Raw genomic sequence first — 144,179 nt, 5'->3', positions numbered from 1 at the left:
ACAAGAATGCCTTATTTCAGGCATTATTAGCCATTTTTTATGTGTAGTTTAGGCATACTTGCCAAGCCTCCTGGATTTTCCAGGAGACTCCCGAAATTCAGCGCCTCTCCCGAAAACCTCCCGGGACAAATTTTCTCCCAAAAATCTCCCGAAATTCAGGCTGATCTGAGTGAGGACAGCCTGTATTCACGTCTGCTTTCCCACGATATAAACAGCATGCCTGCCCAATCACGTTATAACTGTAGAATGATCGAGGGCGAGTTCTTGGTTTCTTATGTGGGTTTATTGTTAGGTAGTTTCATTAACGTCCTCCCAGCGCGGTAACAACACAAAACAACAGCAGTCACGTTTTCGTCTGCCGTAAAGCAGTTTGTCTGCCGTAAACAGCAATGTTGTGACACTCTTTAAACAGGGCAATACTGCCATCTACTGTACATGCATATGTGACAATAACATCCAGGGCTTTTAGAGAGTGCAGTGCACAACTGCGCACACAACAAGGAGACGAAGCAGAAGAACGCGGAAGATACAGCCATGGCGACGCCGACGACGAGTAAGATGAAGAAACACGCTTATAAGTTCCAAGCCGCAGCTGCGATTGGACCTGGATAGCCTCCGGGGAGAAGTAGTGGAATACCAAGTGCTTGGCAGTGAAGATCTTCCTCAGGAAGCAAAGATTGACCGGTTTTTGGCCATGCTCGGGAGGGATGGAAAATTCCAGACTCTCGTGCATTTGATGAAAGCACTTTTGTGCGTGCCACACAGCAATGCATCATCAGAGAGGGTGTTCAGCATGGTTATAAAAATAGTGACAGAGAATAGAACAAGGATGGACAATTCAACCCTTAACTCAACAATGAGTAGATGAGTGTTATGTGTGTGTATATGTGTAAATAAATGAAAACTGAAATTCAAGTATTTGTTTTATATATATATATATATATATATATATATATATATATATATATATATATATATATATATATATATATATGTCTTATATCTCCTGATGATTGAGGGAACCCCTCATGAAACAGGCCTGTAGAGATGAAGTAGTCTTGTGATTTTTTCCCCCACACATACATATATATATATATATATATATATATATATATATATATATATATATATATATATATATATATATATATATATATATATATATGAAATACTTGACTTGGTGAATTCTAGCTCTAAATATACTCCTCCCCTCTTAACCCCACCCCCAACCACGCCCCCACCCCACCCCCGACCATTCCTTCCCCACCCCCACCTCCTGAAATCGGAGGTCTCAATGTTGGCAAGTATGAGTTTAGGAGTTATGTTTAAAAAACTGTCATAGTGAGTGTGGCAGTTACACTGTCATATTGAGTAAAAAAAACTAACTTGTGTCTTTGCAAACCTCACAAAAGAAAACGTTTCTAATAAAAATCACAAAGATACATTTCTTCACGCATTATTAGACATTTTTCATGTGTGGTTTAGGAGTTATGTTTAAATAACTGTCATATTGAGTGTGGCAGTTATACTGTCATTATGTGTAAAACCTAATTTTGTATTTGCAAACCTCATAAAAACAACTGATTCTAGTAAAACATAGATTCAATTTTACAGGCATTTTTAGACATTTTACATGTTTGGTTTAGGAGTTGTGTTTGAATACATTTTTTATTGCTATTTTCGTTAGGGCAAGGCCGACCGGCAGGAAGCCACGGGGAAGACCCAGGACACATTGGGAAGACTATCATTCAAGTACCTTGGGGTGTGGGTGGACAATAAGCTGGACTGGACTGTTAACACAGACCACTTGTACAGGAAAGGACAGAGCTGTACTTCCTGAGGCGGCTGTCCTTTGTCCCACACGTCATTAGACTGTACAACTCTTCTCTGGGGGGAGGGGGGCTACTAGGATGACAGGGGATGCAAATCAATAAGAGTGCAATATTTTTTCAAAACATGGTCACTACTGCCTAGTTTCTCTTGTTATATTCTTATTTTACTGTTATATTTTTATTCTCATTGTTGCTTTTTATTTTTATTCTATTGTAATATGTTTCTATTTTGTTTCAATTTATACCCCCGTTATTTACTTATCACTTTTTACAATTTTGTACACTACTGCTGGAATTTAAATTTTCCTGAGGGAACTCTCCTGAAGGAATCAATAAAGTACTATCTATCTATCTATCTATCTATCTATCTATCTATTTATGTCTCCTGGCTGGCCTGTAAATGTCTCGGGATCCCCCGAGAAGAGCTGGACAAAGTGGCTGGGGAGAGGAAAGTCTGGGCTTCTCTGCTTAGGCTGCTGCCCCCGCAACCTGACCTCGGATAAGCAGGAAGAAAATGGATGGATTTAGTATGACAGTTATACTGTCATATTAAGTAAAAAACTAACTTGTGTCTTTGCAAACATTACAAAATATATTTTTTCTAGTAAAACTCACAAAGATACATAACTCAAGGCATTATTAGCCATTTTGCATGTGTGGTTTAGGACTTATGTTTAAATAATCGTCAGATTGAGTGTGACAGTATACTGTCATAGTGAGTAAAACCCATATTTTGTAATTGCAAACCTTATGAAAACAAATGATTCTACTAAAACTCACATGGATACAATATTACAGGCATTTTTAGACATAATGCATATTTGGATTTGGAGTAATGTTTATATAACTTTCATATTTTGTATGACAGTAATACTGTCATATTGAATAAAAAAAACTAACTTGTATCTGTACAAACCTTAAAAAATATTTTTTTCCCCAGTAAAACTCACAAAGAGACATTTCTCCAGGTATTATTAGCCATTGTGCACATGTGGTTTAGGAGTTATGTTTAAATAAATGTCAAATTGAATGTGGCAGTTATACTGTTATTATGAGTAAAACCTAATTTTTGTAAATGTTAACCTTACCACAATACCTGATTCTGGTAAAACTCACATAGATTCAATATTACAGGCATTTTTAGACATTTTACATGTTTGGTTTAGAGTTGTGTTTGAATACATTTGTATTGCTTTTTTCATTAGGGCAAGTCCGACGGGCAGGAGGCCGCGGGGAAGACCCAGGACACATTGGGAAGACTATGTCTCCCGGCTGGGCTGTCGAACATCTCGGGATCCCCCGAGAAGAGCTGGACGAAGTCGTTGGGGATAGGGAAGTCCGGGCTTCTCTGCTTAGGCTGCCGCCCCTGCAACCGGACCTCGGATAAGCGGAAGAAATGGATGGATTTAGTATGACAGTTATACTGTCATATTAAGTAAAAAAAACTAACTTACAAAATATAATTTTTCTAGTAAATCTAACAAAGATACATTTCTCCAAGCATTATTAGTCATTATTAGATCAACAGGCGGATCGGTGCGGCGTCTTCAGTAATGCGGACGCTGTATCGATCCGTTGTGGTGAAGAAGGAGCTGAGCCGGAGGGCAAAGCTCTCAATTTACCGGTCGATCTACGTTCCCATCCTCACCTATGGTCATGAGCTTTGGGTTATGACCGAAAGGACAAGATCACGGGTACAAGCGGCCGAAATGAGTTTCCTCCGCCGGGTGGCGGGGCTCTCCCTTAGAGATAGGGTGAGAAGCTCTGCCATCCGGGAGGAGCTCAAAGTAAAGCCGCGGCTCCTCCACATCGAGAGGAGCCAGATGAGATGGTTCGGGCATCTGGTCAGGATGCCACCCGAACGCCTCCCTAGGGAGGTGTTTAGGGCACGTCCCACCGGTAGGAGGCCGCGGGGAAGACCCAGGACACGTTGGAAAGACTATGTCTCCCGGCTGGCCTGGGAACGCCTCGGGGTCCCACAGGAAGAGCTGGACGAAGTGGCTGGGGAGAGGGAAGTCTGGGCTTCCCTGCTTAAGCTGCTGCCCCCGCGACCCGACCTAGGATAAGCGGAGGAAGATGGATGGATGGATGGATTATTAGTCATTTTGCATTTGTTGTTTAGGAGTTATGTTTAAATAACTGTCATAGTGAGTAAAACCTAATTTTTGTATTTGCAAAAACCTTACAAAAACAACTGATTCTAGTAAAACTCACATGGATGCAATATTGCAGGCATTTTTAGACATGATGCATGTTTGATTTTGGAGTTGTGTTTATATAACTTTCATATTTAGTATTACAGTAACACTGTCATATTGAGTAAAAACAACTAACTTGTGTCGGTACAAACATTACGAAATATTTTTTTTTCCAGTAAAACTCACAAAGAGACATTTCTCCAGGCATTAATAGCCATTGTGCATGCGTGGTTTAGGAGTTATGTTTAAATAGATGTCAAATTGAATGTGGCAGTTATACTGTCATTATGAGTGAAACCAAATGTTTGTAATTGTAAACCTTACCAAAATACCTGGTTCTGGTAAAACTCACATAGATTCAATATTACATGCATTTTTAGACGGATTGCATGTTTGGTTTTGGAGTTTTGATTATACAACTTTCATATTTAGTATGACAGTTATACTGTATATTACCATTGAGTAAAAAAAAACCTAACTTGTGTCTTTGCAAACCTTACAAACGATCGTTATTCTAGTAAAGACTTAGACTTAGACTTAGACTTTCTTTTTATTGTCATTCAAATTTGAACTTTACAGCACAGATAAGAACGAAATGTCGTAGTGCAGGATAAAAAAGCAATAAGGTGCATATTTCGATACATAAATATATATAAATAATATATAAATATATATATATATATATACATATATATATATATATATATATATATATATATATATATATATATATATATATATATATATATATATATATATATAATAAATAAATATATATAAACATATATAAATAGATCAATAGATTACTGTGCAGATAAATATATTGCACTTTTTCCACATGCCCCCACGTTTATGGGTGTATGTTATATTGTTTATTTCATTCCAGCGAGTTAATTCATTTTGAGGGGAGTTGAGGAGATAATTTAATTATGATGCGTTCAAGAGTCTTACGGCCTGAGGGAAGAAGCTGCTACAGAAGCTTCGGAGGCTGCGGAACCTCTTTCTAGAGTCCAGCAGTGAAAACTGTCCTTGGTGGGGGTGGGAGGAGTCTTTGCAAATTTTCTGAGCCCTGGTCAGGCAGCACTTTTTGCGATCTCCTGGATAGGAGGAAGAGGAGTCCTGATGATACTTCCAGTCTGAGGCACTGCAGGCTCCAGTCCAGACAGAGATGCTGTTGGTCAGCAGGCTCGCTATAACGATACATCTCTCCAAGCATTATTAGCTATTTTGCATTTGTTGTTTAGGAGTTATGTTTAAATAACTGTCAAAGTAAATAAAACCTAATTTTGGTATTTGAAAACCATACAAAAACAACTGATTCTAGTAAAACTCACACAGATACAATATTACAGGCATTTTTAGACATAATACATGTTTGGTTTTGGAGTAATGTTTGGCGCAGTGGAAGAATGGCCGTGCGCGACCCGAGGGTCCCTGGTTCAATCCCCACCTAGTACCAACCTCGTCATGTCCGTTGTGTCCTGTGCAAGACACTTCACCCTTGCTCCTGATGGGTGCTGGTTAGCGCCTTGCATGGCAGCTCCCTCCATCAGTGTGTGAATGAGTAAATGTGGAAGTAGTGTCAAAGCGCTTTGAGTACCTTGAAGGTAGAAAAGCGCTATACAAGTACAACCCATTTATCATTTATTTATTTATTATATATATATATACATATATATATATTTATATTATTATATGTATATATATAAATATATATATATATGTATATGTGTATATATATATATATATATATATATATATATATATATATATATATATATATAAGTACAACCCATTTATTTATTTATATATAGTATGACAGCTATACTGTTATATTGAGTAAAAAAACTAACTTGTGTCTTTACAAACCTTACACAATATATTTTTTCTAGTAAAACTCACAAAGAGACATTTCCCCAGGAATTATTAGCCATTGTGCATGTGTGGTTTAGGAGTAATGTTTAAATAAATGTCAAATTGAATGTGGCAGGTATACTGTCATGAGTAAAACCTAATTTTTGTAATTGTAAACCTTACCAAAATACCTGATTCTGGTAAAACTCACATAGATTGAATATTACATGCATTTTTAGACGGATTGCTTGTTTGGTTTTGGAGTTATGTTTTTACAACTTTCATATTTAGTATGACAGTTATACTGTCATATTGAGTAAAAAAAACAAATAACTTGCGTCTTTGCAAACCTTAAAAAAGATCATTATTCTGGTAAAGACTTAGACTTTCTTTTCATTGTCATTCAAATTTGAACTTTACAGCATAGATAACACAATTTCGTTACATAAGCTCATGGTAGTGCAGGATAAAAAAGCAATAAGGTGCATATATAAATAAATAAATGTAAATAATATATAAATATACATATAAAATAAATAAATATACTTAAATATATATAAATAAATAAAAAGATTATTGTGCAGATAAATATATTGCACTTTTTCCACATGCGCCCACGTTTATGGGTGGATGTTATATTGTTTTTTTTTTTTATTCCAGCGAGTTAATCCATTTTGAGGGGAGTTGAGGGGATAATTTAATTATAATGCGTTCAAGAGTCTTACGGCCTGAGGGAAGAAGCTGGAGGTTCTGCTTCGGAGGCTGCGGAACCTCTTTCTAGAGTCCAGCAGTGAAAACAGTCCTTGGTGGGGGTGGGAGGAGTCTTTGCAAATTTTCTGAGCCCTGGTCAGGCAGCGCTTTTTGCGATCTCCTGGATAGGAGGAAGAGGATTCCTGAAGATCTTTTCCGCCGTCCTCACCACTCTCTGGAGAGACTTCCAGTCTGAGGCACTGCAGGCTCCAGTCCAGACAGAGATTCTGTTGGTCAGCAGGCTCTCTATAACAAAGATACAGTTCTCCAAGCATTATTAGCTATTTGCATTTGTTGTTTAGGATTTATGTTTAAATAACTGTCATAGTGAGTAAAACCTAAATTTTGTATTTGCAAACCTTACAAAAACAATTGATTCTAGTAAAACTCACAGATACAATATCACAGGCATTTTTAGACATAATGCATGTTTGGTTTTGGAGTTGTGTTTATATAACTTTCATATTTAGTATTACAGTAATACTGTCATATTGAGTAAAAAAAAAACAACTAACGTGTCTTTACAAACCTTACAAAATATTTTTCCCAGTAAAACTCAAAGATACATTTCTACAGGCATTATTAGCCATTTTGCATGTGCGGTTTAGGATTTATGTTTAAATAACTGTCATATTGAGTGTGACAGTAAAGTCATAGTGAGTAAAACAAACTAACTTGTGTCTTTGCAATGCTTACAAAAGAAAATGTTACTAGTAAAACTCACAAAAGATACATTTCTTCATGCATTATTAGAAAATGTTCATGTGTAGTTTAGGAGTTATGTTTTAATAACTGTCAAATTGAGTGTGGCAGTTATACTGTCATTAAGTGTTAAACCTAATTTTTGTATTTGCAAACCTTACAAAAACAACTGATTCTAGTAAAACTCACATAGATTCAATATTGCAGGCATTTTAGACATTTCACATGTTTGGTTTAGGAGTTGTGTTTGAATACATTTTAATTGCTTTTTTCGTTTGGGCAAGTCCGACCGGCAGGAGGCCACGGGGAAGCCCCAGGACACATTGGGAAGACTATGTCAGCCGGCTGGCCTGGGAACGCTTCGGGATCCCCCGAGAAGAGCTGGACGAAGTGGCTGGGGAGAGGGAAGTCTGGGCTTCTCTGCTTAGGCTGCTGCCCCTGCAACCCGACCTCGGATAAGCGGAAGAAAATGGATACATTTAGTATGACAGTTATACTATTATATTGAGTAAAAAAACCAAGTTGTGTCTTTAAAAAACCTTACAAATTATATGTTTTCTAGTAAAACTCACAAAGATACATCTCCAGGCATTATAAGCCATTTTGCATGTGGTTTAGGGGTTATGTTTAAATAACTACCATATTGAATGTGGCAGTTATACTGTCATTATGAGTAAAACCTAATTTTTGTAATTGTAAACCTTACCAAAATACCTGATTCTGGTAAAACTCACATAGATTCAATATTACAGGCATTTTTAGACGGATTGCATGTGTAGTTTTGAAATTATGTTTATACAACTTTCTTATTTAGAATGACAGTGATACTATCATATTGAGTAAAAAAAACTAACTTGTGTCTTTGCAAACTTTACAAAAGAACATTTTAGTAAAACTCAAAGATACATCTCCAGGCATTATTAGCCATGTTGCATTTGTTGTTTAGGAGTTATGTTTAAATAACTGTCATATTAAATGTAACAGTATACTCTCAAACCTAATTTTTGTATTTGCAAACCTTACAAAAACAACTGATTCTAGTAAAACTCACATGCATTCAATATTACAGTTATTTTTAGACATTTTGCCTGTTTGGTTTAGAAATTATGATGGAATACATTTGTATTGCTTTTTTCGCATTATCTCAGGATTTTAGGAATATTACGGTCATATTGAGTAGAAAACTACTTTTTGTGTTTGCAAGCCTTAAAAAAAGCATATGTTTCGAGTAAAACTCACAATAATGCATTATTTCAGGCAATATTAGCTCATTTTTATGTGTAGTTTAGGAGTTATGTTTATTTACTGTCATATTGAGTGTACATTGTCATGGTGAAAAAAACCCTATTTTTTTTTATTTGCAAAAATTTCAAACACAACCGATTCTAGTAAAACTCACATGGATTCAATATTACAGGCATTTTCACACATTTTGCATGTTTGATTTAGGAAATATGATTGAATATATTTTCATTGCTTTTTTCGCATTATCTCAGGAGTATAGTAATATTACTGTCATATTGAGTAAAAAACTACTTTTTGTGTTTGCAAGATTTGAAAAAGCATATGTTTCGAGTAAAACTCCGTAGAATGCATTATTTGAGGCATCATTAGACATTTTGCATGTGTAGTTAGGAGTTATTTTTAAATAACTTTCATATTGAGTGTGACAGTATACTGTCATAGTGAGTAAAACTTAATTTTTGTATTTGCAAACCTTATAAAAACATCTGATTCTAGTAAAACTCACATGGATTTAATATTACAGGCATTTTTAGACATTTTGCATTGTTGGTTTAGGAATTATGTTGGAATACATTTTTATTGCTTTTTTCGCATTATCTCAGGATTTTAAGAACATTACTGTCATATTGAGTAAAAAACTACTTTTTGTGTTTGCAAGCCTTAAAAAAAGCATATGTTTCGAGTAAAACTCACAATAATGCATTATTTCAGGCAATATTAGCTCATTTTTATGTGTAGTTTAGGAGTTATGTTTATTTACTGTTATATTGAGTGTACTTGTCATGGTGAAAAAAACCTAATTTTTTTATTTGCAAAATTTTCAAACAACCGATTCTAGTAAAACTCACATGGATTCAATATTACAGGCATTTTTACAAATTTTGCATGTTTAGTTTAGAAATTATGATTGAATACATTTTTATTGCTTTTTTCGCATTATCTCAGGATTTTAAGAACATTACTGTCATATTAAGTAAAACAAATACTTTTTGAAACATATGCTTAAGAAAGCATATGTTTCGAGGAAAACTCCCAAGGATCCTATATTTCAAACAATATTAGTCATTTTGCATGAGTAGTTTAGGAGTTATGATTACAAAACTGTCATATTGAGTGTGACAGTTTACTTTCATAAAGAGTAAAACCTAATTTTTGTTTTTGCAAACCTTACTAAAACAACTGATTCTAGTAAAACTCACATGGATTCAACAATACAGGCATTTTTACACATTTTGCATGTTTAAGTTAGAAATTATGATTGATAACATTTTTATTGCTTTTTTTGCATTATCTCAGGATTTAAAGAACATTACTGTCATATTGAGTAAAAACTACTTTTTGTGTTTGCAATCCTTAAGAAAGCATATGTTTCGAGGAAAACTCCCAAGGATCCATTATTTCAAACATTATTAGCCATTTTTCATGAGTAGTTTAGGAGTTATGATTAAAAAATTGTCATATTGAGTGTGACAGTTTACTTTCATAAAGAGTAAAACCTATATTTTGTTTTTGCAAACCTTACTAAAACAACTGATTATAGTAAAACTCACATGGATTTAATATTACAGGCATTTTTAGACATTTTGCATTGTTGGTTTAGGATTTATGTTGGAATACATTTTTATTGCTTTTTTCGCATTATCTCAGAATTTTAAGAACATTACTGTCATATTGAATAAAAACTACTTTTTGTGTTTGCAAGCCTTAAAAAAGCATATGTTTCGAGTAAAACTCACAAGAATGCATTATTTCAGGCAACATTAGCTCATTTTTAAGTGTAGTTTAGGAGTTATGTTTAATTTACTGTCATATTGAGTGTACATTGTCATGGTGAAAAAAACCAAATTTTTGTATTTGCAAAAATTTCAAACACAACCTAATCTAGTAAAGATCACATGGATTCAATATTACAGGCATTGTTACACATTTTGCATGTTTGATTTAGAAAATATGATTGAATATATTTTCATTGCTTTTTTCGCAATATCTCAGTATTTTAGGAATATTACTGTCATATTGAGTAAAAAGCTACTTTTTGTTTGCAAGATTTGAAAAAGCATATGTTTCGAGTAAAACTCCGTAGAATGCATTATTTGAGGCATCATTAGACATTTTGCATGTGTAGTTTAGGAGTTATGATTAAATAAATGTCATATTGAGTGTGGCAGTTGACTTTCATTAAGAGTAAAACCTAATTTTTGTTTTTGCAAACCTTACTAAAACAACTGATTCTAGTTAAACTCACATGGATTCAATAATACAGGCATGTTTACACATTTTGCATGTTTAGTTTAGAAATTATGATTGAATACATTTTTATGGCTTTTTTCGCATTATCTCAGGATTTTAAGAACATTACTGTCATATTGAGTAAAAAAAATACTTTTTGTGTTTGCAAGCCTTAAAAAGAATATGTTTCGAGGAAAACTCCCAAGAGTCCATTATTTCAAACATTATTAGCCATTTTGCATGAGTAGTTTAGGAGTTACGATTAAAAAACTGTCATTTTGAGTGTGACAGTTTACATTCATAAAGAGTAAAACCTAATTTTTGTTTTTGCAAACTTCACTAAAACAACTGATTCTAGTAAAACTCACATGGATTCAATAATACAGGCATTTTTACACATTTTGCATGTTTAGTTTAGAAATTATGATTGAATACATTTTCATGGCTTTTTTCGCATTATCTCAGGATTTTAAGAACATTACTGTCATATTGAGTAAAAAAAACACTTTTTGTGTTTGCAAGCCTTAAAAAAGCATATGTTTCGAGTAAAACTCCCAAGGATCCATTATTTCAAACACCATTAGCCATTTTGCATGAGTAGTTTAGGGATTATGATTAAAAAACTGTCATATTCAGTGTGACAGTTTACTTTCATAAAGAGAAAAACCAAATTTTTGTTTTTGCAAACTTTACTAAAACAACTGATTCTAGTAAACTCACATGGATTCAATAATACAGGCATTTTTACACATTTTGCATGTTTAGTTTAGAAATTATGATTGAATACATTTTCATGGCTTTTTTCGCATTATCTCAGGATTTTAAGAACATTACCGTCATATTGAGTAAAAAAAATACTTTTTGTGTTTGCAAGCCTTAAGAAAGCATATGTTTCGAGTAAAACTCCCAAGGATCCATTATTTCAAACACCATTAGCCATTTTGCATGAGTAATTTAGGCGTTATGATTAAAAAACTGTCATATTCAGTGTGACAGTTTACTTTCATAAAGAGAAAAACCAAATTTTTGTTTTTGCAAACTTTACTAAAACAACTGATTCTAGTAAAACTCACATGGATTCAATAATACAGGCATTTTTACACATTTTCCATGTTTAGTTTAGAAATTATGATTGAATACATTTTTATTGCTTTTTTCGCATTATCTCAGGATTTTAAGAACATTACTGTCATATTGAGTAAAAAAATACTTTTTGTGTTTGCAAGCCTTAAGAAAGCATATGTTTCGAGGAAAACTCCCAAGGATCCATTATTTCAAACATTATTAGCCATTTTGCATGAGTGGTTTAGGAGTTATGATTAAAAAATTGTCATATTGAGTGTGACAGTTTACTTTCATAAAGAGTAAAACCTAATTTTTGCTTTTGCAAACCTTACTAAAACAACTGATTCTAGTAAAACTCACATGGATTCAATAATACAGGCATTTTTACACATTTTCCATGTTTAGTTTAGAAATTATGATTGAATACATTTTTATTGCTTTTTTCGCATTATCTCAGGATTTTAAGAACATTACTGTCATATTGAGTAAAAAAAATACTTTTTGTGTTTGCAAGCCTTAAGAAAGCATATGTTTCGAGTAAAACTCCCAAGGATCCATTATTTCAAACACCATCAGCAATTTTGCATGAGTAGTTTAGGAGTTATGATTAAAAAACTGTCATATTCAGTGTGACAGTTTACTTTCATAAAGAGAAAAAACAAATTTTTGTTTTTGCAAACTTTACTAAAACAACTGATTCTAGTAAAACTCACATGGATTCAATAATACAGGCATTTTTACACATTTTCCATGTTTAGTTTAGAAATTATGATTGAATACATTTTTATTGCTTTTTTCGCATTATCTCAGGATTTTAAGAACATTACTGTCATATTGAGTAAAAAAATACTTTTTGTGTTTGCAAGCCTTAAGAAAGCATATGTTTCGAGTAAAACTCCCAAGGATCCATTATTTCAAACACCATTAGCCATTTTGCATGAGTAGTTTAGGAGTTATGATTAAAAAACTGTCATATTCAGTGTGACAGTTTACTTTCATAAAGAGAAAAACCAAATTTTTGTTTTTGCAAACTTTACTAAAACAACTGATTCTAGTAAAACTCACATGGATTCAATAATACAGGCATTTTTACACATTTTCCATGTTTAGTTTAGAAATTATGATTGAATACATTTTTATTGCTTTTTTTGCATTATCTCAGGATTTTAAGAACATTACTGTCATATTGAGTAAAAAAATACTTTTTGTGTTTGCAAGCCTTAAGAAAGCATATGTTTCGAGGAAAACTCCCAAGGATCCATTATTTCAAACATTATTAGCCATTTTGCATGAGTGGTTTAGGAGTTATGATTAAAAAATTGTCATATTGAGTGTGACAGTTTACTTTCATAAAGAGTAAAACCTAATTTTTGCTTTTGCAAACCTTACTAAAACAACTGATTCTAGTAAAACTCACAAGGATATAATATTACTGGCATTTTTAGACATTTTGCATTGTTGGTTTAGGAGTTATGATTGAATACATTTTTATTGCTTTTTTCGCATTATCTCAGAATTTTAAGAACATTACTGTAATATTGAGTAAAAAAATAATTTTTGTGTTTGCAAGCCTTAAGAAAGCATATGTTTCAAGAAAAACTCCCAAGGATCCATTATTTCAAACATTATTAGCCATTTTGCATGAGTAGTTTAGGAGTTATGATTAAAAAACTGTCATATTCAGTGTGACAGTTTACTTTCATAAAGAGAAAAACCAAATTTTTGTTTTTGCAAACTTTACTAAAACAACTGATTCTAGTAAAACTCACATGGATTCAATAATACAGGCATTTTTACACATTTTGCATGTTTAGTTTAGAAATTATGATTGAATACATTTTCATGGCTTTTTTCGCATTATCTCAGGATTTTAAGAACATTACTGTCATATTGAGTAAAAAAAATACTTTTTGTGTTTGCAAGCCTTAAGAAAGCATATGTTTCGAGTAAAACTCCCAAGGATCCATTATTTCAAACACCATTAGCCATTTTGCATGAGTAATTTAGGCGTTATGATTAAAAAACTGTCATATTCAGTGTGACAGTTTACTTTCATAAAGAGAAAAACCAAATTTTTGTTTTTGCAAACTTTACTAAAACAACTGATTCTAGTAAAACTCACATGGATTCAATAATACAGGCATTTTTACACATTTTCCATGTTTAGTTTAGAAATTATGATTGAATACATTTTTATTGCTTTTTTCGCATTATCTCAGGATTTTAAGAACATTACTGTCATATTGAGTAAAAAAATACTTTTTGTGTTTGCAAGCCTTAAGAAAGCATATGTTTCGAGGAAAACTCCCAAGGATCCATTATTTCAAACATTATTAGCCATTTTGCATGAGTGGTTTAGGAGTTATGATTAAAAAATTGTCATATTGAGTGTGACAGTTTACTTTCATAAAGAGTAAAACTTATTTTTTGCTTTTGCAAACCTTACTAAAACAACTTTTTCTAGTAAAACTCACATGGATTCAAAAATACAGGCATTTTTACACATTTTCCATGTTTAGTTTAGAAATTATGATTGAATACATTTTTATTGCTTTTTTCGCATTATCTCAGGATTTTAAGAACATTACTGTCATATTGAGTAAAAAAATACTTTTTGTGTTTGCAAGCCTTAAGAAAGCATATGTTTCAAGAAAAACTCCCAAGGATCCATTATTTCAAACATTATTAGCCATTTTGCATGAGTAGTTTAGGAGTTATGATTAAAAAACTGTCATATTCAGTGTGACAGTTTACTTTCATAAAGAGAAAAACCAAATTTTTGTTTTTGCAAACTTTACTAAAACAACTGATTCTAGTAAAACTCACATGGATTCAATAATACAGGCATTTTTACACATTTTGCATGTTTAGTTTAGAAATTATGATTGAATACATTTTCATGGCTTTTTTCGCATTATCTCAGGATTTTAAGAACATTACTGTCATATTGAGTAAAAAAAATACTTTTTGTGTTTGCAAGCCTTAAGAAAGCATATGTTTCGAGTAAAACTCCCAAGGATCCATTATTTCAAACACCATTAGCCATTTTGCATGAGTAATTTAGGCGTTATGATTAAAAAACTGTCATATTCAGTGTGACAGTTTACTTTCATAAAGAGAAAAACCAAATTTTTGTTTTTGCAAACTTTACTAAAACAACTGATTCTAGTAAAACTCACATGGATTCAATAATACAGGCATTTTTACACATTTTCCATGTTTAGTTTAGAAATTATGATTGAATACATTTTTATTGCTTTTTTCGCATTATCTCAGGATTTTAAGAACATTACTGTCATATTGAGTAAAAAAATACTTTTTGTGTTTGCAAGCCTTAAGAAAGCATATGTTTCGAGGAAAACTCCCAAGGATCCATTATTTCAAACATTATTAGCCATTTTGCATGAGTGGTTTAGGAGTTATGATTAAAAAATTGTCATATTGAGTGTGACAGTTTACTTTCATAAAGAGTAAAACCTAATTTTTGCTTTTGCAAACCTTACTAAAACAACTGATTCTAGTAAAACTCACATGGATTCAATAATACAGGCATTTTTACACATTTTCCATGTTTAGTTTAGAAATTATGATTGAATACATTTTTATTGCTTTTTTCGCATTATCTCAGGATTTTAAGAACATTACTGTCATATTGAGTAAAAAAATACTTTTTGTGTTTGCAAGCCTTAAGAAAGCATATGTTTCGAGTAAAACTCCCAAGGATCCATTATTTCAAACACCATTAGCAATTTTGCATGAGTAGTTTAGGAGTTATGATTAAAAAACTGTCATATTCAGTGTGACAGTTTACTTTCATAAAGAGAAAAAACAAATTTTTGTTTTTGCAAACTTTACTAAAACAACTGATTCTAGTAAAACTCACATGGATTCAATAATACAGGCATTTTTACACATTTTCCATGTTTAGTTTAGAAATTATGATTGAATACATTTTTATTGCTTTTTTCGCATTATCTCAGGATTTTAAGAACATTACTGTCATATTGAGTAAAAAAATACTTTTTGTGTTTGCAAGCCTTAAGAAAGCATATGTTTCGAGTAAAACTCCCAAGGATCCATTATTTCAAACACCATTAGCCATTTTGCATGAGTAGTTTAGGAGTTATGATTAAAAAACTGTCATATTCAGTGTGACAGTTTACTTTCATAAAGAGAAAAACCAAATTTTTGTTTTTGCAAACTTTACTAAAACAACTGATTCTAGTAAAACTCACATGGATTCAATAATACAGGCATTTTTACACATTTTCCATGTTTAGTTTAGAAATTATGATTGAATACATTTTTATTGCTTTTTTTGCATTATCTCAGGATTTTAAGAACATTACTGTCATATTGAGTAAAAAAATACTTTTTGTGTTTGCAAGCCTTAAGAAAGCATATGTTTCGAGGAAAACTCCCAAGGATCCATTATTTCAAACATTATTAGCCATTTTGCATGAGTGGTTTAGGAGTTATGATTAAAAAATTGTCATATTGAGTGTGACAGTTTACTTTCATAAAGAGTAAAACCTAATTTTTGCTTTTGCAAACCTTACTAAAACAACTGATTCTAGTAAAACTCACAAGGATATAATATTACTGGCATTTTTAGACATTTTGCATTGTTGGTTTAGGAGTTATGATTGAATACATTTTTATTGCTTTTTTCGCATTATCTCAGAATTTTAAGAACATTACTGTAATATTGAGTAAAAAAATAATTTTTGTGTTTGCAAGCCTTAAGAAAGCATATGTTTCAAGAAAAAGTCCCAAGGATCCATTATTTCAAACATTATTAGCCATTTTGCATGAGTAGTTTAGGAGTTATGATTAAAAAACTGTCATATTCAGTGTGACAGTTTACTTTCATAAAGAGAAAAACCAAATTTTTGTTTTTGCAAACTTTACTAAAACAACTGATTCTAGTAAAACTCACATGGATTCAATAATACAGGCATTTTTACACATTTTGCATGTTTAGTTTAGAAATTATGATTGAATACATTTTCATGGCTTTTTTCGCATTATCTCAGGATTTTAAGAACATTACTGTCATATTGAGTAAAAAAAATACTTTTTGTGTTTGCAAGCCTTAAGAAAGCATATGTTTCGAGTAAAACTCCCAAGGATCCATTATTTCAAACACCATTAGCCATTTTGCATGAGTAATTTAGGCGTTATGATTAAAAAACTGTCATATTCAGTGTGACAGTTTACTTTCATAAAGAGAAAAACCAAATTTTTGTTTTTGCAAACTTTACTAAAACAACTGATTCTAGTAAAACTCACATGGATTCAATAATACAGGCATTTTTACACATTTTCCATGTTTAGTTTAGAAATTATGATTGAATACATTTTTATTGCTTTTTTCGCATTATCTCAGGATTTTAAGAACATTACTGTCATATTGAGTAAAAAAATACTTTTTGTGTTTGCAAGCCTTAAGAAAGCATATGTTTCGAGGAAAACTCCCAAGGATCCATTATTTCAAACATTATTAGCCATTTTGCATGAGTGGTTTAGGAGTTATGATTAAAAAATTGTCATATTGAGTGTGACAGTTTACTTTCATAAAGAGTAAAACTTATTTTTTGCTTTTGCAAACCTTACTAAAACAACTTTTTCTAGTAAAACTCACATGGATTCAAAAATACAGGCATTTTTACACATTTTCCATGTTTAGTTTAGAAATTATGATTGAATACATTTTTATTGCTTTTTTCGCATTATCTCAGGATTTTAAGAACATTACTGTCATATTGAGTAAAAAAATACTTTTTGTGTTTGCAAGCCTTAAGAAAGCATATGTTTCGAGTAAAACTCCCAAGGATCCATTATTTCAAACACCATTAGCAATTTTGCATGAGTAGTTTAGGAGTTATGATTAAAAAACTGTCATATTCAGTGTGACAGTTTACTTTCATAAAGAGAAAAAACAAATTTTTGTTTTTGCAAACTTTACTAAAACAACTGATTCTAGTAAAACTCACATGGATTCAATAATACAGGCATTTTTACACATTTTCCATGTTTAGTTTAGAAATTATGATTGAATACATTTTTATTGCTTTTTTCGCATTATCTCAGGATTTTAAGAACATTACTGTCATATTGAGTAAAAAAATACTTTTTGTGTTTGCAAGCCTTAAGAAAGCATATGTTTCGAGTAAAACTCCCAAGGATCCATTATTTCAAACACCATTAGCCATTTTGCATGAGTAGTTTAGGAGTTATGATTAAAAAACTGTCATATTCAGTGTGACAGTTTACTTTCATAAAGAGAAAAACCAAATTTTTGTTTTTGCAAACTACTAAAACAACTGATTCTAGTAAAACTCACATGGATTCAATAATACAGGCATTTTTACACATTTTCCATGTTTAGTTTAGAAATTATGATTGAATACATTTTTATTGCTTTTTTCGCTTTATCTCAGGATTTTAAGAACATTACTGTCATATTGAGTAAAAAAATACTTTTTGTGTTTGCAAGCCTTAAGAAAGCATATGTTTCGAGGAAAACTCCCAAGGATCCATTATTTCAAACATTATTAGCCATTTTGCATGAGTGGTTTAGGAGATATGATTAAAAAATTGTCATATTGAGTGTGACAGTTTACTTTCATAAAGAGTAAAACCTAATTTTTGCTTTTGCAAACCTTACTAAAACAACTGATTCTAGTGAAACTCACAAGGATATAATATTACTGGCATTTTTAGACATTTTGCATTGTTGGTTTAGGAGTTATGATTGAATACATTTGTATTGCTTTTTTCGCATTATCTCAGAATTTTAAGAACATTACTGTAATATTGAGTAAAAAAATAATTTTTGTGTTTGCAAGCCTTAAGAAAGCATATGTTTCCAGAAAAACTCCCAAGGATCCATTATTTCAAACATTATTAGCCATTTTGCATGAGTAGTTTAGGAGTTATGATTAAAAAACTGTCATATTGAGTGTGACGTTTACTTTCATAAAGAGTAAAACCTAATTTTTGTTTTTGCAAACTTTACTAAAACAACTGATTCTAGTAAAACTCACATGGATTCAATAATACAGGCATTTTTACACATTTTGCATGTTTGGTTTAGAAATTATGATTGAATACATTTTTATTGCTTTTTTCGCATTATCTCAGGAATTGAAGAACATTACTGTCATATTGAGTAAAAAAATACTTTTTGTGTTTGCAAACCTTAAAAAAAGCACATGTTTCGAGGAAAACTCCCGAGGATCCATTATTTCAAACATTATTAGCCATTTTGCATTAATAGTTTAGGAGTTTTGATTAAAAAACTGTCATATTGAGTGTGACAGTTTACTTTCATAAAGAGTAAAACCTAATTTTTGTTTTTGCAAACCTTACTAAAACAACTGATTCTAGTAAAACTCACATGGATATAATATTACAGAAATTTTTAGACATTTCGCATTGTTGGTTTAGGAATTATGTTGGAATACATTTATTGCTTTTTTCGCATTATGTCAGAATTTTAAGAACATTACTGTCATATTGAGTAAAAAACTACTTTTTGTGTTTGCAAGCCTTAAAAAAAGCATATGTTTCGAGTAAAACTCACAAGAATGCATTATTTCAGGCAATATTAGCTCATTTTTATGTGTAGTTTAGGAGTTATGTTTAACTTACTGTCATATTGAGTGTACATTGTCATGGTGAAAAAAACCTAATTTTTCTAATTGCAAACCTTTCAAACACAACTGATTCTAGTAAAACATACATTGATTCAATATTACAGGCATTTTTACACATTTTGCATGTTTGGTTTAGGAATTCTAATGGAATACATTTTTTTTTGCTTTTTTCGTATTATCTCAGGATTTTAAGAACATTACTGTCATATTGAGTAAAAAACTACTTTTTGTGTTTGCAAGATTTAAAAAAGCATATGTTTTGAGGAAAACTCCTAAGGATGCATTATTTCAGGCATCAATAGCCATTTTGCTTGTGTGGATTAGGAGTTTTTAAATAACTGTCATATTGCGTGTGGCAGTTATACTGTCATTATGAGTAAAACCTAATTTTTGTATTTTTAAACCTTAAAACCTCCTGATTCTAGTAAAATTCACAAAGATACAATATTACAGGCATTTTTAGACATAATGCAGGTTTGGTTTTGGAGTTAGGTTTATAACTTTTCATATTTAGTATGACAGTTATACTGTCATATTAAGTAAAAAAAAAAAAAAGACGTGTCTTTGCAAACCTTACAAAATATTTATTTCCAGTAAAACTCACAAAGATACATTTCTCTTATTAGCCATTTTGCATGTGTGGTTTCGGAATTATGTTTAAATAACTGTCAGATACAGAGACAGAGACAGTATACATGGGGAAGGCGTGGCGCAGTTGGGAAAGTGGCCGTTCCAGCAACCTGAGGGTTCTTGGTTCGATCCCCAACTTCTATCAACCTCGTCACGTCCGTTGTGTCCTTGAGGGAGACACTTTACCCTTGTTCCTGATGGGTTGTGGTTAGGGCCTTGCATGCCAGCTTCCGCCATCAGTGTGTGAATGTGTGTGTGAATGGATGAATGTAAAAATAGTGTCAAAGCGCTTTGTGTACCTTGAAGGTAGAAAAGCGCTATACAAGTATAGCCCATTTACCATAGTGAGTAAAACCAAATGTTTGTATTTACAAACCTTACAAAAACAACCCATTCTAGTAAAAGTCACACAGATACAATATTTTAGGCATTTTTAGACATAATGCATGTTTGGTTTTGGAGTTATGTTTATATAACCTCCTTTCTGAGCCGCTACCTTATCGTGGTAGAGGAGTTTGCGGGGCCCACTGATCCTAGGAGCTATGCTGTCTGTGGGCTTCTATGCCCCCTCGTAGGCTCTCCCAAGACAAATAGGTCCTAGGTGAGGGATCAGACAAAGAGCAGCTCAAAGACCTTTATGAAAAGTACAAATCGAGGTCCTAGATTTTTCCTCGCCCGGACGCGGGTCACCGTGGCTCCCCTGTGGAGCCAGGCCCAGAGGTGGGGCACGATGGCGAGCGCCTGTTGGCTGGCTCAGCTCAATGAAGCAACGTGGTTCCCTCCTCCAATGGGCTCACCACTCATGGGCTGGGTTATAGAGGTCGGGTGCAGTGTGAGCTGAGCGGCAGCCGAAGGCAGGGCACTTGGCGGTCCGATCATCGACTACATAAGCTAGCTCTTCTGACGTGAAATGTCACCTCGCTGGGAGGGAAGGAGCCTGAGCTGGTGTGCGAGGTGGAGAAGTTCCAGCTAGATATAGTTGGACTCACTTCGACGCACAGGAACCTGTTCTCTCGAGAGGGGCTGGACTCTCTTCCACTATGGCGTTGCAAGCTATGAGAGGCTGGGGTGGCAATTCTTTTTGTCCCCCCGGCTCAAAGACAAGAGTATGGGGTATCGGACTGTCTGATTGTGGCGGGTCGCTCCCTGTATGATCAGTGTAGGGCAGCCTTGGTCCGCTAAGGCTGCCCTTTGACACCGATTCTGTTGTTAACTTTTATGGACAGAATTGCAGTCATGGCGTTGAGGGGATCCGGTTTGGTGGTTGCAGGATCAGGTCTCTGCTTTTTGCAGTTGATGTGGTCCTGATGGCTTCAACTGGCCAGGATCTCCAGCTCTCATTGGATGGCCGAGTATGAAGCGACTGGGATGAGAATCAGCACCTCCAAGTCCGAGTCCATGGTTCTCGCCCGGTAAAGGGTGGGGTGCCATTTCCAGGTTGAGGAGGCGATGGCACATACTAGATGGCCCCAAGTGGAGGAGTTCAAGTACCTAGGAGTCTTGTTCACGAGTGAGGGAAGAGTGGATCATGAGATCCACAGGCGGATCGGTGCGGCGTCTTCAGTAATGAGGACGCTATATCGATCCATTGTGGTGAAGAAGGAGCTGAGCCAGAATTAAAAGCTATAAATTTACCGGTCGATCTACATTCCCATCCTGCACCCATGGTCATGGTTATGACCGAAAAGACAAGATCCCAGGTACAAGCGGCCAAATTGAGTTTCCTCCGCCGGGTGGCGGGTCTCTCCCTTAGAGATAGGATAAGAAGCTCTGTCATCCGGGAGGAACTCAGAGTAAAGCGCTGCTCCTCCACATTGAGAGGAGCCAGATGAGGTGGTTCGGGCATCTGCTCAGGATGCCACCCGAACGCCTCCCGAGGGAGGTGTTTAGGGCAAGTCCGACCGGCAGGAGGCCACGGGGAAGACCCAGGACACATTGGGAAGATTATGTCTCCCGGCTGGCCTGGGAACGCCTCAGGATCCCCCGAGAAGAGCTGGAAGAAGTGGCTGGGGAGAGGGAAGTCTGGGCTTCTCTGTTTAGGCTGCTGCCCCCGCAACCCGACCTCGGTTAAGCGGAAGAAAATGGATGGATTTAGTAACGACAACAAAACATGATTCTAGTAAAACTCACACGGATACAATTTTACAGGTATTTTTAGACATAATGCATGTTTGGTTTTGGAATTATGTTTATATAACTTTCATATGTATTATGACAGTTATACTGTCATCTTGAGTAAAACTAACTTGTGTCTTTACAAACATTACAAACTATGTTTTTCCAGTAAAACTCACAAAAATAATGTTTTCCAGGCATTATTAGACATTTTTCATGTGTGGTTTAGGAAATGTGTTTAAATAACTGTCATATTGAATGTGGCAGTTATACTGTTATTATGTGTAAAACCAAATTTTTATATTTGCAAACCTTACAAAAACAACTGATTCTAGTAAAACTCACATAGATTCAATATTACAGGCATTTTTAGATATTTCACATGTTTGAATACATTTTTATTGCTTTTTTCGTTAGGGCAAGTCCGATCGGCAGGAGGCCACGGGGAAGACCCAGGACACATTGGGAAGACTATGTCTCAGGCTGGCCTGGGAACGCCTCGGGATCCCCCGAGAAGAGCTGGACAAAGTGGCTGGGGCTTCTCTGCTTAGGCTGCTGCCCCCGCAACCCGACCTCGGATAAGCGGAAGAAAATGGATGGATTTAGTATGACAGTTATACTGTCATATTGAGTAAAAAAAACTATTTTTCATAGATTCAATATTACAGGCATCTTTAGATGGATTGCATGTTTGGTTTTGGAGATATGTTTATACAACTTTCATATTTAGTATGACAGTTATACTGTCATATTGAGTAAAAAAAAACAAAAAAACTTGTGTCTGCAAACCTTACAAAAGATTATTATTCTAGTAAAACTAACAAAGATAAATTTTTCCAAGCATTATTAGCATTTGTTGTTTTGGAGTTATAATGCTTGCGTTGAGAGGCGACGGGCTCGGGTGGCAATTCTTGTTGCCCCCCGGCTCAAAGCCTGCACGTTGGAGTTCAACCCAGTGGACCAGTGGGTAGCTTTCCTTCGCCTTCGGGTGGGGGGACGGGTCCTGACTGTTGTTTGGCCTTACGCGCCAAACGGCAGCTCAGAGTACCCACCCTTTTTGGATTCACTCGAGGGAGTACTGGAAAGTGCTCCACCGGGTGATTCCCTCGTTCTACTGGGGGCCTTCAATGCTCATCTTGGCAACAACAGTGAAACCTGGAGAGGCGTGATTGGGAAGAATGGCCGCCCGGATCTGAACCCGAGTGGTGTTTTGTTATTGGACTTTTGTGCTCGTCACAGATTGTCAATAACAAACACCAAGTTCAAACATAAGGGTGTCCATATGTGCACTTGGCACCAGGACACCCTAGGCCACAGTTCCATGATCGATTTTGTAGTTGTGTCATCGGATTTGCGGTCTCATGTTTTGGACACTCGGGTGAAGAGAGGGGCGGAGCTTTCTACCGATCACCACCTGGTGGTGAGTTGGCTGCGATGGTGGGGGAGGATGCCTGACAGACCTGGCAGGCCCAAACGCATTGTGAGGGTTTGCTGGGAACGCCTCCGGAAGAACTTTGAACATGTCACGAGGGAGGCGCTGGACATTGAGTCTGAGTGGACCATGTTCCGTGCCTCTCTTGTCGAGCCGGCTGATTGGAGCTGTGGCCGCAAGGAGTTTGGTGCCTCTCGTGGCGGTAATCCTAGAACCCGCTGGTGGACACCAGCAGTGAGGGATGCCGTCAAGCTGAAGAAAGAGCCTATCGGGTCCTTTTGGCTCATGGGACTCCAGAGGCAGCCGACAGGCCAAGCGAAGTGCGGCTTCAGCGGTCGCAGAGGCAAAAACTCGGACATGGGAGGAGTTTGGAGAAGCCATGGAAAACGACTTCCAGACGGCTTCGAAGTGATTCTGGACCACCATCCGCCGGCTCAAGGGGGGGCAGCAGTGCACTGTAACACCGTGTATGGTGAGGATGGTGCGCTGCTGACCTCTACTGCAGCTGTTATTGATCGGTGGAGGGAATACTTCGAAGACCTCTTAATCCCACCAACATGTCTTCCTATGAGGAAGCAGTGCCTGGGGAATCTGTGGTGGAGTCTCCTATTTCTGGGGCTGAGGATGCCAAGGTAGTTAAAAAGCTCCTCAATGGCAATGCCCTGGGGGTGGATGAGATCCGTCCGGAGTTCCTTAAGGCTCTGGATGCTGTGGGGCTGTCTTGGTTAACAAGACTCTGCAACATCGCGTGGACATCGGGGGCGGTACTTCTGGATTGGGAGACCGGGGTGGTGGTTCCTCTCTTTAAGAAGGGGAACCAGAGGGTGTGTTTCAACACTCCTCAGTCTTCCCGGTAAGGTCTATTCATGTGTACTGGAGAAGAGGCTAGTCGAACCTCGGATTCAGGAGGAACAGTGTGGTTTACGTCCTGGTCGTGGAACTGCGGACCAGCTTTATACTCTCGGCAGGGTCCTTGAGGGTGCATGGGAGTTTGCCCAACCAGTCTACATGTGCTTTATGGACTTGGAGAAGGCATTCGACCATTTACCCCTGGAAGTCCTGTGGGGAGTGCTTAGAGAGTATGGGGTAACGGACTGTCTTATTGTGGCGGTTCGCTCCCTTTGCAAGAGTCAGAGCTTGGTCCGCATTGCCGGCAGTAAGTCGGACCCGTTTCCAGTGAGGGTTGGACTCCGCCAAGGCTGCCCTTTGTCACCGATTCTGTTCATAACCTTTATGGACAGAATTTCTAGGCGCAGTCAGGGCGTTGAGGGGATCCAGTTTGGTGTCTGCAGGATTAGGTCTCTGCTATTTGCAGATGATGTGGTCCTGATGGCTTCATCTGGCCAAGATCTTCAGCCCTCACTGGATCGGTTCGCAGACGAGTGTGAAGTGACTGGGATGTGAATCAGCACCTCCAAGTCCGAGTCCATGGTTCTCGCCCGGAAAAGGGTGGAGTGCCATCTCCGGGTTGGGGAGGAGATCTTGCCCCAAGTGGAGGAGTTCAAGGACCTCAGAGTCTTGTTCACGAGTGAGGGAAGAGTGGATCGTGAGATCGACAGGCGGAACGGTGCGGCGTCTTCAGTAATGCGGACGCTGTATTGATCCGTTGTGGTGAAGAAGGAGCTGAGCCGGAAGGCAAAGCTCTCAATTTACCGGTCGATCTACGTTCCCATCCTCACCTATGAGCTTTGTGTCATGGCCGAAAGGACAAAATCACGGGTACAAGCGGCCGAAATGAGTTTCCTCCGCCGGGTGGCGGGGCTCTCCCTTAGAGATAGGGTGAGAAGCTCTGTCATCCGGGAGGAGCTCAAAGTAAAGCCATTGCTCCTCCATTTCGAGAGGAGCCAGATGAGGTGGTTCGGGCATCTGGTCAGGATGCCACCCGAACGCCTCCCTAGGGAGGTGTTTCGGGCACGTCCGACCGGTAGGAGGCCCAGGAAGACCCAGGAAACGGGAAGCTTATCTCTCCCGGCTGGCCTGGGAACGCCCCAGGATCCCCCGGGACGAAGTGGCTGGGGAGAGGAAAGTCTGGGCTTCCCTGCTTACGACCTGCTTGCGACCCGACCTCGGATAAGCGAAAGAAAATGGATGGCTGGATGGATGGAGTTATGTTTAAATAACTGTCATAAAGAGTAAAACCTCATTTTTGTATTTGTAAACCTTACCAAAACAACTGATTTTAGTAAAACTCACACAGATTCAATATTACAGGCATTTTTAGACATTTTGCTTATTTGGTGTAGGAATTATGATGGAATACAATGTTTTTGCTTATTTCGCATTATCTCAGGATTTTAAGAACTTTACTGTCATATTGAGGAAAACAAATACTTTTTGTGTTTGCAAGCCTTAAAAAAGCATATGTTTCGAGTAAAACTCACAAGAATGCCTTATTTCAGGCATTATTAGCCATTTTTTATGTGTAGTTTAGGCATACTTGCCAAGCCTCCTGGATTTTCCAGGAGACTCCCGAAATTCAGCGCCTCTCCCGAAAACCTCCCGGGACAAATTTTCTCCCAAAAATCTCCCGAAATTTAGGCTGATCTGAGTGAGGACAGCCTGTATTCACGTCTGCTTTCCCACGATATAAACAGCATGCCTGCCCAATCACGTTATAACTGTAGAATGATCGAGGGCGAGTTCTTGGTTTCTTATGTGGGTTTATTGTTAGGTAGTTTCATTAACGTCCTCCCAGTGCGGTAACAACACAAAACAACAGCAGTCACGTTTTCGTCTACCGTAAAGCAGTTTGTCTGCCGTAAACAGCAATGTTGTGACACACTTTAAATAGGGCAATACTGCCATCTACTGTACATGCATATGTGACAATAACATCCAGGGCTTTTAGAGAGTGCAGTGCACAACTGCGCACACAACAAGGAGACGAAGCAGAAGAACGCGGAAGATACAGCCATGGCGACGCCGACGACGAGTAAGATGAAGAAACACGCTTATAAGTTCCAAGCCGCAGCTGCGATTGGACCTGGATAGCCTCCGGGGAGAAGTAGTGGAATACCAAGTGCTTGGCAGTGAAGATCTTCCTCAGGAAGCAAAGATTGACCGGTTTTTGGCCATGCTCGGGAGGGATGGAAAATTCCAGACTCTCGTGCATTTGATGAAAGCACTTTTGTGCGTGCCACACAGCAATGCATCATCAGAGAGGGTGTTCAGCATGGTTATAAAAATAGTGACAGAGAATAGAACAAGGATGGACAATTCAACCCTTAACTCAACAATGAGTAGATGAGTGTTATGTGTGTGTATATGTGTAAATAAATGAAAACTGAAATTCAAGTATTTGTTTTATATATATATATATATATATATATATATATATATATATATATATATATATATATATATATATATATATATATATGTCTTATATCTCCTGATGATTGAGGGAACCCCTCATGAAACAGGCCTGTAGAGATGAAGTATTGTGATTTTTTCCCCCACACATACATATATATATATATATATATATATATATATATATATATATATATATATATATATATATATATATATATATATATATATATATATATAGCTAGAATTCACTGAAAGTCAAGGTTTTTTTTATATATGTGTGTGTATATATATATATATATATATATATATATATATATATATATATATATATATTTATATATAAATATATATGTATATATATATATATATATATATATATATATATATATATATATATATATATATATATATATATATATATATATATATATATATATATATGAAATACTTGACTTGGTGAATTCTAGCTCTAAATATACTCCTCCCCTCTTAACCCCACCCCCAACCACGCCCCCACCCCACCCCCGACCATGCCTTCCCCACCCCCACCTCCTGAAATCGGAGGTCTCAATGTTGGCAAGTATGAGTTTAGGAGTTATGTTTAAAAAACTGTCATAGTGAGTGTGGCAGTTACACTGTCATATTGAGTAAAAAAAACTAACTTGTGTCTTTGCAAACCTCACAAAAGAAAACGTTTCTAATAAAAATCACAAAGATACATTTCTTCACGCATTATTAGACATTTTTCATGTGTGGTTTAGGAGTTATGTTTAAATAACTGTCATATTGAGTGTGGCAGTTATACTGTCATTATGTGTAAAACCTAATTTTGTATTTGCAAACCTTATAAAAACAACTGATTCTAGTAAAACATAGATTCAATTTTACAGGCATTTTTAGACATTTTACATGTTTGGTTTAGGAGTTGTGTTTGAATACATTTTTTATTGCTATTTTCGTTAGGGCAAGGCCGACCGGCAGGAAGCCACGGGGAAGACCCAGGACACATTGGGAAGACTATCATTCAAGTACCTTGGGGTGTGGGTGGACAATAAGCTGGACTGGACTGTTAACACAGACCACTTGTACAGGAAAGGACAGAGCTGTACTTCCTGAGGCGGCTGTCCTTTGTCCCACACGTCATTAGAGTGTACAACTCTTCTCTGGGGGGAGGGGGGCTACTAGGATGACAGGGGATGCAAATCAATAAGAGTGCAATATTTTTTCAAAACATGGTCACTACTGCCTAGTGTCTCTTGTTATATTCTTATTTTACTGTTATATTTTTATTCTCATTGTTGCTTTTTATTTTTATTCTATTGTAATATGTTTCTATTTTGTTTCAATTTATACCCCCGTTATTTACTTATCACTTTTTACAATTTTGTACACTACTGCTGGAATTTAAATTTTCCTGAGGGAACTCTCCTGAAGGAATCAATAAAGTACTATCTATCTATCTATCTATCTATCTATCTATTTATGTCTCCTGGCTGGCCTGTAAATGTCTCGGGATCCCCCGAGAAGAGCTGGACAAAGTGGCTGGGGAGAGGAAAGTCTGGGCTTCTCTGCTTAGGCTGCTGCCCCCGCAACCTGACCTCGGATAAGCAGGAAGAAAATGGATGGATTTAGTATGACAGTTATACTGTCATATTAAGTAAAAAACAAACTTGTGTCTTTGCAAACATTACAAAATATATTTTTTCTAGTAAAACTCACAAAGATACATAACTCAAGGCATTATTAGCCATTTTGCATGTGTGGTTTAGGACTTATGTTTAAATAATCGTCAGATTGAGTGTGACAGTATACTGTCATAGTAAGTAAAACCCATATTTTGTAATTGCAAACCTTATGAAAACAAATGATTCTACTAAAACTCACATGGATACAATATTACAGGCATTTTTAGACATAATGCATATTTGGTTTTGGAGTAATGTTTATATAACTTTCATATTTTGTATGACAGTAATACTGTCATATTGAATAAAAAAAACTAACTTGTATCTGTACAAACCTTAGAAAATATTTTTTTCCCCAGTAAAACTCACAAAGAGACATTTCTCCAGGTATTATTAGCCATTGTGCACATGTGGTTTAGGAGTTATGTTTAAATAAATGTCAAATTGAATGTGGCAGTTATACTGTTATTATGAGTAAAACCTAATTTTTGTAAATGTTAACCTTACCACAATACCTGATTCTGGTAAAACTCACATAGATTCAATATTACAGGCATTTTTAGACATTTTACATGTTTGGTTTAGAGTTGTGTTTGAATACATTTGTATTGCTTTTTTCATTAGGGCAAGTCCGACGGGCAGGAGGCCGCGGGGAAGACCCAGGACACATTGGGAAGACTATGTCTCCCGGCTGGGCTGTCGAACACCTCGGGATCCCCCGAGAAGAGCTGGACGAAGTCGTTGGGGATAGGGAAGTCCGGGCTTCTCTGCTTAGGCTGCCGCCCCTGCAACCGGACCTCGGATAAGCGGAAGAAAATGGATGGATTTAGTATGACAGTTATACTGTCATATTAAGTAAAAAAAACTAACTTACAAAATATATTTTTTCTAGTAAATCTAACAAAGATACATTTCTCCAAGCATTATTAGTCATTATTAGATCAACAGGCGGATCGGTGCGGCGTCTTCAGTAATGCGGACGCTGTATCGATCCGTTGTGGTGAAGAAGGAGCTGAGCCGGAAGGCAAAGCTCTCAATTTACCGGTCGATCTACGTTCCCATCCTCACCTATGGTCATGAGCTTTGGGTTATGACCGAAAGGACAAGATCACGGGTACAAGCGGCCGAAATGAGTTTCCTCCGCCGGGTGGCGGGGCTCTCCCTTAGAGATAGGGTGAGAAGCTCTGCCATCCGGGAGGAGCTCAAAGTAAAGCCGCGGCTCCTCCACATCGAGAGGAGCCAGATGACATGGTTCGGGCATCTGGTCAGGATGCCACCCGAACGCCTCCCTAGGGAGGTGTTTAGGGCACGTCCCACCGGTAGGAGGCCGCGGGGAAGACCCAGGACACGTTGGAAAGACTATGTCTCCCGGCTGGCCTGGGAACGCCTCGGGGTCCCACAGGAAGAGCTGGACGAAGTGGCTGGGGAGAGGGAAGTCTGGGCTTCCCTGCTTAAGCTGCTGCCCCCGCGACCCGACCTAGGATAAGCGGAGGAAGATGGATGGATGGATGGATTATTAGTCATTTTGCATTTGTTGTTTAGGAGTTATGTTTAAATAACTGTCATAGTGAGTAAAACCTAATTTTTGTATTTGCAAAAACCTTACAAAAACAACTGATTCTAGTAAAACTCACATGGATGCAATATTGCAGGCATTTGTAGACATGATGCATGTTTGATTTTGGAGTTGTGTTTATATAACTTTCATATTTAGTATTACAGTAACACTGTCATATTGAGTAAAAACAACTAACTTGTGTCGGTACAAACATTACGAAATATTTTTTTTTCCAGTAAAACTCACAAAGAGACATTTCTCCAGGCATTAATAGCCATTGTGCATGCGTGGTTTAGGAGTTATGTTTAAACAATGTCAAATTGAAGGTGGCAGTTATACTGTCATTATGAGTGAAACCAAATGTTTGTAATTGTAAACCTTACCAAAATACCTGGTTCTGGTAAAACTCACATAGATTCAATATTACATGCATTTTTAGACGGATTGCATGTTTGGTTTTGGAGTTTTGATTATACAACTTTCATATTTAGTATGACAGTTATACTGTATATTACCATTGAGTAAAAAAAAACCTAACTTGTGTCTTTGCAAACCTTACAAACGATCGTTATTCTAGTAAAGACTTAGACTTAGACTTAGACTTTCTTTTTATTGTCATTCAAATTTGAACTTTACAGCACAGATAAGAACGAAATGTCGTAGTGCAGGATAAAAAAGCAATAAGGTGCATATTTCGATACATAAATATATATAAATAATATATAAATACTATATATATATATATATAATAAATAAATATATATAAATATATATAAATAGATCAATAGATTACTGTGCAGATAAATATATTGCACTTTTTCCACATGCGCCCACGTTTATGGGTGTATGTTATATTGTTTATTTCATTCCAGCGAGTTAATTCATTTTGAGGGGAGTTGAGGAGATAATTTAATTATGATGCGTTCAAGAGTCTTACGGCCTGAGGGAAGAAGCTGCTACAGAAGCTTCGGAGGCTGCGGAACCTCTTTCTAGAGTCCAGCAGTGAAAACTGTCCTTGGTGGGGGTGGGAGGAGTCTTTGCAAATTTTCTGAGCCCTGGTCAGGCAGCACTTTTTGCGATCTCCTGGATAGGAGGAAGAGGAGTCCTGATGATACTTCCAGTCTGAGGCACTGCAGGCTCCAGTCCAGACAGAGATGCTGTTGGTCAGCAGGCTCGCTATAACGATACATCTCTCCAAGCATTATTAGCTATTTTGCATTTGTTGTTTAGGAGTTATGTTTAAATAACTGTCAAAGTAAATAAAACCTAATTTTGGTATTTGAAAACCATACAAAAACAACTGATTCTAGTAAAACTCACACAGATACAATATTACAGGCATTTTTAGACATAATACATGTTTGGTTTTGGAGTAATGTTTGGCGCAGTGGAAGAATGGCCGTGCGCGACCCGAGGGTCCCTGGTTCAATCCCCACCTAGTACCAACCTCGTCATGTCCGTTGTGTCCTGTGCAAGACACTTCACCCTTGCTCCTGATGGTTGCTGGTTAGCGCCTTGCATGGCAGCTCCCTCCATCAGTGTGTGAATGAGTAAATGTGGAAGTAGTGTCAAAGCGCTTTGAGTACCTTGAAGGTAGAAAAGCGCTATACAAGTACAACCCATTTATTTATTTATATATAGTATGACAGCTATACTGTTATATTGAGTAAAAAAACTAACTTGTGTCTTTACAAACCTTACACAATATATTTTTTCTAGTAAAACTCACAAAGAGACATTTCCCCAGGAATTATTAGCCATTGTGCATGTGTGGTTTAGGAGTAATGTTTAAATAAATGTCAAATTGAATGTGGCAGGTATACTGTCATGAGTAAAACCTAATTTTTGTAATTGTAAACCTTACCAAAATACCTGATTCTGGTAAAACTCACATAGATTGAATATTACATGCATTTTTAGACGGATTGCTTGTTTGGTTTTGGAGTTATGTTTTTACAACTTTCATATTTAGTATGACAGTTATACTGTCATATTGAGTAAAAAAAACAAATAACTTGCGTCTTTGCAAACCTTAAAAAAGATCATTATTCTGGTAAAGACTTAGACTTTCTTTTCATTGTCATTCAAATTTGAACTTTACAGCATAGATAACACAATTTCGTTACATAAGCTCATGGTAGCGCAGGATAAAAAAGCAATAAGGTGCATATATAAATAAATAAATGTAAATAATATATAAATATACATATAAAATAAATAAATATACTTAAATATATATAAATAAATAAAAAGATTATTGTGCAGATAAATATATTGCACTTTCTCCACATGCGCCCACGTTTATGGGTTTATGTTATATTGTTTTTTTTTTTATTCCAGCGAGTTAATCCATTTTGAGGGGAGAATTTAATTATAATGCGTTCAAGAGTCTTACGGCCTGAGGGAAGCAGCTGGAGGTTCTGCTTCTGAGGCTGCGGAACCTCTTTCTAGAGTCCAGCAGTGAAAACAGTCCTTGGTGGGGGTGGGAGGAGTCTTTGCAAATTTTCTGAGCCCTGGTCAGGCAGCGCTTTTTGCGATCTCCTGGATAGGAGGAAGAGGATTCCTGAAGATCTTTTCCGCCGTCCTCACCACTCTCTGGAGAGACTTCCAGTCTGAGGCACTGCAGGCTCCAGTCCAGACAGAGATGCTGTTGGTCAGCAGGCTCTCTATAACAAAGATACAGTTCTCCAAGCATTATTAGCTATTTGCATTTGTTGTTTAGGATTTATGTTTAAATAACTGTCATAGTGAGTAAAACCTAAATTTTGTATTTGCAAACCTTACAAAAACAATTGATTCTAGTAAAACTCACAGATACAATATCACAGGCATTTTTAGACATAATGCATGTTTGGTTTTGGAGTTGTGTTTATATAACTTTCATATTTAGTATTACAGTAATACTGTCATATTGAGTAAAAAAAAAAAAACTAACTTGTGTCTTTACAAACCTTACAAAATATTTTTCCCAGTAAAACTCAAAGATACATTTCTACAGGCATTATTAGCCATTTTGCATGTGCGGTTTAGGATTTATGTTTAAATAACTGTCATATTGAGTGTGACAGTAAAGTCATAGTGAGTAAAACAAACTAACTTGTGTCTTTGCAATGCTTACAAAAGAAAATGTTACTAGTAAAACTCACAAAAGATACATTTCTTCATGCATTATTAGAAAATGTTCATGTGTAGTTTAGGAGTTATGTTTTAATAACTGTCAAATTGAGTGTGGCAGTTATACTGTCATTAAGTGTTAAACCTAATTTTTGTATTTGCAAACCTTACAAAAACAACTGATTCTAGTAAAACTCACATAGATTCAATATTGCAGGCATTTTAGACATTTCACATGTTTGGTTTAGGAGTTGTGTTTGAATACATTTTAATTGCTTTTTTCGTTTGGGCAAGTCCGACCGGCAGGAGGCCACGGGGAAGCCCCAGGACACATTGGGAAGACTATGTCAGCCGGCTGGCCTGGGAACGCTTCGGGATCCCCCGAGAAGAGCTGGACGAAGTGGCTGGGGAGAGGGAAGTCTGGGCTTCTCTGCTTAGGCTGCTGCCCCCGCAACCCGACCTCGGATAAGCGGAAGAAAATGGATACATTTAGTATGACAGTTATACTATTATATTGAGTAAAAAAACTAAGTTGTGTCTTTAAAAAACCTTACAAATTATATGTTTTCTAGTAAAACTCACAAAGATACATCTCCAGGCATTATAAGCCATTTTGCATGTGGTTTAGGGGTTATGTTTAAATAACTACCATATTGAATGTGGCAGTTATACTGTCATTATGAGTAAAACCTAATTTTTGTAATTGTAAACCTTACCAAAATACCTGATTCTGGTAAAACTCACATAGATTCAATATTACAGGCATTTTTAGACGGATTGCATGTGTAGTTTTGAAATTATGTTTATACAACTTTCTTATTTAGAATGACAGTGATACTATCATATTGAGTAAAAAAAACTAACTTGTGTCTTTGCAAACCTTACAAAAGAACATTTTAGTAAAACTCAAAGATACATCTCCAGGCATTATTAGCCATGTTGCATTTGTTGTTTAGGAGTTATGTTTAAATAACTGTCATATTAAATGTAACAGTATACTCTCAAACCTAATTTTTGTATTTGCAAACCTTACAAAAACAACTGATTCTAGTAAAACTCACATGCATTCAATATTACAGTTATTTTTAGACATTTTGCCTGTTTGGTTTAGAAATTATGATGGAATACATTTGTATTGCTTTTTTCGCATTATCTCAGGATTTTAGGAATATTACGGTCATATTGAGTAGAAAACTACTTTTTGTGTTTGCAAGCCTTAAAAAAGCATATGTTTCGAGTAAAACTCACAATAATGCATTATTTCAGGCAATATTAGCTCATTTTTATGTGTAGTTTAGGAGTTATGTTTATTTACTGTCATATTGAGTGTACATTGTCATGGTGAAAAAAAACCTATTTTTTTTATTTGCAAAAATTTCAAACACAACCGATTCTAGTAAAACTCACATGGATTCAATATTACAGGCATTTTCACACATTTTGCATGTTTGATTTAGGAAATATGATTGAATATATTTTCATTGCTTTTTTCGCATTATCTCAGGAGTATAGGAATATTACTGTCATATTGAGTAAAAAACTACTTTTTGTGTTTGCAAGATTTGAAAAAGCACATGTTTCGAGTAAAACTCCGTAGAATGCATTATTTGAGGCATCATTAGACATTTTGCATGTGTAGTTAGGAGTTATTTTTAAATAACTTTCATATTGAGTGTGACAGTATACTGTCATAGTGAGTAAAACTTAATTTTTGTATTTGCAAACCTTATAAAAACATCTGATTCTAGTAAAACTCACATGGATTTAATATTACAGGCATTTTTAGACATTTTGCATTGTTGGTTTAGGAATTATGTTGGAATACATTTTTATTGCTTTTTTCGCATTTTCTCAGGATTTTAAGAACATTACTGTCATATTGAGTAAAAAACTACTTTTTGTGTTTGCAAGCCTTAAAAAAAGCATATGTTTCGAGTAAAACTCACAATAATGCATTATTTCAGGCAATATTAGCTCATTTTTATGTGTAGTTTAGGAGTTATGTTTATTTACTGTTATATTGAGTGTACTTGTCATGGTGAAAAAAACCTAATTTTTTTATTTGCAAAATTTTCAAACACAACCGATTCTAGTAAAACTCACATGGATTCAATATTACAGGCATTTTTACAAATTTTGCATGTTTAGTTTAGAAATTATGATTGAATACATTTTTATTGCTTTTTTCGCATTATCTCAGGATTTTAAGAACATTACTGTCATATTGAGTAAAACAAATACTTTTTGTGTTTGCAAGCCTTAAGAAAGCATATGTTTCGAAGAAAACTCCCAAGGATCCAATATTTCAAACAATATTAGCCATTTTGCATGAGTAGTTTAGGAGTTATGATTACAAAACTGTCATATTGAGTGTGACAGTTTACTTTCATAAAGAGTAAAACCTAATTTTTGTTTTTGAAAACCTTACTAAAACAACTGATTCTAGTAAAACTCACATGGATTCAACAATACAGGCATTTTTACACATTTTGCATGTTTAAGTTAGAAATTATGATTGAATACATTTTTATTGCTTTTTTTGCATTATCTCAGGATTTAAAGAACATTACTGTCATATTGAGTAAAAACTACTTTTTGTGTTTGCAATCCTTAAGAAAGCATATGTTTCGAGGAAAACTCCCAAGGATCCATTATTTCAAACATTATTAGCCATTTTGCATGAGTAGTTTAGGAGTTATGATTAAAAAATTGTCATATTGAGTGTGACAGTTTACTTTCATAAAGAGTAAAACCTATATTTTGTTTTTGCAAACCTTACTAAAACAACTGATTCTAGTAAAACTCACATGGATTTAATATTACAGGCATTTTTAAACATTTTGCATTGTTGGTTTAGGATTTATGTTGGAATACATTTTTATTGCTTTTTTCGCATTATCTCAGAATTTTAAGAACATTACTGTCATATTGAATAAAAACTACTTTTTGTGTTTGCAAGCCTTAAAAAAGCATATGTTTCGAGTAAAACTCACAAGAATGCATTATTTCAGGCAACATTAGCTCATTTTTAAGTGTAGTTTAGGAGTTATGTTTAATTTACTGTCATATTGAGTGTACATTGTCATGGTGAAAAAAACCAAATTTTTGTATTTGCAAAAATTTCAAACACAACCTAATCTAGTAAAGATCACATGGATTCAATATTACAGGCATTTTTACACATTTTGCATGTTTGATTTAGAAAATATGATTGAATATATTTTCATTGCTTTTTTCGCATTATCTCAGTATTTTAGGAATATTACTGTCATATTGAGTAAAAAGCTACTTTTTGTTTGCAATATTTGAAAAAGCATATGTTTCGAGTAAAACTCCGTAGAATGCATTATTTGAGGCATCATTAGACATTTTGCATGTGTAGTTTAGGAGTTATGATTAAATAAATGTCATATTGAGTGTGGCAATTGACTTTCATTAAGAGTAAAACCTAATTTTTGTTTTTGCAAACCTTACTAAAAAAACTGATTCTAGTTAAACTCACATGGATTCAATAATACAGGCATGTTTACACATTTTGCATTTTTAGTTTAGAAATTATGATTGAATACATTTTTATGGCTTTTTTCGCATTATCTCAGGATTTTAAGAACATTACTGTCATATTGAGTAAAAAAAATACTTTTTGTGTTTGCAAACCTTAAAAAGAATATGTTTCGAGGAAAACTCCCAAGAGTCCATTATTTCAAACATTATTAGCCATTTTGCATGAGTAGTTTAGGAGTTATAATTAAAAAACTGTTATTTTGAGTGTGACAGTTTACTTTCATAAAGAGTAAAACCTAATTTTTGTTTTTGCAAACTTCACTAAAACAACTGATTCTAGTAAAACTCACATGGATTCAATAATACAGGCATTTTTACACATTTTGCATGTTTAGTTTAGAAATTATGATTGAATACATTTTTATGGCTTTTTTCGCATTATCTCAGGATTTTAAGAACATTATTGTCATATTGAGTAAAAAAAATACTTTTTGTGTTTGCAAGCCTTAAGAAAGCATATGTTTCGAGTAAAACTCCCAAGGATCCATTATTTCAAACACCATTAGCCATTTTGCATGAGTAGTTTAGGAGTTATGATTAAAAAACTGTCATATTCAGTGTGACAGTTTACTTTCATAAAGAGAAAAACCAAATTTTTGTTTTTGCAAACTTTACTAAAACAACTGATTCTAGTAAAACTCACATGGATTCAATAATACAGGCATTTTTACACATTTTCCATGTTTAGTTTAGAAATTATGATTGAATACATTTTTATTGCTTTTTTCGCATTATCTCAGGATTTTAAGAACATTACTGTCATATTAAGTAAAAAAAATACTTTTTGTGTTTGCAAGCCTTAAGAAAGCATATGTTTCGAGGAAAAGTCCCAAGGATCCATTATTTCAAACATTATTAGCCATTTTGCATGAGTGGTTTAGGAGTTATGATTAAAAAATTGTCATATTGAGTGTGACAGTTTACTTTCATAAAGAGTAAAACCTAATTTTTGCTTTTGCAAACCTTACTAAAACAACTGATTCTAGTGAAACTCACAAGGATATAATAGTACTGGCATTTTTAGACATTTTGCATTGTTGGTTTAGGAGTTATGATTGAATACATTTTTATTGCTTTTTTCGCATTATCTCAGGAATTGAAGAACATTACTGTCATATTGAGTAAAAAAATACTTTTTGTGTTTGCAAGCCTTAAAAAAAGCACATGTTTCGAGGAAAACTCCCGAGGATCCAATATTTCAAACATTATTAGCCATTTTGCATTAATAGTTTAGGAGTTTTGATTAAAAAACTGTCATATTGAGTGTGACAGTTTACTTTCATAAAGAGTAAAACCTAATTTTTGTTTTTGCAAACCTTACTAAAACAACTGATTCTAGTAAAACTCACATGGATATAATATTGCAGACATTTTTAGACATTTCGCATTGTTGGTTTAGGAATTATGTTGGAATATATTTATTGCTTTTTTCGCATTATCTCAGAATTTTAAGAACATTACTGTCATATTGAGTAAAAAACTACTTTTTGTGTTTGCAAGCCTTAAAAAAGCATATGTTTCGAGTAAAACTCACAAGAATGCATTATTTCAGGCAATATTAGCTCATTTTTATGTGTAGTTTAGGAGTTATGTTTAACTTACTGTCATATTGAGTGTACATTGTCATGGTGAAAAAAAAACTAATTTTTCTAATTACAAACCTTTCAAACACAACTGATTCTAGTAAAACATACATTGATTCAATATTACAGGCATTTTTACACATTTTGCATGTTTGGTCTAGGAATTCTAATGGAATACATTTTTTTTTGCTTTTTTCGTATTATCTCAGGATTTTAAGAACATTACTGTCATATTGAGTAAAAAACTACTTTTTGTGTTTGCAAGATTTAAAAAAGCATATGTTTCGAGGAAAACTCCTAAGGATGCATTATTTCAGGCATCAATAGCCATTTTGCTTGTGTGGATTAGGAGTTTTTAAATAACTGTCATATTGCGTGTGGCAGTTATACTGTCATTATGAGTAAAACCTAATTTTTGTATTTTTAAACCTTAAAACCTCCTGATTCTAGTAAAATTCACAAAGATACAATATTACAGGCATTTTTAGACATAATGCAGGTTTGGTTTTGGAGTTAGGTTTATAACTTTTCATATTTAGTATGACAGTTATACTGTCATATTAAGTAAAAAAAAAAAAAAGACGTGTCTTTGCAAACCTTACAAAATATTTATTTCCAGTAAAACTCACAGATACATTTCTCTTATTAGCCATTTTGCATGTGTGGTTTCGGAATTATGTTTAAATAACTGTCAGATACAGAGACAGAGACAGTATACATGGGGAAGGCGTGGCGCAGTTGGGAGAGTGGCCGTTCCAGCAACCTGAGGGTTCTTGGTTCGATCCCCAACTTCTATCAACCTCGTCACGTCCGTTGTGTCCTTGAGGGAGACACTTTACCCTTGCTCCTGATGGGTTGTGGTTAGGGCCTTGCATGCCAGCTTCCGCCATCAGTGTGTGAATGTGTGTGTGAATGTAAAAATAGTGTCAAAGCGCTTTGTGTACCTTGAAGGTAGAAAAGCGCTATACAAGTATAGCCCATTTACCATAGTAAGTAAAACCAAATGTTTGTATTTACAAACCTTACAAAAACAACCCATTCTAGTAAAAGTCACACAGATACAATATTTTAGGCATTTTTAGACATAATGCATGTTTGGTTTTGGAGTTATGTTTATATAAACTCCTTTCTGAGCCGCCACCTTATCGTGGTAGAGGAGTTTGTGGGGCCCACTGATCCTAGGAGCTATGCTGTCTGTGGGCTTCTATGCCCCCTCGTAGGCTCTCCCAAGACAAATAGGTCCTAGGTGAGGGATCAGACAAAGAGCAGCTCAAAGACCTTTATGAAAAGTACAAATCGAGGTCCTAGATTTTTCCTCGCCCGGACGCGGGTCACCGTGGCTCCCCTGTGGAGCCAGGCCCAGAGGTGGGGCACGATGGCGAGCGCCTGTTGGCTGGCTCAGCTCAATGAAGCAACATGGTTCCCTCCTCCAATGGGCTCACCACTCATGGGCTGGGTTATAGAGGTCGGGTGCAGTGTGAGCTGAGCGGCAGCCGAAGGCGGCGCACTTGGCGGTCCGATCATCGACTACATAAGCTAGCTCTTCTGACGTGAAATGTCACCTCGCTGGGAGGGAAGGAGCCTGAGCTGGTGTGCGAGGTGGAGAAGTTCCGGCTAGATATAGTTGGACTCACTTCGACGCACAGGAACCTGTTCTCTCGAGAGGGGCTGGACTCTCTTCCACTATGGCGTTGCAAGCAATGAGAGGCTGGGGTGGCAATTCTTGTTGTCCCCCCGGCTCAAAGACAAGAGTATGGGGTATCGGACTGTCTGATTGTGGCGGGTCGCTCCCTGTATGATCAGTGTAGGGCAGCCTTGGTCCGCCAAGGCTGCCCTTTGACACCGATTCTGTTGTTAACTTTTATGGACAGAATTGCAGTCATGGCGTTGAGGGGATCCGGTTTGGTGGTTGCAGGATCAGGTCTCTGCTTTTTGCAGTTGATGTGGTCCTGATGGCTTCAACTGGCCAGGATCTCCAGCTCTCATTGGATGGCCGAGTATGAAGCGACTGGGATGAGAATCAGCACCTCCAAGTCCGAGTCCATGGTTCTCGCCCGGTAAAGGGTGGGGTGCCATTTCCAGGTTGAGGAGGCGATGGCACATACTAGATGGCCCCAAGTGGAGGAGTTCAAGTACCTAGGAGTCTTGTTCACGAGTGAGGGAAGAGTGGATCATGAGATCCACAGGCGGATCGGTGCGGCGTCTTCAGTAATGAGGACGCTATATCGATCCATTGTGGTGAAGAAGGAACTGAGCCAGAATTAAAAGCTATAAATTTACTGGTCGATCTACATTCCCATCCTGCACCCATGGTCATGGTTATGACCGAAAAGACAAGATCCCAGGTACAAGCGGCCAAATTGAGTTTCCTCCGCCGGGTGGCGGGTCTCTCCCTTAGAGATAGGATAAGAAGCTCTGTCATCCGGGAGGAACTCAGAGTAAAGCGCTGCTCCTCCACATTGAGAGGAGCCAGATGAGGTGGTTCGGGCATCTGCTCAGGATGCCACCCGAACGCCTCCCGAGGGAGGTGTTTAGGGCAAGTCCGACCGGCAGGAGGCCACGGGGAAGACCCAGGACACATTGGGAAGATTATGTCTCCCGGCTGGCCTGGGAACGCCTCAGGATCCCCCGAGAAGAGCTGGAAGAAGTGGCTGGGGAGAGGGAAGTCTGGGCTTCTCTGTTTAGGCTGCTGCCCCCGCAACCCGACCTCTGTTAAGCGGAAGAAAATGGATGGATTTAGTAACGACAACAAAAAATGATTCTAGTAAAACTCACATGGATACAATTTTACAGGTATTTTTAGACATAATGCATGTTTGGTTTTGGAATTATGTTTATATAACTTTCATATGTATTATGACAGTTATACTGTCATCTTGAGTAAAACTAACTTGTGTCTTTACAAACATTACAAACTATGTTTTTCCAGTAAAACTCACAAAAATAATGTTTTCCAGGCATTATTAGACATTTTTCATGTGTGGTTTAGGAAATATGTTTAAATAACTGTCATATTGAATGTGGCAGTTATACTGTTATTATGTGTAAAACCAAATTTTTGTATTTGCAAACCTTACAAAAACAACTGATTCTAGTAAAACTCACATAGATTCAATATTACAGGCATTTTTAGATATTTCACATGTTTGAATACATTTTTATTGCTTTTTTCGTTAGGGCAAGTCCGATCGGCAGGAGGCCACGGGGAAGACCCAGGACACATTGGGAAGACTATGTCTCAGGCTGGCCTGGGAACGCCTCGGGATCCCCCGAGAAGAGCTGGACAAAGTGGCTGGGGCTTCTCTGCTTAGGCTGCTGCCCCCGCAACCCGACCTCGGATAAGCGGAAGGAAATGGATACATTTAGTATGACAGTTATACTATTATATTGAGTAAGAAAACTAAGTTGTGTCTTTAAAAAACCTTACAAATTATATGTTTTCTAGTAAAACTCACAAAGATACATCTCCAGGCATTATAAGCCATGTTGCATGTGGTTTAGGGGTTATGTTTAAATAACTGCCATATTGAATGTGGCAGTTATACTGTCATTATGAGTAAAACCTAATTTTTGTAATTGTAAACCTTACCAAAATACCTGATTCTGGTAAAACTCACATAGATTCAATATTACAGGCATTTTTAGACGGATTGCATGTGTAGTTTTGAAATTATGTTTATACAACTTTCTTATTTAGTATGACAGTGATACTATCATATTGAGTAAAAAAAACTAACTTGTGTCTTTGCAAACCTTACATAAGAACATTTTAGTAAAACTCAAAGATACATCTCCAGGCATTATTAGCCATGTTGCATTTGTTGTTTAGGAGTTATGTTTAAATAACTGTCATATTAAATGTAACAGTATACTCTCAAACCTAATTTTTGTATTTGCAAACCTTACAAAAACAACTGATTCTAGTAAAACTCACATGCATTCAATATTACAGTTATTTTTAGACATTTTGCCTGTTTGGTTTAGAAATTATGATGGAATACATTTGTATTGCTTTTTTCGCATTATCTCAGTATTTTAGGAATATTACGGTCATATTGAGTAGAAAACTACTTTTTGTGTTTGCAAGCCTTAAAAAAGCATATGTTTCGAGTAAAACTCACAATAATGCATTATTTCAGGCAATATTAGCTAATTTTTATGTGTAGTTTAGAAGTTATGTTTATTTACTGTCATATTGAGTGTACATTGTCATGGTGAAAAAAAACCTTTTTTTTTTATTTGCAAAAATTTCAAACACAACCGATTCTAGTAAAACTCACATGGATTCAATATTACAGGCATTTTCCACACATTTTGCATGTTTGATTTAGGAAATATGATTGAATATATTTTCATTGCTTTTTTCGCATTATCTCAGGAGTATAGGAATATTACTGTCATATTGAGTAAAAAAACTACTTTTTGTGTTTGCAAGATTTGAAAAAGCACATGTTTCGAGTAAAACTCCGTAGAATGCATTATTTGAGGCATCATTAGACATTTTGCATGTGTAGTTAGGAGTTATTTTTAAATAACTTTCATATTGAGTGTGACAGTATACTGTCATAGTGAGTAAAACTTAATTTTTGTATTTGCAAACCTTATAAAAACATCTGATTCTAGTAAAACTCACATGGATTTAATATTACAGGCATTTTTAGACATTTTGCATTGTTGGTTTAGGAATTATGTTGGAATACATTTTTATTGCTTTTTTCGCATTATCTCAGGATTTTAAGAACATTACTGTCATATTGAGTAAAAAACTACTTTTTGTGTTTGCAAGCCTTAAAAAAAGCATATGTTTCGAGTAAAACTCACAATAATGCATTATTTCAGGCAATATTGGCTCATTTTTATGTGTAGTTTAGGAGTTATGTTTATTTACTGTTTTATTGAGTGTACTTGTCATGGTGAAAAAAACCTAATTTTTTTATTTGCAAAATTTTCAAACAACCGATTCTAGTAAAACTCACATGGATTCAATATTACAGGCATTTTTACACATTTTGCATGTTTAGTTTAGAAATTATGATTGAATACATTTTTATTGCTTTTTTCGCATTATCTCAGGATTTTAAGAACATTACTGTCATATTGAGTAAAACAAATACTTTTTGTGTTTGCAAGCCTTAAGAAAGCATATGTTTCGAGGAAAACTCCCAAGGATCCAATATTTCAAACAATATTAGCCATTTTGCATGAGTAGTTTAGGAGTTATGATTACAAAACTGTCATATTGAGTGTGACAGTTTACTTTCATAAAGAGTAAAACCTAATTTTTGTTTTTGCAAACCTTACTAAAACAACTGATTCTAGTAAAACTCACATGGATTCAACAATACAGGCATTTTTACACATTTTGCATGTTTAAGTTAGAAATTATGATTGAATAAATTTTTATTGCTTTTTTTGCATTATCTCAGGATTTAAAGAACATTACTGTCATATTGAGTAAAACCTCCTTTTTGTGTTTGCAATCCTTAAGAAAGCATATGTTTCGAGGAAAACTCCCAAGGATCCATTATTTCAAACATTATTAGCCATTTTTCATGAGTAGTTTAGGAGTTATGATTAAAAAATTGTCATATTGAGTGTGACAGTTTACTTTCATAAAGAGTAAAACCTATATTTTGTTTTTGCAAACCTTACTAAAACAACTGATTCTAGTAAAACTCACATGGATTTAATATTACAGGCATTTTTAGACATTTTGCATTGTTGGTTTAGGATTTATGTTGGAATACATTTTTATTGCTTTTTTCGCATTATCTCAGAATTTTAAGAACATTACTGTCATATTGAATAAAAACTACTTTTTGTGTTTGCAAGCCTTAAAAAAGCATATGTTTCGAGGAAAACTCCCAAGGATCCATTATTTCAAACACCATTAGCCATTTTGCATGAGTAGTTTAGGAGTTATGATTAAAAAACTGTCATATTCACTGTGACAGTGTACTTTCATAAAGAGAAAAACCAAATTTTTGTTTTTGCAAACTTTACTAAAACAACTGATTCTAGTAAAACTCACATGGATTCAATATTACAGGCATTTTTACACATTTTCCATGTTTAGTTTAGAAATTATGATTGAATACATTTTTATTGCTTTTTTCGCATTATCTCAGGATTTTAAGAACATTACTGTCATATTGAGTAAAAAAATACTTTTTGTGTTTGTAAGCCTTAAGAAAGCATATGTTTCGAGGAAAACTCCCAAGGATCCATTATTTCAAACATTATTAGCCATTTTGCATGAGTTGTTTAGGAGTTATGATTAAAAAATTGTCATATTGAGTGTGACAGTTTACTTTCATAAAGAGTAAAACCTAATTTTTGCTTTTGCAAACTTTACTAAAACAACTGATTCTAGTAAAACTCACATGGATTCAATAATACAGGCATTTTTACACATTTTGCATGTTTGGTTTAGAAATTATGATTGAATACATTTTTATTGCTTTTTTCGCATTATCTCAGGAATTGAAGAACATTACTGTCATATTGAGTAAAACAATACTTTTTGTGTTTGCAAGCCTTAAAAAAAGCACATGTTTCAAGGAAAACTCCCTAGGATCCATTATTTCAAACATTATTAGCCATTTTGCATTAATAGTTTAGGAGTTTTGATTAAAAAACTGTCATATTGAGTGTGACAGTTTACTTTCATAAAGAGTAAAACCTAATTTTTGTTTTTGCAAACCTTACTAAAACAACTGATTCTAGTAAAACTCACATGGATATAATATTACAGAAATTTTTAGACATTTCGCATTGTTGGTTTAGGAATTATGTTGGAATACATTTATTGCTTTTTTCGCATTATCTCAGAATTTTAAGAACATTACTGTCATATTGAGTAAAAAACTACTTTTTGTGTTTGCAAGCCTTAAAAAAAGCATATGTTTCGAGTAAAACTCACAAGAATGCATTATTTCAGGCAATATTAGCTCATTTTTATGTGTAGTTTAGGAGTTATGTTTAACTTACTGTCATATTGAGTGTACATTGTCATGGTGAGAAAAACCTAATTTTTCTAATTGCAAACCTTTCAAACACAACTGATTCTAGTAAAACATACATTGATTCAATTTTACAGGCATTTTTACACATTTTGCATGTTTGGTTTAGGAATTCTAATGGAATACATTTTTTTTTTTCTTTTTTCGCATTATCTCAGAATTTTAAGAACATTACTGTAATATTGAGTAAAAAAATAATTTTTGTGTTTGCAAGCCTTAAAAAAAGCATATGTTTCAAGGAAAACTCCCAAGTATCCATTATTTCAAACATTATTAGCCATTTTGCATGAGTGGTTTAGGAGTTATGATTAAAAAACTGTCATTTTGAGTGTGACAGTTTACTTTCATAAAGAGAAAAACCAAATTTTTATTTTTGCAAACTTTACTAAAACAACTGATTCTAGTAAAACTCACATGGATTCAATGATACAGGCATTTTTACACATTTTCCATGTTTAGTTTAGAAATTATGATTGAATACATTTTTATTGCTTTTTTCGCATTATCTCAGGATTTTAAGAACATTACTGTCATATTGAGTAAAAAAATACTTTTTGTGTTTGCAAGCCTTAAGAAAGCATATGTTTCGAGGAAAACTCCTAAGGATCCATTATTTCAAACATTATTAGCCATTTTGCATGAGTGGTTTAGGAGTTATGATTAAAAAATTGTCATATTGAGTGTGACAGTTTACTTTCATAAAGAGTAAAACCTAATTTTTGCTTTTGCAAACCTTACTAAAACAACTGATTCTAGTGAAACTCACAAGGATATAATATTACTGGCATTTTTAGACATTTTGCATTGTTGGTTTAGGAGTTATGTTGGAATAAATTTTTGTTGCTTTTTTCGCATTATCTCAGAATTTTAAGAACATTACTGTCATATTGAGTAAAAAACTACTTTTTGTGTTTGCAAGCCTTAAAAAAGCATATGTTTCGAGTAAAACTCACAAGAATGCATTATTTCAGGCAATATTAGCTCATTTTTATGTGTAGTTTAGGAGTTATGTTTAACTTACTGTCATATTGAGTGTACATTGTCATGGTGAAAAAAATCTAATTTTTCTAATTGCAAACCTTTCAAATACAACTGATTCTAGTAAAACATACATTGATTCAATATTACAGGCATTTTTACACATTTTGCATGTTTGGTTTAGGAATTCTAATGGAATACATTTTTTTTTGCTTTTTTCGTATTATCTCAGGATTTTAAGAACATTACTGTCATATTGAGTAAAAAAATACTTTTTGTGTTTGCAAGATTTAAAAAAGCATATGTTTCGAGGAAAACTCCTAAGGATGCATTATTTCAGGCATCAATAGCCATTTTGCTTGTGTGGATTAGGAGTTTTTAAATAATTGTCATATTGCGTGTGGCAGTTATACTGTCATTATGAGTAAAACCTAATTTTTGTATTTTTAAACCTTAAAACCTCCTGATTCTAGTAAAATTCACAAAGATACAATATTACAGGCATTTTTAGACATAATGCAGGTTTGGTTTTGGAGTTAGGTTTATAACTTTTCATATTCAGTATGACAGTTATACTGTCATATTAAGTAAAAAAAAAAAAAGACGTGTCTTTGCAAACCTTACAAAATATTTATTTCCAGTAAAACTCACAAAGATACATTTCTCTTATTAGCCATTTTGCATGTGTGGTTTCGGAATTATGTTTAAATAACTGTCAGATACAGAGACAGAGACAGTATACATGGGGAAGGCGTGGCGCAGTTGGGAGAGTGGCCGTTCCAGCAACCTGAGGGTTCTTGGTTCGATCTCCAACTTCTATCAACCTCGTCACGTCCGTTGTGTCCTTGAGGGAGACACTTTACCCTTGCTCCTGATGGGTTGTGGTTAGGGCCTTGCATGCCAGCTTCCGCCATCAGTGTGTGAATGTGTGTGTGAATGGATGAATGTAAAAATAGTGTCAAAGCGCTTTGTGTACCTTGAAGGTAGAAAAGCGCTATACAAGTATAGCCCATTTACCATAGTGAGTAAAACCAAATGTTTGTATTTACAAACCTTACAAAAACAACCCATTCTAGTAAAAGTCACACAGATACAATATTTTAGGCATTTTTAGACATAATACATGTTTGGTTTTGGAGTTATGTTTATATAACCTCCTTTCTGAGCCGCCACCTTATCATGGTAGAGGAGTTTGCGGGGCCCACTGATCCTAGGAGCTATGCTGTCTGTGGGCTTCTATGCCCCCTCGTAGGCTCTCCCAAGACAAATAGGTCCTAGGTGAGGGATCAGACAAAGAGCAGCTCAAAGACCTTTATGAAAAGTGCAAATCGAGGTCCTAGATTTTTCCTCGCCCGGACGCGGGTCGCCGTGGCTCCCCTGTGGAGCCAGGCCCAGAGGTGGGGCACGATGGCGAGCGCCTGTTGGCTGGCTCAGCTCAATGAAGCAACGTGGTTCCCTCCTCCAATGGGCTCACCACTCATGGGCTGGGTTATAGAGGTCGGGTGCAGTGTGAGCTGAGCGGCAGCCGAAGGCAGGGCACTTGGCGGTCCGATCATCGACTACATAAGCTAGCTCTTCTGACGTGAAATGTCACCTCGCTGGGAGGGAAGGAGCCTGAGCTGGTGTGCGAGGTGGAGAAGTTCCGGCTACATATAGTTGGACTCACTTCGACGCACAGGAACCTGTTCTCTCGACAGGGGCTGGACTCTCTTCCACTATGGCGTTGCAAGCAATGAGAGGCTGGGGTGGCAATTCTTGTTGTTGTCCCGGCTCAAAGACAAGAGTATGGGGTATCGGACTGTCTGATTGTGGCGGGTCGCTCCCTGTATGATCAGTGTAGGGCAGCCTTGGTCCGCCAAGGCTGCCCTTTGACACCGATTCTGTTGTTAACTTTTATGGACAGAATTGCAGTCATGGCGTTGAGCTATATCGATCCATTGTGGTGAAGAAGGAGCTGAGCCAGAATTAAAAGCTATAAATTTACCGGTCGATCTACATTCCCATCCTGCACCCATGGTCATGGTTATGACCGAAAAGACAAGATCCCAGGTACAAGCGGCCAAATTGAGTTTCCTCCGCCGGGTGGCGGGTCTCTCCCTTAGAGATAGGATAAGAAGCTCTGTCATCCGGGAGGAACTCAGAGTAAAGCGCTGCTCCTCCACATTGAGAGGAGCCAGATGAGGTGGTTCGGGCATCTGCTCAGGATGCCACCCGAACGCCTCCCGAGGGAGGTGTTTAGGGCAAGTCCGACTGGCAGGAGGCCACGGGGAAGACCCAGGACACATTGGGAAGATTATGTCTCCCGGCTGGCCTGGGAACGCCTCAGGATCCCCCGAGAAGAGCTGGAAGAAGTGGCTGGGGAGAGGGAAGTCTGGGCTTCTCTGTTTAGGCTGCTGCCCCCGCAACCCGACCTCGGTTAAGCGGAAGAAAATGGATGGATTTAGTAACAACAACAAAAAATGATTCTAGTAAAACTCACATGGATACAATTTTACAGGTATTTTTAGACATAATGCATGTTTGGTTTTGGAATTATGTTTATATAACTTTCATATGTATTATGACAGTCATACTGTCATCTTGAGTAAAACTAACTTGTGTCTTTACAAACATTACAAACTATGTTTTTCCAGTAAAACTCACAAAAATAATGTTTTCCAGGCATTATTAGACATTTTTCATGTGTGGTTTAGGAAATATGTTTAAATAACTGTCATATTGAATGTGGCAGTTATACTGTTATGTGTAAAACCAAATTTTTGTATTTGCAAACCTTACAAAAACAACTGATTCTAGTAAAACTCACATAGATTCAATATTACAGGCATTTTTAGATATTTCACATGTTTGAATACATTTTTATTGCTTTTTTCGTTAGGGCAAGTCCGATCGGCAGGAGGCCACGGGGAAGACCCAGGACACATTGGGAAGACTATGTCTCAGGCTGGCCTGGGTACGCCTCGGGATCCCACGAGAAGAGCTGGACAAAGTGGCTGGGGCTTCTCTGCTTAGGCTGCTGCCCCCGCAACCTGACCTCGGATAAGCGGAAGAAAATGGATGGATTTAGTATGACAGTTATACTGTCATATTGAGTAAAAAAACTATTTTTCATAGATTCAATATTACAGGCATCTTTAGATGGATTGCATGTTTGGTTTTGGAGATATGTTTATACAACTTTCATATTTAGTATGACAGTTATACTGTCATATTGAGTAAAAAAAAAAAAAAAACTTGTGTCTGCAAACCTTACAAAAGATTATTATTCTAGTAAAACTAACAAAGATACATTTTTCCAAGCATTATTAGCATTTGTTGTTTTGGAGTTATAATGCTTGCGTTGAGAGGCGACGGGCTCGGGTGGCAATTCTTGTTGCCCCCCGGCTCAAAGCCTGCACGTTGGAGTTCAACCCAGTGGACCAGTGGGTAGCTTTCCTCCGCCTTCGGGTGGGGGGACGGGTCCTGACTGTTGTTTGGCCTTACGCGCCAAACGGCAGCTCAGAGTACCCACCCTTTTTGGATTCACTCGAGGGAGTACTGGAAAGTGCTCCACCGGGTGATTCCCTCGTTCTACTGGGGGCCTTCAATGCTCATCTTGGCAACAACAGTGAAACCTGGAGAGGCGTGATTGGGAAGAATGGCCGCCCGGATCTGAACCCGAGTGGTGTTTTGTTATTGGACTTTTGTGCTCGTCACAGATTGTCAATAACAAACACCAAGTTCAAACATAAGGGTGTCCATATGTGCACTTGGCACCAGGACACCCTAGGCCACAGTTCCATGATCGATTTTGTAGTTGTGTCATCGGATTTGCGGTCTCATGTTTTGGACACTCGGGTGTAGAGAGGGGCGGAGCTTTCTACCGATCACCACCTGGTGGTGAGTTGGCTGCGATGGTGGGGGAGGATGCCTGACAGACCTGGCAGGCCCAAACGCATTGTGAGGGTTTGCTGGGAACGCCTCCGGAAGAACTTTGAACATGTCACGAGGGAGGCGCTGGACATTGAGTCTGAGTGGACCATGTTCCGTGCCTCTCTTGTCGAGCCGGCTGATTGGAGCTGTGGCCGCAAGGAGTTTGGTGCCTCTCGTGGCGGTAATCCTAGAACCCGCTGGTGGACACCAGCAGTGAGGGATGCCGTCAAGCTGAAGAAAGAGCCTATCGGGTCCTTTTGGCTCATGGGACTCCAGAGGCAGCCGACAGGCCAAGCGAAGTGCGGCTTCAGCGGTCGCAGAGGCAAAAACTCGGACATGGGAGGAGTTTGGAGAAGCCATGGAAAACGACTTCCAGGCGGCTTCGAAGCGATTCTGGACCACCATCCGCCGGCTCAAGGGGGGCAGCAGTGCACTGTAACACCGTGTATGGTGAGGATGGTGCGCTGCTGACCTCTACTGCAGCTGTTATTGATCGGTGGAGGGAATACTTCGAAGACCTCCTTAATCCCACCAACATGTCTTCCTATGAGGAAGCAGTGCCTGGGGAATCTGTGGTGGGCTCTCCTATTTCTGGGGCTGAGGATGCCAAGGTAGTTAAAAAGCTCCTCAATGGCAACGCCCTGGGGGTGGATGAGATCCGTCCGGAGTTCCTTAAGGCTCTGGATGCTGTGGGGCTGTCTTGGTTAACAAGACTCTGCAACATCGCGTGGACATCGGGGGCGGTGCTTCTGGATTGGGAGACCGGGGTGGTGGTTCCTCTCTTTAAGAAGGGGAACCAGAGGGTGTGTTTCAACACTCCTCAGTCTTCCCGGTAAGGTCTATTCATGTGTACTGGAGAAGAGGCTAGTCGAACCTCGGATTCAGGAGGAACAGTGTGGTTTACGTCCTGGTCGTGGAACTGCGGACCAGCTTTATACTCTCGGCAGGGTCCTTGAGGGTGCATGGGAGTTTGCCCAACCAGTCTACATGTGCTTTATGGACTTGGAGAAGGCATTCGACCATTTACCCCTGGAAGTCCTGTGGGGAGTGCTTAGAGAGTATGGGGTAACGGACTGTCTTATTGTGGCGGTTCGCTCCCTTTGCAAGAGTCAGAGCTTGGTCCGCATTGCCGGCAGTAAGTCGGACCCGTTTCCAGTGAGGGTTGGACTCCGCCAAGGCTGCCCTTTGTCACCGATTCTGTTCATAACCTTTATGGACAGAATTTCTAGGCGCAGTCAGGGCGTTGAGGGGATCCGGTTTGGTGTCTGCAGGATTAGGTCTCTGCTATTTGCAGATGATGTGGTCCTGATGGCTTCATCTGGCCAAGATCTTCAGCCCTCACTGGATCGGTTCGCAGACGAGTGTGAAGTGACTGGGATGTGAATCAGCACCTCCAAGTCCGAGTCCATGGTTCTCGCCCGGAAAAGGGTGGAGTGCCATCTCCGGGTTGGGGAGGAGATCTTGCCCCAAGTGGAGGAGTTCAAGGACCTCAGAGTCTTGTTCACGAGTGAGGGAAGAGTGGATCGTGAGATCGACAGGCGGAACGGTGCGGCGTCTTCAGTAATGCGGACGCTGTATTGATCCGTTGTGGTGAAGAAGGAGCTGAGCCGGAAGGCAAAGCTCTCGATTTACCGGTCGATCTACGTTCCCATCCTCACCTATGGTCATGAGCTTTGTGTCATGGCCGAAAGGACAAAATCACGGGTACAAGCGGCCGAAATGAGTTTCCTCCGCCGGGTGGCGGGGCTCTCCCTTAGAGATAGGGTGAGAAGCTCTGTCATCCGGGAGGAGCTCAAAGTAAAGCCATTGCTCCTCCATTTCGAGAGGAGCCAGATGAGGTGGTTCGGGCATCTGGTCAGGATGCCACCCGAACGCCTCCCTAGGGAGGTGTTTCGGGCACGTCCGACCGGTAGGAGGCCCAGGAAGACCCAGGAAACGGGAAGCTTATCTCTCCCGGCTGGCCTGGGAACGCCCCAGGATCCCCCGGGACGAAGTGGCTGGGGAGAGGAAAGTCTGGGCTTCCCTGCTTACGACCTGCTTGCGACCCGACCTCGGATAAGCGAAAGAAAATGGATGGCTGGATGGATGGAGTTATGTTTAAATAACTGTCATGAAGAGTAAAACCTCATTTTTGTATTTGTAAACCTTACCAAAACAACTGATTTTAGTAAAACTCACACAGATTCAATATTACAGGCATTTTTAGACATTTTGCTTATTTGGTGTAGGAATTATGATGGAATACAATGTTTTTGCTTATTTCGCATTATCTCAGGATTTTAAGAACTTTACTGTCATATTGAGGAAAACAAATACTTTTTGTGTTTGCAAGCCTTAAAAAAGCATATGTTTCGAGTAAAACTCACAAGAATGCCTTATTTTAGGCATTATTAGCCATTTTTTATGTGTAGTTTAGGCATACTTGCCAAGCCTCCTGGATTTTCCAGGAGACTCCCGAAATTCAGCGCCTCTCCCGAAAACCTCCCGGGACAACTTTTCTCCCAAAAATCTCCCGAAATTCAGGCTGATCTGAGTGAGGACAGCCTGTATTCACGTCTGCTTTCCCACGATATAAACAGCATGCCTGCCCAATCACGTTATAACTGTAGAATGATCGAGGGCGAGTTCTTGGTTTCTTATGTGGGTTTATTGTTAGGTAGTTTCATTAACGTCCTCCCAGCGCGGTAACAACACAAAACAACAGCAGTCACGTTTTCGTCTACCGTAAAGCAGTTTGTCTGCCGTAAACAGCAATGTTGTGACACTCTTTAAACAGGGCAATACTGCCATCTACTGTACATGCATATGTGACAATAACATCCAGGGCTTTTAGAGAGTGCAGTGCACAACTGCGCACACAACAAGGAAACGAAGCAGAAGAACGCGGAAGATACAGCCATGGCGACGCCGACGACGAGTAAGATGAAGAAACACGCTTATAAGTTCCAAGCCGCAGCTGCGATTGGACCTGGATAGCCTCCGGGGCGAAGTAGTGGAACACCAAGTGCTTGGCAGTGAAGATCTTCCTCAGGAAGCAAAGATTGACCGGTTTTTGGCCATGCTCGGGAGGGATGGAAAATTCCAGACTCTCGTGCATTTGATGAAAGCACTTTTGTGCGTGCCACACAGCAATGCATCAACAGAGAGGGTGTTCAGCATGGTTATAAAAATAGTGACAGAGACTAGAACAAGGATGGACAATTCAACCCTTAACTCAACAATGAGTAGATGAGTGTTATGTGTATGTATATGTGTAAATAAATGAAAACTGAAATTCAAGTATTTGTTTTATATATATATATATATATATATATATATACATATATATATATATATATATATATATATATATATATATATATATATATATATATATATATATATATATATATATCTTATATCTCCTGATGATTGAGGGAACCCCTCATGAAACAGGCCTGTAGAGATGAAGTAGTCTTGTGATTTTTTCCCCCACACATACATATATATATATATATATATATATATATATATATATATATATATATATATATATATATATATATATATATATATATATATATAGCTAGAATTCACTGAAAGTCAAGTTTTTTTTATATATGTGTATATATATATATATATATATATATATATATATATATATATATATATATATATATATATATATATATATATATATATATATATATATGAAATACTTGACTTGGTGAATTCTAGCTCTAAATATACTCCTCCCCTCTTAACCCCACCCCCAACCACGCCCCCACCCCACCCCCGACCATGCCTTCCCCACCCCCACCTCCTGAAATCGGAGGTCTCAATGTTGGCAAGTATGAGTTTAGGAGTTATGTTTAAAAAACTGTCATAGTGAGTGTGGCAGTTACACTGTCATATTGAGTAAAAAAAACTAACTTGTGTCTTTGCAAACCTCACAAAAGAAAACGTTTCTAATAAAAATCACAAAGATACATTTCTTCACGCATTATTAGACATTTTTCATGTGTGGTTTAGGAGTTATGTTTAAATAACTGTCATATTGAGTGTGGCAGTTATACTGTCATTATGTGTAAAACCTAATTTTGTATTTGCAAACCTTATAAAAACAACTGATTCTAGTAAAACATAGATTCAATTTTACAGGCATTTTTAGACATTTTACATGTTTGGTTTAGGAGTTGTGTTTGAATACATTTTTTATTGCTATTTTCGTTAGGGCAAGGCCGACCGGCAGGAAGCCACGGGGAAGACCCAGGACACATTGGGAAGACTATCATTCAAGTACCTTGGGGTGTGGGTGGACAATAAGCTGGACTGGACTGTTAACACAGACCACTTGTACAGGAAAGGACAGAGCTGTACTTCCTGAGGCGGCTGTCCTTTGTCCCACACGCCATTAGACTGTACAACTCTTCTCTGGGGGGAGGGGGGCTACTAGGATGACAGGGGATGCAAATCAATAAGAGTGCAATATTTTTTCAAAACATGGTCACTACTGCCTAGTTTCTCTTGTTATATTCTTATTTTACTGTTATATTTTTATTCTCATTGTTGCTTTTTATTTTTATTCTATTGTAATATGTTTCTATTTTGTTTCAATTTATACCCCCATTATTTACTTATCACTTTTTACAATTTTGTACACTACTGCTGGAATTTAAATTTTCCTGAGGGAACTCTCCTGAAGGAATCAATAAAGTACTATCTATCTATCTATCTATCTATCTATTTATGTCTCCTGGCTGGCCTGTAAATGTCTCGGGATCCCCCGAGAAGAGCTGGACAAAGTGGCTGGGGAGAGGAAAGTCTGGGCTTCTCTGCTTAGGCTACTGCCCCCGCAACCTGACCTCGGATAAGCAGGAAGAAAATGGATGGATTTAGTATGACAGTTATACTGTCATATTAAGTAAAAAACTAACTTGTGTCTTTGCAAACATTACAAAATATATTTTTTCTAGTAAAACTCACAAAGACACATAACTCAAGGCATTATTAGCCATTTTGCATGTGTGGTTTAGGACTTATGTTTAAATAATCGTCAGATTGAGTGTGACAGTATACTGTCATAGTGAGTAAAACCCATATTTTGTATTTGCAAACCTTATGAAAACAAATGATTCTACTAAAACTCACATGGATACAATATTACAGGCATTTTTAGACATAATGCATATTTGGTTTTGGAGTAATGTTTATATAACTTTCATATTTTGTATGACAGTAATACTGTCATATTGAATAAAAAAAACTAACTTGTATCTGTACAAACCTTAAAAAATATTTTTTTCCCCAGTAAAACTCACAAAGAGACATTTCTCCAGGTATTATTAGCCATTGTGCACATGTGGTTTAGGAGTTATGTTTAAATAAATGTCAAATTTAATGTGGCAGTTATACTGTTATTATGAGTAAAACCTAATTTTTGTAAATGTTAACCTTACCACAATACCTGATTCTGGTAAAACTCACATAGATTCAATATTACAGGCATTTTTAGACATTTTACATGTTTGGTTTAGAGTTGTGTTTGAATACATTTGTATTGCTTTTTTCATTAGGGCAAGTCCGACGGGCAGGAGGCCGCGGGGAAGACCCAGGACACATTGGGAAGACTATGTCTCCCGGCTGGGCTGTCGAACACCTCGGGATCCCCCGAGAAGAGCTGGACGAAGTCGTTGGGGATAGGGAAGTCCGGGCTTCTCTGCTTAGGCTGCCGCTCCTGCAACCGGACCTCGGATAAGTGGAAGAAAATGGATGGATTTAGTATGACAGTTATACTGTCATATTAAGTAAAAAAAACTAACTTACAAAATATATTTTTTCTAGTAAATCTAACAAAGATACATTTCTCCAAGCATTATTAGTCATTATTAGATCAACAGGCGGATCGGTGCGGCGTCTTCAGTAATGCGGACGCTGTATCGATCCGTTGTGGTGAAGAAGGAGCTGAGCAGGAGGGCAAAGCTCTCAATTTACCGGTCGATCTACGTTCCCATCCTCACCTATGGTCATGAGCTTTGGGTTATGACCGAAAGGACAAGATCACGGGTACAAGCGGCCGAAATGAGTTTCCTCCGCCGGGTGGCGGGGCTCTCCCTTAGAGATAGGGTGAGAAGCTCTGCCATCCGGGAGGAGCTCAAAGTAAAGCCGCTGCTCCTCCACATCGAGAGGAGCCAGATGAGATGGTTCGGGCATCTGGTCAGGATGCCACCCGAACGCCTCCCTAGGGAGGTGTTTAGGGCACGTCCCACCGGTAGGAGGCCGCGGGGAAGACCCAGGACACGTTGGGAAGACTATGTCTCCCGGCTGGCCTGGGAACGTCTCGGGGTCCCACAGGAAGAGCTGGACGAAGTGGCTGGGGAGAGGGAATTCTGGGCTTCCCTGCTTAAGCTGCTGCCCCCGCGACCCGACCTAGGATAAGCGGAGGAAGATGGATGGATGGATGGATTATTAGTCATTTTGCATTTGTTGTTTAGGAGTTATGTTTAAATAACTGTCATAGTGAGTAAAACCTAATTTTTGTATTTGCAAAAACCTTACAAAAACAACTGATTCTAGTAAAACTCACATGGATGCAATATTGCAGGCATTTTTAGACATGATGCATGTTTGATTTTGGAGTTGTGTTTATATAACTTTCATATTCAGTATTACAGTAACACTGTCATATTGAGTAAAAACAACTAACTTGTGTCGGTACAAACATTACGAAATATTTTTTTTCCAGTAAAACTCACAAAGAGACATTTCTCCAGGCATTAATAGCCATTGTGCATGCGTGGTTTAGGAGTTATGTTTAAATAGATGTCAAATTGAATGTGGCAGTTATACTGTCATTATGAGTGAAACCTAATTTTTGTAATTGTAAACCTTACCAAAATACCTGGTTCAGGTAAAACTCACATAGATTCATTACATGCATTTTTAGACGGATTGCATGTTTGGTTTTGGAGTTTTGATTATACAACTTTCATATTTAGTATGACAGTTATACTGTATATTACCATTGAGTAAAAAAAAACCTAAATTGTGTCTTTGCAAACCTTACAAACGATCGTTATTCTAGTAGAGACTTAGACTTAGACTTAGACTTTCTTTTTATTGTCATTCAAATTTGAACTTTACAGCACAGATAAGAACGAAATGTCGTAGTGCAGGATAAAAAAGCAATAAGGTGCATATTTCGATACATAAATATATATAAATAATATATAAATACTATATATATATATATATATATATATATATATATATATATATATATATATATATAAAATAAATAAATATATATAAATATATATAAATAGATCAATAGATTACTGTGCAGATAAATATATTGTACTTTTTCCACATGCGCCCACGTTTATGGGTGTATGTTATATTGTTTATTTCATTCCAGCGAGTTAATTCATTTTGAGGGGAGTTGAGGAGATAATTTAATTATGATGCGTTCAAGAGTCTTACGGCCTGAGGGAAGAAGCTGCTACAGAAGCTTCGGAGGCTGCGGAACCTCTTTCTAGAGTCCAGCAGTGAAAACAGTCCTTGGTGGGGGTGGGAGGAGTCTTTGCAAATTTTCTGAGCCCTGGTCAGGCAGCGCTTTTTGCGATCTCCTGGATAGGAGGAAGAGGATTCCTGAAGATCTTTTCCGCCGTCCTCACCACTCTCTGGAGAGACTTCCAGTCTGAGGCACTGCAGGCTCCAGTCCAGACAGAGATGCTGTTGGTCAGCAGGCTCTCTATAACAAAGATACAGTTCTCCAAGCATTATTAGCTATTTGCATTTGTTGTTTAGGATTTATGTTTAAATAACTGTCATAGTGAGTAAAACCTACATTTTGTATTTGCAAACCTTACCAAAACAATTGATTCTAGTAAAACTCACAGATACAATATCACAGGCATTTTTAGACATAATGCATGTTTGGTTTTGGAGTTGTGTTTATATAACTTTCATATTTAGTATTACAGTAATACTGTCATATTGAGTAAAAAAAACCCAACTAACTTGTGTCTTTACAAACCTTACAAAATATTTTTCCCAGTAAAACTCAAAGATACATTTCTACAGGCATTATTAGCCATTTTGCATGTGCGGTTTAGGATTTATGTTTAAATAACTGTCATATTGAGTGTGACAGTAAAGTCATAGTGAGTAAAACAAACTAACTTGTGTCTTTGCAATGCTTACAAAAGAAAATGTTACTAGTAAAACTCACAAAAGATACATTTCTTCATGCATTATTAGAAAATGTTCATGTGTAGTTTAGGAGTTATGTTTTAATAACTGTCAAATTGAGTGTGGCAGTTATACTGTCATTAAGTGTTAAACCTAATTTTTGTATTTGCAAACCTTACAAAAACAACTGATTCTAGTAAAACTCACATAGATTCAATATTGCAGGCATTTTAGACATTTCACATGTTTGGTTTAGGAGTTGTGTTTGAATACATTTTAATTGCTTTTTTCGTTTGGGCAAGTCCGACCGGCAGGAGGCCACGGGGAAGCCCCAGGACACATTGGGAAGACTATGTCAGCCGGCTGGCCTGGGAACGCTTCGGGATCCCCCGAGAAGAGCTGGACGAAGTGGCTGGGGAGAGGGAAGTCTGGGCTTCTCTGCTTTGGCTGCTGCCCCCGCAACCCGACCTCGGATAAGCGGAAGAAAATGGATACATTTAGTATGACAGTTATACTATTATATTGAGTAAAAAAACTAAGTTGTGTCTTTAAAAAACCTTACAAATTATATGTTTTCTAGTAAAACTCACAAAGATACATCTCCAGGCATTATAAGCCATTTTGCATGTGGTTTAGGGGTTATGTTTAAATAACTGCCATATTGAATGTGGCAGTTATACTGTCATTATGAGTAAAACCTAATTTTTGTAATTGTAAACCTTACCAAAATACCTGATTCTGGTAAAACTCACATAGATTCAATATTACAGGCATTTTTAGACGGATTGCATGTGTAGTTTTGAAATTATGTTTATACAACTTTCTTATTTAGTATGACAGTGTTACTATCATATTGAGTAAAAAAAACTAACTTGTGTCTTTGCAAACCTTACAAAAGAACATTTTAGTAAAACTCAAAGATACATCTCCAGGCATTATTAGCCATGTTGCATTTGTTGTTTAGGAGTTATGTTTAAATAACTGTCATATTAAATGTAACAGTATACTCTCAAACCTAATTTTTGTATTTGCAAACCTTACAAAAACAACTGATTCTAGTAAAACTCACATGCATTCAATATTACAGTTATTTTTAGACATTTTGCCTGTTTGGTTTAGAAATTATGATGGAATACATTTGTATTGCTTTTTTCGCATTATCTCAGGATTTTAGGAATATTACGGTCATATTGAGTAGAAAACTACTTTTTGTGTTTGCAAGCCTTAAAAAAGCACATGTTTCGAGTAAACCTCACAATAATGCATTATTTCAGGCAATATTAGCTCATTTTTATGTGTAGTTTAGGAGTTATGTTTATTTACTGTCATATTGAGTGTACATTGTCATGGTGAAAAAAAAACTATTTTTTTTATTTGCAAAAATTTCAAACACAACCGATTCTAGTAAAACTCACATGGATTCAATATTACAGGCATTTTCACACATTTTGCATGTTTGATTTAGGAAATATGATTGAATATATTTTCATTGCTTTTTTCGCATTATCTCAGGAGTATAGGAATATTACTGTCATATTGAGTAAAAAAACTACTTTTTGTGTTTGCAAGATTTGAAAAAGCATATGTTTCGAGTAAAACTCCGTAGAATGCATTATTTGAGGCATCATTAGACATTTTGCATGTGTAGTTAGGAGTTATTTTTAAATAACTTTCATATTGAGTGTGACAGTATACTGTCATAGTGAGTAAAACTTAATTTTTGTATTTGCAAACCTTATAAAAACATCTGATTCTAGTAAAACTCACATGGATTTAATATTACAGGCATTTTTAGACATTTTGCATTGTTGGTTTAGGAATTATGTTGTAATACATTTTTATTGCTTTTTTTGCATTATCTCAGGATTTTAAGAACATTACTGTCATATTGAGTAAAAAAACTAGTTTTTGTGTTTGCAAGCCTTAAAAAAAGCATATGTTTCGAGTAAAACTCACAATAATGCATTATTTCAGGCAATATTAGCTCATTTTTATGTGTAGTTTAGGAGTTATGTTTATTTACTGTTATATTGAGTGTACTTGTCATGGTGAAAAACACCTAATTTTTTTATTTGCAAAATTTTCAAACACAACCGATTCTAGTAAAACTCACATGGATTCAATATTACAGGCAATTTTACAAATTTTGCATGTTTAGTTTAGAAATTATGATTGAATACATTTTTATTGCTTTTTTCGCATTATCTCAGGATTTTAAGAACATTACTGTCATATTGAGTAAAAAAACTACTTTTTGTGTTTGCAAGCCTTAAGAAAGCATATGTTTCGAGTAAAACTCCCAAGGATCCATTATTTCAAACACCATTAGCCATTTTGCATGAGTAGTTTAGGAGTTATGATTAAAAAACTGTCATATTCAGTGTGACAGTTTACTTTCATAAAGAGAAAAACCAAATTTTTGTTTTTGCAAACTTTACTAAAACAACTGATTCTAGTAAAACTCACATGGATTCAATAATACAGGCATTTTTACACATTTTCCATGTTTAGTTTAGAAATTATGATTGAATACATTTTTATTGCTTTTTTCGCATTATCTCAGGATTTTAAGAACATTACTGTCATATTAAGTAAAAAAATACTTTTTGTGTTTGCAAGCCTTAAGAAAGCATATGTTTCGAGGAAAACTCCCGAGGATCCATTATTTCAAACATTATTAGCCTTTTTACATGAGTGGTTTAGGAGTTATGATTAAAAAATTGTCATATTGAGTGTGACAGTTTACTTTCATAAAGAGTAAAACCTAATTTTTGCTTTTGCAAACCTTACTAAAACAACTGATTCTAGTGAAACTCACAAGGATATAATATTACTGGCATTTTTAGACATTTTGCATTGTTGGTTTAGGAGTTATGTTGGAATACATTTTTATTGCTTTTTTCGCATTATCTCAGAATTTTAAGAACATTACTGTAATATTGAGTAAAAAAATAATTTTTGTGTTTGCAAGCCTTAAGAAAGCATATGTTTCAAGGAAAACTCCCAAGGATCCATTATTTCTAACATTATTAGCCATTTTGCATGAGTGGTTTAAGAGTTATGATTAAAAAACTGTCATATTGAGTGTGACGTTTACTTTCATAAAGAGTAAAACCTAATTTTTGTTTTTGCAAACTTTACTAAAACAACTGATTCTAGTAAAACTCACATGGATTCAATAATACAGGCATTTTTACACATTTTGCATGTTTGGTTTAGAAATTATGATTGAATACATTTTTATTGCTTTTTTCGCATTATCTCAGGAATTGAAGAACATTACTGTCATATTGAGTAAAAAAATACTTTTTGTGTTTGCAAGCCTTAAAAAAAGCACATGTTTCGAGGAAAACTCCCGAGGATCCATTATTTAGAACATTATTAGCCATTTTGCATTAATAGTTTAGGAGTTTTGATTAAAAAACTGTCATATTGAGTGTGACAGTTTACTTTCATAAAGAGTAAAACCTAATTTTTGTTTTTGCAAACCTTACTAAAACAACTGATTCTAGTAAAACTCACATGGATATAATATTGCAGAAATTTTTAGACATTTCGCATTGTTGGTTTATTAATTATGTTGGAATACATTTATTGCTTTTTGCGCATTAGCTCAGAATTTTAAGAACATTACTGTCATATTGAGTAAAAAACTACTTTTTGTGTTTGCAAGCCTTAAGAAAGCATATGTTTCGAGGAAAACTCCCAAGGATCCAATATTTCATACAATATTAGCCATTTTGCATGAGTAGTTTAGGAGTTATGATTAAAAAATTGTCATATTGAGTGTGACAGTTTACTTTCATAAAGAGTAAAACCTAATTTTTGCTTTTGCAAACCTTACTAAAACAACTGATTCTAGTGAAACTCACAAGGGTATAATATTACTGGCATTTTTAGACATTTTGCATTGTTGGTTTAGGAGTTATGTTGGAATACATTTTTTTTTGCTTTTTTCGCATTATCTCAGAATTTTAAGAACATTACTGTCATATTGAGTAAAAAAATAATTTTTGTGTTTGCAAGCCTTAAGAAAGCATATGTTTCAAGGAAAACTCCCAAGGATCCATTATTTCAAACATTATTAGCCATTTTGCATGAGTGGTTTAGGAGTTATGATTAAAAAACTGTCATATTGAGTGTGACGTTTACTTTCATAAAGAGTAAAACCTAATTTTTGTTTTTGCAAACTTTACTAAAACAACTGATTCTAGTAAAACTCACATGGATTCAATAATACAGGCATTTTTACACATTTTGCATGTTTGGTTTAGAAATTATGATTGAATACATTTTTATTGCTTTTTTCGCATTATCTCAGGAATTGAAGAACATTACTGTCATATTGAGTAAAAAAATACTTTTTGTGTTTGCAAGCCTTAAAAAAAGCACATGTTTCGAGGAAAACTCCCGAGGATCCATTATTTAGAATATTATTAGCCATTTTGCATTAATAGTTTAGGAGTTTTGATTAAAAAACTGTCATATTGAGTGTGACAGTTTACTTTCATAAAGAGTAAAACCTAATTTTTGTTTTTGCAAACCTTACTAAAAAAACTGATTCTAGTAAAACTCACATGGATATAATATTGCAGAAATTTTTAGACATTTCGCATTGTTGGTTTAGGAATTATGTTGGAATACATTTATTGCTTTTTTCGCATTAGCTCAGAATTTTAAGAACATTACTGTCATATTGAGTAAAAAACTACTTTTTGTGTTTGCAAGCCTTAAGAAAGCATATGTTTCGAGGAAAACTCCCAAGGATCCAATATTTCATACAATATTAGCCATTTTGCATGAGTAGTTTAGGAGTTATGATTAAAAAACTGTCATATTGAGTGTGACAGTTTACTTTCATAAAGAGTAAAACCTAATTTTTGTTTTTGCAAACTTCACTAAAACAACTGATTCTAGTAAAACTCACATGGATTCAATAATACAGGCATTTTTACACATTTTGCATGTTTAGTTTAGAAATTATGATTGAATACATTTTTATGGCTTTTTTCGCATTATCTCAGGATTTTAAGAACATTACTGTCATATTGAGTAAAAAAAATACTTTTTGTGTTTGCAAGCCTTAAGAAAGCATATGTTTCGAGTAAAACTCCCAAGGATCCATTATTTCAAACACCATTAGCCATTTTGCATGAGTAGTTTAGGAGTTATGATTAAAAAACTGTCATATTCAGTGTGACAGTTTACTTTCATAAAGAGAAAAACCAAATTTTTGTTTTTGCAAACTTTACTAAAACAACTGATTCTAGTAAAACTCACATGGATTCAATAATACAGGCATTTTTACACATTTTCCATGTTTAGTTTAGAAATTATGATTGAATACATTTTTATTGCTTTTTTCGCATTATCTCAGGATTTTAAGAACATTACTGTCATATTAAGTAAAAAAATACTTTTTGTGTTTGCAAGCCTTAAGAAAGCATATGTTTCGAGGAAAAGTCCCAAGGATCCATTATTTCAAACATTATTAGCCATTTTGCATGAGTGGTTTAGGAGTTATGATTAAAAAATTGTCATATTGAGTGTGACAGTTTACTTTCATAAAGAGTAAAACCTAATTTTTGCTTTTGCAAACCTTACTAAAACAACTGATTCTAGTGAAACTCACAAGGATATAATATTACTGGCATTTTTAGACATTTTGCATTGTTGGTTTAGGAGTTATGTTGGAATACATTTTTATTGCTTTTTTCGCATTATCTCAGAATTTTAAGAACATTACTGTAATATTGAGTAAAAAAATAATTTTTGTGTTTGCAAGCCTTAAGAAAGCATATGTTTCAAGGAAAACTCCCAAGGATCCATTATTTCAAACATTATTAGCCATTTTGCATGAGTAGTTTAGGAGTTATGATTAAAAAACTGTCATATTGAGTGTGACGTTTACTTTCATAAAGAGTAAAACCTAATTTTTGTTTTTGCAAACTTTACTAAAACAACTGATTCTAGTGAAACTCACATGGATTCAATAATACAGGCATTTTTACACATTTTGCATGTTTGGTTTAGAAATTATGATTGAATACATTTTTATTGCTTTTTTCGCATTATCTCAGGAATTGAAGAACATTACTGTCATATTGAGTAAAAAAAATACTTTTTGTGTTTGCAAGCCTTAAAAAAAGCACATGTTTCGAGGAAAACTCCCGAGGATCCATTATTTAGAACATTATTAGCCATTTTGCATTAATAGTTTAGGAGTTTTGATTAAAAAACTGTCTTATTGAGTGTGACAGTTTACTTTCATAAAGAGTAAAACCTAATTTTTGTTTTTGCAAACCTTACTAAAACAACTGATTCTAGTAAAACTCACATGGATATAATATTGCAGAAATTTTTAGACATTTCGCATTGTTGGTTTAGGAATTATGTTGGAATACATTTATTGCTTTTTCGCATTATCTCAGAATTTTAAGAACATTACTGTCATATTGAGTAAACAACTACTTTTTGTGTTTGCAAGCCTTAAAAAAGCATATGTTTCGAGTAAAACTCACAAGAATGCATTATTTCAGGCAATATTAGCTCATTTTTATGTGTAGTTTAGGAGTTATGTTTAACTTACTGTCATATTGAGTGTACATTGTCATGGTGAAAAAAAACCTAATTTTTCTAATTGCAAACCTTTCAAACACAACTGATTCTAGTAAAACATACATTGATTCAATATTACAGGCATTTTTACACATTTTGCATGTTTGGTTTAGGAATTCTAATGGAATACATTTTTTTTGCTTTTTTCGTATTATCTCAGGATTTTAAGAACATTACTGTCATATTGAGTAAAAAACTACTTTTTGTGTTTGCAAGATTTAAAAAAGCATATGTTTCGAGGAAAACTCCTAAGGATGCATTATTTCAGGCATCAATAGCCATTTTGCTTGTGTGGATTAGGAGTTTTTAAATAACTGTCATATTGCGTGTGGCAGTTATACTGTCATTATGAGTAAAACCTAATTTTTGTATTTTTAAACCTTAAAACCTCCTGATTCTAGTAAAATTCACAAAGATACAATATTACAGGCATTTTTAGACATAATGCAGGTTTGGTTTTGGAGTTAGGTTTATAACTTTTCATATTTAGTATGACAGTTATACTGTCATATTAAGTAAAAAAAAAAAAAAAAAAGACGTGTCTTTGCAAACCTTACAAAATATTTATTTCCAGTAAAACTCACAAAGATACATTTCCCTTATTAGCCATTTTGCATGTGTGGTTTCGGAATTATGTTTAAATAACTGTCAGATACAGAGACAGAGACAGTATACGTGGGGAAGGCGTGGCGCAGTTGGGAGAGTGGCCGTTCCAGCAACCTGAGGGTTCTTGGTTCGATCCCCAACTTCTATCAACCTCGTCACGTCCGTTGTGTCCTTGAGGGAGACACTTTACCCTTGCTCCTGATGGGTTGTGGTTAGGGCCTTGCATGCCAGCTTCCGCCATCAGTGTGTGAATGTGTGTGTGAATGGATGAATGTAAAAATAGTGTCAAAGCGCTTTGTGTACCTTGAAGGTAGAAAAGCGCTATACAAGTATAGCCCATTTACCATAGTGAGTAAAACCAAATGTTTGTATTTACAAACCTTACAAAAACAACCCATTCTAGTAAAAGTCACACAGATACAATATTTTAGGCATTTTTAGACATAATGCATGTTTGGTTTTGGAGTTATGTTTATATAAACTCCTTTCTGAGCCGCCACCTTATCGTGGTAGAGGAGTTTGCGGGGCCCACTGATCCTAGGAGCTATGCTGTCTGTGGGCTTCTATGCCCCCTCGTAGGCTCTCCCAAGACAAATAGGTCCTAGGTGAGGGATCAGACAAAGAGCAGCTCAAAGACCTTTATGAAAAGTACAAATCGAGGTCCTAGATTTTTCCTCGCCCGGACGCGGGTCACCGTGGCTCCCCTGTGGAGCCAGGCCCAGAGGTGGGGCACGATGGCGAGCGCCTGTTGGCTGGCTCAGCTCAATGAAGCAACGTGGTTCCCTCCTCCAATGGGCTCACCACTCATGGGCTGGGTTATAGAGGTCGGGTGCAGTGTGAGCTGAGCGGCAGCCGAAGGCAGGGCACTTGGCGGTCCGATCATCGACTACATAAGCTAGCTCTTCTGACGTGAAATGTCACCTCGCTGGGAGGGAAGGAGCCTGAGCTGGTGTGCGAGGTGGAGAAGTTCCGGCTAGATATAGTTGGACTCACTTCGACGCACAGGAACCTGTTCTCTCGAGAGGGGCTGGACTCTCTTCCACTATGGCGTTGCAAGCAATGAGAGGCTGGGGTGGCAATTCTTGTTGTTGTCCCGGCTCAAAGACAAGAGTATGGGGTATCGGACTGTCTGATTGTGGCGGGTCGCTCCCTGTATGATCAGTGTAGGGCAGCCTTGGTCCGCCAAGGCTGCCCTTTGACACCGATTCTGTTGTTAACTTTTATGGACAGAATTGCAGTCATGGCGTTGAGGGGATCCGGTTTGGTGGTTGCAGGATCAGGTCTCTGCTTTTTGCAGTTGATGTGGTCCTGATGGCTTCAACTGGCCAGGATCTCCAGCTCTCATTGGATGGCCGAGTATGAAGCGACTGGGATGAGAATCAGCACCTCCAAGTCCGAGTCCATGGTTCTCGCCCGGTAAAGGGTGGGGTGCTATTTCCAGGTTGAGGAGGCGATGGCACATACTAGATGGCCCCAAGTGGAGGAGTTCAAGTACCTAGGAGTCTTGTTCACGAGTGAGGGAAGAGTGGATCATGAGATCCACAGGTGGATCGGTGCGGCGTCTTCAGTAATGAGGACGCTATATCGATCCATTGTGGTGAAGAAGGAGCTGAGCCAGAATTAAAAGCTATAAATTTACCGGTCGATCTACATTCCCATCCTGCACCCATGGTCATGGTTATGACCGAAAAGACAAGATCCCAGGTACAAGCGGCCAAATTGAGTTTCCTCCGCCGGGTGGCGGGTCTCTCCCTTAGAGATAGGATAAGAAGCTCTGTCATCCGGGAGGAACTCAGAGTAAAGCGCTGCTCCCCACATTGAGAGGAGCCAGATGAGGTGGTTCGGGCATCTGCTCAGGATGCCACCCGAACGCCTCCCGAGGGAGGTGTTTAGGGCAAGTCCGACTGGCAGGAGGCCACGGGGAAGACCCAGGACACATTGGGAAGATTATGTCTCCCGGCTGGCCTGGGAACGCCTCAGGATCCCCCGAGAAGAGCTGGAAGAAGTGGCTGGGGAGAGGGAAGTCTGGGCTTCTCTGTTTAGGCTGCTGCCCCCGCAACCCGACCTCGGATAAGCGGAAGAAAATGGATGGATTTAGTAACGACAACAAAAAATGATTCTAGTAAAACTCACATGGATACAATTTTACAGGTATTTTTAGACATAATGCATGTTTGGTTTTGGAATTATGTTTATATAACTTTCATATGTATTATGGCAGTTATACTGTCATCTTGAGTAAAACTAACTTGTGTCTTTACAAACATTACAAACTATGTTTTTCCAGTAAAACTCACAAAAATAATGTTTTCCAGGCATTATTAGACATTTTTCATGTGTGGTTTAGGAAATATGTTTAAATAACTGTCATATTGAATGTGGCAGTTATACTGTTATTATGTGTAAAACCAAATTTTTGTATTTGCAAACCTTACAAAAACAACTGATTCTAGTAAAACTCACATAGATTCAATATTACAGGCATTTTTAGATATTTCACATGTTTGAATACATTTTTATTGCTTTTTTCGTTAGGGCAAGTCCGATCGGCAGGAGGCCACGGGGAAGACCCAGGACACATTGGGAAGACTATGTCTCAGGCTGGCCTGGGAACGCCTCGGGATCCCCCGAGAAGAGCTGGACAAAGTGGCTGGGGCTTCTCTGCTTAGGCTGCTGCCCCCGCAACCCGACCTCGGATAAGCGGAAGAAAATGGATGGATTTAGTATGACAGTTATACTGTCATATTGAGTAAAAAAACTATTTTTCATAGATTCAATATTACAGGCATCTTTAGATGGATTGCATGTTTGGTTTTGGAGATATGTTTATACAACTTTCATATTTAGTATGACAGTTATACTGTCATATTGAGTAAAAAAAAAAAAAAAAACTTGTGTCTGCAAACCTTACAAAAGATTATTATTCTAGTAAAACTAACAAAGATACATTTTTCCAAGCATTATTAGCATTTGTTGTTTTGGAGTTATAATGCTTGCGTTGAGAGGCGACGGGCTCGGGTGGCAATTCTTGTTGCCCCCCGGCTCAAAGCCTGCACGTTGGAGTTCAACCCAGTGGACCAGTGGGTAGCTTTCCTCCGCCTTTGGGTGGGGGGACGGGTCCTGACTGTTGTTTGGCCTTACGCGCCAAACGGCAGCTCAGAGTACCCACCCTTTTTGGATTCACTCGAGGGAGTACTGGAAAGTGCTCCACCGGGTGATTCCCTCGTTCTACTGGGGGCCTTCAATGCTCATCTTGGCAACAACAGTGAAACCTGGAGAGGCGTGATTGGGAAGAATGGCCGCCCGGATCTGAACCCGAGTGGTGTTTTGTTATTGGACTTTTGTGCTCGTCACAGATTGTCAATAACAAACACCAAGTTCAAACATAAGGGTGTCCATATGTGCACTTGGCACCAGGACACCCTAGGCCACAGTTCCATGATCGATTTTGTAGTTGTGTCATCGGATTTGCGGTCTCATGTTTTGGACACTCGGGTGAAGAGAGGGGCGGAGCTTTCTACCGATCACCACCTGGTGGTGAGTTGGCTGCGATGGTGGGGGAGGATGCCTGACAGACCTGGCAGGCCCAAACGCATTGTGAGGGTTTGCTGGGAACGCCTCCGGAAGAACTTTGAACATGTCACGAGGGAGGCGCTGGACATTGAGTCTGAGTGGACCATGTTCCGTGCCTCTCTTGTCGAGCCGGCTGATTGGAGCTGTGGCCGCAAGGAGTTTGGTGCCTCTCGTGGCGGTAATCCTAGAACCCGCTGGTGGACACCAGCAGTGAGGGATGCCGTCAAGCTGAAGAAAGAGCCTATCGGGTCCTTTTGGCTCATGGGACTCCAGAGGCAGCCGACAGGCCAAGCGAAGTGCGGCTTCAGCGGTCGCAGAGCCAAAAACTCGGACATGGGAGGAGTTTGGAGAAGCCATGGAAAACGACTTCCAGACGGCTTCGAAGCTATTCTGGACCACCATCCGCCGGCTCAAAGGGGGGCAGCAGTGCACTGTAACACCGTGTATGGTGAGGATGGTGCGCTGCTGACCTCTACTGCAGCTGTTATTGATCGGTGGAGGGAATACTTCGAAGACCTCCTTAATCCCACCAACATGTCTTCCTATGAGGAAGCAGTGCCTGGGGAATCTGTGGTGGGCTCTCCTATTTCTGGGGCTGAGGATGCCAAGGTAGTTAAAAAGCTCCTCAATGGCAACGCCCTGGGGGTGGATGAGATCCGTCCGGAGTTCCTTAAGGCTCTGGATGCTGTGGGGCTGTCTTGGTTAACAAGACTCTGCAACATCGCGTGGACATCGGGGGCGGTACTTCTGGATTGGGAGACCGGGGTGGTGGTTCCTCTCTTTAAGAAGGGGAACCAGAGGGTGTGTTTCAACACTCCTCAGTCTTCCCGGTAAGGTCTATTCATGTGTACTGGAGAAGAGGCTAGTCGAACCTCGGATTTAGGAGGAACAGTGTGGTTTACGTCCTGGTCGTGGAACTGCGGACCAGCTTTATACTCTCGGCAGGGTCCTTGAGGGTGCATGGGAGTTTGCCCAACCAGTCTACATGTGCTTTATGGACTTGGAGAAGGCATTCGACCATTTACCCCTGGAAGTCCTGTGGGGAGTGCTTAGAGAGTATGGGGTAACGGACTGTCTTATTGTGGCGGTTCGCTCCCTTTGCAAGAGTCAGAGCTTGGTCCGCATTGCCGGCAGTAAGTCGGACCCGTTTCCAGTGAGGGTTGGACTCCGCCAAGGCTGCCCTTTGTCACCGATTCTGTTCATAACCTTTATGGACAGAATTTCTAGGCGCAGTCAGGGCGTTGAGGGGATCCGGTTTGGTGTCTGCAGGATTAGGTCTCTGCTATTTGCAGATGATGTGGTCCTGATGGCTTCATCTGGCCAAGATCTTCAGCCCTCACTGGATCGGTTCGCAGACGAGTGTGAAGTGACTGGGATGTGAATCAGCACCTCCAAGTCCGAGTCCATGGTTCTCGCCCGGAAAAGGGTGGAGTGCCATCTCCGGGTTGGGGAGGAGATCTTGCCCCAAGTGGAGGAGTTCAAGGACCTCAGAGTCTTGTTCACGAGTGAGGGAAGAGTGGATCGTGAGATCGACAGGCGGAACGGTGCGGCGTCTTCAGTAATGCGGACGCTGTATTGATCCGTTGTGGTGAAGAAGGAGCTGAGCCGGAAAGCAAAGCTCTCGATTTACCGGTCGATCTACGTTCCCATCCTCACCTATGGTCATGAGCTTTGTGTCATGGCCGAAAGGACAAAATCACGGGTACAAGCGGCCGAAATGAGTTTCCTCCGCCGGGTGGCGGGGCTCTCCCTTAGAGATAGGGTGAGAAGCTCTGTCATCCGGGAGGAGCTCAAAGTAAAGCCATTGCTCCTCCATTTCGAGAGGAGCCAGATGAGGTGGTTCGGGCATCTGGTCAGGATGCCACCCGAACGCCTCCCTAGGGAGGTGTTTCGGGCACGTCCGACCGGTAGGAGGCCCAGGAAGACCCAGGAAACGGGAAGCTTATCTCTCCCAGCTGGCCTGGGAACGCCCCAGGATCCCCCGGGACGAAGTGGCTGGGGAGAGGAAAGTCTGGGCTTCCCTGCTTACGACCTGCTTGCGACCCGACCTCGGATAAGCGAAAGAAAATGGATGGCTGGATGGATGGAGTTATGTTTAAATAACTGTCATAAAGAGTAAAACCTCATTTTTGTATTTGTAAACCTTACCAAAACAACTGATTTTAGTAAAACTCACACAGATTCAATATTACAGGCATTTTTAGACATTTTGCTTATTTGGTGTAGGAATTATGATGGAATACAATGTTTTTGCGTATTTCGCATTATCTCAGGATTTTAAGAACTTTACTGTCATATTGAGGAAAACAAATACTTTTTGTGTTTGCAAGCCTTAAAAAAGCATATGTTTCGAGTAAAACTCACAAGAATGCCTTATTTCAGGCATTATTAGCCATTTTTTATGTGTAGTTTAGGCATACTTGCCAAGCCTCCTGGATTTTCCAGGAGACTCCCGAAATTCAGCGCCTCTCCCGAAAACCTCCCGGGACAAATTTTCTCCCAAAAATCTCCCGAAATTCAGGCTGATCTGAGTGAGGACAGCCTGTATTCACGTCTGCTTTCCCACGATATAAACAGCATGCCTGCCCAATCACGTTATAACTGTAGAATGATCGAGGGCGAGTTCTTGGTTTCTTATGTGGGTTTATTGTTAGGTAGTTTCATTAACGTCCTCCCAGCGCGGTAACAACACAAAACAACAGCAGTCACGTTTTCGTCTACCGTAAAGCAGTTTGTCTGCCGTAAACAGCAATGTTGTGACACTCTTTAAACAGGGCAATACTGCCATCTACTGTACATGTATATGTGACAATAACATCCAGGGCTTTTAGAGAGTGCAGTGCACAACTGCGCACACAACAAGGAGACGAAGCAGAAGAACGCGGAAGATACAGCCATGGCGACGCCGACGACGAGTAAGATGAAGAAACACGCTTATAAGTTCCAAGCCGCAGCTGCGATTGGACCTGGATAGCCTCCGGGGAGAAGTAGTGGAATACCAAGTGCTTGGCAGTGAAGATCTTCCTCAGGAAGCAAAGATTGACCGGTTTTTGGCCATGCTCGGGAGGGATGGAAAATTCCAGACTCTCGTGCATTTGATGAAAGCACTTTTGTGTGTGCCACACAGCAATGCATCATCAGAGAGGGTGTTCAGCATGGTTATAAAAATAGTGACAGAGAATAGAACAAGGATGGACAATTCAACCCTTAACTCAACAATGAGTAGATGAGTGTTATGTGTGTGTATATGTGTAAATAAATGAAAACTGAAATTCAAGTATTTGTTTTAAAAATATATATATATATATATATATATATATATATATATATATATATATATATATATATATATATATATATATATATATATGTCTTATATCTCCTGATGATTGAGGGAACCCCTCATGAAACAGGCCTGTAGAGATGAAGTAGTCTTGTGATTTTTTCCCCCACACATACATATATATATATATATATATATATATATATATATATATATATATATATATATATATATATATATATATATATATATATATATATATATATAGCTAGAATTCACTGAAAGTCAAGTTTTTTTTATATGTGTGTGTATATATATATACGTATATATATATATATATATATATATATATATATATATATATATATATATATATATATATATATATATATATATATATGAAATACTTGACTTGGTGAATTCTAGCTCTAAATATACTCCTCCCCTCTTAACCCCACCCCCAACCACGCCCCCACCCCACCCCCGACCATGCCTTCCCCACCCCCACCTCCTGAAATCGGAGGTCTCAATGTTGGCAAGTATGAGTTTAGGAGTTATGTTTAAAAAACTGTCATAGTGAGTGTGGCAGTTACACTGTCATATTGAGTAAAAAAAACTAACTTGTGTCTTTGCAAACCTCACAAAAGAAAACGTTTCTAATAAAAATCACAAAGATACATTTCTTCACGCATTATTAGACATTTTTCATGTGTGGTTTAGGAGTTATGTTTAAATAACTGTCATATTGAGTGTGGCAGTTATACTGTCATTATGTGTAAAACCTAATTTTGTATTTGCAAACCTTATAAAAACAACTGATTCTAGTAAAACATAGATTCAATTTTACAGGCATTTTTAGACATTTTACATGTTTGGTTTAGGAGTTGTGTTTGAATACATTTTTTATTGCTATTTTCGTTAGGGCAAGGCCGACCGGCAGGAAGCCACGGGGAAGACCCAGGACACATTGGGAAGACTATCATTCAAGTACCTTGGGGTGTGGGTGGACAATAAGCTGGACTGGACTGTTAACACAGACCACTTGTACAGGAAAGGACAGAGCTGTACTTCCTGAGGCGGCTGTCCTTTGTCCCACACGCCATTAGACTGTAAAACTCTTCTCTGGGGGGAGGGGGGCTACTAGGATGACAGGGGATGCAAATCAATAAGAGTGCAATATTTTTTCAAAACATGGTCACTACTGCCTAGTTTCTCTTGTTATATTCTTATTTTACTGTTATATTTTTATTCTCATTGTTGCTTTTTATTTTTATTCTATTGTAATATGTTTCTATTTTGTTTCAATTTATACCCCCATTATTTACTTATCACTTTTTACAATTTTGTACACTACTGCTGGAATTTAAATTTTCCTGAGGGAACTCTCCTGAAGGAATCAATAAAGTACTATCTATCTATCTATCTATCTATCTATCTATCTATCTATTTATGTCTCCTGGCTGGCCTGTAAATGTCTCGGGATCCCCCGAGAAGAGCTGGACAAAGTGGCTGGGGAGAGGAAAGTCTGGGCTTCTCTGCTTAGGCTGCTGCCCCCGCAACCTGACCTCGGATAAGCAGGAAGAAAATGGATGGATTTAGTATGACAGTTATACTGTCATATTAATTAAAAAACTAACTTGTGTCTTTGGAAACATTACAAAATATATTTTTTCTAGTAAAACTCACAAAGATACATAACTCAAGGCATTACTAGCCATTTTGCATGTGTGGTTTAGGACTTATGTTTAAATAATCGTCAGATTGAGTGTGACAGTATACTGTCATAGTGAGTAAAACCCATATTTTGTAATTGCAAACCTTATGAAAACAAATGATTCTACTAAAACTCACATGGATACAATATCACAGGCATTTTTAGACATAATGCATATTTGGATTTGGAGTAATGTTTATATAACTTTCATATTTTGTATGACAGTAATACTGTCATATTGAATAAAAAAAACTAACTTGTATCTGTACAAACCTTAAAAAATATTTTTTTCCCCAGTAAAACTCACAAAGAGACATTTCTCCAGGTATTATTAGCCATTGTGCACATGTGGTTTAGGAGTTATGTTTAAATAAATGTCAAATTGAATGTGGCAGTTATACTGTTATTATGAGTAAAACCTAATTTTTGTAAATGTTAACCTACCACAATACCTGATTCTGGTAAAACTCACATAGATTCAATATTACAGGCATTTTTAGACATTTTACATGTTTGGTTTAGAGTTGTGTTTGAATACATTTGTATTGCTTTTTTCATTAGGGCAAGTCCGACGGGCAGGAGGCCGCGGGGAAGACCCAGGACACATTGGGAAGACTATGTCTCCCGGCTGGGCTGTCGAACACCTCGGGATCCCCCGAGAAGAGCTGGACGAAGTCGTTGGGGATAGGGAAGTCCGGGCTTCTCTGCTTAGGCTGCCGCCCCTGCAACCGGACCTCGGATAAGCGGAAGAAAATGGATGGATTTAGTATGACAGTTATACTGTCATATTAAGTAAAAAAAACTAACTTACAAAATATATTTTTTCTAGTAAATCTAACAAAGATACATTTCTCCAAGCATTATTAGTCATTATTAGATCAACAGGCGGATCGGTGCGGCGTCTTCAGTAATGCGGACGCTGTATCGATCCGTTGTGGTGAAGAAGGAGCTGAGCCGGACGGCAAAGCTCTCAATTTACCGGTCGATCTACGTTCCCATCCTCACCTATGGTCATGAGCTTTGGGTTATGACCGAAAGGACGAGATCACGGGTACAAGCGGCCGAAATGAGTTTCCTCCGCCGGGTGGCGGGGCTCTCCCTTACAGATAGGGTGAGAAGCTCTGCCATCCGGGAGGAGCTCAAAGTAAAGCCGCTGCTCCTCCACATCGAGAGGAGCCAGATGAGGTGGTTCGGGCATCTGGTCAGGATGCCACCCGAACGCCTCCCTAGGGAGGTGTTTAGGGCACGTCCCACCGGTAGGAGGCCGCGGGGAAGACCCAGGACACGTTGGGAAGACTATGTCTCCCGGCTGGCCTGGGAACGCCTCGGGGTCCCACAGGAAGAGCTGGACGAAGTGGCTGGGGAGAGGGAAGTCTGGGCTTCCCTGCTTAAGCTGCTGCCCCCGCGACCCGACCTAGGATAAGCGGAGGAAGATGGATGGATGGATGGATTATTAGTCATTTTGCATTTGTTGTTTAGGAGTTATGTTTAAATAACTGTCATAGTGAGTAAAACCTAATTTTTGTATTTGCAAAAACCTTACAAAAACAACTGATTCTAGTAAAACTCACATGGATGCAATATTGCAGGCATTTTTAGACATGATGCATGTTTGATTTTGGAGTTGTGTTTATATAACTTTCATATTTAGTATTACAGTAACACTGTCATATTGAGTAAAAACAACTAACTTGTGTCGGTACAAACATTACGAAATTTTTTTTCCCAGTAGAACTCACAAAGAGACATTTCTCCAGGCATTAATAGCCATTGTGCATGCGTGGTTTAGGAGTTATGTTTAAATAGATGTCAAATTGAATGTGGCAGTTATACTGTCATTATGAGTGAAACCTAATTTTTGTAATTGTAAACCTTACCAAAATACCTGGTTCTGGTAAAACTCACATAGATTCAATATTACATGCATTTTTAGACGGATTGCATGTTTGGTTTTGGAGTTTTGATTATACAACTTTCATATTTAGTATGACAGTTATACTGTATATTACCATTGAGTAAAAAAAAACCTAACTTGTGTCTTTGCAAACCTTGCAAACGATCGTTATTCTAGTAAAGACTTAGACTTAGACTTTCTTTTTATTGTCATTCAAATTTGAACTTTACAGCACAGATAAGAACGAAATGTCGTAGTGCAGGATAAAAAAGCAATAAGGTGCATATTTCGATACATAAATATATATAAATAATATATAAATACTATATATATATATATATATATATATATATATACATATATATATATATATATATATATATATATATATATATATATATATATATATATATATATATATATATATATATATATATATAATAAATAAATATATATAAATATATATAAATAGATCAATAGATTACTGTGCAGATAAATATATTGCACTTTTTCCACATGTGCCCACGTTTACAGCACAGATAAGAACGAAATGTCGTAGTGCAGGATAAAAAAGCAATAAGGTGCATATTTCGATACATAAATATATATAAATAATATATATATATATATATATATATATATATATATATATAAAATAAATAAATATATATAAATATATATAAATAGATCAATAGATTACTGTGCAGATAAATATATTGCACTTTTTCCACATGCGCCCACGTTTATGGGTGTATGTTATATTGTTTATTTCATTCCAGCGAGTTAATTCATTTTGAGGGGAGTTGAGGAGATAATTTAATTATGATGCATTCAAGAGTCTTACGGCCTGAGGGAAGAAGCTGCTACAGAAGCTTCGGAGGCTGCGGAACCTCTTTCTAGAGTCCAGCAGTGAAAACAGTCCTTGGTGGGGGTGGGAGGAGTCTTTGCAAATTTTCTGAGCCCTGGTCAGGCAGCGCTTTTTGCGATCTCCTGGATAGGAGGAAGAGGATTCCTGAAGATCTTTTCCGCCGTCCTCACCACTCTCTGGAGAGACTTCCAGTCTGAGGCACTGCAGGCTCCAGTCCAGACAGAGATGCTGTTGGTCAGCAGGCTCTCTATAACAAAGATACAGTTCTCCAAGCATTATTAGCTATTTGCATTTGTTGTTTAGGATTTATGTTTAAATAACTGTCATAGTGAGTAAAACCTAAATTTTGTATTTGCAAACCTTACCAAAACAATTGATTCTAGTAAAACTCACAGATACAATATCACAGGCATTTTTAGACATAATGCATGTTTGGTTTTGGAGTTGTGTTTATATAACTTTCATATTTAGTATTACAGTAATACTGTCATATTGAGTAAAAAAAAACCAACTAACTTGTGTCTTACAAACCTTACAAAATATTTTTCCCAGTAAAACTCAAAGATACATTTCTACAGGCATTATTAGCCATTTTGCATGTGCGGTTTAGGATTTATGTTTAAATAACTGTCATATTGAGTGTGACAGTAAAGTCATAGTGAGTAAAACAAACTAACTTGTGTCTTTGCAATGCTTACAAAAGAAAATGTTACTAGTAAAACTCACAAAAGATACATTTCTTCATGCATTATTAGAAAATGTTCATGTGTAGATTAGGAGTTATGTTTTAATAACTGTCAAATTGAGTGTGGCAGTTATACTGTCATTAAGTGTTAAACCTAATTTTTGTATTTGCAAACCTTACAAAAACAACTGATTCTAGTAAAACTCACATAGATTCAATATTGCAGGCATTTTAGACATTTCACATGTTTGGTTTAGGAGTTGTGTTTGAATACATTTTAATTGCTTTTTTCGTTTGGGCAAGTCCGACCGGCAGGAGGCCACGGGGAAGCCCCAGGACACATTGGGAAGACTATGTCAGCCGGCTGGCTTGGGAACGCTTCGGGATCCCCCGAGAAGAGCTGGACGAAGTGGCTGGGGAGAGGGAAGTCTGGGCTTCTCTGCTTAGGCTGCTGCCCCCGCAACCCGACCTCGGATAAGCGGAAGAAAATGGATACATTTATACTATTATATTGAGTAAAAAAACTAAGTTGTGTCTTTAAAAAACCTTACAAATTATATGTTTTCTAGTAAAACTCACAAAGATACATCTCCAGGCATTATAAGCCATTTTGCATGTGGTTTAGGGGTTATGTTTAAATAACTGCCATATTGAATGTGGCAGTTATACTGTCATTATGAGTAAAACCTAATTTTTGTAATTGTAAACCTTACCAAAATACCTGATTCTGGTAAAACTCACATAGATTCAATATTACAGGCATTTTTAGACGGATTGCATGTGTAGTTTTGAAATTATGTTTATACAACTTTCTTATTTAGTATGACAGTGTTACTATCATATTGAGTAAAAAAAACTAACTTGTGTCTTTGCAAACCTTACAAAAGAACATTTTAGTAAAACTCAAAGATACATCTCCAGGCATTATTAGCCATGTTGCATTTGTTGTTTAGGAGTTATGTTTAAATAACTGTCATATTAAATGTAACAGTATACTCTCAAACCTACTTTTTGTATTTGCAAACCTTACAAAAACAACTGATTCTAGTAAAACTCACATGCATTCAATATTACAGTTATTTTTAGACATTTTGCCTGTTTGGTTTAGAAATTATGATGGAATACATTTGTATTGCTTTTTTCGCATTATCTCAGGATTTTAGGAATATTACGGTCATATTGAGTAGAAAACTACTTTTTGTGTTTGCAAGCCTTAAAAAAGCACATGTTTCGAGTAAAACTCACAATAATGCATTATTTCAGGCAATATTAGCTCATTTTTATGTGTAGTTTAGGAGTTATGTTTATTTACTGTCATATTGAGTGTACATTGTCATGGTGAAAAAAAACCTATTTTTTTTATTTGCAAAAATTTCAAACACAACCGATTCTAGTAAAACTCACATGGATTCAATATTACAGGCATTTTCACACATTTTGCATGTTTGATTTAGGAAATATGATTGAATATATTTTCATTGCTTTTTTCGCATTATCTCAGGAGTATAGGAATATTACTGTCATATTGAGTAAAAAAACTACTTTTTGTGTTTGCAAGATTTGAAAAAGCATATGTTTCGAGTAAAACTCCGTAGAATGCATTATTTGAGGCATCATTAGACATTTTGCATGTGTAGTTAGGAGTTATTTTTAAATAACTTTCATATTGAGTGTGACAGTATACTGTCATAGTGAGTAAAACTTAATTTTTGTATTTGCAAACCTTATAAAAACATCTGATTCTAGTAAAACTCACATGGATTTAATATTACAGGCATTTTTAGACATTTTGCATTGTTGGTTTAGGAATTATGTTGTAATACATTTTTATTGCTTTTTTTGCATTATCTCAGGATTTTAAGAACATTACTGTCATATTGAGTAAAAAAACTAGTTTTTGTGTTTGCAAGCCTTAAAAAAAGCATATGTTTCGAGTAAAACTCACAATAATGCATTATTTCAGGCAATATTAGCTCATTTTTATGTGTAGTTTAGGAGTTATGTTTATTTACTGTTATATTGAGTGTACTTGTCATGGTGAAAAACACCTAATTTTTTTATTTGCAAAATTTTCAAACACAACCGATTCTAGTAAAACTCACATGGATTCAATATTACAGGCATTTTTACAAATTTTGCATGTTTAGTTTAGAAATTATGATTGAATACATTTTTATTGCTTTTTTCGCATTATCTCAGGATTTTAAGAACATTACTGTCATATTGAGTAAAAAAAATACTTTTTGTGTTTGCAAGCCTTAAAAAAGCATATGTTTCGAGGAAAACTCCCAAGGACCCAATATTTCATACAATATTAGCCATTTTGCATGAGTAGTTTAGGAGTTATGATTAAAAAACAGTCATATTGAGTGTGACAGTTTACTTTCATAAAGAGTAAAACCTAATTTTTGTTTTTGCAAACTTCACTAAAACAACTGATTCTAGTAAAACTCACATGGATTCAATAATACAGGCATTTTTACACATTTTGCATGTTTAGTTTAGAAATTATGATTGAATAAATTTTTATGGCTTTTTTCGCATTATCTCAGGATTTTAAGAACATTACTGTCATATTGAGTAAAAAAACTACTTTTTGTGTTTGCAAGCCTTAAGAAAGCATATGTTTCGAGTAAAACTCCCAAGGATCCATTATTTCAAACACCATTAGCCATTTTGCATGAGTAGTTTAGGAGTTATGATTAAAAAACTGTCATATTGAGTGTGACGTTTACTTTCATAAAGAGTAAAACCTAATTTTTGTTTTTGCAAACTTTACTAAAACAACTGATTCTAGTAAAACTCACATGGATTCAATAATACAGGCATTTTTACACATTTTGCATGTTTGGTTTAGAAATTATGATTGAATACATTTTTATTGCTTTTTTCGCATTATCTCAGGAATTGAAGAACATTACTGTCATATTGAGTAAAAAAATACTTTTTGTGTTTGCAAGCCTTAAAAAAAGCACATGTTTCGAGGAAAACTCCCGAGGATCCATTATTTAGAACATTATTAGCCATTTTGCATTAATAGTTTAGGAGTTTTGATTAAAAAACTGTCATATTGAGTGTGACAGTTTACTTTCATAAAGAGTAAAACCTAATTTTTGTTTTTGCAAACCTTACTAAAACAACTGATTCTAGTAAAACTCACATGGATATAATATTGCAGAAATTTTTAGACATTTCGCATTGTTGGTTTAGGAATTATGTTGGAATACATTTATTGCCTTTTTCGCATTAGCTCAGAATTTTAAGAATATTACTGTCATATTGAGTAAAAAACTACTTTTTGTGTTTGCAAGCCTTAAGAAAGCATATGTTTCGAGGAAAACTCCCAAGGATCCAATATTTCATACAATATTAGCCATTTTGCATGAGTAGTTAAGGAGTTATGATTAAAAAACTGTCATATTGAGTGTGACAGTTTACTTTCATAAAGAGTAAAACCTAATTTTTGTTTTTGCAAACTTCACTAAAACAACTGATTCTAGTAAAACTCACATGGATTCAATAATACAGGCATTTTTACACATTTTGCATGTTTAGTTTAGAAATTATGATTGAATACATTTTTATGGCTTTTTTCGCATTATCTCAGGATTTTAAGAACATTACTGTCATATTGAGTAAAAAAAATACTTTTTGTGTTTGCAAGCCTTAAGAAAGCATATGTTTCGAGTAAAACTCCCAAGGATCCATTATTTCAAACACCATTAGCCATTTTGCATGAGTAATTTAGGAGTTATGATTAAAAAACTGTCATATTCAGTGTGACAGTTGACTTTCATAAAGAGAAACCCCAAATTTTTGTTTTTGCAAACTTTACTAAAACAACTGATTCTAGTAAAACTCACATGGATTCAATAATACAGGCATTTTTACACATTTTCCATGTTTAGTTTAGAAATTATGATTGAATACATTTTTATTGCTTTTTTCGCATTATCTCAGGATTTTAAGAACATTACTGTCATATTAAGTAAAAAAATACTTTTTGTGTTTGCAAGCCTTAAGAAAGCATATGTTTCGAGGAAAAGTCCCAAGGATCCATTATTTCAAACATTATTAGCCATTTTGCATGAGTGGTTTAGGAGTTATGATTAAAAAATTGTCATATTGAGTGTGACAGTTTACTTTCATAAAGAGTAAAACCTAATTTTTGCTTTTGCAAACCTTACTAAAACAACTGATTCTAGTGAAACTCACAAGGATATAATATTACTGGCATTTTTAGACATTTTGCATTGTTGGTTTAGGAGTTATGTTGGAATACATTTTTATTGCTTTTTTCGCATTATCTCAGAATTTTAAGAACATTACTGTAATATTGAGTAAAAAAATAATTTTTGTGTTTGCAAGCCTTAAGAAAGCATATGTTTCAAGGAAAACTCCCAAGGATCCATTATTTCAAACATTATTAGCCATTTTGCATGAGTAGTTTAGGAGTTATGATTAAAAAACTGTCATATTGAGTGTGACGTTTACTTTCATAAAGAGTAAAACCTAATTTTTGTTTTTGCAAACTTTACTAAAACAACTGATTCTAGTGAAACTCACATGGATTCAATAATACAGGCATTTTTACACATTTTGCATGTTTGGTTTAGAAATTATGATTGAATACATTTTTATTGCTTTTTTCGCATTATCTCAGGAATTGAAGAACATTACTGTCATATTGAGTAAAAAAAATACTTTTTGTGTTTGCAAGCCTTAAAAAAAGCACATGTTTCGAGGAAAACTCCCGAGGATCCATTATTTAGAACATTATTAGCCATTTTGCATTAATAGTTTAGGAGTTTTGATTAAAAAACTGTCTTATTGAGTGTGACAGTTTACTTTCATAAAGAGTAAAACCTAATTTTTGTTTTTGCAAACCTTACTAAAACAACTGATTCTAGTAAAACTCACATGGATATAATATTGCAGAAATTTTTAGACATTTCGCATTGTTGGTTTAGGAATTATGTTGGAATACATTTATTGCTTTTTCGCATTATCTCAGAATTTTAAGAACATTACTGTCATATTGAGTAAACAACTACTTTTTGTGTTTGCAAGCCTTAAAAAAAGCATATGTTTCGAGTAAAACTCACAAGAATGCATTATTTCAGGCAATATTAGCTCATTTTTATGTGTAGTTTAGGAGTTATGTTTAACTTACTGTCATATTGAGTGTACATTGTCATGGTGAAAAAAAACCTAATTTTTCTAATTGCAAACCTTTCAAACACAACTGATTCTAGTAAAACATACATTGATTCAATATTACAGGCATTTTTACACATTTTGCATGTTTGGTTTAGGAATCTAATGGAATACATTTTTTTTGCTTTTTTCGTATTATCTCAGGATTTTAAGAACATTACTGTCATATTGAGTAAAAAACTACTTTTTGTGTTTGCAAGATTTAAAAAAGCATATGTTTCGAGGAAAACTCCTAAGGATGCATTATTTCAGGCATCAATAGCCATTTTGCTTGTGTGGATTAGGAGTTTTTAAATAACTGTCATATTGCGTGTGGCAGTTATACTGTCATTATGAGTAAAACCTAATTTTTGTATTTTTAAACCTTAAAACCTCCTGATTCTAGTAAAATTCACAAAGATACAATATTACAGGCATTTTTAGACATAATGCAGGTTTGGTTTTGGAGTTAGGTTTATAACTTTTCATATTTAGTATGACAGTTATACTGTCATATTAAGTAAAAAAAAAAAAAAAAAGACGTGTCTTTGCAAACCTTACAAAATATTTATTTCCAGTAAAACTCACAAAGATACATTTCCCTTATTAGCCATTTTGCATGTGTGGTTTCGGAATTATGTTTAAATAACTGTCAGATACAGAGACAGAGACAGTATACATGGGGAAGGCGTGGCGCAGTTGGGAGAGTGGCCGTTCCAGCAACCTGAGGGTTCTTGGTTCGATCCCCAACTTCTATCAACCTTGTCACGTCCGTTGTGTCCTTGAGGGAGACACTTTACCCTTGCTCCTGATGGGTTGTGGTTAGGGCCTTGCATGCCAGCTTCCGCCATCAGTGTGTGAATGTGTGTGTGAATGGATGAATGTAAAAATAGTGTCAAAGCGCTTTGTGTACCTTGAAGGTAGAAAAGCGCTATACAAGTATAGCCCATTTACCATAGTGAGTAAAACCAAATGTTTGTATTTACAAACCTTACAAAAACAACCCATTCTAGTAAAAGTCACACAGATACAATATTTTAGGCATTTTTAGACATAATGCATGTTTGGTTTTGGAGTTATGTTTATATAAACTCCTTTCTGAGCCGCCACCTTATCGTGGTAGAGGAGTTTGCGGGGCCCACTGATCCTAGGAGCTATGCTGTCTGTGGGCTTCTATGCCCCCTCGTAGGCTCTCCCAAGACAAATAGGTCCTAGGTGAGGGATCAGACAAAGAGCAGCTCAAAGACCTTTATGAAAAGTACAAATCGAGGTCCTAGATTTTTCCTCGCCCGGACGCGGGTCACCGTGGCTCCCCTGTGGAGCCAGGCCCAGAGGTGGGGCACGATGGCGAGCGCCTGTTGGCTGGCTCAGCTCAATGAAGCAACGTGGTTCCCTCCTCCAATGGGCTCACCACTCATGGGCTGGGTTATAGAGGTCGGGTGCAGTGTGAGCTGAGCGGCAGCCGAAGGCAGGGCACTTGGCGGTCCGATCATCGACTACATAAGCTAGCTCTTCTGACGTGAAATGTCACCTCGCTGGGAGGGAAGGAGCCTGAGCTGGTGTGCGAGGTGGAGAAGTTCCGGCTAGATATAGTTGGACTCACTTCGACGCACAGGAACCTGTTCTCTCGAGAGGGGCTGGACTCTCTTCCACTATGGCGTTGCAAGCAATGAGAGGCTGGGGTGGCAATTCTTGTTGTTGTCCCGGCTCAAAGACAAGAGTATGGGGTATCGGACTGTCTGATTGTGGCGGGTCGCTCCCTGTATGATCAGTGTAGGGCAGCCTTGGTCCGCCAAGGCTGCCCTTTGACACCGATTCTGTTGTTAACTTTTATGGACAGAATTGCAGTCATGGCGTTGAGGGGATCCGGTTTGGTGGTTGCAGGATCAGGTCTCTGCTTTTTGCAGTTGATGTGGTCCTGATGGCTTCAACTGGCCAGGATCTCCAGCTCTCATTGGATGGCCGAGTATGAAGCGACTGGGATGAGAATCAGCACCTCCAAGTCCGAGTCCATGGTTCTCGCCCGGTAAAGGGTGGGGTGCCATTTCCAGGTTGAGGAGGCGATGGCACATACTAGATGGCCCCAAGTGGAGGAGTTCAAGTACCTAGGAGTCTTGTTCACGAGTGAGGGAAGAGTGGATCATGAGATCCACAGGTGGATCGGTGCGGCGTCTTCAGTAATGAGGACGCTATATCGATCCATTGTGGTGAAGAAGGAGCTGAGCCAGAATTAAAAGCTATAAATTTACCGGTCGATCTACATTCCCATCCTGCACCCATGGTCATGGTTATGACCGAAAAGACAAGATCCCAGGTACAAGCGGCCAAATTGAGTTTCCTCCGCCGGGTGGCGGGTCTCTCCCTTAGAGATAGGATAAGAAGCTCTGTCATCCGGGAGGAACTCAGAGTAAAGCGCTGCTCCCCACATTGAGAGGAGCCAGATGAGGTGGTTCGGGCATCTGCTCAGGATGCCACCCGAACGCCTCCCGAGGGAGGTGTTTAGGGCAAGTCCGACCGGCAGGAGGCCACGGGGAAGACCCAGGACACATTGGGAAGATTATGTCTCCCGGCTGGCCTGGGAACGCCTCAGGATCCCCCGAGAAGAGCTGGAAGAAGTGGCTGGGGAGAGGGAAGTCTGGGCTTCTCTGTTTAGGCTGCTGCCCCCGCAACCCGACCTCGGATAAGCGGAAGAAAATGGATGGATTTAGTAACGACAACAAAAAATGATTCTAGTAAAACTCACATGGATACAATTTTACAGGTATTTTTAGACATAATGCATGTTTGGTTTTGGAATTATGTTTATATAACTTTCATATGTATTATGGCAGTTATACAGTCATCTTGAGTAAAACTAACTTGTGTCTTTACAAACATTACAAACTATGTTTTTCCAGTAAAACTCACAAAAATAATGTTTTCCAGGCATTATTAGACATTTTTCATGTGTGGTTTAGGAAATATGTTTAAATAACTGTCATATTGAATGTGGCAGTTATACTGTTATTATGTGTAAAACCAAATTTTTGTATTTGCAAACCTTACAAAAACAACTGATTCTAGTAAAACTCACATAGATTCAATATTACAGGCATTTTTAGATATTTCACATGTTTGAATACATTTTTATTGCTTTTTTCGTTAGGGCAAGTCCGATCGGCAGGAGGCCACGGGGAAGACCCAGGACACATTGGGAAGACTATGTCTCAGGCTGGCCTGGGAACGCCTCGGGATCCCCCGAGAAGAGCTGGACAAAGTGGCTGGGGCTTCTCTGCTTAGGCTGCTGCCCCCGCAACCCGACCTCGGATAAGCGGAAGAAAATGGATGGATTTAGTATGACAGTTATACTGTCATATTGAGTAAAAAAACTATTTTTCATAGATTCAATATTACAGGCATCTTTAGATGGATTGCATGTTTGGTTTTGGAGATATGTTTATACAACTTTCATATTTAGTATGACAGTTATACTGTCATATTGAGTAAAAAAAAAAAAAAAAACTTGTGTCTGCAAACCTTACAAAAGATTATTATTCTAGTAAAACTAACAAAGATACATTTTTCCAAGCATTATTAGCATTTGTTGTTTTGGAGTTATAATGCTTGCGTTGAGAGGCGACGGGCTCGGGTGGCAATTCTTGTTGCCCCCCGGCTCAAAGCCTGCACGTTGGAGTTCAACCCAGTGGACCAGTGGGTAGCTTTCCTCCGCCTTTGGGTGGGGGGACGGGTCCTGACTGTTGTTTGGCCTTACGCGCCAAACGGCAGCTCAGAGTACCCACCCTTTTTGGATTCACTCGAGGGAGTACTGGAAAGTGCTCCACCGGGTGATTCCCTCGTTCTACTGGGGGCCTTCAATGCTCATCTTGGCAACAACAGTGAAACCTGGAGAGGCGTGATTGGGAAGAATGGCCGCCCGGATCTGAACCCGAGTGGTGTTTTGTTATTGGACTTTTGTGCTCGTCACAGATTGTCAATAACAAACACCAAGTTCAAACATAAGGGTGTCCATATGTGCACTTGGCACCAGGACACCCTAGGCCACAGTTCCATGATCGATTTTGTAGTTGTGTCATCGGATTTGCGGTCTCATGTTTTGGACACTCGGGTGAAGAGAGGGGCGGAGCTTTCTACCGATCACCACCTGGTGGTGAGTTGGCTGCGATGGTGGGGGAGGATGCCTGACAGACCTGGCAGGCCCAAACGCATTGTGAGGGTTTGCTGGGAACGCCTCCGGAAGAACTTTGAACATGTCACGAGGGAGGCGCTGGACATTGAGTCTGAGTGGACCATGTTCCGTGCCTCTCTTGTCGAGCCGGCTGATTGGAGCTGTGGCCGCAAGGAGTTTGGTGCCTCTCGTGGCGGTAATCCTAGAACCCGCTGGTGGACACCAGCAGTGAGGGATGCCGTCAAGCTGAAGAAAGAGCCTATCGGGTCCTTTTGGCTCATGGGACTCCAGAGGCAGCCGACAGGCCAAGCGAAGTGCGGCTTCAGCGGTCGCAGAGCCAAAAACTCGGACATGGGAGGAGTTTGGAGAAGCCATGGAAAACGACTTCCAGACGGCTTCGAAGCTATTCTGGACCACCATCCGCCGGCTCAAAGGGGGGCAGCAGTGCACTGTAACACCGTGTATGGTGAGGATGGTGCGCTGCTGACCTCTACTGCAGCTGTTATTGATCGGTGGAGGGAATACTTCGAAGACCTCCTTAATCCCACCAACATGTCTTCCTATGAGGAAGCAGTGCCTGGGGAATCTGTGGTGGGCTCTCCTATTTCTGGGGCTGAGGATGCCAAGGTAGTTAAAAAGCTCCTCAATGGCAACGCCCTGGGGGTGGATGAGATCCGTCCGGAGTTCCTTAAGGCTCTGGATGCTGTGGGGCTGTCTTGGTTAACAAGACTCTGCAACATCGCGTGGACATCGGGGGCGGTACTTCTGGATTGGGAGACCGGGGTGGTGGTTCCTCTCTTTAAGAAGGGGAACCAGAGGGTGTGTTTCAACACTCCTCAGTCTTCCCGGTAAGGTCTATTCATGTGTACTGGAGAAGAGGCTAGTCGAACCTCGGATTCAGGAGGAACAGTGTGGTTTACGTCCTGGTCGTGGAACTGCGGACCAGCTTTATACTCTCGGCAGGGTCCTTGAGGGTGCATGGGAGTTTGCCCAACCAGTCTACATGTGCTTTATGGACTTGGAGAAGGCATTCGACCATTTACCCCTGGAAGTCCTGTGGGGAGTGCTTAGAGAGTATGGGGTAACGGACTGTCTTATTGTGGCGGTTCGCTCCCTTTGCAAGAGTCAGAGCTTGGTCCGCATTGCCGGCAGTAAGTCGGACCCGTTTCCAGTGAGGGTTGGACTCCGCCAAGGCTGCCCTTTGTCACCGATTCTGTTCATAACCTTTATGGACAGAATTTCTAGGCGCAGTCAGGGCGTTGAGGGGATCCGGTTTGGTGTCTGCAGGATTAGGTCTCTGCTATTTGCAGATGATGTGGTCCTGATGGCTTCATCTGGCCAAGATCTTCAGCCCTCACTGGATCGGTTCGCAGACGAGTGTGAAGTGACTGGGATGTGAATCAGCACCTCCAAGTCCGAGTCCATGGTTCTCGCCCGGAAAAGGGTGGAGTGCCATCTCCGGGTTGGGGAGGAGATCTTGCCCCAAGTGGAGGAGTTCAAGGACCTCAGAGTCTTGTTCACGAGTGAGGGAAGAGTGGATCGTGAGATCGACAGGCGGAACGGTGCGGCGTCTTCAGTAATGCGGACGCTGTATTGATCCGTTGTGGTGAAGAAGGAGCTGAGCCGGAAAGCAAAGCTCTCGATTTACCGGTCGATCTACGTTCCCATCCTCACCTATGGTCATGAGCTTTGTGTCATGGCCGAAAGGACAAAATCACGGGTACAAGCGGCCGAAATGAGTTTCCTCCGCCGGGTGGCGGGGCTCTCCCTTAGAGATAGGGTGAGAAGCTCTGTCATCCGGGAGGAGCTCAAAGTAAAGCCATTGCTCCTCCATTTCGAGAGGAGCCAGATGAGGTGGTTCGGGCATCTGGTCAGGATGCCACCCGAACGCCTCCCTAGGGAGGTGTTTCGGGCACGTCCGACCGGTAGGAGGCCCAGGAAGACCCAGGAAACGGGAAGCTTATCTCTCCCGGCTGGCCTGGGAACGCCCCAGGATCCCCCGGGACGAAGTGGCTGGGGAGAGGAAAGTCTGGGCTTCCCTGCTTACGACCTGCTTGCGACCCGACCTCGGATAAGCGAAAGAAAATGGATGGCTGGATGGATGGAGTTATGTTTAAATAACTGTCATAAAGAGTAAAACCTCATTTTTGTATTTGTAAACCTTACCAAAACAACTGATTTTAGTAAAACTCACACAGATTCAATATTACAGGCATTTTTAGACATGTTGCTTATTTGGTGTAGGAATTATGATGGAATACAATGTTTTTGCGTATTTCGCATTATCTCAGGATTTTAAGAACTTTACTGTCATATTGAGGAAAACAAATACTTTTTGTGTTTGCAAGCCTTAAAAAAGCATATGTTTCGAGTAAAACTCACAAGAATGCCTTATTTCAGGCATTATTAGCCATTTTTTATGTGTAGTTTAGGCATACTTGCCAAGCCTCCTGGATTTTCCAGGAGACTCCCGAAATTCAGCGCCTCTCCCGAAAACCTCCCGGGACAAATTTTCTCCCAAAAATCTCCCGAAATTCAGGCTGATCTGAGTGAGGACAGCCTGTATTCACGTCTGCTTTCCCACGATATAAACAGCATGCCTGCCCAATCACGTTATAACTGTAGAATGATCGAGGGCGAGTTCTTGGTTTCTTATGTGGGTTTATTGTTAGGTAGTTTCATTAACGTCCTCCCAGCGCGGTAACAACACAAAACAACAGCAGTCACGTTTTCGTCTACCGTAAAGCAGTTTGTCTGCCGTAAACAGCAATGTTGTGACACTCTTTAAACAGGGCAATACTGCCATCTACTGTACATGTATATGTGACAATAACATCCAGGGCTTTTAGAGAGTGCAGTGCACAACTGCGCACACAACAAGGAGACGAAGCAGAAGAACGCGGAAGATACAGCCATGGCGACGCCGACGACGAGTAAGATGAAGAAACACGCTTATAAGTTCCAAGCCGCAGCTGCGATTGGACCTGGATAGCCTCCGGGGAGAAGTAGTGGAATACCAAGTGCTTGGCAGTGAAGATCTTCCTCAGGAAGCAAAGATTGACCGGTTTTTGGCCATGCTCGGGAGGGATGGAAAATTCCAGACTCTCGTGCATTTAATGAAAGCACTTTTGTGTGTGCCACACAGCAATGCATCATCAGAGAGGGTGTTCAGCATGGTTATAAAAATAGTGACAGAGAATAGAACAAGGATGGACAATTCAACCCTTAACTCAACAATGAGTAGATGAGTGTTATGTGTGTGTATATGTGTAAATAAATGAAAACTGAAATTCAAGTATTTGTTTTAAAAAAAAAAAAAAATATATATATATATATATATATATATATATATATATATATATATGTCTTATATCTCCTGATGATTGAGGGAACCCCTCATGAAACAGGCCTGTAGAGATGAAGTAGTCTTGTGATTTTTTCCCCCACACATACATATATATATATATATATATATATATATATATATATATATATATATATATATATATATATATATATATATATATAGCTAGAATTCACTGAAAGTCAAGTTTTTTTTATATGTGTGTGTATATATATATACGTATATATATATATATATATATATATATATATATATATATATATATATATATATATATATATATATATATATATATATATATATATATATGAAATACTTGACTTGGTGAATTCTAGCTCTAAATATACTCCTCCCCTCTTAACCCCACCCCCAACCACGCCCCCACCCCACCCCCGACCATGCCTTCCCCACCCCCACCTCCTGAAATCGGAGGTCTCAATGTTGGCAAGTATGAGTTTAGGAGTTATGTTTAAAAAACTGTCATAGTGAGTGTGGCAGTTACACTGTCATATTGAGTAAAAAAAACTAACTTGTGTCTTTGCAAACCTCACAAAAGAAAACGTTTCTAATAAAAATCACAAAGATACATTTCTTCACGCATTATTAGACATTTTTCATGTGTGGTTTAGGAGTTATGTTTAAATAACTGTCATATTGAGTGTGGCAGTTATACTGTCATTATGTGTAAAACCTAATTTTGTATTTGCAAACCTTATAAAAACAACTGATTCTAGTAAAACATAGATTCAATTTTACAGGCATTTTTAGACATTTTACATGTTTGGTTTAGGAGTTGTGTTTGAATACATTTTTTATTGCTATTTTCGTTAGGGCAAGGCCGACCGGCAGGAAGCCACGGGGAAGACCCAGGACACATTGGGAAGACTATCATTCAAGTACCTTGGGGTGTGGGTGGACAATAAGCTGGACTGGACTGTTAACACAGACCACTTGTACAGGAAAGGACAGAGCTGTACTTCCTGAGGCGGCTGTCCTTTGTCCCACACGCCATTAGACTGTACAACTCTTCTCTGGGGGGAGGGGGGCTACTAGGATGACAGGGGATGCAAATCAATAAGAGTGCAATATTTTTTCAAAACATGGTCACTACTGCCTAGTTTCTCTTGTTATATTCTTATTTTACTGTTATATTTTTATTCTCATTGTTGCTTTTTATTTTTATTCTATTGTAATATGTTTCTATTTTGTTTCAATTTATACCCCCATTATTTACTTATCACTTTTTACAATTTTGTACACTACTGCTGGAATTTAAATTTTCCTGAGGGAACTCTCCTGAAGGAATCAATAAAGTACTATCTATCTATCTATCTATCTATCTATCTATCTATCTATCTATTTATGTCTCCTGGCTGGCCTGTAAATGTCTCGGGATCCCCCGAGAAGAGCTGGACAAAGTGGCTGGGGAGAGGAAAGTCTGGGCTTCTCTGCTTAGGCTGCTGCCCCCGCAACCTGACCTCGGATAAGCAGGAAGAAAATGGATGGATTTAGTATGACAGTTATACTGTCATATTAATTAAAAAACTAACTTGTGTCTTTGGAAACATTACAAAATATATTTTTTCTAGTAAAACTCACAAAGATACATAACTCAAGGCATTACTAGCCATTTTGCATGTGTGGTTTAGGACTTATGTTTAAATAATCGTCAGATTGAGTGTGACAGTATACTGTCATAGTGAGTAAAACCCATATTTTGTAATTGCAAACCTTATGAAAACAAATGATTCTACTAAAACTCACATGGATACAATATCACAGGCATTTTTAGACATAATGCATATTTGGATTTGGAGTAATGTTTATATAACTTTCATATTTTGTATGACAGTAATACTGTCATATTGAATAAAAAAAACTAACTTGTATCTGTACAAACCTTAAAAAATATTTTTTTCCCCAGTAAAACTCACAAAGAGACATTTCTCCAGGTATTATTAGCCATTGTGCACATGTGGTTTAGGAGTTATGTTTAAATAAATGTCAAATTGAATGTGGCAGTTATACTGTTATTATGAGTAAAACCTAATTTTTGTAAATGTTAACCTACCACAATACCTGATTCTGGTAAAACTCACATAGATTCAATATTACAGGCATTTTTAGACATTTTACATGTTTGGTTTAGAGTTGTGTTTGAATACATTTGTATTGCTTTTTTCATTAGGGCAAGTCCGACGGGCAGGAGGCCGCGGGGAAGACCCAGGACACATTGGGAAGACTATGTCTCCCGGCTGGGCTGTCGAACACCTCGGGATCCCCCGAGAAGAGCTGGACGAAGTCGTTGGGGATAGGGAAGTCCGGGCTTCTCTGCTTAGGCTGCCGCCCCTGCAACCGGACCTCGGATAAGCGGAAGAAAATGGATGGATTTAGTATGACAGTTATACTGTCATATTAAGTAAAAAAAACTAACTTACAAAATATATTTTTTCTAGTAAATCTAACAAAGATACATTTCTCCAAGCATTATTAGTCATTATTAGATCAACAGGCGGATCGGTGCGGCGTCTTCAGTAATGCGGACGCTGTATCGATCCGTTGTGGTGAAGAAGGAGCTGAGCCGGAGGGCAAAGCTCTCAATTTACCGGTCGATCTACGTTCCCATCCTCACCTATGGTCATGAGCTTTGGGTTATGACCGAAAGGACAAGATCACGGGTACAAGCGGCCGAAATGAGTTTCCTCCGCCGGGTGGCGGGGCTCTCCCTTAGAGATAGGGTGAGAAGCTCTGCCATCCGGGAGGAGCTCAAAGTAAAGCCGCTGCTCCTCCACATCGAGAGGAGCCAGATGAGGTGGTTCGGGCATCTGGTCAGGATGCCACCCGAACGCCTCCCTAGGGAGGTGTTTAGGGCACGTCCCACCGGTAGGAGGCCGCGGGGAAGACCCAGGACACGTTGGGAAGACTATGTCTCCCGGCTGGCCTGGGAACGCCTCGGGGTCCCACAGGAAGAGCTGGACGAAGTGGCTGGGGAGAGGGAAGTCTGGGCTTCCCTGCTTAAGCTGCTGCCCCCGCGACCCGACCTAGGATAAGCGGAGGAAGATGGATGGATGGATGGATTATTAGTCATTTTGCATTTGTTGTTTAGGAGTTATGTTTAAATAACTGTCATAGTGAGTAAAACCTAATTTTTGTATTTGCAAAAACCTTACAAAAACAACTGATTCTAGTAAAACTCACATGGATGCAATATTGCAGGCATTTTTAGACATGATGCATGTTTGATTTTGGAGTTGTGTTTATATAACTTTCATATTTAGTATTACAGTAACACTGTCATATTGAGTAAAAACAACTAACTTGTGTCGGTACAAACATTACGAAATTTTTTTTCCCAGTAGAACTCACAAAGAGACATTTCTCCAGGCATTAATAGCCATTGTGCATGCGTGGTTTAGGAGTTATGTTTAAATAGATGTCAAATTGAATGTGGCAGTTATACTGTCATTATGAGTGAAACCTAATTTTTGTAATTGTAAACCTTACCAAAATACCTGGTTCTGGTAAAACTCACATAGATTCAATATTACATGCATTTTTAGACGGATTGCATGTTTGGTTTTGGAGTTTTGATTATACAACTTTCATATTTAGTATGACAGTTATACTGTATATTACCATTGAGTAAAAAAAAACCTAACTTGTGTCTTTGCAAACCTTGCAAACGATCGTTATTCTAGTAAAGACTTAGACTTAGACTTTCTTTTTATTGTCATTCAAATTTGAACTTTACAGCACAGATAAGAACGAAATGTCGTAGTGCAGGATAAAAAAGCAATAAGGTGCATATTTCGATACATAAATATATATAAATAATATATAAATACTATATATATATATATATATATATATATATATACATATATATATATATATATATATATATATATATATATATATATATATATATATATATATATATATATATATATATATATATATATATATATATAATAAATAAATATATATAAATAGATCAATAGATTACTGTGCAGATAAATATATTGCACTTTTTCCACATGTGCCCACGTTTACAGCACAGATAAGAACGAAATGTCGTAGTGCAGGATAAAAAAGCAATAAGGTGCATATTTCGATACATAAATATATATAAATAATATATATATATATATATATATATATATATATATATATATATATAAAATAAATAAATATATATAAATATATATAAATAGATCAATAGATTACTGTGCAGATAAATATATTGCACTTTTTCCACATGCGCCCACGTTTATGGGTGTATGTTATATTGTTTATTTCATTCCAGCGAGTTAATTCATTTTGAGGGGAGTTGAGGAGATAATTTAATTATGATGCGTTCAAGAGTCTTACGGCCTGAGGGAAGAAGCTGCTACAGAAGCTTCGGAGGCTGCGGAACCTCTTTCTAGAGTCCAGCAGTGAAAACAGTCCTTGGTGGGGTGGGAGGAGTCTTTGCAAATTTTCTGAGCCCTGGTCAGGCAGCGCTTTTTGCGATCTCCTGGATAGGAGGAAGAGGATTCCTGAAGATCTTTTCCGCCGTCCTCACCACTCTCTGGAGAGACTTCCAGTCTGAGGCACTGCAGGCTCCAGTCCAGACAGAGATGCTGTTGGTCAGCAGGCTCTCTATAACAAAGATACAGTTCTCCAAGCATTATTAGCTATTTGCATTTGTTGTTTAGGATTTATGTTTAAATAACTGTCATAGTGAGTAAAACCTAAATTTTGTATTTGCAAACCTTACCAAAACAATTGATTCTAGTAAAACTCACAGATACAATATCACAGGCATTTTTAGACATAATGCATGTTTGGTTTTGGAGTTGTGTTTATATAACTTTCATATTTAGTATTACAGTAATACTGTCATATTGAGTAAAAAAAAACCAACTAACTTGTGTCTTACAAACCTTACAAAATATTTTTCCCAGTAAAACTCAAAGATACATTTCTACAGGCATTATTAGCCATTTTGCATGTGCGGTTTAGGATTTATGTTTAAATAACTGTCATATTGAGTGTGACAGTAAAGTCATAGTGAGTAAAACAAACTAACTTGTGTCTTTGCAATGCTTACAAAAGAAAATGTTACTAGTAAAACTCACAAAAGATACATTTCTTCATGCATTATTAGAAAATGTTCATGTGTAGTTTAGGAGTTATGTTTTAATAACTGTCAAATTGAGTGTGGCAGTTATACTGTCATTAAGTGTTAAACCTAATTTTTGTATTTGCAAACCTTACAAAAACAACTGATTCTAGTAAAACTCACATAGATTCAATATTGCAGGCATTTTAGACATTTCACATGTTTGGTTTAGGAGTTGTGTTTGAATACATTTTAATTGCTTTTTTCGTTTGGGCAAGTCCGACCGGCAGGAGGCCACGGGGAAGCCCCAGGACACATTGGGAAGACTATGTCAGCCGGCTGGCCTGGGAACGCTTCGGGATCCCCCGAGAAGAGCTGGACGAAGTGGCTGGGGAGAGGGAAGTCTGGGCTTCTCTGCTTAGGCTGCTGCCCCCGCAACCCGACCTCGGATAAGCGGAAGAAAATGGATACATTTATACTATTATATTGAGTAAAAAAACTAAGTTGTGTCTTTAAAAAACCTTACAAATTATATGTTTTCTAGTAAAACTCACAAAGATACATCTCCAGGCATTATAAGCCATTTTGCATGTGGTTTAGGGGTTATGTTTAAATAACTGCCATATTGAATGTGGCAGTTATACTGTCATTATGAGTAAAACCTAATTTTTGTAATTGTAAACCTTACCAAAATACCTGATTCTGGTAAAACTCACATAGATTCAATATTACAGGCATTTTTAGACGGATTGCATGTGTAGTTTTGAAATTATGTTTATACAACTTTCTTATTTAGTATGACAGTGTTACTATCATATTGAGTAAAAAAAACTAACTTGTGTCTTTGCAAACCTTACAAAAGAACATTTTAGTAAAACTCAAAGATACATCTCCAGGCATTATTAGCCATGTTGCATTTGTTGTTTAGGAGTTATGTTTAAATAACTGTCATATTAAATGTAACAGTATACTCTCAAACCTACTTTTTGTATTTGCAAACCTTACAAAAACAACTGATTCTAGTAAAACTCACATGCATTCAATATTACAGTTATTTTTAGACATTTTGCCTGTTTGGTTTAGAAATTATGATGGAATACATTTGTATTGCTTTTTTCGCATTATCTCAGGATTTTAGGAATATTACGGTCATATTGAGTAGAAAACTACTTTTTGTGTTTGCAAGCCTTAAAAAAGCACATGTTTCGAGTAAAACTCACAATAATGCATTATTTCAGGCAATATTAGCTCATTTTTATGTGTAGTTTAGGAGTTATGTTTATTTACTGTCATATTGAGTGTACATTGTCATGGTGAAAAAAAACCTATTTTTTTTATTTGCAAAAATTTCAAACACAACCGATTCTAGTAAAACTCACATGGATTCAATATTACAGGCATTTTCACACATTTTGCATGTTTGATTTAGGAAATATGATTGAATATATTTTCATTGCTTTTTTCGCATTATCTCAGGAGTATAGGAATATTACTGTCATATTGAGTAAAAAAACTACTTTTTGTGTTTGCAAGATTTGAAAAAGCATATGTTTCGAGTAAAACTCCGTAGAATGCATTATTTGAGGCATCATTAGACATTTTGCATGTGTAGTTAGGAGTTATTTTTAAATAACTTTCATATTGAGTGTGACAGTATACTGTCATAGTGAGTAAAACTTAATTTTTGTATTTGCAAACCTTATAAAAACATCTGATTCTAGTAAAACTCACATGGATTTAATATTACAGGCATTTTTAGACATTTTGCATTGTTGGTTTAGGAATTATGTTGTAATACATTTTTATTGCTTTTTTTGCATTATCTCAGGATTTTAAGAACATTACTGTCATATTGAGTAAAAAAACTAGTTTTTGTGTTTGCAAGCCTTAAAAAAAGCATATGTTTCGAGTAAAACTCACAATAATGCATTATTTCAGGCAATATTAGCTCATTTTTATGTGTAGTTTAGGAGTTATGTTTATTTACTGTTATATTGAGTGTACTTGTCATGGTGAAAAACACCTAATTTTTTTATTTGCAAAATTTTCAAACACAACCGATTCTAGTAAAACTCACATGGATTCAATATTACAGGCATTTTTACAAATTTTGCATGTTTAGTTTAGAAATTATGATTGAATACATTTTTATTGCTTTTTTCGCATTATCTCAGGATTTTAAGAACATTACTGTCATATTGAGTAAAAAAAATACTTTTTGTGTTTGCAAGCCTTAAAAAAGCATATGTTTCGAGGAAAACTCCCAAGGACCCAATATTTCATACAATATTAGCCATTTTGCATGAGTAGTTTAGGAGTTATGATTAAAAAACAGTCATATTGAGTGTGACAGTTTACTTTCATAAAGAGTAAAACCTAATTTTTGTTTTTGCAAACTTCACTAAAACAACTGATTCTAGTAAAACTCACATGGATTCAATAATACAGGCATTTTTACACATTTTGCATGTTTAGTTTAGAAATTATGATTGAATAAATTTTTATGGCTTTTTTCGCATTATCTCAGGATTTTAAGAACATTACTGTCATATTGAGTAAAAAAACTACTTTTTGTGTTTGCAAGCCTTAAGAAAGCATATGTTTCGAGTAAAACTCCCAAGGATCCATTATTTCAAACACCATTAGCCATTTTGCATGAGTAGTTTAGGAGTTATGATTAAAAAACTGTCATATTCAGTGTGACAGTTTACTTTCATAAAGAGAAAAACCAAATTTTTGTTTTTGCAAACTTTACTAAAACAACTGATTCTAGTAAAACTCACATGGATTCAATAATACAGGCATTTTTACACATTTTCCATGTTTAGTTTAGAAATTATGATTGAATACATTTTTATTGCTTTTTTCGCATTATCTCAGGATTTTAAGAACATTACTGTCATATTAAGTAAAAAAATACTTTTTGTGTTTGCAAGCCTTAAGAAAGCATATGTTTCGAGGAAAACTCCCGAGGATCCATTATTTCAAACATTATTAGCCTTTTTACATGAGTGGTTTAGGAGTTATGATTAAAAAATTGTCATATTGAGTGTGACAGTTTACTTTCATAAAGAGTAAAACCTAATTTTTGCTTTTGCAAGCCTTACTAAAACAACTGATTCTAGTGAAACTCACAAGGATATAATATTACTGGCATTTTTAGACATTTTGCATTGTTGGTTTAGGAGTTATGTTGGAATACATTTTTATTGCTTTTTTCGCATTATCTCAGAATTTTAAGAACATTACTGTAATATTGAGTAAAAAAATAATTTTTGTGTTTGCAAGCCTTAAGAAAGCATATGTTTCAAGGAAAACTCCCAAGGATCCATTATTTCTAACATTATTAGCCATTTTGCATGAGTGGTTTAGGAGTTATGATTAAAAAACTGTCATATTGAGTGTGACGTTTACTTTCATAAAGAGTAAAACCTAATTTTTGTTTTTGCAAACTTTACTAAAACAACTGATTCTAGTAAAACTCACATGGATTCAATAATACAGGCATTTTTACACATTTTGCATGTTTGGTTTAGAAATTATGATTGAATACATTTTTATTGCTTTTTTCGCATTATCTCAGGAATTGAAGAACATTACTGTCATATTGAGTAAAAAAATACTTTTTGTGTTTGCAAGCCTTAAAAAAAGCACATGTTTCGAGGAAAACTCCCGAGGATCCATTATTTAGAACATTATTAGCCATTTTGCATTAATAGTTTAGGAGTTTTGATTAAAAAACTGTCATATTGAGTGTGACAGTTTACTTTCATAAAGAGTAAAACCTAATTTTTGTTTTTGCAAACCTTACTAAAACAACTGATTCTAGTAAAACTCACATGGATATAATATTGCAGAAATTTTTAGACATTTCGCATTGTTGGTTTAGGAATTATGTTGGAATACATTTATTGCCTTTTTCGCATTAGCTCAGAATTTTAAGAACATTACTGTCATATTGAGTAAAAAACTACTTTTTGTGTTTGCAAGCCTTAAGAAAGCATATGTTTCGAGGAAAACTCTCAAGGATCCAATATTTCATACAATATTAGCCATTTTGCATGAGTAGTTAAGGAGTTATGATTAAAAAACTGTCATATTGAGTGTGACAGTTTACTTTCATAAAGAGTAAAACCTAATTTTTGTTTTTGCAAACTTCACTAAAACAACTGATTCTAGTAAAACTCACATGGATTCAATAATACAGGCATTTTTACACATTTTGCATGTTTAGTTTAGAAATTATGATTGAATACATTTTTATGGCTTTTTTCGCATTATCTCAGGATTTTAAGAACATTACTGTCATATTGAGTAAAAAAAATACTTTTTGTGTTTGCAAGCCTTAAGAAAGCATATGTTTCGAGTAAAACTCCCAAGGATCCATTATTTCAAACACCATTAGCCATTTTGCATGAGTAATTTAGGAGTTATGATTAAAAAACTGTCATATTCAGTGTGACAGTTGACTTTCATAAAGAGAAACCCCAAATTTTTGTTTTTGCAAACTTTACTAAAACAACTGATTCTAGTAAAACTCACATGGATTCAATAATACAGGCATTTTTACACATTTTCCATGTTTAGTTTAGAAATTATGATTGAATACATTTTTATTGCTTTTTTCGCATTATCTCAGGATTTTAAGAACATTACTGTCATATTAAGTAAAAAAATACTTTTTGTGTTTGCAAGCCTTAAGAAAGCATATGTTTCGAGGAAAAGTCCCAAGGATCCATTATTTCAAACATTATTAGCCATTTTGCATGAGTGGTTTAGGAGTTATGATTAAAAAATTGTCATATTGAGTGTGACAGTTTACTTTCATAAAGAGTAAAACCTAATTTTTGCTTTTGCAAACCTTACTAAAACAACTGATTCTAGTGAAACTCACAAGGATATAATATTACTGGCATTTTTAGACATTTTGCATTGTTGGTTTAGGAGTTATGTTGGAATACATTTTTATTGCTTTTTTCGCATTATCTCAGAATTTTAAGAACATTACTGTAATATTGAGTAAAAAAATAATTTTTGTGTTTGCAAGCCTTAAGAAAGCATATGTTTCAAGGAAAACTCCCAAGGATCCATTATTTCAAACATTATTAGCCATTTTGCATGAGTAGTTTAGGAGTTATGATTAAAAAACTGTCATATTGAGTGTGACGTTTACTTTCATAAAGAGTAAAACCTAATTTTTGTTTTTGCAAACTTTACTAAAACAACTGATTCTAGTGAAACTCACATGGATTCAATAATACAGGCATTTTTACACATTTTGCATGTTTGGTTTAGAAATTATGATTGAATACATTTTTATTGCTTTTTTCGCATTATCTCAGGAATTGAAGAACATTACTGTCATATTGAGTAAAAAAAATACTTTTTGTGTTTGCAAGCCTTAAGAAAGCATATGTTTCGAGTAAAACTCCCAAGGATCCATTATTTCAAACACCATTAGCCATTTTGCATGAGTAATTTAGGAGTTATGATTAAAAAACTGTCATATTCAGTGTGACAGTTGACTTTCATAAAGAGAAACCCCAAATTTTTGTTTTTGCAAACTTTACTAAAACAACTGATTCTAGTAAAACTCACATGGATATAATATTGCAGAAATTTTTAGACATTTCGCATTGTTGGTTTAGGAATTATGTTGGAATACATTTATTGCTTTTTCGCATTATCTCAGAATTTTAAGAACATTACTGTCATATTGAGTAAACAACTACTTTTTGTGTTTGCAAGCCTTAAAAAAAGCATATGTTTCGAGTAAAACTCACAAGAATGCATTATTTCAGGCAATATTAGCTCATTTTTATGTGTAGTTTAGGAGTTATGTTTAACTTACTGTCATATTGAGTGTACATTGTCATGGTGAAAAAAAACCTAATTTTTCTAATTGCAAACCTTTCAAACACAACTGATTCTAGTAAAACATACATTGATTCAATATTACAGGCATTTTTACACATTTTGCATGTTTGGTTTAGGAATTCTAATGGAATACATTTTTTTTGCTTTTTTCGTATTATCTCAGGATTTTAAGAACATTACTGTCATATTGAGTAAAAAACTACTTTTTGTGTTTGCAAGATTTAAAAAAGCATATGTTTCGAGGAAAACTCCTAAGGATGCATTATTTCAGGCATCAATAGCCATTTTGCTTGTGTGGATTAGGAGTTTTTAAATAACTGTCATATTGCGTGTGGCAGTTATACTGTCATTATGAGTAAAACCTAATTTTTGTATTTTTAAACCTTAAAACCTCCTGATTCTAGTAAAATTCACAAAGATACAATATTACAGGCATTTTTAGACATAATGCAGGTTTGGTTTTGGAGTTAGGTTTATAACTTTTCATATTTAGTATGACAGTTATACTGTCATATTAAGTAAAAAAAAAAAAAAAAAGACGTGTCTTTGCAAACCTTACAAAATATTTATTTCCAGTAAAACTCACAAAGATACATTTCCCTTATTAGCCATTTTGCATGTGTGGTTTCGGAATTATGTTTAAATAACTGTCAGATACAGAGACAGAGACAGTATACATGGGGAAGGCGTGGCGCAGTTGGGAGAGTGGCCGTTCCAGCAACCTGAGGGTTCTTGGTTCGATCCCCAACTTCTATCAACCTCGTCACGTCCGTTGTGTCCTTGAGGGAGACACTTTACCCTTGCTCCTGATGGGTTGTGGTTAGGGCCTTGCATGCCAGCTTCCGCCATCAGTGTGTGAATGTGTGTGTGAATGGATGAATGTAAAAATAGTGTCAAAGCGCTTTGTGTACCTTGAAGGTAGAAAAGCGCTATACAAGTATAGCCCATTTACCATAGTGAGTAAAACCAAATGTTTGTATTTACAAACCTTACAAAAACAACCCATTCTAGTAAAAGTCACACAGATACAATATTTTAGGCATTTTTAGACATAATGCATGTTTGGTTTTGGAGTTATGTTTATATAAACTCCTTTCTGAGCCGCCACCTTATCGTGGTAGAGGAGTTTGCGGGGCCCACTGATCCTATGCTGTCTGTGGGCTTCTATGCCCCCTCGTAGGCTCTCCCAAGACAAATAGGTCCTAGGTGAGGGATCAGACAAAGAGCAGCTCAAAGACCTTTATGAAAAGTACAAATCGAGGTCCTAGATTTTTCCTCGCCCGGACGCGGGTCACCGTGGCTCCCCTGTGGAGCCAGGCCCAGAGGTGGGGCACGATGGCGAGCGCCTGTTGGCTGGCTCAGCTCAATGAAGCAACGTGGTTCCCTCCTCCAATGGGCTCACCACTCATGGGCTGGGTTATAGAGGTCGGGTGCAGTGTGAGCTGAGCGGCAGCCGAAGGCAGGGCACTTGGCGGTCCGATCATCGACTACATAAGCTAGCTCTTCTGACGTGAAATGTCACCTCGCTGGGAGGGAAGGAGCCTGAGCTGGTGTGCGAGGTGGAGAAGTTCCGGCTAGATATAGTTGGACTCACTTCGACGCACAGGAACCTGTTCTCTCGAGAGGGGCTGGACTCTCTTCCACTATGGCGTTGCAAGCAATGAGAGGCTGGGGTGGCAATTCTTGTTGTTGTCCCGGCTCAAAGACAAGAGTATGGGGTATCGGACTGTCTGATTGTGGCGGGTCGCTCCCTGTATGATCAGTGTAGGGCAGCCTTGGTCCGCCAAGGCTGCCCTTTGACACCGATTCTGTTGTTAACTTTTATGGACAGAATTGCAGTCATGGCGTTGAGGGGATCCGGTTTGGTGGTTGCAGGATCAGGTCTCTGCTTTTTGCAGTTGATGTGGTCCTGATGGCTTCAACTGGCCAGGATCTCCAGCTCTCATTGGATGGCCGAGTATGAAGCGACTGGGATGAGAATCAGCACCTCCAAGTCCGAGTCCATGGTTCTCGCCCGGTAAAGGGTGGGGTGCCATTTCCAGGTTGAGGAGGCGATGGCACATACTAGATGGCCCCAAGTGGAGGAGTTCAAGTACCTAGGAGTCTTGTTCACGAGTGAGGGAAGAGTGGATCATGAGATCCACAGGTGGATCGGTGCGGCGTCTTCAGTAATGAGGACGCTATATCGATCCATTGTGGTGAAGAAGGAGCTGAGCCAGAATTAAAAGCTATAAATTTACCGGTCGATCTACATTCCCATCCTGCACCCATGGTCATGGTTATGACCGAAAAGACAAGATCCCAGGTACAAGCGGCCAAATTGAGTTTCCTCCGCCGGGTGGCGGGTCTCTCCCTTAGAGATAGGATAAGAAGCTCTGTCATCCGGGAGGAACTCAGAGTAAAGCGCTGCTCCCCACATTGAGAGGAGCCAGATGAGGTGGTTCGGGCATCTGCTCAGGATGCCACCCGAACGCCTCCCGAGGGAGGTGTTTAGGGCAAGTCCGACCGGCAGGAGGCCACGGGGAAGACCCAGGACACATTGGGAAGATTATGTCTCCCGGCTGGCCTGGGAACGCCTCAGGATCCCCCGAGAAGAGCTGGAAGAAGTGGCTGGGGAGAGGGAAGTCTGGGCTTCTCTGTTTAGGCTGCTGCCCCCGCAACCCGACCTCGGATAAGCGGAAGAAAATGGATGGATTTAGTAACGACAACAAAAAATGATTCTAGTAAAACTCACATGGATACAATTTTACAGGTATTTTTAGACATAATGCATGTTTGGTTTTGGAATTATGTTTATATAACTTTCATATGTATTATGGCAGTTATACTGTCATCTTGAGTAAAACTAACTTGTGTCTTTACAAACATTACAAACTATGTTTTTCCAGTAAAACTCACAAAAATAATGTTTTCCAGGCATTATTAGACATTTTTCATGTGTGGTTTAGGAAATATGTTTAAATAACTGTCATATTGAATGTGGCAGTTATACTGTTATTATGTGTAAAACCAAATTTTTGTATTTGCAAACCTTACAAAAACAACTGATTCTAGTAAAACTCACATAGATTCAATATTACAGGCATTTTTAGATATTTCACATGTTTGAATACATTTTTATTGCTTTTTTCGTTAGGGCAAGTCCGATCGGCAGGAGGCCACGGGGAAGACCCAGGACACATTGGGAAGACTATGTCTCAGGCTGGCCTGGGAACGCCTCGGGATCCCCCGAGAAGAGCTGGACAAAGTGGCTGGGGCTTCTCTGCTTAGGCTGCTGCCCCCGCAACCCGACCTCGGATAAGCGGAAGAAAATGGATGGATTTAGTATGACAGTTATACTGTCATATTGAGTAAAAAAACTATTTTTCATAGATTCAATATTACAGGCATCTTTAGATGGATTGCATGTTTGGTTTTGGAGATATGTTTATACAACTTTCATATTTAGTATGACAGTTATACTGTCATATTGAGTAAAAAAAACAAAAAAAACTTGTGTCTGCAAACCTTACAAAAGATTATTATTCTAGTAAAACTAACAAAGATACATTTTTCCAAGCATTATTAGCATTTGTTGTTTTGGAGTTATAATGCTTGCGTTGAGAGGCGACGGGCTCGGGTGGCAATTCTTGTTGCCCCCCGGCTCAAAGCCTGCACGTTGGAGTTCAACCCAGTGGACCAGTGGGTAGCTTTCCTCCGCCTTTGGGTGGGGGGACGGGTCCTGACTGTTGTTTGGCCTTACGCGCCAAACGGCAGCTCAGAGTACCCACCCTTTTTGGATTCACTCGAGGGAGTACTGGAAAGTGCTCCACCGGGTGATTCCCTCGTTCTACTGGGGGCCTTCAATGCTCATCTTGGCAACAACAGTGAAACCTGGAGAGGCGTGATTGGGAAGAATGGCCGCCCGGATCTGAACCCGAGTGGTGTTTTGTTATTGGACTTTTGTGCTCGTCACAGATTGTCAATAACAAACACCAAGTTCAAACATAAGGGTGTCCATATGTGCACTTGGCACCAGGACACCCTAGGCCACAGTTCCATGATCGATTTTGTAGTTGTGTCATCGGATTTGCGGTCTCATGTTTTGGACACTCGGGTGAAGAGAGGGGCGGAGCTTTCTACCGATCACCACCTGGTGGTGAGTTGGCTGCGATGGTGGGGGAGGATGCCTGACAGACCTGGCAGGCCCAAACGCATTGCGAGGGTTTGCTGGGAACGCCTCCGGAAGAACTTTGAACATGTCACGAGGGAGGCGCTGGACATTGAGTCTGAGTGGACCATGTTCCGTGCCTCTCTTGTCGAGCCGGCTGATTGGAGCTGTGGCCGCAAGGAGTTTGGTGCCTCTCGTGGCGGTAATCCTAGAACCCGCTGGTGGACACCAGCAGTGAGGGATGCCGTCAAGCTGAAGAAAGAGCCTATCGGGTCCTTTTGGCTCATGGGACTCCAGAGGCAGCCGACAGGCCAAGCGAAGTGCGGCTTCAGCGGTCGCAGAGCCAAAAACTCGGACATGGGAGGAGTTTGGAGAAGCCATGGAAAACGACTTCCAGACGGCTTCGAAGCTATTCTGGACCACCATCCGCCGGCTCAAAGGGGGGCAGCAGTGCACTGTAACACCGTGTATGGTGAGGATGGTGCGCTGCTGACCTCTACTGCAGCTGTTATTGATCGGTGGAGGGAATACTTCGAAGACCTCCTTAATCCCACCAACATGTCTTCCTATGAGGAAGCAGTGCCTGGGGAATCTGTGGTGGGCTCTCCTATTTCTGGGGCTGAGGATGCCAAGGTAGTTAAAAAGCTCCTCAATGGCAACGCCCTGGGGGTGGATGAGATCCGTCCGGAGTTCCTTAAGGCTCTGGATGCTGTGGGGCTGTCTTGGTTAACAAGACTCTGCAACATCGCGTGGACATCGGGGGCGGTACTTCTGGATTGGGAGACCGGGGTGGTGGTTCCTCTCTTTAAGAAGGGGAACCAGAGGGTGTGTTTCAACACTCCTCAGTCTTCCCGGTAAGGTCTATTCATGTGTACTGGAGAAGAGGCTAGTCGAACCTCGGATTCAGGAGGAACAGTGTGGTTTACGTCCTGGTCGTGGAACTGCGGACCAGCTTTATACTCTCGGCAGGGTCCTTGAGGGTGCATGGGAGTTTGCCCAACCAGTCTACATGTGCTTTATGGACTTGGAGAAGGCATTCGACCATTTACCCCTGGAAGTCCTGTGGGGAGTGCTTAGAGAGTATGGGGTAACGGACTGTCTTATTGTGGCGGTTCGCTCCCTTTGCAAGAGTCAGAGCTTGGTCCGCATTGCCGGCAGTAAGTCGGACCCGTTTCCAGTGAGGGTTGGACTCCGCCAAGGCTGCCCTTTGTCACCGATTCTGTTCATAACCTTTATGGACAGAATTTCTAGGCGCAGTCAGGGCGTTGAGGGGATCCGGTTTGGTGTCTGCAGGATTAGGTCTCTGCTATTTGCAGATGATGTGGTCCTGATGGCTTCATCTGGCCAAGATCTTCAGCCCTCACTGGATCGGTTCGCAGACGAGTGTGAAGTGACTGGGATGTGAATCAGCACCTCCAAGTCCGAGTCCGTGGTTCTCGCCCGGAAAAGGGTGGAGTGCCATCTCCGGGTTGGGGAGGAGATCTTGCCCCAAGTGGAGGAGTTCAAGGACCTCAGAGTCTTGTTCACGAGTGAGGGAAGAGTGGATCGTGAGATCGACAGGCGGAACGGTGCGGCGTCTTCAGTAATGCGGACGCTGTATTGATCCGTTGTGGTGAAGAAGGAGCTGAGCCGGAAAGCAAAGCTCTCGATTTACCGGTCGATCTACGTTCCCATCCTCACCTATGGTCATGAGCTTTGTGTCATGGCCGAAAGGACAAAATCACGGGTACAAGCGGCCGAAATGAGTTTCCTCCGCCGGGTGGCGGGGCTCTCCCTTAGAGATAGGGTGAGAAGCTCTGTCATCCGGGAGGAGCTCAAAGTAAAGCCATTGCTCCTCCATTTCGAGAGGAGCCAGATGAGGTGGTTCGGGCATCTGGTCAGGATGCCACCCGAACGCCTCCCTAGGGAGGTGTTTCGGGCACGTCCGACCGGTAGGAGGCCCAGGAAGACCCAGGAAACGGGAAGCTTATCTCTCCCGGCTGGCCTGGGAACGCCCCAGGATCCCCCGGGACGAAGTGGCTGGGGAGAGGAAAGTCTGGGCTTCCCTGCTTACGACCTGCTTGCGACCCGACCTCGGATAAGCGAAAGAAAATGGATGGCTGGATGGATGGAGTTATGTTTAAATAACTGTCATAAAGAGTAAAACCTCATTTTTGTATTTGTAAACCTTACCAAAACAACTGATTTTAGTAAAACTGACACAGATTCAATATTACAGGCATTTTTAGACATTTTGCTTATTTGGTGTAGGAATTATGATGGAATACAATGTTTTTGCGTATTTCGCATTATCTCAGGATTTTAAGAACTTTACTGTCATATTGAGGAAAACAAATACTTTTTGTGTTTGCAAGCCTTAAAAAAGCATATGTTTCGAGTAAAACTCACAAGAATGCCTTATTTCAGGCATTATTAGCCATTTTTTATGTGTAGTTTAGGCATACTTGCCAAGCCTCCTGGATTTTCCAGGAGACTCCCGAAATTCAGCGCCTCTCCCGAAAACCTCCCGGGACAAATTTTCTCCCAAAAATCTCCCGAAATTCAGGCTGATCTGAGTGAGGACAGCCTGTATTCACGTCTGCTTTCCCACGATATAAACAGCATGCCTGCCCAATCACGTTATAACTGTAGAATGATCGAGGGCGAGTTCTTGGTTTCTTATGTGGGTTTATTGTTAGGTAGTTTCATTAACGTCCTCCCAGCGCGGTAACAACACAAAACAACAGCAGTCACGTTTTCGTCTACCGTAAAGCAGTTTGTCTGCCGTAAACAGCAATGTTGTGACACTCTTTAAACAGGGCAATACTGCCATCTACTGTACATGTATATGTGACAATAACATCCAGGGCTTTTAGAGAGTGCAGTGCACAACTGCGCACACAACAAGGAGACGAAGCAGAAGAACGCGGAAGATACAGCCATGGCGACGCCGACGACGAGTAAGATGAAGAAACACGCTTATAAGTTCCAAGCCGCAGCTGCGATTGGACCTGGATAGCCTCCGGGGAGAAGTAGTGGAATACCAAGTGCTTGGCAGTGAAGATCTTCCTCAGGAAGCAAAGATTGACCGGTTTTTGGCCATGCTCGGGAGGGATGGAAAATTCCAGACTCTCGTGCATTTGATGAAAGCACTTTTGTGTGTGCCACACAGCAATGCATCATCAGAGAGGGTGTTCAGCATGGTTATAAAAATAGTGACAGAGAATAGAACAAGGATGGACAATTCAACCCTTAACTCAACAATGAGTAGATGAGTGTTATGTGTGTGTATATGTGTAAATAAATGAAAACTGAAATTCAAGTATTTGTTTTAAAAATATATATATATATATATATATATATATATATATATATATATATATATATATATATATATATATATATATATATATATATATATATATATATATATATATATATGTCTTATATCTCCTGATGATTGAGGGAACCCCTCATGAAACAGGCCTGTAGAGATGAAGTAGTCTTGTGATTTTTTCCCCCACACATACATATATATATATATATATATATATATATATATATATATATATATATATATAGCTAGAATTCACTGAAAGTCAAGTTTTTTTTATATGTGTGTGTATATATATATACGTATATATATATATATATATATATATATATATATATATATATATATATATATATATATATATATATATATATATATATATATATATATGAAATACTTGACTTGGTGAATTCTAGCTCTAAATATACTCCTCCCCTCTTAACCCCACCCCCAACCACGCCCCCACCCCACCCCCGACCATGCCTTCCCCACCCCCACCTCCTGAAATCGGAGGTCTCAATGATGGCAAGTATGAGTTTAGGAGTTATGTTTAAAAAACTGTCATAGTGAGTGTGGCAGTTACACTGTCATATTGAGTAAAAAAAACTAACTTGTGTCTTTGCAAACCTCACAAAAGAAAACGTTTCTAATAAAAATCACAAAGATACATTTCTTCACGCATTATTAGACATTTTTCATGTGTGGTTTAGGAGTTATGTTTAAATAACTGTCATATTGAGTGTGGCAGTTATACTGTCATTATGTGTAAAACCTAATTTTGTATTTGCAAACCTTATAAAAACAACTGATTCTAGTAAAACATAGATTCAATTTTACAGGCATTTTTAGACATTTTACATGTTTGGTTTAGGAGTTGTGTTTGAATACATTTTTTATTGCTATTTTCGTTAGGGCAAGGCCGACCGGCAGGAAGCCACGGGGAAGACCCAGGACACATTGGGAAGACTATCATTCAAGTACCTTGGGGTGTGGGTGGACAATAAGCTGGACTGGACTGTTAACACAGACCACTTGTACAGGAAAGGACAGAGCTGTACTTCCTGAGGCGGCTGTCCTTTGTCCCACACGCCATTAGACTGTAAAACTCTTCTCTGGGGGGAGGGGGGCTACTAGGATGACAGGGGATGCAAATCAATAAGAGTGCAATATTTTTTCAAAACATGGTCACTACTGCCTAGTTTCTCTTGTTATATTCTTATTTTACTGTTATATTTTTATTCTCATTGTTGCTTTTTATTTTTATTCTATTGTAATATGTTTCTATTTTGTTTCAATTTATACCCCCATTATTTACTTATCACTTTTTACAATTTTGTACACTACTGCTGGAATTTAAATTTTCCTGAGGGAACTCTCCTGAAGGAATCAATAAAGTACTATCTATCTATCTATCTATCTATCTATCTATCTATCTATCTATTTATGTCTCCTGGCTGGCCTGTAAATGTCTCGGGATCCCCCGAGAAGAGCTGGACAAAGTGGCTGGGGAGAGGAAAGTCTGGGCTTCTCTGCTTAGGCTGCTGCCCCCGCAACCTGACCTCGGATAAGCAGGAAGAAAATGGATGGATTTAGTATGACAGTTATACTGTCATATTAATTAAAAAACTAACTTGTGTCTTTGGAAACATTACAAAATATATTTTTTCTAGTAAAACTCACAAAGATACATAACTCAAGGCATTACTAGCCATTTTGCATGTGTGGTTTAGGACTTATGTTTAAATAATCGTCAGATTGAGTGTGACAGTATACTGTCATAGTGAGTAAAACCCATATTTTGTAATTGCAAACCTTATGAAAACAAATGATTCTACTAAAACTCACATGGATACAATATCACAGGCATTTTTAGACATAATGCATATTTGGATTTGGAGTAATGTTTATATAACTTTCATATTTTGTATGACAGTAATACTGTCATATTGAATAAAAAAAACTAACTTGTATCTGTACAAACCTTAAAAAATATTTTTTTCCCCAGTAAAACTCACAAAGAGACATTTCTCCAGGTATTATTAGCCATTGTGCACATGTGGTTTAGGAGTTATGTTTAAATAAATGTCAAATTGAATGTGGCAGTTATACTGTTATTATGAGTAAAACCTAATTTTTGTAAATGTTAACCTACCACAATACCTGATTCTGGTAAAACTCACATAGATTCAATATTACAGGCATTTTTAGACATTTTACATGTTTGGTTTAGAGTTGTGTTTGAATACATTTGTATTGCTTTTTTCATTAGGGCAAGTCCGACGGGCAGGAGGCCGCGGGGAAGACCCAGGACACATTGGGAAGACTATGTCTCCCGGCTGGGCTGTCGAACACCTCGGGATCCCCCGAGAAGAGCTGGACGAAGTCGTTGGGGATAGGGAAGTCCGGGCTTCTCTGCTTAGGCTGCCGCCCCTGCAACCGGACCTCGGATAAGCGGAAGAAAATGGATGGATTTAGTATGACAGTTATACTGTCATATTAAGTAAAAAAAACTAACTTACAAAATATATTTTTTCTAGTAAATCTAACAAAGATACATTTCTCCAAGCATTATTAGTCATTATTAGATCAACAGGCGGATCGGTGCGGCGTCTTCAGTAATGCGGACGCTGTATCGATCCGTTGTGGTGAAGAAGGAGCTGAGCCGGAGGGCAAAGCTCTCAATTTACCGGTCGATCTACGTTCCCATCCTCACCTATGGTCATGAGCTTTGGGTTATGACCGAAAGGACAAGATCACGGGTACAAGCGGCCGAAATGAGTTTCCTCCGCCGGGTGGCGGGGCTCTCCCTTAGAGATAGGGTGAGAAGCTCTGCCATCCGGGAGGAGCTCAAAGTAAAGCCGCTGCTCCTCCACATCGAGAGGAGCCAGATGAGGTGGTTCGGGCATCTGGTCAGGATGCCACCCGAACGCCTCCCTAGGGAGGTGTTTAGGGCACGTCCCACCGGTAGGAGGCCGCGGGGAAGACCCAGGACACGTTGGGAAGACTATGTCTCCCGGCTGGCCTGGGAAAGCCTCGGGGTCCCACAGGAAGAGCTGGACGAAGTGGCTGGGGAGAGGGAAGTCTGGGCTTCCCTGCTTAAGCTGCTGCCCCCGCGACCCGACCTAGGATAAGCGGAGGAAGATGGATGGATGGATGGATTATTAGTCATTTTGCATTTGTTGTTTAGGAGTTATGTTTAAATAACTGTCATAGTGAGTAAAACCTAATTTTTGTATTTGCAAAAACCTTACAAAAACAACTGATTCTAGTAAAACTCACATGGATGCAATATTGCAGGCATTTTTAGACATGATGCATGTTTGATTTTGGAGTTGTGTTTATATAACTTTCATATTTAGTATTACAGTAACACTGTCATATTGAGTAAAAACAACTAACTTGTGTCGGTACAAACATTACGAAAAATTTTTTCCCAGTAGAACTCACAAAGAGACATTTCTCCAGGCATTAATAGCCATTGTGCATGCGTGGTTTAGGAGTTATGTTTAAATAGATGTCAAATTGAATGTGGCAGTTATACTGTCATTATGAGTGAAACCTAATTTTTGTAATTGTAAACCTTACCAAAATACCTGGTTCTGGTAAAACTCACATAGATTCAATATTACATGCATTTTTAGACGGATTGCATGTTTGGTTTTGGAGTTTTGATTATACAACTTTCATATTTAGTATGACAGTTATACTGTATATTACCATTGAGTAAAAAAAAACCTAACTTGTGTCTTTGCAAACCTTGCAAACGATCGTTATTCTAGTAAAGACTTAGACTTAGACTTTCTTTTTATTGTCATTCAAATTTGAACTTTACAGCACAGATAAGAACGAAATGTCGTAGTGCAGGATAAAAAAGCAATAAGGTGCATATTTCGATACATAAATATATATAAATAATATATAAATACTATATATATATATATATATATATATATATATATATATACATATATATATATATATATATATATATATATATATATATATATATATATATATATATATATATATATATATATAATAAATAAATATATATAAATATATATAAATAGATCAATAGATTACTGTGCAGATAAATATATTGCACTTTTTCCACATGTGCCCACGTTTACAGCACAGATAAGAACGAAATGTCGTAGTGCAGGATAAAAAAGCAATAAGGTGCATATTTCGATACATAAATATATATAAATAATATATAAATATATATATATATATATACATATATATATATATATATATATATATATATATATATATATATATATATATATATATATATAATAAATAAATATATATAAACATATATAAATAGATCAATAGATTACTGTGCAGATAAATATATTGCACTTTTTCCACATGCGCCCACGTTTATGGGTGTATGTTATATTGTTTATTTCATTCCAGCGAGTTAATTCATTTTGAGGGGAGTTGAGGAGATAATTTAATTATGATGCGTTCAAGAGTCTTACGGCCTGAGGGAAGAAGCTGCTACAGAAGCTTCGGAGGCTGCGGAACCTCTTTCTAGAGTCCAGCAGTGAAAACAGTCCTTGGTGGGGGTGGGAGGAGTCTTTGCAAATTTTCTGAGCCCTGGTCAGGCAGCGCTTTTTGCGATCTCCTGGATAGGAGGAAGAGGATTCCTGAAGATCTTTTCCGCCGTCCTCACCACTCTCTGGAGAGACTTCCAGTCTGAGGCACTGCAGGCTCCAGTCCAGACAGAGATGCTGTTGGTCAGCAGGCTCTCTATAACAAAGATACAGTTCTCCAAGCATTATTAGCTATTTGCATTTGTTGTTTAGGATTTATGTTTAAATAACTGTCATAGTGAGTAAAACCTAAATTTTGTATTTGCAAACCTTACCAAAACAATTGATTCTAGTAAAACTCACAGATACAATATCACAGGCATTTTTAGACATAATGCATGTTTGGTTTTGGAGTTGTGTTTATATAACTTTCATATTTAGTATTACAGTAATACTGTCATATTGAGTAAAAAAAAACCAACTAACTTGTGTCTTTACAAACCTTACAAAATATTTTTCCCAGTAAAACTCAAAGATACATTTCTACAGGCATTATTAGCCATTTTGCATGTGCGGTTTAGGATTTATGTTTAAATAACTGTCATATTGAGTGTGACAGTAAAGTCATAGTGAGTAAAACAAACTAACTTGTGTCTTTGCAATGCTTACAAAAGAAAATGTTACTAGTAAAACTCACAAAAGATACATTTCTTCATGCATTATTAGAAAATGTTCATGTGTAGTTTAGGAGTTATGTTTTAATAACTGTCAAATTGAGTGTGGCAGTTATACTGTCATTAAGTGTTAAACCTAATTTTTGTATTTGCAAACCTTACAAAAACAACTGATTCTAGTAAAACTCACATAGATTCAATATTGCAGGCATTTTAGACATTTCACATGTTTGGTTTAGGAGTTGTGTTTGAATACATTTTAATTGCTTTTTTCGTTTGGGCAAGTCCGACCGGCAGGAGGCCACGGGGAAGCCCCAGGACACATTGGGAAGACTATGTCAGCCGGCTGGCCTGGGAACGCTTCGGGATCCCCCGAGAAGAGCTGGACGAAGTGGCTGGGGAGAGGGAAGTCTGGGCTTCTCTGCTTAGGCTGCTGCCCCCGCAACCCGACCTCGGATAAGCGGAAGAAAATGGATACATTTATACTATTATATTGAGTAAAAAAACTAAGTTGTGTCTTTAAAAAACCTTACAAATTATATGTTTTCTAGTAAAACTCACAAAGATACATCTCCAGGCATTATAAGCCATTTTGCATGTGGTTTAGGGGTTATGTTTAAATAACTGCCATATTGAATGTGGCAGTTATACTGTCATTATGAGTAAAACCTAATTTTTGTAATTGTAAACCTTACCAAAATACCTGATTCTGGTAAAACTCACATAGATTCAATATTACAGGCATTTTTAGACGGATTGCATGTGTAGTTTTGAAATTATGTTTATACAACTTTCTTATTTAGTATGACAGTGTTACTATCATATTGAGTAAAAAAAACTAACTTGTGTCTTTGCAAACCTTACAAAAGAACATTTTAGTAAAACTCAAAGATACATCTCCAGGCATTATTAGCCATGTTGCATTTGTTGTTTAGGAGTTATGTTTAAATAACTGTCATATTAAATGTAACAGTATACTCTCAAACCTACTTTTTGTATTTGCAAACCTTACAAAAACAACTGATTCTAGTAAAACTCACATGCATTCAATATTACAGTTATTTTTAGACATTTTGCCTGTTTGGTTTAGAAATTATGATGGAATACATTTGTATTGCTTTTTTCGCATTATCTCAGGATTTTAGGAATATTACGGTCATATTGAGTAGAAAACTACTTTTTGTGTTTGCAAGCCTTAAAAAAGCACATGTTTCGAGTAAAACTCACAATAATGCATTATTTCAGGCAATATTAGCTCATTTTTATGTGTAGTTTAGGAGTTATGTTTATTTACTGTCATATTGAGTGTACATTGTCATGGTGAAAAAAAACCTATTTTTTTTATTTGCAAAAATTTCAAACACAACCGATTCTAGTAAAACTCACATGGATTCAATATTACAGGCATTTTCACACATTTTGCATGTTTGATTTAGGAAATATGATTGAATATATTTTCATTGCTTTTTTCGCATTATCTCAGGAGTATAGGAATATTACTGTCATATTGAGTAAAAAAACTACTTTTTGTGTTTGCAAGATTTGAAAAAGCATATGTTTCGAGTAAAACTCCGTAGAATGCATTATTTGAGGCATCATTAGACATTTTGCATGTGTAGTTAGGAGTTATTTTTAAATAACTTTCATATTGAGTGTGACAGTATACTGTCATAGTGAGTAAAACTTAATTTTTGTATTTGCAAACCTTATAAAAACATCTGATTCTAGTAAAACTCACATGGATTTAATATTACAGGCATTTTTAGACATTTTGCATTGTTGGTTTAGGAATTATGTTGTAATACATTTTTATTGCTTTTTTTGCATTATCTCAGGATTTTAAGAACATTACTGTCATATTGAGTAAAAAAACTAGTTTTTGTGTTTGCAAGCCTTAAAAAAAGCATATGTTTCGAGTAAAACTCACAATAATGCATTATTTCAGGCAATATTAGCTCATTTTTATGTGTAGTTTAGGAGTTATGTTTATTTACTGTTATATTGAGTGTACTTGTCATGGTGAAAAACACCTAATTTTTTTATTTGCAAAATTTTCAAACACAACCGATTCTAGTAAAACTCACATGGATTCAATATTACAGGCATTTTTACAAATTTTGCATGTTTAGTTTAGAAATTATGATTGAATACATTTTTATTGCTTTTTTCGCATTATCTCAGGATTTTAAGAACATTACTGTCATATTGAGTAAAAAAAATACTTTTTGTGTTTGCAAGCCTTAAAAAAGCATATGTTTCGAGGAAAACTCCCAAGGACCCAATATTTCATACAATATTAGCCATTTTGCATGAGTAGTTTAGGAGTTATGATTAAAAAACAGTCATATTGAGTGTGACAGTTTACTTTCATAAAGAGTAAAACCTAATTTTTGTTTTTGCAAACTTCACTAAAACAACTGATTCTAGTAAAACTCACATGGATTCAATAATACAGGCATTTTTACACATTTTGCATGTTTAGTTTAGAAATTATGAGTGAATAAATTTTTATGGCTTTTTTCGCATTATCTCAGGATTTTAAGAACATTACTGTCATATTGAGTAAAAAAATACTTTTTGTGTTTGCAAGCCTTAAAAAAAGCACATGTTTCGAGGAAAACTCCCGAGGATCCATTATTTAGAACATTATTAGCCATTTTGCATTAATAGTTTAGGAGTTTTGATTAAAAAACTGTCATATTGAGTGTGACAGTTTACTTTCATAAAGAGTAAAACCTAATTTTTGTTTTTGCAAACCTTACTAAAACAACTGATTCTAGTAAAACTCACATGGATATAATATTGCAGAAATTTTTAGACATTTCGCATTGTTGGTTTAGGAATTATGTTGGAATACATTTATTGCTTTTTTCGCATTAGCTCAGAATTTTAAGAACATTACTGTCATATTGAGTAAAAAACTACTTTTTGTGTTTGCAAGCCTTAAGAAAGCATATGTTTCGAGGAAAACTCCCAAGGATCCAATATTTCATACACTATTAGCCATTTTGCATGAGTAGTTTAGGAGTTATGATTAAAAAATTGTCATATTGAGTGTGACAGTTTACTTTCATAAAGAGTAAAACCTAATTTTTGCTTTTGCAAACCTTACTAAAACAACTGATTCTAGTGAAACTCACAAGGGTATAATATTACTGGCATTTTTAGACATTTCGCATTGTTGGTTTAGGAATTATGTTGGAATACATTTATTGCTTTTTTCGCATTAGCTCAGAATTTTAAGAACATTACTGTCATATTGAGTAAAAAACTACTTTTTGTGTTTGCAAGCCTTAAGAAAGCATATGTTTCGAGGAAAACTCCCAAGGATCCAATATTTCAAACAATATTAGCCATTTTGCATGAGTAGTTTAGGAGTTATGATTAAAAAACTGTCATATTGAGTGTGACAGTTTACTTTCATAAAGAGTAAAACCTAATTTTTGTTTTTGCAAACTTCACTAAAACAACTGATTCTAGTAAAACTCACATGGATTCAATAATACAGGCATTTTTACACATTTTGCATGTTTAGTTTAGAAATTATGATTGAATACATTTTTATGGCTTTTTTCGCATTATCTCAGGATTTTAAGAACATTACTGTCATATTGAGTAAAAAAAATACTTTTTGTGTTTGCAAGCCTTAAGAAAGCATATGTTTCGAGGAAAAGTCCCAAGGATCCATTATTTCAAACATTATTAGCCATTTTGCATGAGTGGTTTAGGAGTTATGATTAAAAAATTGTCATATTGAGTGTGACAGTTTACTTTCATAAAGAGTAAAACCTAATTTTTGCTTTTGCAAACCTTACTAAAACAACTGATTCTAGTGAAACTCACAAGGATATAATATTACTGGCATTTTTAGACATTTTGCATTGTTGGTTTAGGAGTTATGTTGGAATACATTTTTATTGCTTTTTTCGCATTATCTCAGAATTTTAAGAACATTACTGTAATATTGAGTAAAAAAATAATTTTTGTGTTTGCAAGCCTTAAGAAAGCATATGTTTCAAGGAAAACTCCCAAGGATCCATTATTTCAAACATTATTAGCCATTTTGCATGAGTAGTTTAGGAGTTATGATTAAAAAACTGTCATATAGAGTGTGACGTTTACTTTCATAAAGAGTAAAACCTAATTTTTGTTTTTGCAAACTTTACTAAAACAACTGATTCTAGTGAAACTCACATGGATTCAATAATACAGGCATTTTTACACATTTTGCATGTTTGGTTTAGAAATTATGATTGAATACATTTTTATTGCTTTTTTCGCATTATCTCAGGAATTGAAGAACATTACTGTCATATTGAGTAAAAAAATACTTTTTGTGTTTGCAAGCCTTAAAAAAAGCACATGTTTCGAGGAAAACTCCCGAGGATCCATTATTTAGAACATTATTAGCCATTTTGCATTAATAGTTTAGGAGTTTTGATTAAAAAACTGTCTTATTGAGTGTGACAGTTTACTTTCATAAAGAGTAAAACCTAATTTTTGTTTTTGCAAACCTTACTAAAACAACTGATTCTAGTAAAACTCACATGGATATAATATTGCAGAAATTTTTTGACATTTCGCATTGTTGGTTTAGGAATTATGTTGGAATACATTTATTGCTTTTTCGCATTATCTCAGAATTTTAAGAACATTACTGTCATATTGAGTAAACAACTACTTTTTGTGTTTGCAAGCCTTAAAAAAAGCATATGTTTCGAGTAAAACTCACAAGAATGCATTATTTCAGGCAATATTAGCTCATTTTTATGTGTAGTTTAGGAGTTATGTTTAACTTACTGTCATATTGAGTGTACATTGTCATGGTGAAAAAAAACCTAATTTTTCTAATTGCAAACCTTTCAAACACAACTGATTCTAGTAAAACATACATTGATTCAATATTACAGGCATTTTTACACATTTTGCATGTTTGGTTTAGGAATTCTAATGGAATACATTTTTTTTGCTTTTTTCGTATTATCTCAGGATTTTAAGAACATTACTGTCATATTGAGTAAAAAACTACTTTTTGTGTTTGCAAGATTTAAAAAAGCATATGTTTCGAGGAAAACTCCTAAGGATGCATTATTTCAGGCATCAATAGCCATTTTGCTTGTGTGGATTAGGAGTTTTTAAATAACTGTCATATTGCGTGTGGCAGTTATACTGTCATTATGAGTAAAACCTAATTTTTGCATTTTTAAACCTTAAAACCTCCGGATTCTAGTAAAATTCACAAAGATACAATATTACAGGCATTTTTAGACATAATGCAGGTTTGGTTTTGGAGTTAGGTTTATAACTTTTCATATTTAGTATGACAGTTATACTGTCATATTAAGTAAAAAAAAAAAAAAAAAAGACGTGTCTTTGCAAACCTTACAAAATATTTATTTCCAGTAAAACTCACAAAGATACATTTCCCTTATTAGCCATTTTGTATGTGTGGTTTCGGAATTATGTTTAAATAACTGTCAGATACAGAGACAGAGACAGTATACATGGGGAAGGCGTGGTGCAGTTGGGAGAGTGGCCGTTCCAGCAACCTGAGGGTTCTTGGTTCGATCCCCAACTTCTATCAACCTCGTCACGTCCGTTGTGTCCTTGAGGGAGACACTTTACCCTTGCTCCTGATGGGTTGTGGTTAGGGCCTTGCATGCCAGCTTCCGCCATCAGTGTGTGAATGTGTGTGTGAATGGATGAATGTAAAAATAGTGTCAAAGCGCTTTGTGTACCTTGAAGGTAGAAAAGCGCTATACAAGTATAGCCCATTTACCATAGTGAGTAAAACCAAATGTTTGTATTTACAAACCTTACAAAAACAACCCATTCTAGTAAAAGTCACACAGATACAATATTTTAGGCATTTTTAGACATAATGCATGTTTGGTTTTGGAGTTATGTTTATATAAACTCCTTTCTGAGCCGCCACCTTATCGTGGTAGAGGAGTTTGCGGGGCCCACTGATCCTAGGAGCTATGCTGTCTGTGGGCTTCTATGCCCCCTCGTAGGCTCTCCCAAGACAAATAGGTCCTAGGTGAGGGATCAGACAAAGAGCAGCTCAAAGACCTTTATGAAAAGTACAAATCGAGGTCCTAGATTTTTCCTCGCCCGGACGCGGGTCACCGTGGCTCCCCTGTGGAGCCAGGCCCAGAGGTGGGGCACGATGGCGAGCGCCTGTTGGCTGGCTCAGCTCAATGAAGCAACGTGGTTCCCTCCTCCAATGGGCTCACCACTCATGGGCTGGGTTATAGAGGTCGGGTGCAGTGTGAGCTGAGCGGCAGCCGAAGGCAGGGCACTTGGCGGTCCGATCATCGACTACATAAGCTAGCTCTTCTGACGTGAAATGTCACCTCGCTGGGAGGGAAGGAGCCTGAGCTGGTGTGCGAGGTGGAGAAGTTCCGGCTAGATATAGTTGGACTCACTTCGACGCACAGGAACCTGTTCTCTCGAGAGGGGCTGGACTCTCTTCCACTATGGCGTTGCAAGCAATGAGAGGCTGGGGTGGCAATTCTTGTTGTTGTCCCGGCTCAAAGACAAGAGTATGGGGTATCGGACTGTCTGATTGTGGCGGGTCGCTCCCTGTATGATCAGTGTAGGGTAGCCTTGGTCCGCCAAGGCTGCCCTTTGACACCGATTCTGTTGTTAACTTTTATGGACAGAATTGCAGTCATGGCGTTGAGGGGATCCGGTTTGGTGGTTGCAGGATCAGGTCTCTGCTTTTTGCAGTTGATGTGGTCCTGATGGCTTCAACTGGCCAGGATCTCCAGCTCTCATTGGATGGCCGAGTATGAAGCGACTGGGATGAGAATCAGCACCTCCAAGTCCGAGTCCATGGTTCTCGCCCGGTAAAGGGTGGGGTGCCATTTCCAGGTTGAGGAGGCGATGGCACATACTAGATGGCCCCAAGTGGAGGAGTTCAAGTACCTAGGAGTCTTGTTCACGAGTGAGGGAAGAGTGGATCATGAGATCCACAGGCGGATCGGTGCGGCGTCTTCAGTAATGAGGACGCTATATCGATCCATTGTGGTGAAGAAGGAGCTGAGCCAGAATTAAAAGCTATAAATTTACCGGTCGATCTACATTCCCATCCTGCACCCATGGTCATGGTTATGACCGAAAAGACAAGATCCCAGGTACAAGCGGCCAAATTGAGTTTCCTCCGCCGGGTGGCGGGTCTCTCCCTTAGAGATAGGATAAGAAGCTCTGTCATCCGGGAGGAACTCAGAGTAAAGCGCTGCTCCTCCACATTGAGAGGAGCCAGATGAGGTGGTTCGGGCATCTGCTCAGGATGCCACCCGAACGCCTCCCGAGGGAGGTGTTTAGGGCAAGTCCGACCGGCAGGAGGCCACGGGGAAGACCCAGGACACATTGGGAAGATTATGTCTCCCGGCTGGCCTGGGAACGCCTCAGGATCCCCCGAGAAGAGCTGGAAGAAGTGGCTGGGGAGAGGGAAGTCTGGGCTTCTCTGTTTAGGCTGCTGCCCCCGCAACCCGACCTCGGATAAGCGGAAGAAAATGGATGGATTTAGTAACGACAACAAAAAATGATTCTAGTAAAACTCACATGGATACAATTTTACAGGTATTTTTAGACATAATGCATGTTTGGTTTTGGAATTATGTTTATATAACTTTCATATGTATTATGGCAGTTATACTGTCATCTTGAGTAAAACTAACTTGTGTCTTTACAAACATTACAAACTATGTTTTTCCAGTAAAACTCACAAAAATAATGTTTTCCAGGCATTATTAGACATTTTTCATGTGTGGTTTAGGAAATATGTTTAAATAACTGTCATATTGAATGTGGCAGTTATACTGTTATTATGTGTAAAACCAAATTTTTGTATTTGCAAACCTTACAAAAACAACTGATTCTAGTAAAACTCACATAGATTCAATATTACAGGCATTTTTAGATATTTCACATGTTTGAATACATTTTTATTGCTTTTTTCGTTAGGGCAAGTCCGATCGGCAGGAGGCCACGGGGAAGACCCAGGACACATTGGGAAGACTATGTCTCAGGCTGGCCTGGGAACGCCTCGGGATCCCCCGAGAAGAGCTGGACAAAGTGGCTGGGGCTTCTCTGCTTAGGCTGCTGCCCCCGCAACCCGACCTCGGATAAGCGGAAGAAAATGGATGGATTTAGTATGACAGTTATACTGTCATATTGAGTAAAAAAACTATTTTTCATAGATTCAATATTACAGGCATCTTTAGATGGATTGCATGTTTGGTTTTGGAGATATGTTTATACAACTTTCATATTTAGTATGACAGTTATACTGTCATATTGAGTAAAAAAAACAAAAAAAACTTGTGTCTGCAAACCTTACAAAAGATTATTATTCTAGTAAAACTAACAAAGATACATTTTTCCAAGCATTATTAGCATTTGTTGTTTTGGAGTTATAATGCTTGCGTTGAGAGGCGACGGGCTCGGGTGGCAATTCTTGTTGCCCCCCGGCTCAAAGCCTGCACGTTGGAGTTCAACCCAGTGGACCAGTGGGTAGCTTTCCTCCGCCTTTGGGTGGGGGGACGGGTCCTGACTGTTGTTTGGCCTTACGCGCCAAACGGCAGCTCAGAGTACCCACCCTTTTTGGATTCACTCGAGGGAGTACTGGAAAGTGCTCCACCGGGTGATTCCCTCGTTCTACTGGGGGCCTTCAATGCTCATCTTGGCAACAACAGTGAAACCTGGAGAGGCGTGATTGGGAAGAATGGCCGCCCGGATCTGAACCCGAGTGGTGTTTTGTTATTGGACTTTTGTGCTCGTCACAGATTGTCAATAACAAACACCAAGTTCAAACATAAGGGTGTCCATATGTGCACTTGGCACCAGGACACCCTAGGCCACAGTTCCATGATCGATTTTGTAGTTGTGTCATCGGATTTGCGGTCTCATGTTTTGGACACTCGGGTGAAGAGAGGGGCGGAGCTTTCTACCGATCACCACCTGGTGGTGAGTTGGCTGCGATGGTGGGGGAGGATGCCTGACAGACCTGGCAGGCCCAAACGCATTGTGAGGGTTTGCTGGGAACGCCTCCGGAAGAACTTTGAACATGTCACGAGGGAGGCGCTGGACATTGAGTCTGAGTGGACCATGTTCCGTGCCTCTCTTGTCGAGCCGGCTGATTGGAGCTGTGGCTGCAAGGAGTTTGGTGCCTCTCGTGGCGGTAATCCTAGAACCCGCTGGTGGACACCAGCAGTGAGGGATGCCGTCAAGCTGAAGAAAGAGCCTATCGGGTCCTTTTGGCTCATGGGACTCCAGAGGCAGCCGACAGGCCAAGCGAAGTGCGGCTTCAGCGGTCGCAGAGCCAAAAACTCGGACATGGGAGGAGTTTGGAGAAGCCATGGAAAACGACTTCCAGACGGCTTCGAAGCTATTCTGGACCACCATCCGCCGGCTCAAAGGGGGGCAGCAGTGCACTGTAACACCGTGTATGGTGAGGATGGTGCGCTGCTGACCTCTACTGCAGCTGTTATTGATCGGTGGAGGGAATACTTCGAAGACCTCCTTAATCCCACCAACATGTCTTCCTATGAGGAAGCAGTGCCTGGTGAATCTGTGGTGGGCTCTCTTATTTCTGGGGCTGAGGATGCCAAGGTAGTTAAAAAGCTCCTCAATGGCAACGCCCTGGGGGTGGATGAGATCCGTCCGGAGTTCCTTAAGGCTCTGGATGCTGTGGGGCTGTCTTGGTTAACAAGACTCTGCAACATCGCGTGGACATCGGGGGCGGTACTTCTGGATTGGGAGACCGGGGTGGTGGTTCCTCTCTTTAAGAAGGGGAACCAGAGGGTGTGTTTCAACACTCCTCAGTCTTCCCGGTAAGGTCTATTCATGTGTACTGGAGAAGAGGCTAGTCGAACCTCGGATTCAGGAGGAACAGTGTGGTTTACGTCCTGGTCGTGGAACTGCGGACCAGCTTTATACTCTCGGCAGGGTCCTTGAGGGTGCATGGGAGTTTGCCCAACCAGTCTACATGTGCTTTATGGACTTGGAGAAGGCATTCGACCATTTACCCCTGGAAGTCCTGTGGGGAGTGCTTAGAGAGTATGGGGTAACGGACTGTCTTATTGTGGCGGTTCGCTCCCTTTGCAAGAGTCAGAGCTTGGTCCGCATTGCCGGCAGTAAGTCGGACCCGTTTCCAGTGAGGGTTGGACTCCGCCAAGGCTGCCCTTTGTCACCGATTCTGTTCATAACCTTTATGGACAGAATTTCTAGGCGCAGTCAGGGCGTTGAGGGGATCCGGTTTGGTGTCTGCAGGATTAGGTCTCTGCTATTTGCAGATGATGTGGTCCTGATGGCTTCATCTGGCCAAGATCTTCAGCCCTCACTGGATCGGTTCGCAGACGAGTGTGAAGTGACTGGGATGTGAATCAGCACCTCCAAGTCCGAGTCCATGGTTCTCGCCCGGAAAAGGGTGGAGTGCCATCTCCGGGTTGGGGAGGAGATCTTGCCCCAAGTGGAGGAGTTCAAGGACCTCAGAGTCTTGTTCACGAGTGAGGGAAGAGTGGCTCGTGAGATCGACAGGCGGAACGGTGCGGCGTCTTCAGTAATGCGGACGCTGTATTGATCCGTTGTGGTGAAGAAGGAGCTGAGCCGGAAGGCAAAGCTCTCGATTTACCGGTCGATCTACGTTCCCATCCTCACCTATGGTCATGAGCTTTGTGTCATGGCCGAAAGGCCAAAATCACGGGTACAAGCGGCCGAAATGAGTTTCCTCCGCCGGGTGGCGGGGCTCTCCCTTAGAGATAGGGTGAGAAGCTCTGTCATCCGGGAGGAGCTCAAAGTAAAGCCATTGCTCCTCCATTTCGAGAGGAGCCAGATGAGGTGGTTCGGGCATCTGGTCAGGATGCCACCCGAACGCCTCCCTAGGGAGGTGTTTCGGGCACGTCCGACCGGTAGGAGGCCCAGGAAGACCCAGGAAACGGGAAGCTTATCTCTCCCGGCTGGCCTGGGAACGCCCCAGGATCCCCCGGGACGAAGTGGCTGGGGAGAGGAAAGTCTGGGCTTCCCTGCTTACGACCTGCTTGCGACCCGACCTCGGATAAGCGAAAGAAAATGGATGGCTGGATGGATGGAGTTATGTTTAAATAACTGTCATAAAGAGTAAAACCTCATTTTTGTATTTGTAAACCTTACCAAAACAACTGATTTTAGTAAAACTCACACAGATTCAATATTACAGGCATTTTTAGACATTTTGCTTATTTGGTGTAGGAATTATGATGGAATACAATGTTTTTGCTTATTTCGCATTATCTCAGGATTTTAAGAACTTTACTGTCATATTGAGGAAAACAAATACTTTTTGTGTTTGCAAGCCTTAAAAAAGCATATGTTTCGAGTAAAACTCTTGTGAGTTTTACTCGAAATGCCTCATTTCAGGCATTATTAGCCATTTTTTATGTGTAGTTTAGGCATACTTGCCAAGCCTCCTGGATTTTCCAGGAGACTCCCGAAATTCAGCGCCTCTCCCGAAAACCTCCCGGGACAAATTTTCTCCCAAAAATCTCCCGAAATTCAGGCTGATCTGAGTGAGGACAGCCTGTATTCACGTCTGCTTTCCCACGATATAAACAGCATGCCTGCCCAATCACGTTATAACTGTAGAATGATCGAGGGCGAGTTCTTGGTTTCTTATGTGGGTTTATTGTTAGGTAGTTTCATTAACGTCCTCCCAGCGCGGTAACAACACAAAACAACAGCAGTCACGTTTTCGTCTACCGTAAAGCAGTTTGTCTGCCGTAAACAGCAATGTTGTGACACTCTTTAAACAGGGCAATACTGCCATCTACTGTACATGCATATGTGACAATAACATCCAGGGCTTTTAGAGAGTGCAGTGCACAACTGCGCACACAACAAGGAGACGAAGCAGAAGAACGCGGAAGATACAGCCATGGCGACGCCGACGACGAGTAAGATGAAGAAACACGCTTATAAGTTCCAAGCCGCAGCTGCGATTGGACCTGGATAGCCTCCGGGGAGAAGTAGTGGAATACCAAGTGCTTGGCAGTGAAGATCTTCCTCAGGAAGCAAAGATTGACCGGTTTTTGGCCATGCTCGGGAGGGATGGAAAATTCCAGACTCTCGTGCATTTGATGAAAGCACTTTTGTGCATGCCACACAGCAATGCATCATCAGAGAGGGTGTTCAGCATGGTTATAAAAATAGTGACAGAGAATAGAACAAGGATGGACAATTCAACCCTTAACTCAACAATGAGTAGATGAGTGTTATGTGTGTGTATATGTGTAAATAAATGAAAACTGAAATTCAAGTATTTGTTTTATATATATATATATATATATATATATATATATATATATATATATATATATATATATATATATATATATATATATATATATATATATATATATGTCTTATATCTCCTGATGATTGAGGGAACCCCTCATGAAACAGGCCTGTAGAGATGAAGTAGTCTTGTGATTTTTTTCCCCACACATACATATATATATATATATATATATATATATATATATATATATATATATATATATATATATATATGAAATACTTGACTTGGTGAATTCTAGCTCTAAATATACTCCTCCCCTCTTAACCCCACCCCCAACCACGCCCCCACCCCACCCCCGACCATGCCTTCCCCACCCCCACCTCCTGAAATCGGAGGTCTCAATGTTGGCAAGTATGAGTTTAGGAGTTATGTTTAAAAAACTGTCATAGTGAGTGTGGCAGTTACACTGTCATATTGAGTAAAAAAAACTAACTTGTGTCTTTGCAAACCTCACAAAAGAAAACGTTTCTAATAAAAATCACAAAGATACATTTCTTCACGCATTATTAGACATTTTTCATGTGTGGTTTAGGAGTTATGTTTAAATAACTGTCATATTGAGTGTGGCAGTTATACTGTCATTATGTGTAAAACCTAATTTTGTATTTGCAAACCTTATAAAAACAACTGATTCTAGTAAAACATAGATTCAATTTTACAGGCATTTTTAGACATTTTACATGTTTGGTTTAGGAGTTGTGTTTGAATACATTTTTTATTGCTATTTTCGTTAGGGCAAGGCCGACCGGCAGGAAGCCACGGGGAAGACCCAGGACACATTGGGAAGACTATCTTTCAAGTACCTTGGGGTGTGGGTGGACAATAAGCTGGACTGGACTGTTAACACAGACCACTTGTACAGGAAAGGACAGAGCTGTACTTCCTGAGGCGGCTGTCCTTTGTCCCACACGCCATTAGACTGTAAAACTCTTCTCTGGGGAGAGGGGGGCTACTAGGATGACAGGGGATGCAAATCAATAAGAGTGCAATATTTTTTCAAAACATGGTCACTACTGCCTAGTTTCTCTTGTTATATTCTTATTTTACTGTTATATTTTTATTCTCATTGTTGCTTTTTATTTTTATTCTATTGTAATATGTTTCTATTTTGTTTCAATTTATACCCCCATTATTTACTTATCACTTTTTACAATTTTGTACACTACTGCTGGAATTTAAATTTTCCTGAGGGAACTCTCCTGAAGGAATCAATAAAGTACTATCTATCTATCTATCTATCTATCTACCTATTTATGTGTCCTGGCTGGCCTGTAAATGCCTCGGGATCCCCCGAGAAGAGCTGGACAAAGTGGCTGGGGAGAGGAAAGTCTGGGCTTCTCTGCTTAGGCTGCTGCCCCCGCAACCTGACCTCGGATAAGCAGGAAGAAAATGGATGGATTTAGTATGACAGTTATACTGTCATATTAAGTAAAAAACTAACTTGTGTCTTTGCAAACATTACAAAATATATTTTTTCTAGTAAAACTCACAATGATACATAACTCAAGGCATTATTAGCCATTTTGCATGTGTGGTTTAGGACTTATGTTTAAATAATCGTCAGATTGAGTGTGACAGTATACTGTCATAGTGAGTAAAACCCATATTTTGTAATTGCAAACCTTATGAAAACAAATGATTCTACTAAAACTCACATGGATACAATATTACAGGCATTTTTAGACATAATGCATATTTGGTTTTGGAGTAATGTTTATATAACTTTCATATTTTGTATGACAGTAATACTGTCATATTGAATAAAAAAAACTAACTTGTATCTGTACAAACCTTAAAAAATATTTTTTTCCCCAGTAAAACTCACAAAGAGACATTTCTCCAGGTATTATTAGCCATTGTGCACATGTGGTTTAGGAGTTATGTTTAAATAAATGTCAAATTGAATGTGGCAGTTATACTGTTATTATGAGTAAAACCTAATTTTTGTAAATGTTAACCTTACCACAATACCTGATTCTGGTAAAACTCACATAGATTCAATATTACAGGCATTTTTAGACATTTTACATGTTTGGTTTAGAGTTGTGTTTGAATACATTTGTATTGCTTTTTTCATTAGGGCAAGTCCGACGGGCAGGAGGCCGCGGGGAAGACCCAGGACACATTGGGAAGACTATGTCTCCCGGCTGGGCTGTCGAACACCTCGGGATCCCCCGAGAAGAGCTGGACGAAGTCGTTGGGGATTGGGAAGTCCGGGCTTCTCTGCTTAGGCTGCCGCCCCTGCAACCGGACCTCGGATAAGCGGAAGAAAATGGATGGATTTAGTATGACAGTTATACTGTCATATTAAGTAAAAAAAACTAACTTACAAAATATATTTTTTCTAGTAAATCTAACAAAGATACATTTCTCCAAGCATTATTAGTCATTATTAGATCAACAGGCGGATCGGTGCGGCGTCTTCAGTAATGCGGACGCTGTATCGATCCGTTGTGGTAAAGAAGGAGCTGAGCCGGAAGGCAAAGCTCTCAATTTACCGGTCGATCTACGTTCCCATCCTCACCTATGGTCATGAGCTTTGGGTTATGACCGAAAGGACAAGATCACGGGTACAAGTGACCGAAATGAGTTTCCTCCGCCGGGTGGCGGGGCTCTCCCTTAGAGATAGGGTGAGAAGCTCTGCCATCCGGGAGGAGCTCAAAGTAAAGCCGCTGCTCCTCCACATCGAGAGGAGCCAGATGAGGTGGTTCGGGCATCTGGTCAGGATGCCACCCGAACGCCTCCCTAGGGAGGTGTTTAGGGCACGTCCCACCGGTAGGAGGCCGCGGGGAAGACCCAGGACACGTTGGGAAGACTATGTCTCCCGGCTGGCCTGGGAACGCCTCGGGGTGCCACAGGAAGAGCTGGACGAAGTGGCTGGGGAGAGGGAAGTCTGGGCTTCCCTGCTTAAGCTGCTGCCCCCGCGACCCGACCTAAGATAAGCGGAGGAAGATGGATGGATGGATGGATTATTAGTCATTTTGCATTTGTTGTTTAGGAGTTATGTTTAAATAACTGTCATAGTGAGTAAAACCTAATTTTTGTATTTGCAAAAACCTTACAGAAACAACTGATTCTAGTAAAACTCACATGGATGCAATATTGCAGGCATTTTTAGACATGATGCATGTTTGATTTTGGAGTTGTGTTTATATAACTTTCATATTTAGTATTACAGTAACACTGTCATATTGAGTAAAAAAAACTAACTTGTGTCGGTACAAACATTACGAAAAAAATTTTTTCCAGTAAAACTCACAAAGAGACATTTCTCCAGGCATTAATAGCCATTGTGCATGCGTGGTTTAGGAGTTATGTTTAAATAGATGTCAAATTGAATGTGGCAGTTATACTGTCATTATGAGTGAAACCTAATTTTTGTAATTGTAAACCTTACCAAAATACCTGGTTCTGGTAAAACTCACATAGATTCAATATTACATGCATTTTTAGACGGATTGCATGTTTGGTTTTGGAGTTTTGATTATACAACTTTCATATTTAGTATGACAGTTATACTGTATATTACCATTGAGTAAAAAAAAACCTAACTTGTGTCTTTGCAAACCTTACAAACGATCGTTATTCTAGTAAAGACTTAGACTTAGACTTAGACTTTCTTTTTATTGTCATTCAAATTTGAACTTTACAGCACAGATAAGAACGAAATGTCGTAGTGCAGGATAAAAAAGCAATAAGGTGCATATTTCGATACATAAATATATATAAATAATATATATATATATATATATATATATATATATATATATATATATATATATATAATAAATAAATATATATAAATATATATAAATAGAGCAATAGATTACTGTGCAGATAAATATATTGCACTTTTTCCACATGCGCCCACGTTTATGGGTGTATGTTATATTGTTTATTTCATTCCAGCGAGTTAATTCATTTTGAGGGGAGTTGAGGAGATAATTTAATTATGATGCGTTCAAGAGTCTTACGGCCTGAGGGAAGAAGCTGCTACAGAAGCATCGGAGGCTGCGGAACCTCTTTCTAGAGTCCAGCAGTGAAAACTGTCCTTGGTGGGGGTGGGAGGAGTCTTTGCAAATTTTCTGAGCCCTGGTCAGGCAGCACTTTTTGCGATCTCCTGGATAGGAGGAAGAGGAGTCCTGATGATCTTTTCCGCCGTCCTCACCACTCTCTGGAGATACTTCCAGTCTGAGGCACTGCAGGCTCCAGTCCAGACAGAGATGCTGTTGGTCAGCAGGCTCGCTATAACAACGATACATCTCTCCAAGCATTATTAGCTATTTTGCATTTGTTGTTTAGGAGTTATGTTTAAATAACTGTCAAAGTAAATAAAACCTAATTTTGGTATTTGAAAACCTTACAAAAACAACTGATTCTAGTAAAACTCACACAGATACAATATTACAGGCATTTTTAGACATAATACATGTTTGGTTTTGGAGTAATGTTTGGCGCAGTGGAAGAATGGCCGTGCGCGACCCGAGGGTCCCTGGTTCAATCCCCACCTAGTACCAACCTCGTCATGTCCGTTGTGTCCTGAGCAAGACACTTCACCCTTGCTCCTGATGGGTGCTGGTTAGCGCCTTGCATGGCAGCTCCCTCCATCAGTGTGTGAATGAGTAAATGTGGAAGTAGTGTCAAAGCGCTTTGAGTACCTTGAAGGTAGAAAAGCGCTATACAAGTACAACCCATTTATTTATTTATATATAGTATGACAGCTATACTGTTATATTGAGTAAAAAAAACTAACTTGTGTCTTTACAAACCTTACACAATATATTTTTTCTAGTAAAACTCACAAAGAGACATTTCCCCAGGAATTATTAGCCATTGTGCATGTGTGGTTTAGGAGTAATGTTTAAATAAATGTCAAATTGAACGTGGCAGGTATACTGTCATGAGTAAAACCTAATTTTTGTAATTGTAAACCTTACCAAAATACCTGATTCTGATAAAACTCACATAGATTGAATATTACATGCATTTTTAGACGGATTGCTTGTTTGGTTTTGGAGTTATGTTTTTACAACTTTCATATTTAGTACGACAGTTATACTGTCATATTGAGTAAAAAAAACTAATAACTTGCGTCTTTGCAAACCTTACAAAAGATCATTATTCTGGTAAAGACTTAGACTTTCTTTTCATTGTCATTCAAATTTGAACTTTACAGCATAGATAACACAATTTCGTTACATAAGCTCATGGTAGTGCAGGATAAAAAAGCAATAAGGTGCATATATAAATAAATAAATATAAATAATATATAAATATACATATAAAATAAATAAATATACTTAAATATATATAAATAAATAAAAAGATTATTGTGCAGATAAATATATTGCACTTTTTCCACATGCGCCCACGTTTATGGGTGTATGTTATATTGTTTTTTTTTTTATTCCAGCGAGTTAATCCATTTTGAGGGGAGTTGAGGGGATAATTTAATTATAATGCGTTCAAGAGTCTTACGGCCTGAGGGAAGAAGCTGGAGGTTCTGCTTCGGAGGCTGCGGAACCTCTTTCTAGAGTCCAGCAGTGAAAACAGTCCTTGGTGGGGGTGGGAGGAGTCTTTGCAAATTTTCTGAGCCCTGGTCAGGCAGCGCTTTTTGCGATCTCCTGGATAGGAGGAAGAGGATTCCTGAAGATCTTTTCCGCCGTCCTCACCACTCTCTGGAGAGACTTCCAGTCTGAGGCACTGCAGGCTCCAGTCCAGGCAGAGATGCTGTTGGTCAGCAGGCTCTCTATAACAAAGATACAGTTCTCCAAGCATTATTAGCTATTTGCATTTGTTGTTTAGGATTTATGTTTAAATAACTGTCATAGTGAGTAAAACCTAAATTTTGTATTTGCAAACCTTACAAAAACAATTGATTCTAGTAAAACTCACAGATACAATATCACAGGCATTTTTAGACATAATGCATGTTTGGTTTTGGAGTTGTGTTTATATAACTTTCATATTTAGTATTACAGTAATACTGTCATATTGAGTAAAAAAAAACAACTAACTTGTGTCTTTACAAACCTTACAAAATATCTTTCCCAGTAAAACTCAAAGATACATTTCTACAGGCATTATTAGCCATTTTGCATGTGCGGTTTAGGATTTATGTTTAAATAACTGTCATATTGAGTGTGACAGTAAAGTCATAGTGAGTAAAACAAACTAACTTGTGTCTTTGCAATGCTTACAAAAGAAAATGTTACTAGTAAAACTCACAAAAGATACATTTCTTCATGCATTATTAGAAAATGTTCATGTGTAGTTTAGGAGTTATGTTTTAATAACTGTCAAATTGAGTGTGGCAGTTATACTGTCATTAAGTGTTAAACCTAATTTTTGTATTTGCAAACCTTACAAAAACAACTGATTCTAGTAAAACTCACATAGATTCAATATTGCAGGCATTTTAGACATTTCACATGTTTGGTTTAGGAGTTGTGTTTGAATACATTTTAATTGCTTTTTTCGTTTGGGCAAGTCCGACCGGCAGGAGGCCACGGGGAAGCCCCAGGACACATTGGGAAGACTATGTCAGCCGGCTGGCCTGGGAACGCTTCGGGATCCCCCGAGAAGAGCTGGACGAAGTGGCTGGGGAGAGGGAAGTCTGGGCTTCTCTGCTTAGGCTGCTGCCCCCGCAACCCGACCTCGGATAAGCGGAAGAAAATGGATACATTTATACTATTATATTGAGTAAAAAAACTAAGTTGTGTCTTTAAAAAAACTTACAAATTATATGTTTTCTAGTAAAACTCACAAAGATACATCTCCAGGCATTATAAGCCATTTTGCATGTGGTTTAGGGGTTATGTTTAAATAACTGCCATATTGAATGTGGCAGTTATACTGTCATTATGAGTAAAACCTAATTTTTGTAATTGTAAACCTTACCAAAATACCTGATTCTGGTAAAACTCACATAGATTCAATATTACAGGCATTTTTAGACGGATTGCATGTGTAGTTTTGAAATTATGTTTATACAACTTTCTTATTTAGTATGACAGTGATACTATCATATTGAGTAAAAAAAACTAACTTGTGTCTTTGCAAACCTTACAAAAGAACATTTTAGTACAACTCAAAGATACATCTCCAGGCATTATTAGCCATGTTGCATTTGTTGTTTAGGAGTTATGTTTAAATAACTGTCATATTAAATGTAACAGTATACTCTCAAACCTAATTTTTGTATTTGCAAACCTTACCAAAACAACTGATTCTAGTAAAACTCACATGCATTCAATATTACAGTTATTTTTAGACATTTTGCCTGTTTGGTTTAGAAATTATGATGGAATACATTTGTATTGCTTTTTTCGCATTATCTCAGGATTTTAGGAATATTACGGTCATATTGAGTAAAAAACTACTTTTTGTGTTTGCAAGCCTTAAAAAAGCATATGTTTCGAGTAAAACTCACAATAATGCATTATTTCAGGCAATATTAGACATTTTGCATGTGTAGTTAGGAGTTATTTTTAAATAACTTTCATGTTGAGTGTGACAGTATACTGTCATAGTGAGTAAAACTTAATTTTTGTATTTGCAAACCTTATAAAAACATCTGATTCTAGTAAAACTCACATGGATTTAATATTACAGTCATTTTTAGACATTTTGCATTGTTGGTTTAGGAATTATGTTGGAATACATTTTTATTGCTTTTTTCGCATTATCTCAGGATTTTAAGAACATTACTGTCATATTGAGTAAAAAACTACTTTTTGTGTTTGCAAGCCTTAAAAAAAGCATATGTTTCGAGTAAAACTCACAATAATGCATTATTTCAGGCAATATTAGCTCATTTTCATGTGTAGTTTAGGAGTTATGTTTATTTACTGTTATATTGAGTGTACTTGTCATGGTGAAAAAACCCTAATTTTTTTATTTGCAAAATTTTCAAACACAACCGATTCTAGTAAAACTCACATGGATTCAATATTACAGGCATTTTTACAAATTTTGCATGTTTAGTTTAGAAATTATGATTGAATACATTTGTATTGCTTTTTTCGCATTATCTCAGGATTTTAAGAACATTACTGTCATATTGAGTAAAAAAAATACTTTTTGTGTTTGCAAGCCTTAAGAAAGCATATGTTTCGAGGAAAACTCCCAAGGATCCAATATTTCAAACAATATTAGCCATTTTGCATGAGTAGTTTAGGAGTTATGATTACAAAACTGTCATATTGAGTGTGACAGTTTACTTTCATAAAGAGTAAAACCTAATTTTTGCTTTTGCAAACCTTACTAAAACAACTGATTCTAGTGAAACTCACAAGGATATAATATTACTGGCATTTTTAGACATTTTGCATTGTTGGTTTAGGAGTTATGTTGGAATACATTTTTATTGCTTTTTTCGCATTATCTCAGAATTTTAAGAACATTACTGTAATATTGAGTAAAAAAATAATTTTTGTGTTTGCAAGCCTTAAGAAAGCATATGTTTTAAGGAAAACTCCCAAGGATCCATTATTTCAAACATTATTAGCCATTTTGCATGAGTAGTTTAGGAGTTATGATTAAAAAACTGTCATATTGAGTGTGACGTTTACTTTCATAAAGAGTAAAACCTAATTTTTGTTTTTGCAAACTTTACTAAAACAACTGATTCTAGTAAAACTCACATGGATTCAATAATACAGGCATTTTTACACATTTTGCATGTTTGGTTTAGAAATTATGATTGAATACATTTTTATTGCTTTTTTCGCATTATCTCAGGAATTGAAGAAGATTACTGTCATATTGAGTAAAAAAATACTTTTTGTGTTTGCAAGCCTTAAAAAAAGCACATGTTTCGAGGAAAACTCCCAAGGATCCATTATTTAGAACATTATTAGCCATTTTGCATTAATAGTTTAGGAGTTTTGATTAAAAAACTGTCATATTCAGTGTGACAGTTTACTTTCATAAAGAGAAAAACCAAATTTTTGTTTTTGCAAACTTTACTAAAACAACTGATTCTAGTAAAACTCACATGGATTCAATAATACAGGCATTTTTACACATTTTCCATGTTTAGTTTAGAAATTATGATTGAATACATTTTTATTGCTTTTTTCGCATTATCTCAGGATTTTAAGAACATTACTGTCATATTAAGTAAAAAAATACTTTTTGTGTTTGCAAGCCTTAAGAAAGCATATGTTTCGAGGAAAAGTCCCAAGGATCCATTATTTCAAACATTATTAGCCATTTTGCATGAGTGGTTTAGGAGTTATGATTAAAAAATTGTCATATTGAGTGTGACAGTTTACTTTCATAAAGAGTAAAACCTAATTTTTGCTTTTGCAAACCTTACTAAAACAACTGATTCTAGTGAAACTCACAAGGATATAATATTACTGGCATTTTTAGACATTTTGCATTGTTGGTTTAGGAGTTATGTTGGAATACATTTTTATTGCTTTTTTCGCATTATCTCAGAATTTTAAGAACATTACTGTAATATTGAGTAAAAAAATAATTTTTGTGTTTGCAAGCCTTAAGAAAGCATATGTTTCAAGGAAAACTCCCAAGGATCCATTATTTCAAACATTATTAGCCATTTTGCATGAGTAGTTTAGGAGTTATGATTAAAAAACTGTCATATTGAGTGTGACGTTTACTTTCATAAAGAGTAAAACCTAATTTTTGTTTTTGCAAAATTTACTAAAACAACTGATTCTAGTAAAACTCACATGGATTCAATAATACAGGCATTTTTACACATTTTGCATGTTTGGTTTAGAAATTATGATTGAATACATTTTTATTGCTTTTTTCGCATTATCTCAGGAATTGAAGAACATTACTGTCATATTGAGTAAAAAAATACTTTTTGTGTTTGCAAGCCTTAAAAAAAGCACATGTTTCGAGGAAAACTCCCGAGGATCCATTATTTAGAACATTATTAGCCATTTTGCATTAATAGTTTAGGAGTTTTGATTAAAAAACTGTCATATTGAGTGTGACAGTTTACTTTCATAAAGAGTAAAACCTAATTTTTGTTTTTGCAAACCTTACTAAAACAATTGATTCTAGTAAAACTCACATGGATATAATATTGCAGACATTTTTAGACATTTCGCATTGTTGGTTTAGGAATTATGTTGGAATACATTTATTGCTTTTTCGCATTATCTCAGAATTTTAAGAACATTACTGTCATATTGAGTAAACAACTACTTTTTGTGTTTGCAAGCCTTAAAAAAGCATATGTTTCGAGTAAAACTCACAAGAATGCATTATTTCAGGCAATATTAGCTCATTTTTATGTGTAGTTTAGGAGTTATGATTAAAAAACTGTCATATTGAGTGTGACGTTTACTTTCATAAAGAGTAAAACCTAATTTTTGTTTTTGCAAACTTTATTAAAACAACTGATTCTAGTAAAACTCACATGGATTCAATAATACAGGCATTTTTACACATTTTGCATGTTTGGTTTAGAAATTATGATTTAATACATTTTTATTGCTTTTTTCGCATTATCTCAGGAATTGAAGAACATTACTGTCATATTGAGTAAAAAAATACTTTTTGTGTTTGCAAGCCTTAAGAAAGCATATGTTTCAAGGAAAACTCCCAAGGATCCATTATTTCAAACATTATTAGCCATTTTGCATTAATAGTTTAGGAGTTTTGATTAAAAAACTGTCATATTGAGTGTGACAGTTTACTTTCATAAAGAGTAAAACCTAATTTTTGTTTTTGCAAACCTTACTAAAACAACTGATTCTAGTAAAACTCACATGGATATAATATTGCAGAAATTTTTAGACATTTCGCATTGTTGGTTTAGGAATCATGTTGGAATACATTTATTGCTTTTTTCGCATTAGCTCAGAATTTTAAGAACATTACTGTCATATTGAGTAAAAAACTACTTTTTGTGTTTGCAAGCCTTAAGAAAGCATATGTTTCGAGGAAAACTCCCAAGGATCCAATATTTCATACAATATTAGCCATTTTGCATGAGTAGTTTAGGAGTTATGATTAAAAAACTGTCATATTGAGTGTGACAGTTTTACTTTCATAAAGAGTAAAACCTAATTTTTGTTTTTGCAAACTTCACTAAAACAACTGATTCTAGTAAAACTCACATGGATTCAATAATACAGGCATTTTTACACATTTTGCATGTTTAGTTTAGAAATTATGATTGAATACATTTTTATGGCTTTTTTCGCATTATCTCAGGATTTTAAGAACATTACTGTCATATTGAGTAAAAAAAATACTTTTTGTGTTTGCAAGCCTTAAGAAAGCATATGTTTCGAGTAAAACTCCCAAGGATCCATTATTTCAAACACCATTAGCCATTTTGCATGAGTAGTTTAGGAGTTATGATTAAAAAACTGTCATATTCAGTGTGACAGTTTACTTTCATAAAGAGAAAAAACAAATTTTTGTTTTTGCAAACTTTACTAAAACAACTGATTCTAGTAAAACTCACATGGATTCAATAATACAGGCATTTTTACACATTTTCCATGTTTAGTTTAGAAATTATGATTGAATACATTTTTATTGCTTTTTTCGCATTATCTCAGGATTTTAAGAACATTACTGTCATATTAAGTAAAAAAATACTTTTTGTGTTTGCAAGCCTTAAGAAAGCATATGTTTCGAGGAAAAGTCCCAAGGATCCATTATTTCAAACATTATTAGCCATTTTGCATGAGTGGTTTAGGAGTTATGATTAAAAAATTGTCATATTGAGTGTGACAGTTTACTTTCATAAAGAGTAAAACCTAATTTTTGCTTTTGCAAACCTTACTAAAACAACTGATTCTAGTGAAACTCACAAGGATATAATATTACTGGCATTTTTAGACATTTTGCATTGTTGGTTTAGGAGTTATGTTGGAATACATTTTTATTGCTTTTTTCGCATTATCTCAGAATTTTAAGAACATTACTGTAATATTGAGTAAAAAAATAATTTTTGTGTTTGCAAGCCTTAAGAAAGCATATGTTTCAAGGAAAACTCCCAAGGATCCATTATTTCAAACATTATTAGCCATTTTGCATGAGTAGTTTAGGAGTTATGATTAAAAAACTGTCATATTGAGTGTGACGTTTACTTTCATAAAGAGTAAAACCTAATTTTTGTTTTTGCAAAATTTACTAAAACAACTGATTCTAGTAAAACTCACATGGATTCAATAATACAGGCATTTTTACACATTTTGCATGTTTGGTTTAGAAATTATGATTGAATACATTTTTATTGCTTTTTTCGCATTATCTCAGGAATTGAAGAACATTACTGTCATATTGAGTAAAAAAATACTTTTTGTGTTTGCAAGCCTTAAAAAAAGCACATGTTTCGAGGAAAACTCCCGAGGATCCATTATTTAGAACATTATTAGCCATTTTGCATTAATAGTTTAGGAGTTTTGATTAAAAAACTGTCATATTGAGTGTGACAGTTTACTTTCATAAAGAGGAAAACCTAATTTTTGTTTTTGCAAACCTTACTAAAACAACTGATTCTAGTAAAACTCACATGGATATAATATTGCAGAAATTTTTAGACATTTCGCATTGTTGGTTTAGGAATTATGTTGGAATACATTTATTGCTTTTTCGCATTATCTCAGAATTTTAAGAACATTACTGTCATATTGAGTAAACAACTACTTTTTGTGTTTGCAAGCCTTAAAAAAAATATGTTTCGAGTAAAACTCACAGATGAGGTGGTTCGGGCATCTGCTCAGGATGCCACCCGAACGCCTCCCGAGGGAGGTGTTTAGGGCAAGTCCGACCGGCAGGAGGCCACGGGGAAGACCCAGGACACATTGGGAAGATTATGTCTCCCGGCTGGCCTGGGAACGCCTCAGGATCCCCCGAGAAGAGCTGGAAGAAGTGGCTGGGGAGAGGGAAGTCTGGGCTTCTCTGTTTAGGCTGCTGCCCCCGCAACCCGACCTCGGATAAGCGGAAGAAAATGGATGGATTTAGTAACGACAACAAAAAATGATTCTAGTAAAACTCACATGGATACAATTTTACAGGTATTTTTAGACATAATGCATGTTGGTTTTGGAATTATGTTTATATAACTTTCATATGTATTATGGCAGTTATACTGTCATCTTGAGTAAAACTAACTTGTGTCTTTACAAACATTACAAACTATGTTTTTCCAGTAAAACTCACAAAAATAATGTTTTCCAGGCATTATTAGACATTTTTCATGTGTGGTTTAGGAAATATGTTTAAATAACTGTCATATTGAATGTGGCAGTTATACTGTTATTATGTGTAAAACCAAATTTTTGTATTTGCAAACCTTACAAAAACAACTGATTCTAGTAAAACTCACATAGATTCAATATTACAGGCATTTTTAGATATTTCACATGTTTGAATACATTTTTATTGCTTTTTTCGTTAGGGCAAGTCCGATCGGCAGGAGGCCACGGGGAAGACCCAGGACACATTGGGAAGACTATGTCTCAGGCTGGCCTGGGAACGCCTCGGGATCCCCCGAGAAGAGCTGGACAAAGTGGCTGGGGCTTCTCTGCTTAGGCTGCTGCCCCCGCAACCCGACCTCGGATAAGCGGAAGAAAATGGATGGATTTAGTATGACAGTTATACTGTCATATTGAGTAAAAAAACTATTTTTCATAGATTCAATATTACAGGCATCTTTAGATGGATTGCATGTTTGGTTTTGGAGATATGTTTATACAACTTTCATATTTAGTATGACAGTTATACTGTCATATTGAGTAAAAAAAAAAAAAAAAACTTGTGTCTGCAAACCTTACAAAAGATTATTATTCTAGTAAAACTAACAAAGATACATTTTTCCAAGCATTATTAGCATTTGTTGTTTTGGAGTTATAATGCTTGCGTTGAGAGGCGACGGGCTCGGGTGGCAATTCTTGTTGCCCCCCGGCTCAAAGCCTGCACGTTGGAGTTCAACCCAGTGGACCAGTGGGTAGCTTTCCTCCGCCTTCGGGTGGGGGGACGGGTCCTGACTGTTGTTTGGCCTTACGCGCCAAACGGCAGCTCAGAGTACCCACCCTTTTTGGATTCACTCGAGGGAGTACTGGAAAGTGCTCCACCGGGTGATTCCCTCGTTCTACTGGGGGCCTTCAATGCTCATCTTGGCAACAACAGTGAAACCTGGAGAGGCGTGATTGGGAAGAATGGCCGCCCGGATCTGAACCCGAGTGGTGTTTTGTTATTGGACTTTTGTGCTCGTCACAGATTGTCAATAACAAACACCAAGTTCAAACATAAGGGTGTCCATATGTGCACTTGGCACCAGGACACCCTAGGCCACAGTTCCATGATCGATTTTGTAGTTGTGTCATCGGATTTGCGGTCTCATGTTTTGGACACTCGGGTGAAGAGAGGGGCGGAGCTTTCTACCGATCACCACCTGGTGGTGAGTTGGCTGCGATGGTGGGGGAGGATGCCTGACAGACCTGGCAGGCCCAAACGCATTGTGAGGGTTTGCTGGGAACGCCTCCGGAAGAACTTTGAACATGTCACGAGGGAGGCGCTGGACATTGAGTCTGAGTGGACCATGTTCCGTGCCTCTCTTGTCGAGCCGGCTGATTGGAGCTGTGGCCGCAAGGAGTTTGGTGCCTCTCGTGGCGGTAATCCTAGAACCCGCTGGTGGACACCAGTAGTGAGGGATGCCGTCAAGCTGAAGAAAGAGCCTATCGGGTCCTTTTGGCTCATGGGACTCCAGAGGCAGCCGACAGGCCAAGCGAAGTGCGGCTTCAGCGGTCGCAGAGCCAAAAACTCGGACATGGGAGGAGTTTGGAGAAGCCATGGAAAACGACTTCCAGACGGCTTCGAAGCTATTCTGGACCACCATCCGCCGGCTCAAAGGGGGGCAGCAGTGCACTGTAACACCGTGTATGGTGAGGATGGTGCGCTGCTGACCTCTACTGCAGCTGTTATTGATCGGTGGAGGGAATACTTCGAAGACCTCCTTAATCCCACCAACATGTCTTCCTATGAGGAAGCAGTGCCTGGGGAATCTGTGGTGGGCTCTCCTATTTCTGGGGCTGAGGATGCCAAGGTAGTTAAAAAGCTCCTCAATGGCAACGCCCTGGGGGTGGATGAGATCCGTCCGGAGTTCCTTAAGGCTCTGGATGCTGTGGGGCTGTCTTGGTTAACAAGACTCTGCAACATCGCGTGGACATCGGGGGCGGTACTTCTGGATTGGGAGACCGGGGTGGTGGTTCCTCTCTTTAAGAAGGGGAACCAGAGGGTGTGTTTCAACACTCCTCAGTCTTCCCGGTAAGGTCTATTCATGTGTACTGGAGAAGAGGCTAGTCGAACCTCGGATTCAGGAGGAACAGTGTGGTTTACGTCCTGGTCGTGGAACTGCGGACCAGCTTTATACTCTCGGCAGGGTCCTTGAGGGTGCATGGGAGTTTGCCCAACCAGTCTACATGTGCTTTATGGACTTGGAGAAGGCATTCGACCATTTACCCCTGGAAGTCCTGTGGGGAGTGCTTAGAGAGTATGGGGTAACGGACTGTCTTATTGTGGCGGTTCGCTCCCTTTGCAAGAGTCAGAGCTTGGTCCGCATTCCGGCAGTAAGTCGGACCCGTTTCCAGTGAGGGTTGGACTCCGCCAAGGCTGCCCTTTGTCACCGATTCTGTTCATAACCTTTATGGACAGAATTTCTAGGCGCAGTCAGGGCGTTGAGGGGATCCGGTTTGGTGTCTGCAGGATTAGGTCTCTGCTATTTGCAGATGATGTGGTCCTGATGGCTTCATCTGGCCAAGATCTTCAGCCCTCACTGGATCGGTTCGCAGACGAGTGTGAAGTGACTGGGATGTGAATCAGCACCTCCAAGTCCGAGTCCATGGTTCTCGCCCGGAAAAGGGTGGAGTGCCATCTCCGGGTTGGGGAGGAGATCTTGCCCCAAGTGGAGGAGTTCAAGGACCTCAGAGTCTTGTTCACGAGTGAGGGAAGAGTGGATCGTGAGATCGACAGGCGGAACGGTGCGGCGTCTTCAGTAATGCGGACGCTGTATTGATCCGTTGTGGTGAAGAAGGAGCTGAGCCGGAAGGCAAAGCTCTCGATTTACCGGTCGATCTACGTTCCCATCCTCACCTATGGTCATGAGCTTTGTGTCATGGCCGAAAGGACAAAATCACGGGTACAAGCGGCCGAAATGAGTTTCCTCCGCCGGGTGGCGGGGCTCTCCCTTAGAGATAGGGTGAGAAGCTCTGTCATCCGGGAGGAGCTCAAAGTAAAGCCATTGCTCCTCCATTTCGAGAGGAGCCAGATGAGGTGGTTCGGGCATCTGGTCAGGATGCCACCCGAACGCCTCCCTAGGGAGGTGTTTAGGGCACGTAAAGTTCCAAGCCGCAGCTGCGATTGGACCTGGATAGCCTCCGGGGAGAAGTAGTGGAATACCAAGTGCTTGGCAGTGAAGATCTTCCTCAGGAAGCAAAGATTGACCGGTTTTTGGCCATGCTCGGGAGGGATGGAAAATTCCAGACTCTCGTGCATTTGATGAAAGCACTTTTGTGCGTGCCACACAGCAATGCATCATCAGAGAGGGTGTTCAGCATGGTTATAAAAATAGTGACAGAGAATAGAACAAGGATGGACAATTCAACCCTTAACTCAACAATGAGTAGATGAGTGTTATGTGTGTGTATATGTGTAAATAAATGAAAACTGAAATTCAAGTATTTGTTTTATATATATATATATATATATATATATATATATATATATATATATATATGTCTTATATCTCCTGATGATTGAGGGAACCCCTCATGAAACAGGCCTGTAGAGATGAAGTAGTCTTGTGATTTTTTTCCCCACACATACATATATATATATATATATATATATATATATATATATATATATATATATATATATATATATATATATATATATATATATATATATATATATATATATATATATATATATATATATGAAATACTTGACTTGGTGAATTCTAGCTCTAAATATACTCCTCCCCTCTTAACCCCACCCCCAACCACGCCCCCACCCCACCCCCGACCATGCCTTCCCCACCCCCACCTCCTGAAATCGGAGGTCTCAATGTTGGCAAGTATGAGTTTAGGAGTTATGTTTAAAAAACTGTCATAGTGAGTGTGGCAGTTACACTGTCATATTGAGTAAAAAAAACTAACTTGTGTCTTTGCAAACCTCACAAAAGAAAACGTTTCTAATAAAAATCACAAAGATACATTTCTTCACGCATTATTAGACATTTTTCATGTGTGGTTTAGGAGTTATGTTTAAATAACTGTCATATTGAGTGTGGCAGTTATACTGTCATTATGTGTAAAACCTAATTTTGTATTTGCAAACCTTATAAAAACAACTGATTCTAGTAAAACATAGATTCAATTTTACAGGCATTTTTAGACATTTTACATGTTTGGTTTAGGAGTTGTGTTTGAATACATTTTTTATTGCTATTTTCGTTAGGGCAAGGCCGACCGGCAGGAAGCCACGGGGAAGACCCAGGACACATTGGGAAGACTATCTTTCAAGTACCTTGGGGTGTGGGTGGACAATAAGCTGGACTGGACTGTTAACACAGACCACTTGTACAGGAAA

Source organism: Nerophis lumbriciformis, linkage group LG17, assembly GCF_033978685.3.
Source record: "Nerophis lumbriciformis linkage group LG17, RoL_Nlum_v2.1, whole genome shotgun sequence".
Taxonomy (NCBI): Eukaryota; Metazoa; Chordata; class Actinopteri; order Syngnathiformes; family Syngnathidae; genus Nerophis; species Nerophis lumbriciformis.
This window is presented reverse-complemented; position numbering follows the sequence as displayed.